Source organism: Halichoeres trimaculatus, unplaced genomic scaffold, assembly GCF_033239565.1.
Source record: "Halichoeres trimaculatus isolate MK-OKI-2021-1 unplaced genomic scaffold, fHalTri1.1 fHalTri1_scaffold_22, whole genome shotgun sequence".
NCBI classification, from domain to species: Eukaryota; Metazoa; Chordata; class Actinopteri; order Labriformes; family Labridae; genus Halichoeres; species Halichoeres trimaculatus.
Genome location: NW_027437200.1, coordinates 16862313 through 16975959, shown reverse-complemented (window position 1 = coordinate 16975959; position 113647 = coordinate 16862313). Strand labels below are relative to the sequence as shown.

Genomic DNA, 113647 nt, shown 5'->3' with positions numbered 1-113647 from the left:
ATATACAACATCTTGCTATGTCAGGGGTAATGCATAGTGAGCAGGTGGTTATGCAAATTAGAATCCAGACAAGGGGAGATCTAAGATTTTGTGTTCTCCAAATAAACTGTGAGTAATATGAATAATATCTTGCATGGTGTTTACTGATGCTACTGAAAACTAATGTTTTTGAAACATGATCTTGTCCTTGAAATCACTGTTGCTGCTCAGAATCACTAAAAATAAGTAATCCAATTTTATTTTTTTTTTATTGTTATTAGCACACTGAAAAAGATAAGTCAAGATCTCAGGAGAAAAACTGGGCAATTATGGAGTCATCAGGGCATCTGTGGAAAAAAAAAACATTTTCCAGTCTTAGTAAAAATCCAGGCTTTAAGATTGTGAATAGTGAAATTCACTTTCCCCACTCAACATGAGTCAACCTGTATTTGTAATACAACAACTTACAACTGCTCCAATTGAATGTCCATTATGCAAAGTAAGACTAGATATCTAATTTATGAGTTAAATCTGAATTGTTACAAGACTGTTAATGGACCATACAAAATTATTTTATAAATCCTGTTGTCATCGCTTTAAGTACAATGATATACACATTGACCTCTGACCCTGGTTTTTAGGCCTCACATAATTAGTTTTATAAAAATACAAAAAAGCTTAGAGAAGAAAAAAGTTTAAAATGTTTACTATGTTAGTCTATTGCTAGTTTTAATCTACAGATGTTTTCAGATGTTTTCATTATGAGAAGTTTGGATTTGTGAATTTATATTTTTTGCCAGTAGGGGGCAGTAAAGACAAACAAATGCATTTGTTTAATTAAAGGGACAGTGAGCTTACTGTGAGGACTGTTTGAATTGATTCGTAGCGTCACCTTTGGCCCAAAGTCACAGGCATACTTTTGTAAAGATGTGGCATTTAAAAAGGTGTGGTTGTTTTGAGACATGAATAGAAATTAAATCTTCCTTTTCACACTGCGTTTCTTTGTTTCAGGACAACTTTTTACAAGATACAACTTGACAAGGTTGTTTGAAACGTGACAACAAGCAAACCTTGTCAATTAGTACAGAACATTAGCACAGACAACTTAACCCATGTTTGAGCCTTTAGCTCTTGTTTCAGCCTTTAGCTCATGTTCTATCATTCTTCCATTTATCTTTCTTATGCTTTTCTGTCCTTTTTCTGTCTGACAGTTAGGCTTCAGTGTCTTCTACAAAAATAATCACATCAATCATTTTCAGCAGATATATCACAGGTTAGATATATTTTGTCAGTTGGTGTGGTGTTGCCATAGAGACTTGTACATGCTGTAAATCAATCTAGTCCTGTCAGACCTGATCAGGAAGCTAAGAAATAGCATTTGGGAATAACCTATATTGGTGCTGATAATCTCATTTTAAATTGTGGATTACAATCAGGCATATATCTAGAATGGAGACTTTTTCAAGATCAATTAGAAACTTCTCACAGACCCTTTAAAGAGCCTAGTGGGTGTTAATGTCATTGTTATGTGAACTTTTTTTTATATATAGGGAAAAATTAATGTTGCAGAAGCCAATTAACTGCAAATATAGTGTTAAATATGAAAATATGTTTTTGCTAATAAGTTATTCAGCCAACAATGTTCCCTCATTTAGAGAAATTCTAAAATGAGACATCCATATTTGGTTTGACTGCTTGATAAGCCTCATGACAAGGTACAATAGACTTGTTTCAGTTTTGTCAGCTGGTTGTCTTAACTCATAGTCCTTTATGAACTTCAGGGTGGTATTGTTAAACAAAAGAATAAGGCCATCACAGGTTAGTATTTATGTGAAGTTATAATATCTGTGTCTTTAACCACAGCCCTCTGCACATAGGTCATAGGACTCCAGTTTCACTGCACTAAATTTAACCCAGCAGCTCTTACAACAGCCAAGTTCGACGAAACCATTTGCTGTGCACAGAAGCCATGGGTCTCTAGACAGAAAAAGGGGGGCTCTAATTAGAAGTGTAATTAAGAATAGCAGAGGGAATTCTTGTCATCAGAGGATGGCAGAACTGACACTGTCGATTAGTGACGTTTTTGAAGACGTAGAGTTGATCAGAAGAGAGAAATACACTGAGGCTGAGCATTTAACATGTTCTGGTAGTTTTAATGTCATTTCACAAACTCTGATTTATGCCAAATGTTCAGTAAACATTATTCAGATTATTTTTAACAGTAAGCAAGACTCAGTACGTGCAGCATGGACTCCAAGCGAAGTATAAAAAGACTTCAGGATAGCAGAGAGGTCCATGCTGCACTAGATTGAGGAGCTGCGCATGCACAGAATATGCCAAATTGCCCAGGCTTGTACCATTGGCAGTTGGATGAAAGTAGTGCCAAGCTACTTGACATAAGGAGAATGGTAAACCAGGAATGCTTTAACTTTAGCTTCAAAATAAAAGCGTGTTATAGTGTAAGGAAGCGACTCATTGCAGCAATTGAGTTGATGTAAATAGTGTTGTGCATAAGGGATAAGCTAAATAAACTAGAAAAATGACCATTGTCATGTCTCAAATTGGATACCTTCATTAGGTTATTTATACAACATACATTCGCTAGCACAGTGGGCACATTTTACAGGTTAGTGTCTTCTCAAATAGAACACTGCAGCTTTGTGCTTATCAGTAAAGACTTTAATATTTTAAACATGGCAACCACTAAAATATGGGTAGCAAGTGTCCAGTGTGTATCACACAACCTTTGACCTCAGAATTCAAAGTGCATTGTGTTTAACCATACTGTCAATCAGAATACAGTGTATTCATAACAATATGTAATAGATTCCCAACATAATTTAGCCACAGCTTGTTATTTGTAATCATTTTATGTCAATAAATAGTTTTCCACATTTTAAATTAAATGATTACTTTTACATTGTGAGGAGAATTTATCAACGAAAATGTAACTGACGTCACCTGACTATTACACAGAGTTTTGAAGCAAATTGTTGACTGGAGACATATTGGTAATGGGGTGGGAATTAAGTCTTTACAAATATAGGGTTCCTACCTATCAATCAGCTGAGCTGTGCCTTTGATTGGGTGAGCTCCAGTTCATAATATCTTCTAAACTGCCACATTAAAAAATAAACCACTCATGTACAGAGTGCGCCATTAAAAAGATTAGTTTTTAACAAGGATTTTTTTTGTACCAAGTATGTTTATTTCTGGAGTGGAAATGATTTTTCAGTGGTTGTCAGTAATACCCGAGCCAGCCTCAAGTGGGCACTCAACCAACTGCAGATTTTAGCAGTTGTGTTTATAGACCAGAGGTTGCATTGCTTGAATTTGACACTATTACCAAGAAAATGTGCTTGATGGGACGCTTTGCGTCTTTAATAATCCTGTACCAGTGTAATCATGAAGGATTTTATTTTGACAGTCCCAACCGGAAGTCAACTGTCATCTTCTCCTTATGCTCTGTCAGTGGTGAGAAGCTGGATGAGGGAGAGACAGGAGGTGGAGGCTACAGACAGTACTTACATAGCAGGTTTCTGGGTTCTGGTCCTTCTTGGCCCGGTAGCTGACATTACCGGTTGGGTGCCTCTGTAGGAGGTGAACTGCAATCTGGGAAAAGGGGAGAGGAGAGGCGAGGTTACATGAATGAGAGAGGAATAAAAAGATAGCTCAAGAAAAAAAGGAGCGACATCGTGAACGAGACACTGAGGAGGAGACAAGCCCGGGCCAGACGACCCTTTAGCACGGATACAGGGAGGCAAAGAGGAGGGGGAACTAACGGAACAGAGGCTGATAATTAACACTAAAGAGGAAAGCCATTATCAGTAGGGTAAGTTTCTCATCAGAACATCCAGAAGACGGGCGTGTTTGTGCCTGAGCAGAAAAGTTACCCCATGCACATGTCTGTCTTGAAGCCGTGTGATGATTAATTCCCTTTAAACGCCCCCCAAGAAGTCATTACGACAGTCCCTTGTAGAAAAGCACTCCTGGAATATCTCGCTAACTTATCATATCCTATTGGGAGCTTCATTTGACTTATTAGCTAAAGTGGAAAATACCCAATGACTCACTCTTTGTGTTTTCATTCTTTTAAGCCTGCCTTCTCTTATGGGTTGTATCAGCCAGACGCGATGAGTAACTTTTTTTTATGGATACACGATTTAACTGAGCATGATAAAAGCAGCTGTATCCTCCTGTACGCTGCATGCCGTAGCCATCACGAGTATTAGCTTAGTCATTACAGTACACAAGCGGGCCAAAAATCAACACATTTCACAGACTGTTGATATTCTGACCACAAGCGGGGAAATTAAACAATTTAGCGTCACTGAGAGTTATATCTACGTTAATTTTTAGACCAGCTCCAGTGTCGTGGAGCTTCTCATTTCGACCCGGGGCTGTCTGTATTACGAGAAGGGCCTCGGCCCGCGTGCAGTCACTGCGCGTGGATGCCGGGAAACCGACCGTTGGTGTACGTTACCGACGGCGGCGGGCCGTTTCACGTTCCGTACGCACTAGGCCGCAGTCCGCTTCTTCTCAACACTGCGGACCAAGTGTTCACCCCGCTGCCCTCCGGGTGGGACTAACCGCTACATGTTGGCCCCTTGTATGCACAGTTTACTACACAGAGGTTGTTTAATATCTCACGGTTTGATAAACCGCCTTAAAATCTGGTTAATGAGTCATTAGCGCGGATTAGCTGCACTGCTTAAAAAATAAAGCAATTCCTTTTTTAGTTAAGTAAACTAAAATCTTTAAATATTGCGAGGTTGCTGAACTTGTGATAGTCGTCTAACAGGTAGATAGTTATGTCAAGCAGGGCGAGGTAACATTTAAAAGTCCAGTACAGTTTACAACAAGCAGTCATGAAACGCCCTCAAACAAATATCTAACGTAATTACTCTCACATAACTTGTGTTTGTTTTAGTGCCACTTTTTACATTAGGACTGGCTAACAGGTGCCATGTTTCTGCTGCTTTATTTAGCCCTGTCTGGTCTGCTTCTTCCTAAGCACCCCCATGTTTTAATTGGTACCACCAACCAACTCTCACATTTCTACCTTGTTCTGCTTGCCCCACATTAGCTGGGCACAAGGGGGTGCTTTTTACTTACACCACTGCTTATAAAGTTTGAAAAAAAATATTTTCTACCTCTTCTCAAGAAATTATTGCGTCATTGTGACTGCTTCTTTACAGTTAAAGTTAATATCTTCTCAAAACTTTGTATCTTCCCATCATTCTTCGAATATCTTTCTTCCAAATATAACACAGTGTAAATTAAACTCCATTTAAGTATCAAAATTCACAACTATTTGAAATAATTTTCTAAAGAAAACAAATGTAGAAGAAGAATTGTGTATTCATGCGTGTTTTTGTCCTGTTTGTCGGGCTCCTCAGCAGGCATGGCAGATGCAGACCTGGACTTCCACACAGGTGATGCTGGGGCATCCTCCACCTACCCAATGCAGTGCTCTGCCCTGCGTAAAAATGGCTTTGTTGTCCTGAAACAGCGGCCCTGCAAGATCGTTGAGATGTCCACCTCCAAGACTGGCAAGCACGGCCACGCTAAGGTCAGAAAATCCTCAAGTAATGTCTGTCCTGGTTACCTGTGTGAGCAGTCCTGCCTCATTTAGTATTGACCTGTGAGGTCACCTCAATGCCTCTCTACAGCAAGCACATTTAATAATCTAAGTGTGTGACTGATGGGAGATAACATAGGGTGATACTTGTGTAAATAATATAAAAGTTAGGGAGCTTTTCATAATCTTGTTGCACCAGTGCTCCCTCCACCGGTTGTCCAGCTTGGAAAAGTTAAGGTGGGCTAATGGGTGGAGAGCTGTCAGATATTAAAGAGGGGGTATTGTGCTTGTTTTTAGATTTTATACTGTCCCCCTGGTGCCCTTGTAATATTTTTATTTGATCAACAGCCAAATTTTTTTTTTCTTTTTATAGAAAATGGTTACTTAAGTCTGTCTGAAATGCTTCTTTTCTTTCTCCACAAACCCTGTACTTCTGATTGGCCAGCCCTCTGAAGGCCTATTAGGAGCAGAGTTATTGGTAGACCCTGGTGTTTGAGGCCCATCCGTCTTACCTTTCATGAACCAGTTCAGAGATCCTTGTGTAATGACCTCACCATTGTCACAAGTCTAATGGAAACTCTGTTATTTTTAAAAAGAACTGTTTTGAGCAGTTTACTGACAGATTTGGGGATTTCTACATCTGAATGTGTCCTTTGGACTCTGGCAGGTCCACTTGGTTGGCATCGACATCTTTTCTGGAAAGAAATATGAAGATATCTGTCCCTCCACCCATAACATGGATGTCCCCAACATCAAGAGAATGGATTATCAGGTGAGTCCGCTGGATGGTGTGAAATGCTGTGAAAGAAGCTCAGTGTTTGTACATTTTTCAAACAAGAGTGTTTCCTACTCATTTGGCCAGATAGACTCCAGTAGCATGAGGCCAATAAGTGCCAAATCAAAACAAACATTGTCTCAAGACACTTTCAGAAACGTTAACCTGTTAACGAGTTGTTCTATGTGCTACTGTTGAGTTTATGTGTGAGTGTGTCTCCTGTGTGAGGGAGTAATTTCAAACTGATAAGTGAATTTTGGAACGGTCGTCCTTTGAGAACAGAGTTGAGCGAAGTAGTGCTGTGTCTTTCATCACAGTAATAATCAGAAAAATCTGCCTAGGTCTTTAATAAGCCCAGACTTTTCAGATGTATTCCTACGTGACTGCTGAGGGGGGAGAATTAGGAGTTGTATGATTATTAAAAAAAGCCCCATGATTACGAGTCAAGAACTTTATTGGCAGGAAAGGCTGTGCAGATGGAAATCAACAACATTTAGTGAACATTTTAGCCTCTAAATATCCAGTTCGTTAGAAGCATGAAATCAATCTGGTTCACTAAAAGCACATGAAGATCACGTGTGTGCTTTTTATCAGCCATGTCTCAACAACTGACTCCTTGAAGTTAATTACCCCTTCAGAAACTGATCTATAAGATTGTTTAGCATATAAGTAGAAAGCTTAAAGAAACTTGAAATATGCAACCAAAGCTGCTACAATTATTTTTTGTCAACACTGCGTCAAAAAAGAAATGTCAACAAAGACTAGAGTGGTCCTTAGAGGCTATCAAACGTATGTAGCTCCTTGTTTAGGCTCAGCTAGTTAAAGCCAATCAAGAACTTTTGTTTTGTTTTGGTTTCAGCGCCCCCTGTAGCCAAAGCTTTACTTTTATCTTTGGATCATTGGGGTCATAACCAAAAAAAACCTATTCTTCTTTAGAATTCCAACTCTTTTCCTCAGATCTCTGACTTTTATTCTGTCTCTGTCAAGTTAATTATCAGATTCAAGATTGTAAAAATTTCTTTTTTCTTTTTACGCCAAACTTTTCAGTTGTCCTTGTTGTATTCTGTAAGAATAATGTTCTCACTCATGGTCTTACTTGTTTCAGTCCGTCTCAGAGAGACAACTGTCATGATTTCAGTCTGATTCATCATGACTATGTAAAATCTCCTCACAGGAACCTTAAAGACAAATAATTAGCTAGGCTTACTCCCTCTTAGCATTTTAATTTTAGTTTTATAAAAACTTGAATTCAAAGAAATTAATACAGAAGAATGTCAGAAATTTTGGAAATGTCCATGTAGGCCTGCTTCGTCCTCTTCATTACACGCTATTTGTAGATACTGAAACTTGATATGCTCCTGAAGAGGAGCCAGAGCTACTGATCAAACCACTTGGATTAAAACAGGTCCTACACACACACACGCACACACACGCACACACACACACACACACACACACACACACACAAGCATACACTGTGTCAAACTGAAAAAAACAATAATGAAGGGTTAAACTAACCAGGCTTAAACAAAATACGTTTCTGTGTCTCCAAATATCACATCAGCTCACTCTTTTTCTGTTATCCTGTCAGCTGATTGGGATCCAAGATGGCTACCTGTCCCTGCTCCAGGACAGTGGTGAGGTGAGGGAGGACCTGAAGATCCCTGAGGGGGACCTGGGCAAAGAGATCGAGAGCAGGCATGATGCCGGAGAGGAGATCATGGTTAGTGTCCGTCTTACACTTCAAACCTGTTTTTTTTTTTTTAACCTTTAGGTTCTCATGTTGGATAATGTAGAAATGGCTAAAGTGAGAGTACCTGCCTCCTCTGTGCTCCTACAGATCACTGTTCTAAATGCAATGGAGGAAGAAGCGGCCATCGGCATCAAAGCGCTGGGGAAATAAGCCACCGCAGGTAAATACCGAGCTTCAGCTGAGTGTGGACATACAGACGCTTTACAGACCCGGCCACCGCCTGACCCAACCCAGCCTGCCTGAAGAGGAGTGTGTGTGTGTATGTGTGTGTGTGTCATAAGCCAACAGCATGTGCCATGGTAGAGTGAGTGTGTGTGATGTCATGTTGCTGTATGAAGGGCGGGCAACTCCAGTGGACTGTAGCTGTGGTTTTTTGGATTGTTAGCTTGATATAACAGGAAAAATTAGACGATGATGCATTTTTACACTGGAATCATTAATTTGTGTGACATGAGGGTAAAAATAAGAACTTTAACTTGTGTATATTTGTGTCCCATGAAGGTATGAGCTTGAATTTGGGGTTTTACAATCAGGGCCTGTATGCACGTTCAGTCATTAAACAAACAGGAGCATTAGTCCTAACGTTCTGTTATTGAATGGCCCGTTTGGCTGCACCGTTAGTCGCATGCATGACTGCAAATAATCGGCTAGTTGACTAAATATACCATGAAAGAGACGCAGTTGCAGATTACGTCATAATTAAGGGGAACGTCTTGGAGAACCCCATCAAGCAAATTCCAACTGTGCATGCCTAGTACTCATGACCAGTGATAAGCCTGGTGAGCGGTAACAGTGTGACAGAGAGAAGATCAAGAAAAACATTTTTTAGCCGGAGAAATGGAGATTATTTTTCAAGAATACACAAAAAGCTGTTATCCGTGAGTCAATCAGGTAAACAAAGAGAAAGAGAAAATTTGGTGATCTTGCACAGAGTAAATGTGCGTGGTGTTTCTGAGTGCACAGTAGAAAACCTTAATAATAAAATCAGTACAATAAAATCTGCTTTATGAAACGAGCGCCACAGCAATCCCCCAGTACCTCGATGAATAACTTTTAGAGGTCCCATATTCTGCTCCTTTTCTGCAGTTTAATATGGATCATTGATGTCTTCATGAAATGGTGGTAACATGTTTTGGTCCAAAAAGCCAATAAATCAAGCACAGCAGCATTGTTTCCAGGCTCTCATAGCCTCTCTGTTCAGAACACTCTGATTTAGTGGGCGTGACCTTCATATGTAAATGAGCCACCGCTGATACCGCCCCACTCTTCCACGTCACTGAGAGTGGCGCCAAAAGCTCCGAGTGCACAATGTTTAGAAAACAGCGAAGCTCGTTTACTGTAACATTACAGGCTAAAACAACAGGCTAACCGCAGCTACAGTTAGCATCCTGAAGCTAACACAGAGACAGGGGGGACACTGAGGAAAAGCTCTTACATCTGCTCCACAGCACACAGCATTTAAAATACTCACATTTCCAGGGTCCCAGGTTTGTTGGTGGATGGTTGGTAATGTGCCTGGATTCAGGACCAGTCTATTCGCTAGCCCCCTGTTGTACTGTCCAAAGTTGAAAAAGCAGTCGGCCGTGAAGTGATTAGCACACACATGCACAGTTTTACTGAGTGTAGCTGGAACATTTCCCTCATAAATGAACTCTAGCCTCTGGAGAGATTTCTCTGGGTGAGGGAGGGGGTATCTGCTCCGGTGGACCAATCAGGCCGGACTTGCTCCTGATTGGTCAAAAAAGGGAATCGCTGATGTCGGCAAATCCCCAAAATCCAAACAACTCATTTTAGATCAGGATTTTACATTCACAAGCACTACTAAGTACAGGATTTATCATTAAATATCACATTTTGTGGACTGGGAGGAAAGACAAAGACCCACAAATTTCACTAAAAGACTTAATAAAGAGATTTTTGCACAATATGGGACCTTTAAAGCAGTTTATGAACTCCAACATTTAACCACACACATCTTGAAGGACCCAGACATATATAAGCAAAAAGCTAATCAAACTTGTAAAACAAACACCCGCTAATGGCTTGTCGTGCATACGGGCCCAGAACTTTTGAAACAGATAGACGATGCCTCTCTGGATTTGCCTGCCCCCTTTTATGACTATTCCATGTTCCATGTTAACACTTAAATGCGCATGCGTGTCATTTGTAAGTTGCACTATCAAACAGAAATGAAAGCTTAAGGGTCATATTTGTTGTTACGTGATGTATTTTTTATTTTATTATATTGTTTCTGTGGTTTGCACTTCATTTTACAGCTTGTTGCTTCTGTATTTCCTGAAGCTTGTAGCTTTGTTTCAACGTTGGGTCAAACTGTTTGCACACTAAGATGTTTTAAAAAACAAAACAAAACAAAAAATTTGTTGCCTCTACAGTCTCATCTTTTTCTCAAGCTTCCTTCTTTTCTCACTTTTCTGTCTTCCTTTCTCTTCGTCTGTCTTTACAATCTGTTTCAGGGCAAACAAGACGCACTGGACCTGGGGGGGAAAGGAGGGGATATTGCCTCGTCAATGCTTCTCTCCCGCTTTCTTTCTTTTTCATACTCTCTTTCTCTCCCTCACTCTGTTTTCTGACTCTTCTTTGGTCTTATTCAAAAAAATCACTTTAATAAATAATTGGAATTGTGAAAAAAATAAACTATTCTCAACGCACACAGAATAAAAGCCACGAGTTGAATTCTCAGTAGCTTCCTCCCACCGGGGCAAAGAACGGTGGTGATAATGTCACATCTGTTTTATTTTTTATACATGTTCCCCTGTTTTATGAAGGGCTTCAACTCGACATCTGTGTTGTTCTGTTGAGGCTTGTTCAGTGCGTGTGCCATACATGATGTTTTCTGTGTGGCGCTTTTATTTTGGCGAGTCATCTGAACAAGCCCCTCCCTCTGCTGTCTATTTTATCACCCGAAACTTGTCTATTAAACAAACGGTTACAAACGAGGGACACTGGGTTTGTTTTGTTCTTGTCTCAGGGGGAGTGAAGGGTGTAAACAAAAAAATGTAATAAGCAGAGGCTGTTTGGTTTCCACGTGGAGCCGTAAAGAGGCATCACTGAGAAGAATTTCATTAAGTTTGAGCAACAATTCAGGACGAGCGTGCAGGATGTCTCCGAGCAAATAAAGACAACACAAACTGTTTGATTTTTGTTTATTTATCAACCTAAGAGCTTTAAACTGCAGAGACGTGGAACTGTTTTATAAGAGAAAACACCAAAATAAACAAGGAAATGCTCCAAAATGTGTAACTCCATTAAAAATGAGTCTTTTCTTCAGTTTCTGATACAGTGCTGTGATGCTGATTTAATCCATGTGCTCAGAAATTCAACTATTAATGCTGCAGCTTTACTAACAAACTCAGGTTTACGTAAAATAGCTCCAGCTCAAGCAGTCGCGCTTTATACATCATATTAACATTTTAGTGTACATCAGAATGGCTTTTACAGTGTCTGTAAAATGAGTATTTTACATTTGACCATCGTGTAAAGTTGGTAAAAAATTAAAAGCACAGAAAGACTGCAGATTAAAAATCGAAAAAGGACACTACACAAGGGGAAAAGAAACACAAATGACATGTTCTTATTTGAAAGAGTCCATCGAATCTCATCCAAAGCTTTCAAGATTCTTCAAAGAGGCTGTGACACCAGTGAGGCGGAGAAGACGGCGGTGGTCGTGGGTTACTTGTTGTGATGGTAGAACCTCTGCCCACTCTGGCTGTGAGGGAGGAAGCTGTGGCGAGGAGCACCCTGAGGAGAACTCTGAAACGGGGACTGGGGACAGAAACGAGAAAATGAATTAAAGGAAATCAAACACTGATAAACGTTAATGCTACACAAACAGAGCACTGACAGGATGTTTGTCTGGAGGAGTGTTCACTATCACTGTTTTCTCCACTTCACATGTCAAACTCGCTGACAGATCCCAACAGAAACGGTCTGAGAAACCCAGATCCTTGAGACTGTATGATTGAATTCTCAACAAGCAGACTGCAAAGGTAGAAATCGATGAGATGTTTCTATTCTACCTAAGTGACGCCACAGGGTGGTGCCAGAGGACAGGTTTTATTAAAGTTCTAACCAATAAACAAACACTGAATCAGCTGTGGGAATGAATGAGTGATTTACCTTCGCAGTGGGAATCTGGACCGCCATGGATGGTGTGGGCAGGAGACCAGGAGCAGATGGGTGCATGGTTGGTGGATGCATTGGCCTCAAAGCCCCCTGGGAGAACAACCATTATATTTAAGCTCAAACCCCGCCTCAGAGTAAAAACGCTTTGGCACACTTTATTTTAACAGGTCTTACTGCGTCAGTGAAGCCTGACTGTTGGTTGGCATGTTCCAGCTGCTTCTGCAGAGGGATTCCTGCTCCAGGAATATATCCTGTATGAAAAACATTGATTAAGATTTCATTACTAAAAATCTATTCAAATCAAATACATTATCTTTGAGTGTTTCATTGTTTTTAAGGCTGTAGATGATGCTTATTGGTAGCTGTTATCAAAGAGGAACAGACCAGGCTGGGAGGTGAAGTGACTGTGGACAGGGTATCCAGGCTGCTGGTGAGGAAGATATGGCATGGCCTGAAACGCAGATGCACCTGCTGAGAAATAGAAATGAGAGAGTTTACATTTTTGAAGGTGTACGTCACCGAGAGCATGTTTCTCCTTTAACACCAGCCACATGTCTCTACCTCTGATCTGAGAACTGCTGGCGAAGCTGGCAGGCACAGATGGTCCAGGAGCATAAGTTGAAGGATGCTGAGCCTGGGCCACCCCGTAAGGCTCATGGACCCCCTGGCCGCCGCTGAACTGTCCGTGCTCTGCTGAGCCTGAGCTGAACCCTGGTGTCTGGTAGTGACGAGCCTTAAAAACAAACACAGAGATGAAGATGAACCCTGTGGACTGAATAAACTGTCAGACTGAGAGAACGTGAAGTTCTTCACTCACTGGAATGACGGCGGCAGGAAAAAGCTGTTTGCTACGTTCTCCGAGAAGCGCACCAGGCCGACTGTGGCTGACTGGGCTGCCTGGGAGACAAACAGAGAGAGATCAGATGAGAAAGAGTTTCAAAAGCAGACTTTTCCAGATAAATTCATGAACACAAGCTTACCTTGGATGCTAAGAAGGTGCTGCCCTGCGTGCATGGGCAGGCTGGATTGATAACTAGCCGAGGTCAACGTCGTGATATCGCTGTGAAGAGAGAACAGGCTGAGACTGAACACCAAAATCTTTCGAAAAAAATGTGAAACACACTGAAGAGGAAACCAAAAGGAGGCGTGTTTTACTACCTCTGCTCCTTCCGGCGCCGTTTCTCCTCTTCATGAAGAACCTTCTTAAGCTGTAAAAACAGTTGGTGCTTCTCTTCTTGAAGCCCCTGAAGTTTTTCTTCCATCTTCATCACCTGAAGTTCAAAGAAAGGATTTAAATCATTGAACTTGATTAAGAAAGCATTTTTTTCTCAAGGGGAAGATGTGGGAACACAAATCACAAACCTGTTCTTTGGTTTCCTCCAGGGACATCCTTTCCTCTATTTCTTTCGTTCTTTTTCTCTCTTCTTCCTCTTTCATCTTTTGCTCCATCATTTTGTCCACCTCTTCCTCCTCTGAAAAATTATATTCATGTTCATTTGTGTAGTAAAAAAAAGTTGCCTGTTTTATTTTGTTGTAACATCTTTAAAGGGGACATATCATGCTTGTTTCTCCTTTTCACTATGCCAGACTAGGATGCCTGTAAAGCATTTCTGCCCTCAGTACAAGTCATTTAGTTCCTTCATTGCCCCACAATAGCGTTCTCAATATCCTCATTTTAGGCCATTCTGAAGATCACGTTGAAACGCTCCGTTTGGAGAACGACCTCCAGTAACCTCGCAACGTCACAGCCCTTTGTGCTCTGATTGGTCAGTTCTATCAGAGGGGCGGAGGGGGTAGAGCCAGGGGGCGGTTTTTGCAGCATGGCAGTATTTACAAAATCGCCATATTGAATGGAGCAGACTGAGCGAGTTTGCTGTTTGCCAAAACTTCACCGTAAGGCATTTATAGCACTAATGCAATGGCAGAGTGTAGGATAAGTCCTTTTTTATTGGACCCCGAGTCAGACCCGGACGGTTCTGCAGCTCAAGAGGAAGAAAATCCACCTCGACACAGATCATCTCAGGACGCTTCAGTGTGGTGAGTCAAACCAGTACTGTAACATGTATAGTTTATACGTGGAAATAAAGGCAGACTTCACCAATAAACTATTTCTATAACAGGGCTCCATCCTGCCCCTTCACTTTTCTCTGTCTGTTTTATCCATCATGCTGAAAGTGTAGTCTAAAGATCGCCTCTACCGTCAGTTCATCACTATGTTATTACCGCAGCATTATTGTGGTCCAGGTTCACAGTGCATGTCAGAACAAGCATGCAAAAATCACAGTCTCACAAGTATTACGACGTCTGCTAAAACTAGAGTGTTTTAACTGCTAATTCACCATGTAAAGCCGAGCTGCTCTGCAGAGCAGAGTCCCTGCATCCAGCACTCAGTCAGTCTGCTCTTGGTGGGTGTATCCCTCGGTGGCGGTTGTGTGACTAACTGACATCACAGAGGAGGAGCTGCTTTATCAGATTACTCCAATAAAAAGAAAGGTAACTTGTGTCGTCACGAAGGTCCAAATCTCGCGGCCAACAGGCAATGACCTATTTTCAGAGGCATCAAATCTCGTTCTAGGATATCAGAAAAAATACAATATCTCATTTTTCGATAATTCAGGGGGTGAAAGGTCTTGTTTTAAACTTTATTATTTTATTTGTAAGTATTAAATCAGGGATCAGCATGATATGTCCCCTTTAAGCTCATTATAAATCCTCAGAAACAGTGTTAGAAAGGCTTGAGAAGTGTTTTTGTAGAAGTATCCCGAGCCCTGAGTGCTCACCTTGTCTCTTGCGCTCTCTCTCCCTCATGATGTGTTTGTGGAGGGCTCTTGCCATCGCGTTGGACAGCTTGGGTCTCTCCAGAAGAGCGGGCATGGTGACAGGCAGTGGAGGGGCCAGCTGATCCGGAAACAAGTTTTGAATAAGTGAATAACATTTAAATGACCAAAACGTCCTTTGAAGCTTTAACAGCTCGTTTCATCTTGCTTTGTGTGTAACCTGAACAAACACCACGGATGCAGAAGTCACTGGCCCAGCTGCTGTTAGGCTAACAGTGAAATCTGAAGTGCTAGCTTTGGCTGCTGATGACTTTAATTTATCTTATCATTAAACCTCAACAGGTCAGTAACAGCTAAGGATAAAATATATGGAGCACATTAATGAACACTGTCTATAGTACGTTTCCTCTTACGCATGCCCGTAAGATAACAGTCACCAGCTAACTAGCTTGTTAGCTCATATAAACGTAACCAAATTTTACTTTTCTAGACGTTTCTTTGTGACTTCGAAGAAGCGAAAATCTTACTTTTGTTGTTTTACCGCCTCGCGGTTTTAAAATCGAGGCAACTTGGTCGAGAACTGCGCAGTTAAAGAGGTAAATCCTGATTTTCTGCACAAAATATAAACAGACGGAAGGGTTTTCGGCCCGGGTGAAAAGATGAGCTTCCGGTGCCAAGGGACGTACGTGTTTTCCTCGCGAAATGCATCTTGGGAAGTGTAGTTAATGTCATTTCTGGCGAATTTTCTCAGTTACAACCACAGAATTCTTCTTTTCTGGTTGTTTGTTTTACTTTATTTTCTTTAATATACATTTATGGGTCATTATACCAGAAAAAGAAATATCATACCACAGATTTTGTTTCATTTATTTAAAAAAACCCTGAATATTAGCACACATTAAGGAAATTTCAAACTAAAAAAAATTAACACTTACACTAACACTGACTGTTTTAAACGGATGCGACTGACAGGAAACTTTGTGAAAATTTTCAATTACTCATTATTCATAAAAATTATGTATTACTTTAAGTTTTAAGTCAACCTATGTGAAGAATATTTTTTTTTATATATATAAGTGAGGACTGTTCTCCCCACAAAAGTAAATTACATGAAAACACTGCACATTATGCAACCCTAGTTTTATGGGGGACAGGCCTATTTAACATATTTGTAGATTAAAATGAGTTTTAAACAAAGTAAGTATTTAAGAATCAAGAAACTGTTGTACTCTTTTACTTAACAAGGCACTGAAACAAGCCATCTAGTCAGCTGAAGACATTTTTGGATTGTTTAAGTTTCCCCAACTTAACGACTCCTGTACAGATAATGCAAGCTTTAAATGAATGTCCCTCTTCATGTGTTTTTTACACATCTATGGTGAGGCCATTCAGTTAACTTGAACAAAAAATCACTCTTCCTACGAATTTAGGTCGAAGAGGTTTGTCTTCAAAAGTAAACATGAGATATCCACGTCATCTTTACACAACTTTAAAATACATACATACTTGTGCAGACACAGTAGCGGATTTGATAAGACAATTGTGTGCAAAAACAGGAGCAAAGGCCATACTTTATCAGAAAAGTTTGGTGTTGTGTCGTATGTTGATATATTTAACGCTGTCAGAGACAAACATTTCTGTTCGGCGTTGTAAGAATGATACAGACTTAACACTGACTTTTACCTGTTTTTAATCCAAACCAAATATCCTCTGTACGTATTTATGAACCCTGTAATATTCACAATCATTGGTATTCAATAAAGACAAGACACATGAGTAGCTTTTTACCACATTTTTATCATGTACGGTCATGAGTGGAGAGAAAGAGCCAGTAATGCAGCTGTATATAGAGTTCAAATCTTATTTTTTTTTAAAAAACAGAAACAAACTTAAAAAAAAGAAAACTGCACTCAGCTTTACAATACCTTTAGAAATTAAGCCATCTAAAATTAACAATAATAACAACAATAATCATCGTAGCAGTCAACATAATAGTCTTACCACTGAAAGCAGGGGGTGATTGTTTAGTCTGAATTCTATTGAACTCCTCAGTGAAGTCTGACACTGGATACTACTCTAATTCTTGTTCACAGACTTCGGTATCTGGTGAATTTGAAAAATTACCAAGCAATATTTTTTTGCGCTGAAAAGATTACTCTTTACTCTGCCAGAAACAAACCAACCTGCCTTCAGATTTCCTCATAATCAAAACTCTCTCTGCTTCTCAGAGCCAACAGGAGCAGCCGAACAAAAACGATCTTCATTGTCCATAGGAGCTGATTTGAACTTACATACTTTACCTTTCTTCCCTTCACTACGAGCTAACTAAAATTACAGCTATTCTAATATTTTTTGTTATTTCTTAGAGTTTTTCGTTAAGCGTGATCAGTTATTACACTAGAAAAATAACTGGCCAGAGACCACTTTAACCTACAGAAAAAAAAGAAAAGCGGAGGTAAATACAATTCAGACTGCAGAATAAGAAAGACAGATGGATGAGAGAGGGAGGTGAAAGTGCGTTTGACATATTTACTCTGGGAACTCTAGGCTGCTGAGCTGGATTTAATATTTAAATGAATGAATGAATGGTGGAGGTCTCAGGGAGGTTGGTAGTGGTTGGAAGGGGAGGGGGATGGTAGCGGGATCAGATTTCCCTTTGGCTGCTCCCATACACGCTCTCATCACTGTAGGCAATGTAGAGGAAAAAGTCCTCTTCGTGATGCTCCTGGAAGAGGCAGAAAGTAAAAAAAATAAGATGTCAGAGGGGCATTAAAAATGCATGTGGGGGCTCACTTTAATATCAGCAGGCAGGAGGAGAACACACAAGTGTAGTCGGAGCACAGATCAGTGAGGTAGAAAATGAGTAAGGCTCTTGCCTGGTACAACTGTCCCATGGTAGCTGAGGTGGGTGGAATGACGTTGTTTACAAAGAAGAAGAGAGCGTCCTCAGCCCGCAAGTGGATTCTTTTCCGGATGAGGAAGTAAAACTGGCCCACTGACGAAGAAGACAGCAATATCTTAGTCATATATGTAACATACTATGATTACAGATTCCTCAATTGTCTGGTACTTTAAAAATTTCTTACCTGTCAGGTCAGAAGGGACAAGGTATTTCTTCTTGTCCAGGTCTCCTATTCTGGCTTTGGGGGCTTTCTCCACAATAACCTAAAAATATCAGAAAAAAACAGTCACATGACACGCCCTGGAACATATGGCTGGTGCTGCGCTCAAAGAGTTTCTATATCAAGTGATAAACTGGTAAGCAAAGTTTCACCTTTAAGAAAAAAGGAAGTAAGGAAATTGTTGAGGAAGCGAGAAGCTTTGCAAAGCAAACCCTTTTCTTCATTTTTATAGATTTTTACAGATAAACAAAAACACTGAAGTACTTAATTTTGAAAATAGTCCAGATTTGACATGCAATCACATCATATGAATGAAATGTAAAATTTCTGGGCATATCAAGCAACAATGAGTCTATTATTGGACTTCTTTCCTGTGAAAAGCAAAAGACAAACAAGCCGTGAAAAAAAAATAAAACGGCATAAATGCAATGCCAAAATAAAACAGTTAGGTCCGCTTAAGGCTTCCATACAATTCAAACAGAGCAAAGATTAAAGTATTTCTGACTGGGGACAAAAGAGAAATATATTAAAAAATTAAAAGAATTTAAAACCATCTAAAGACAATTCAAAAACAAAGTCACAGAGATAAATTTCCGGCATCTGTAAAAAATTATATCATAGTCACACAGGTCTGCTTCAGGCTTCCATACCATTCTAACCTGGCTAAAATGAAACAACTCCTGATGCAGTTTCTCAGGTCTAAAAATAGGACTAAAAAGAACTCTACCTGCCAACACACCAGTACAAAGAATGAAGCTGAATGCTCAGTCAGTTATTATAAAATATATTCAGTAAGAGTGGTTTAACTGTTTCTCAACATATGTGTTTAGAAGAATTTATAGGAACCAACCTTGAATTAGAAAAATATTTTCTAATTTCTTTTGTCTTCTGTCCAAACCACCGCTCAGGTACACATATCATTGATTCAGTTGAACCGTGTTTTTAAGAACACCTCATCAACCCCTTATTACGGTAATCTAAATCATTTAGAGGATGCTCAATGGTTGAACAGTATTGTTATGCTAGTAAAAATAAATTTGTTTCTTTAACGTTTTTTAAATAAGAGGTAATGAAACCAAATATATAAATTGATAGGAAAAAAATATCCAGAACCAGAGCCAGTCGGACGTAAACAAGTCTCCTGCTTGTTGACATACTATTTTAAGGTGCAGTGCTGTTAGTGTTACAACAGAGTCTGAAACAACACCCAGCTCCACGATCACACTCCAGACTGTATATCTCCCACTATTATTTCCACAACAAACGCGCTGCTATATTCGTGTCCTAGGAGGAATCTCTCTCCATGATGTGGCAATAATTTCTGAAGATGAATACACACCCGGAAGGATTACACGACGCTGTTAGTGGCTGGCCTTTATGGTGCGGCCGAAATCCTTCTCAGTTAACCTCTAGCTAGCTTTGTCAGCTAATCGTTGATGTTTATTAACGTGGCAGTTAGCTTTGGAGGAAAATATGAGGTTAAAATCTATAACGTCTACTACTAGGTTATATAAATACAAACGTAACATATGGTAAGTGAGTGTGGGTATTTAAAACACAATTTCACTACCCGTCTTATTGCTAACACCATGGATCGTGCTACCAAGCTACTTACAGGTACCCGATCCGGATACTTCTTCCTTATTTTCTCGCCTTCGGACCGTCTCTTCTCGAAAGGATGTTCTTCTTTGTAATGAAACTTCATTGTTAAGAGAGATGACAGACAACGCGTCGGTCACTCCTGGGTCGTATGATAGCGGTTTGCTTCAAGGAGCGACTCGGATCGCTGATACACACGACAAAAACAAACGATGCTAACTAGCTCTTAGCTCGACACAGCTGTTTTCCTAGTGCGACTGCGGCGGAGGGATACAATAACAATATGACGTAGCGGGGAGGCAGTCAAGGAGCTATCCAAGACAGCAGCCACTGTTGGCTTAAACTCCCCATTTGTGCTCAGTCAAATAAAAATAATGTTGTTTTGAAACATAATTAATTTTGGAAGTGGCTGATAGTATATGCTGCGTTTTGCAGTGGAACTATTTTATTTTGATCATCCGCCGCGCGTAACGACGTAGGGCAGGGCAGTGAAGAGGCAGCTGTCCTTGTCATATGACCGCGGCCCAGCAGTTAGCAGCCGAGGGGAGAAACGCAAAAACATGCGAGATTAGACTGATATTCACCTTTTAAAGGTCAATACTGCGTAAATACAGACCACAAAGCTATTCAGCTGGCCAAAGCCAAGTGGGGAAATTATAAATCACATTTATTGAGTCATAATCCGGGCAATTTGTCTAATATTGACTCAATTGGCTGGAAGTTTCACAATAGAAAATGAATGATAGCATTAGACCAGTGAAACAGATTAAGGGGGGAAATTTGAGCGGAAAAAGTACAGGTATTTTGTAATTATACTTCATGTAGCAAGTTTCAAATGCATATTTATTACTAAATGTCAGGTTAAACTATATTATCTAAACCATACCCTGCAATACAGGGCTGTGACAGAGCCTGGCAGCCAGCCCTGGATTTTATCCCTATTGATTTATGTATTTATTCAAATTTTAAAATAGTATTTTTCTATATTTTCCATATTTTGGTGTGATAGGGCCCAACATTTTAGCTTATCCATACAAAAACACTTGAAAACAGGTTTAAAATCACATATATCATACCTTGATCAGTCTCAGTTATATCCAACCAAATTTTTACACAAACATTAGAGGATTGATTCAGTCAACTAATGTGGAGGCTAACAACTTTAACTTGATTTGAATGAGGATTTTATTTTCCTCAGAATGATAAATTTCATCACAAAACCTCAGATCATGTAGCTCAAGTTAAGCTAGGGACAGAGTACCCATTGTACGGAGTACATCAATTTAAATATAGATGTTGAAATTGATGTACTCCTTTACCACCTAGTTAGCTTAAGACATTTTTGGATCATTTGATTTTTTCTCAATGTAACTCTTCAGGACAGATAATGAGCATTTCTGAAAGAATGTCCCCCCAGCTTCAGTAGTATTAGCCGTTCTCCTGAGGTTGCAATGTATTCATAGAAAATTCTTCTATTGTGATATGAAAAAATTAGATTAGTGTACATAGTTCAAATCAAGCTAGAGAGTCAGCATTTCATTCATGAGCACATTCACTGAAACACTCCTGGGAAAAATACCTAACCTGTCTATTGTGCAACTGACCCAGAGCGGAGTGACTCACTCTACTTACTGTGCTCATGTGATATCTGTGTCTGAATTCCCCTCTGAACTTCTTAGTGTTACTGTGGTCTGACTGTGAGTTTATATTTTGAGACACTACATTGAATATTTGTCAGATAGCTTGGCTTTCATGTTAGCTGCAGTTTTCAAACGTGAGAAACAAGCTCATCAGATCTTTTCTATGTCAGGTAGATAGACGGTAGATGCTATATAAAATGTGCTGAGTCACTGAATTGTTGTCCTGCTCTTTAGTCCCAGTTGTACAACTGAACGAGTCATATTGCTATTACTGGACTCAAATCCTCATTGTCATCATGGTTGGTTATTCAGAAATGGAGCCTGACATGTCAGCCTCAAACTACCTCTTTCACCGGGTAGATTTGAGAACCACAGCTCATTCCTGCATTATCACAGACTGGTCAGACTGGTCCTGGTTACACAAAGCAGTTTTTAGATGTTGCCAACCACATGTTTTGAACTTACTGTATTTCCCTGAAGGGGCAAAAAATATCAACGGGAGTGTCGAGCCATAAAAGAGGATGTGAAGTTTGAACGGTGACCACTGCGGATTGGAAAGGTCTAAGTCAGTGGTCTCCAAACTATGGCCCGGGGGCCGGATACGGCCTGCCTCCACATTTTGCCTGGCCCCCTGAAAAATACTAGGGGCGCATTATGATTTTTTTTTCAGTCTGGCCACGTGATCAAGACTTACACATGCATAGAACTTAACTTTCTATTCCACCCTTCTGCAGTTTGTGCCCTATATGAAATCCCTCCCTTAGAAAAATAAAAAAAAATCACAAAGTTTGGTTTCTTAGCCTGCTTGCTTTCTGGGTTTCACAGTGAAGTTAATGAGAGAGCTGCAAACAGTGGTATCTACAAGACAGTTAATATTCATGGCCTTTTTTTCTGTGAAAAACCTGAAAATGGTTATTTAGTTATTATGTATTTCATAAATAGTGTTATATATTTCATTAATAGCGTTATTATTCATTTTCAGATTTTTTTCCCTGTCAAGATCCCAGAAAGGGTTATTAATATTTGGTTATGTGTGGCTTTCTGGGAAACAATAAATATTAAGGTTTGGACACCTCTGCGATCATCACACTTTTTTTACAAACTGACCCTGGCCCCCCATCAGAGAAGGGAAAAGTTGTTTGGCCCTGACAGGAAAAAGTTTGGGGACCCCTGGTCTAAGTGCTCAAGAAAGAGAAAGCTTCAACAGGTGACAGAATGCACCTGAAGAGTTTAGGAATTTACCTGTGTGTTTTGTCTGAAAGGGCTGCCGATCACATTGTTAACAGTTAAAAAGATGCAAACCAAACAATAATAATAAATTTAAAACCAAACAGATGGAAAACTGTGCGGAAGAGGTAAAGATACACAGCTGCCCTTAAGTATCTCATCTACCTGGTATCTACTCTGTGTTACAAGGTTGATCAGGTGCATGTAGCAAACGTAAAACAGGTCAATGCAAAGGTCCTTTAAACAGGATCAGGTGCATTGATATAAAAATGTTCTTAAATAAATAAATAAATAAGTTAGCCTTAAATCATTTTCTGCTTCAAATCGACACCAAAAGTTGAGCAGCAACCAGAAACTACCATGACTGAAAATGACGACTGATAGGCTATCACATTTTCTGTTACACAGAAATAAATCGATCACTAGGCCTATGCTGATATGACATGTTAGCCTAGCTTAGCTAGCTTATTTTAGCTTTCTTTATCGATTGATGTTTCGCAGGTTTCAGCCGGAATCGAAGATTAAAACTTTCAAGATAAACCCCGTCTGAACCGACAAGTGCAACTTGTTAATTTATGATATTTGAAGCTGTGAGAAGATAAATGGCGGTTCTTAAGTTTCGAAAATGCTGTATTGTCTGTTATCTCAAAAATATAAACGAAAAGAGAATTAAATTTTATTGAAATCGTGCTAACAGGAATTTTTTTAATGGTTTTATATTTTTCTTTGTCACCCCCCAGCTATCAAAGATGACTAACCGTCGATAACGGCTGTGTCAGTGACGCAGATCAATTTAGGGAACGCTGCAATGTGTGTACATACATAAGCAGTTAAAACTCGATACCGTCAGCTAACTTTAGCATTTTAGTATTATTGATTTTTGTTCGTTTGTATGAAAGTTTCAACTGCTGAGTAGTTTGGGAACTCCTTAATATAGTACATAAAATATTTCTAAATCCTTTTGATGTTTGGGCCGTTTGGACGTAACAAAGAGGCCGTAAACCGATGATAGCACGACGTCTGCACTAGCTTAACATGAACTAGCTAATTCGGGAATCAGAATTTGTGACGTTTTGTCTTAATTAGTGTGATTAGTGTTCAAATGTTAATATCACTGGTGTAAATGATGAAATGCAGCATGTGAACAATCGCAAAATTTGTCCATTTCCTTTTTCTTAAAGACCACCCAAGAAAATTAATTCAGCCATGAAAACTCGTTGTTTTGAATTGAATAGTGTGTGTAAAGTCAAAGGCTGTGTACATCTTTTCAGTAATAATAGAAACTGAGTGGACTTCTGCAGTTCATGAACAAACCACAGGGTGGCAGCAGATTATCATAATAGAAGGAAAGTGTTCCTCCAAACCTGTAGTGCTACAAGCATTCAGAAACAAGCTAGTAACTGGTCGATACTGACAAGTGTTTTATTAGTAACACAGACCTGGAGACAGAGCCAATGAGAAGCCGCTGTGAGCCTTGATAAGACTGACATTGTTCAGAAGGCATTTAAAGACGGAGGGTCTAATAGATGAACCCTTACAGGAAGCAGAGTGGGTAAAAAACCAAAAGAGTGGGGGAGGAAAGGCTGCAAATTTGAATCAAATACAAAACAGACTGCAACAAAACAGAAGGGGGGGAAATTAAGTGCAATTCCTATTCGATGAAATCAGGATGGCATCAAATGGCGAAGGGGAGAAAGAGAGAGAGAGCGAAATGTTGTGGTATGTAGAGGTGGTACTATCATATATTAGAAGAGAGAAACAATCAGATATGGAGGCGGAACAGCAGTCCACGAGCTTTTTTTTCTCACTTTTCCGCCGTCTTTCACTTGGAGTCCCTTGAGGAGCTGTGGGGAAAGAGTGACTGAGAAGAAAACACATCAGGCTGTGCGGCTCCTTGTCCAGAAATTTGCCTGTGGATGGCATGTTGCAAGCAGTCCATCAATTATTGAGTTGATCCAGTCTTATTCAGGGGGAAAAAACGTACCTCAGGAATCAATGAATCACTGTCGAGCTGTGAGGATAATCTAAAAGGAGGGAGGGGGCGTTTTCTTTTCCTCGACTCTGACTCTCCGAGCGGTTAAGACAGGATATTGATGAGTTGTCTGCTGAAGTGCAAAGTCCGGTAATGAAGGAGAAGAAGAAATAATGTAATAATTGTCTTTGTTGCTTTGCTGATCCTCCTCGTGCCCTCCCTCCCAATTGTCAAAAAAGTTTAAAAAGGACTAACGAAGTCAGCAAGCACACTTCCAACTCACGTACACAAGCTCACCTTCATTCTCACACAGTCAGTATCAGGAGCGATAAGGCAGAAAGGCTCCTTTATGTTTTGGGAAAAAAATACAAATAAAGATTTAAGAAGAAAAAAAAACAAAAACAAAGCTGGCTCCCCTGCCCTCCTCAGTGGTTTATGGGGCTCTGGTGATCCCGTACTGTACTGTTCGTCCCGCGTTAGGCGGTCGCCCCAGCCCTCGTCTCCTCAGGGCGAGTCTGAGAGGCTAGCAGAGGGCTGGCGGGTCGTCTGTGTGGGGGATGGAGGGCAGGAAGGAGGCCAGCGGCGGAAAGGAAGGGGCTGGTCAACAAGCCCCACCCTCTCCAGATTCAGCCAATCACCAGAGCCGGTGCTGGTGGAGGTTTCGACTTAGGACGGAGCGGACGTCAGCGGTAAACCTGGGGGATGGAAAGTGAAAAAAGGGAGAAGAAACTATTTTTAATGTGTAATATTTTCACGTGTAGTCCTTTAAGCTAAAATCAGAAGTTAGACAAACTTAACTTTACAATTTTGAAGTATCCAAAATCTTTTGTCCCCCAAATTTAAATCCTTCATTTTAGCCTTAATTTATAAGCTGAGCTGGAAAAAGGTTGAGATGTCGTATTCCTGTGCATTTTGGGGAGGAAATATGGCTCCAGATACAGTCTGTAGACATCATCATCATCTTCATTAAACTTTTCACATGGTCTGGTGTAAAAAAAGCAAACTAGAAATTGCCATGACATTTCTGCATTTAGTCAAAATATGTGTCAAATTTTCATTTTGTAATTAGTTTTTTGTCCTTTAAAGCAATTTATTTATTATGTTTTTGGGAGAGTTTGTCTGTTTGTCTGTGAACAACATAACTCAAAAAATAACAAACAGATCTCAATTAAATTTTCAGGAAATGTTCGAAATGGGATAAGGAAGAAGTGACAACATTTTGGAGGTGATCTGGATCACTGTCTGGATCCAGGACTTTTTTAAATGTTTCTGTATCATTGTGAGATAGGGCCGTTTTCACTATAATTTCTGACTGATGTGAAAGTACGATCCAGATCCTGGCAATATTCTGGATACTAAGATCCGGATTATGAAATATGTACTGGGTCATCATCATTTTCAACACTGTCAGGAAACAAATCATGGTACAAACCTTCAACTAACACCAAATTGTAGCAGACAGTCTGCTAAAAGAGAGTATAACATTAAAGTAAGACTAAAGTGTTGGAGAAAATCACGAGATGCTTGGTGGAGGTCTGAGCTCTCTGAGTGCTTTTCTAGTTTCATTAGTCTGGGATATAAGTGTTGTGTTGATATAGCAAAAGTTTTACGTAAAAAACGACACAGCAGCATGTAACACTGTAAAGATATGCTCATGCAGACTTGGTATGCTAAGTCATAAAGGGTTTAAGTATATAACAGCCATCTGATAAGCCTTAATTAGTAAATAATATTAACTTATATGATGTACAATAAGCCTCTGTCTCTGAGATAACTCCAGCCTGTTTAAATACAGGTAGTGTACACAAGAGTGAAAGAGTTTGTGTTGTGTATTTACTCTCATGTCGTCTGTTCTACGCCTTTTACCTTAGTGCATCCAGCATAGGCAGCAAGTTAAGAAGTGCTGTGTCACTAGGGTCGCTGAACCAGGACTTGATGGGTATTGCATTGTCTGGAGGGCAGAAAAACAGGCAGTCAGAGGAGGCAGAGAAACAGACGTGCTTGTGACTTTACACTGCTGAGCTGAAGAGTCCAGTGAGTGTTGGAGGAGCTTCATGTTAATGTGCTGTTACCGGTTTACAATACCAGCTTTGTAAAGAGGGTCAGACGCTCATTACTGAGCCTCATCACAAGGTTTATGGTTTTCTGATGAGGCTGTGTTTGAATGTTTGTGAAGTTAGTATATGTTCATACTGTGACCCTTTACCTTTCACCCTCACAGTGTGGAAGTAAAAGTTATTAAATAAGTTCATAAAACCAAAGGTGTGGATGTTTAGCTGCAGTGTAATCATAAAGTATCTGTCAGTGCAGGTTGTCACGCGTCATTAATCTCAGGTAAATACAACCCTTGGCCTGAAATCACCTCGATATGTTCGCAAACACACACAGAAATCCTCGATGGCGAGTACTCTTGGAAAGTTTTGGGAACCCACCAGCTGTCATCTATTTCTTCTGGCAGGCAAGTCGGCTCAGTCAAGCTCAGCAGCCAGCAGACAGCGTTAAATGTGCTCAAAGCGACAGAAGCGGGGTACGTCTATGAAACAATCCGAGCGTGTCATTTAATATGACATCACCCGATATGATCAGGCAAAAATAGCGAGGAAGACGAGTTCAGCATCCAGAGATCTGTAGGTCTTTCTGACATCTCTTTAGAGTAACTGTCTCTGCTCTCTTCACCTCCTCTTATAGAGGAGTAAAGGAAAAGGTAAAAGTATAAGAAAAGCTAAAAATCTTTGTATTTAAGAAGCTGGAAAAAACATCAGAAGGATGAACAAAAATTAACTTCTCAAATAAATACTGAATTAGAGGAGCTTGGTTAATGCATTAACTACCACAGATAGAGTTAGCTGCTTTAATGTTTAAAGAGGGCTTTCTCTTTGAGCTTAAAATTGTCCCTCTGGTTCCCCTGTAGTAGCTTCACATGATTTGAAGATCAGAAAACTTTTTTTCCTTACACTGCTGTTTAGAAAACTCTCATATCAGCCTCTGTCTGAAAAACTTCAGTTTAGCTGCTGTCTCTTTAAGGCTCCCAGCTCCACAAACCCTCTTCCCTCTGATTTGCTAGTCCACAGTGTTTGAGGCCCCTTCCCTCCAACATAGTATTTCCTGTCACAAACCAATAAGGAGATGCTCATGTGATGACATCATCATTTCAACAAATCTCGTAAAGACCTCGTGCTCGTACCAAACACCCCCTCCCTGCTCCTCTGCTGGTTTCCTCTGCACTCAGACGGGGCCATTTTTTACTTGACCAAAATCACAAATAAACGGACTCCCACCGAAAAAATCTGATATCGGTCTGCATTCACGCTTTATTTAGAGAATTTTCAGCGCGTTACTTTCACACAAAAACACCGCTAATATAAAGCTCTAGTTCTCATGGTGTCTCTTTGTCCTGGCAGACTACCTGCGTTTGTTTATATCTGGCATGCCACGCGCGCGGACTGATACACTAAGCGGCAAGTGCCTCCTAGCCAGCTGTGGCTCTGCAGCGGAGGTAGCGCTGTTTTACGACACGATGAGAACTAGAGCCTTATTTAGCGGTATTTTTGTGTGAAAGTTACGCGCTGAAAATTCTCTAAATAAAGCGTGAATGCAGACCGATATCAGATTTTTTCGGTGGGAGTCCGTTTATTTGTGTTTTTGGTCAAGTAAAAAATGGCCCCGTCTGAGTGCAGAGGAAACCTGCAGAGGAGCAGGGAGGGGGTGTTTGGTGTGAGCGCTCTGGGCTTCTGCTGCACAAAAACACTGCTGTAGGGGTAATTTCTGCCCTAAACTTGTGATAGGACCCAACTTGTTCCATCCCGGAGTATCACTTTAATACCCCCTCTTTAACTATTCCCTTATCAATGCCATTATCCTACAGTCCTTACAACACAATGACTTTATGCATCCTGAGAAGACATCAGCACAGAGTCCAGGAAGGGAGCGCTCTAGTGTGGCTTAATCTGACGCAAAATGATGCTAACAGCACAATGTGCAGTGTGTGTGGTTGTGTGATTTCAAGCAAAGGGGGGAAATTCCAGCTACATGCAAAAAAATGTGTCAATCTGGCTCAACATCAAATATCAGCAAAGCTGTCATTTGATGCTCTACAGCGGTGTTCTGGTGTTAAGTGTGACCCTGTAAACTTCAGCCCAATGTGTCTCTTGCAAATGCTCTCAGTCTGGTTTCTTAACACCAAACCCAGGTGCATTTGGGGGAATTTTTTGTGTTTTAACAGCAGCTGTTCAACCACAAAAACCACTGAAAGTTGCCAGTTGATAAGGCCACTCTTTAGGCAGGAACACCGGTCTACAAGAGCTCTCCCCAAAAGATCAACAGTTGCATCCATCAATTTTGTTTTCTGACATTTCCTCCTTCTTGTTTTGAAAACATATCAAACCTTAGCCACAGAAGCTTTCCATGTTTTCATGAATCATTTATGTGCTGTTACACTTCTTAAAGAGCTCCATTTCACAGCATGTTCACAGATGATGAGTGCAGAGAGTGGAAAGATAAAACAGTCGTTAGGGCTCACCTGGATGGCTTCGATAAGCACCAGGCGAGTTGTCCAGGATGACGATACTGGACAGGTCATCATGTACTACAGACAAGTCTTTAATATAACTACCTAGATCCAATGTACAGTGCTGGGAAGAGAAACACAAACACTGAGGTCACTGACAGCGAGAGGAGGAGGCGCTTTCACACACGCTGTTTAAACAGGGTTTATGTGAGTACCTGTCTGTAGTATCTGCGTTTCAGGATGTTCCTGTTGTTGTCCAGCTTGTCTGCCACCGCGGAGCCGTAGATCTCCATACTGGCTGTAAAAACCACCAGCTCATACCACTGGCTTACCTGTGCACACAGAGAACAGGGCGTGAAATAGTGACAGCCGATCATTTTCTGAAACAAAAACGACTTTATGAGTCAGAAAAAAGCAGAGGTGGTTGGGTTTGAGAAAGACTCACCACTTCCAAAAAGAAGTCGACGTGTGGCCTTTTATGTACAAAGAATCTGACTGGATGTTTATCGATGACGACCTGCGGAGACAAAAGAAACACACCTTCACTCACAGACGCTGCTTCAAGCCTGTGTTCAAACATGTACATGTGTGTTAAAACATGTAAGCATGTGTGTGAGAGAGAGCTCGTACTTTGAGGATAAAGTCTGGCGGCGTGCCAGGTCTCACTGTGGGTCTGAGGACCCCATCATGGTGAGAGTGGATCAGCGTCTCGTCCAGGTCCAGAACCAGGATCTTCCTCTTCACTGCATCTGTGGCGATAATGATAAAAATATGTTTGTATGATTTTAATGCGGGTACATTCACACGTTTGATAAACCAGGCTGTGAGGAGAAATGAGGTTATACAGGAAGTTACTCAACGTTCACAGGCCCTATAGGAACACGTTACTGCGACAAGTCAGGGATCGCACTTCTCCCTCTGACCTCAACCTTATTTGCAAACCACACTTCACTGAAAATAAGAGCTGTGGCAGTAACAAACCTCTAACACAGTGATTAAGCAATAATTGCAATTCTTTAAGATAGGAAATAAATGGCAGGTCACTTCCAGTCCAGAGCAACTTTCAAAGCTTAAAGTGGGCCTGTAGACACCACATGAGGGAAATAAGTCGTATATCAAGTGAAGGATGAACCAATCCAGTCCTGAAATGGGTCCAATACAGACTCAAAATGTTAGATCAAATATTGATGAAAATTGATTAATTAATCAGAAAGAAAGAAAACATAAATTAAAATAAACTGTTTAATTCTCCGTGATTTTTTTTATTGTATTTTAACTACATTTTTTATTTTTAATTCCTTTGAATTTAGTTGTATAAGCATATTTTATATATTTTTTAACTCCTATGTTTATTTTTTTTGTTTTTGTTTTGAAAATTAAAACAATTTATTTATAAATCAGTTAATGAAATAATCTATATTAATGAAGTGTGACACACAAACCAATAAAGAAGAGTGCATATTAGTCTCACCCCAGTTATATGTTTTTCTACTGTTTCTCCTGAATCTAAGATTAAAACTGAGTTTGTTTTTCCACAACTAAATTGGCATCAACAAGTCACAGAGTAGCTGCTAATAGCTAGCACAAGTTTCATCTGAATGAATTCAAGTGGAATAGGGATAAATGTCTAGGGATGGGTACTGAATCGGAACTTTTATCGGTACCGACCAATTTACTTCTGTAGTACTGGGTACTGATTCAAGTAAAATCAAAAGGTACCATGTTTAGGTACCTAAATGCATCCTTGTGACTGTGAAGGGGTGGACGAGTAGGTGATTGTCCATGCTTGACATGAACACAGCATAGCAAGTTAATATATTGAAGAATAAATATGTTAAATTAGAAGATTTTGAGATTTTATTTTTTAACAAATCAATATTTATCAATACATAAACACACAAAAGTACATAAAATTGGTACGGCTGAGTACTTCAGACAGTCTGAAATGACCTGCACGTCACTTCTGGTCAGAAGAAGGATCAGTGCACATATGTGGTGTCCAGTATAAATGGGTTCATCAAAGAGCGACGCTGCTTTCTAGGAACGTCTGGGTTAAACATGTAAAAACAACCATGAAAATGATATAGGGAAACTCCAAGCTGTCGACCAAATGTACTGGAAAATGAGCAGAATCTTCTCTATTCCACTGTTGTTGTTATCTACGCTTGTTTTGAGCTTCTGGTGCCTCCAGATCCTCATAATCAGGTGCTCCTGTTTCTTCAGACAGCGATCACACTAATCCACCAAACTACACTAAATAAGAATTAATATGAGAAGAAGCTGTCTAGTAGCCAAAAAGCTGTGTTACAACAAAGAAATGATCCACCAAACACTACTTTTCTTACTTTTTATCTGTTTACAATACTTCATCCAACCTTCTAAAAGCCTTTCCCTCTGATCTCTTTCTGCAGGTTTAAGAGAAGCAGGTTCACAGACGTGTCTCTGTGTTCAGCACCAGCAGCATTAGCCGCCTTTGATGAGGAGCTGAATGGAGAGAAGTGGGTCCGTTCTTAAGACAAGACATCGCTCTCCAGCTGAGGTCAGTGCAGTGAGTGAGAGGCGTGAAAAGTGGAACTGAAACACAATCCTTCCTCTAGGTCGAGAGCGTTGCTTTTCAATGGGCTCTCTACGGACTGGAGGGAAGCTCATTCACAGCTCACACACACACTCACACACACCAGGCTGTGCTGGTGTGTGTGCTGCATGCAGCGCTTTGCGTTTCCTCTCCACTTCCACGCCACAAACGCGAGTCTTCACCGTCGAAGCAGGAAACTACAGTTTTCTGCTCGATTTGTCGAGCTGATTTTGACATTTGACATCCTCCTGCTGTAACTCACAGATTCACCAAGATGCTCTTCCTGGATACAGAGCTGTTTGTGTAGCTCGGTGGCTAAATCAAGCACGGTTTTAATTTTAGCATTCTGGTTACGTCTTGAGAAACACTGTGGTTTGAATGTCTGCTTTTTAGCTCTGCAGCTCTGTCCAAAGAATGAACATTTAACATTAAAGTGGACTTCTTCTTGTTCTTAGATAGATTTCTAATCTTTGTCACAACTTTCTCTGATGAAAACAGATCAACTCTGGGATTGATAACTGACTTTTTCAGGTTTTACACTGTTTTATTTTTGTTCTTAAAGGAAAGAGAATGGGAAAACTTCTGATAATGTTGGACAAAATTGCGTATGCAGTTGTGATGAAAAGCAATGCGAGGCTACAAACTTCATTATAAAAGAACAGAGATTGTTGAAAGCTGTGAAACATGTTTCCTTCCATTTGAATCACAATTGTTAAAACAGCAAAAGCTTCTTGTACTGTTGTGTTCAGTTTTAGATTCAAATGCAGTTTTTTTTTTTGGCTTGGTTGAGTTTTTTAAACGCTTTGTCAAAGTTGAGTTTTTCTTTAATCAAATACTATATTCCCTTTCAGCAGACTGTCTGCTACAATTTGGTGTTAGCTGCCGGTTTGTACGATAATTTGTTACCTGACAGTGTTGAAAATTATGATGACCCAGTACATATTTCATATTCTGGATCTTAGTATCCAGAATATTGCCAGGATCTGGATCCTACTTTTAAATCTGTCAGAAATTATGGTGACCTTGTCTCCTATTGTTTAGCAAAGCAATCCGACCATTTATGGTGGAGTTATATACACATATGGTGAAAACAGCCCTATCTCACAATGATAAAGAATCCTGGATCCAGACGGTGATCCATATCACCTCCAAAATTTAGTCACTTCTTCTTTCTCTCATTTTGAACATTTCCTGAAAATTTCATCAAGATCTGTTTGTTACTTTTGAGTCATGTTGTTCACAGACAAATAAATAGACAGAAAAAGTCTCACAAAAACATGACCTCCTTGGCAGAGGTAATAATCCTCAGGTGAACAAAAAAACTGTGCTGACAACTTACACGTTTCAGGAAACAGTCTTCTTATAAGTCCCCCACATAAAACAGGATATTTAAGGACAGGGGTCTAAGTTCTACTGGTATGAGGTCTAATAAAGTCAAACTGGCTGTAGATGTGGACCAAGAGCATTTTCATGATTTTCTACTTTTTGTTGTTTCATTAGTTTACTGTTACCGTCACAACCACGCTGCAGAGTTAACACACGATTCGATTAATCGCACAGTGCTACTGATGTTCGACCTTCTTCCAAGAACTTAGATACAGGATTAACCGGTGAGGAAAACTCCACAGCTTTATTAACTTTTACTAATATGAGGCTTTGAGTGTCTGCGTTACATAACCTGGTGAGAAAAGAATCAGACTGAAAGTGTCGTGAAATGTTGATAACGTTTCTTTTCTGCACCATCACTACTTCCTCGACAGACTGGTTTGTCTCCTGAAATTTCCACATTACAAAAATGTTGCTGTAGTGTCTCTTCTGCACTCAGCACACCCACCACATGTATGTAAAAGTATACGTTAAGGCAGAGGGGTGTTTGCGCTGCTTCCAACTGCATTTATCAGAAGTCTTACACAAGAGATCTGAGGATCAGCGTATCTGGAGAGTGATGGTGTACTCACTGAGTCTGTTTCTGGAGATAGGTGACAGGGGCAAAGTGTCGTATCGCACCGTCTGATACTGGATTATCTGCAGATAGAGAGAGAGGTGACAGTCAGAGAACACATCAGGACGCAACAAAAACAAAATATGAAACCGTCTGGTTCTTTAGTTCTTCTACTTTCATTACAGCTGAAACAGAGAGTGAGTTTTCCTTTATTCACAGGTTGTTGATGTCGTTTCCTCTGCTCTAAAAGCCTCAGAACACTATGTATGAAGCGTGTTAGTGTTAGCTAATCCTTCAGGGTCTGGAGAAAAGTGGCTTTATGTCAGTACACTGCCTGCGATCTGAATCTCATCTGAAAAGAAAGTCATGGTGGAAACATTTCTGTGCTCCGGTTGATTCTGATCAAAGTACAGCTCGTGTTGCCTCCACAGATCTGTAAACTTCTAGAGACATACTTAAACCTTTAGATGTTTTATTCTCCCCTGAGAGGACCGAGGAGGACGCCATGCTGAGAAAAAACTGAAACATACTCAGTTTCTTCCACCCCATGACGACTCCTCTCCAACTTCCTTGCTCTGCTCAGAGACAATCCTCTCCCGTGACGCTCCTGCCCGGGGGCTCTACACTTTTCTTCACAGCGCTATTTTTATCCCCCCCAGCTGTCAGTGGGTGTCAGCGGAGCATGGGGGACACACAGAAAGGGAGACTTGCAGGGTGACTTTGACTTGGCTGCTTGGGACGGGACGGGAGGGCATCTTTTCTGAGTCTCCTCCCATTCGCTGCCTGGCAGGGTGAGCTCGGGGGAAGCCTTAAGGTGCAGGCAGCCACAGGGGGAAGCCTCGGCCTACAGGCAGAACCCTGCAGCTCAAAGAGCATCTGTCTGGATCGGTTTCCTACAAGTCGGAGGGACTCCTCTGCCTCTGGTTGGAAGCTACAAGTGACATTTCCAACACCAGGCCAAAAACTGCACTGGGAATATAAGGGGGAATGCCCCTTTAAAGAGTCTCTATCATCAAACAAGTATTCAGTGGTGTCATAAGTGATATCACATGAACTATTCTTTTTTTTAATTAAACAAAAATACTCACAAGAACTTTTAGGTGTTTTTTTAAAACAATTATCTGTGATTCTTTATTAATAAATGATTGTCACATGAACTTTTTGATTTTTTCAACTGTTATTTACAATTATTCGAACATTTAAGATCTGTGATAGTCAAATTAGAGATACAGTTTCGCTTTATAAGATTTAAACAGAAAGTTTTGTGACAACATAACGCTGATAAATAATGAGGTCAGTCTGTGGCTGATGCAGACTGCTGATATCACGTTGCTGCTGCTGCTTCTGAGGTTTTAATGTTTGATAAAACTCAATAATAGATAGATGACACTAACATCCATTACTCCATGTTCATTCTAATCGATATGTGTTTATTTTAGCAAGGAACACATTTCAAGCCTTATATACAGGGTGTCCATAAAGTCTCTCTACGACTAAAAAAATATGTTGCAAATGCTATAAATGAGAGGTGCTTGATCACAATGTATTTGTGTTTTTCAGGTAACCTGTTCATAAAACAGGTGCAGTTAAAAACATGCCCTAAAATAATAGCTACTTTCGAGAAAAGGCAAAATGTGCGTCATGGGCTATTGAAACAAAAGTGGATACGCAGACTCAGCAAAACTAAAGTTGAAGATATGGTGTACCAAAGATTATTGATGCCACTACCACCATTGATGAGGCCATGCTACAGCCAACATGGCAAGAAATCGCTCCAGACAGCGCTGTGTGGCTGCACTGACCTCTGAACTGACGAAGACTTTGTTTACGATTGCTCCTCCGCGTATGCGCAATGCGGCTCATTATTTTAGGGGAAGATGGCAGGCTACATGACGAAGCGTGGAGGGGCAAACGTAAACAAAGTCTTCGTCAGTTCAGAGGTCAGTACAGCCACACAGCGCTGTCTGGAGTGACACAGACTGCAGCAGAGGATTAACCCGGAGTGGACCATGATGAAATATTGGTGAAAAACATGAGTTTTTGGACAATTAATGCAGATTTAGGAGCGCCGATGGATCCCATTATACGGACGTCCGCTGCACAATTTTGGATCTAAATATCTCCCGAAGCACTGCTTGGATCAGGAAAGCCTTCTGTGTGAGTATTTTGTTCTACTTCATTCTATAAACAATGTAAAAGCTGTATAAACTGAACTTATCCTTTAAATTAGTTAAAAAAAGACTTAAGTATCTACGTCTCACTTTGTAACAATTTACGCTAGGGCTGATTAATCGAATTGAAACCGACATTGTAATGTAGTCGAATGAAATTTTCAAATCCCAATTAAAATAAATAATTAAAAAGTTAAATTAAAAAAAGACCTGGAGAGGGTATGGTAACTTTTACTTGTTCTTTCTTAAAACCAGCAAAAGTCAATTTGCTGTTTTTTTCCGGCAAGAATGTTACATGTCAACAAGGCTTGAAGCAAAATCAGTCAATATCCTAATGTGGTTGGAATAGTTAATTAAAAATGTGTGATCAATTTATCTCATTTCCTCATAAGATGAAGAACCTGGCCTTGGATTATTTTCTGAAATTGTTCATCCCTAATTTCCACAAATCTGTCTGTTCATTGACTTTTGGAATAAATTCTTCAAATTGTGAAGAGACCTTATGGACACGCTGTAGATTATCATCTAAGGCAGCATTAAAATTGCGAAACAGCATAAAAAGGATTTGCCTGCTGTATAAGCAGACATTACTACTCATTTTATGTAGTCATCTTTGTGAGGGTTGAAAAACGCTGTTGATCACCTCGATTAATCTGGCGGTCTCTCTCTGCGACACTTTGGGGCGAGTGTATTCATTTTGAACTGCAAACTAGATTGTTTCAACTAAATTAATTGACAGGTGTGCAATTTCAGGAAATGTTGAATACACCACAAGCAATTAGAGTTTAATATTCCCCTGGACGATGGTTTATTGATGTATACATTTGATTTAAGCACCTCTTCCTGGTATTTCAGCCTTTTTTGAGAAGCTATCAATGAGGATCTGAAGTTTTCTCTATATGCTGATGACTTTCTGGTTAATGAGCCCAATTTGTTTAAAAACTGGCAGAATTTCATCACGGGGAAGCAGAAACTAGCCAGACAATTTGTCATTTCAACAACCAACCATCTCCTGCTCTATTGAATCAGTAGCTTGTTTTATGACCTGCTCCTCAAACAGAACTTTATTAGTTACTTCTTTTTATCAGGTCTCTCTGTGGAAACAGCTCCAGCCTCTTCTTCAGGAGGAAGAGTGATGTAAGAGGTCAGCATTGTAGTAACGAATCAGGAGTTAGGAGTGAAATTTTCTTCTAACTATCTGTTCTCATCTATAGAATGATGTGAAGTAAAACGCTCGCTCCAGATGACTGCTCTGCTCAAACAACACCAAACGACTCGTAAGAATGAGAGAAACAAGGCAGAGAGGGAGAACAGTGCTCTCTCTGTGCTGACCTAATCCTTCTCACTTCAGCCACAACATGGACTGGTCGACTCACTCTCAGGCCCGGCTAACAACCCTGCAAAGTGTTTTTGTTTCTGCTGCACAAAAGCTTCAAACAGTGAGTTGATTACAACACGCGCAAGGGCACTCCTCCAAGCTTTGTTGGCTTGATACGGGGCTGGAGCCAAAGTCCACTCATATTACAACACTTATGTATGTCTATTAATGTCACGGCAGCACCTGCGTGCGTGTATACATTACCAGCAGGTGGCTTCTGTTAAATGCTGCGTTTATTGTGGAGCGTTTGACTTGTGGGATGTGGGAGGTTTGGGATTCTTTTAAAACGAGTGGGCAAACGCAACCTGTAATAGTTCAATAAGTGATTGATTGATTTGATGAAATGCAAAACAGAAACGGGTTCAGTGTGGGTTTTCTATTTTGAATATTTCTAAGTATTTTGCAATGGATATCACCTTGGAGCATTCAGCCAGGAGGGATAACATCTAACAGTGCACCCTGAAAGACCTGCAGGGATACTTTATTAATGATTTATTATCTCACATTATACAGTGTGTTATCTGGTTAATCTGTTATGTGGTCATGAGCTCAGATTTTGCACTATAATGGATCCCACGTGGCACATTTGTTGATTTCATAATAATGATGCATGATTTTCATGCTACAAGCCATCTCTGTGCTGATTGGACTCGGACGTTGGGATTTTAATGAGAAGTTATGCAGCGATCATTCGTCAACATCATTTTTCTGGATGCTCTCTGGGAGCACAGGTGGGAAACACATGGTACCTAGGAGTCCCTGTGTGTAGATATAACCTGACAGAAACGTTGTGGTTGGTGTTAAGGCTTGTTCACAGTATTACAAACGTTCAAACCCTCCTTACCGTTCGTAGGTGCTTCCTGAGGATGTACATGATGAAGCCCCATAATCTCGACGTTACGCCGAGAAAAGTGCGGATGCCAAGTAAACACTGCCGGGTCTTCAGCATGTTGACGAGCCTGTGTGGACCCTACAGAGCCCAACTTCAGTTCTCAGGTGATAGCACGCCTCTGTGCGAAGTTCCTGGGCCGATTTCAGAGGGAACTTGATTGCTAGTGATAGTCAAAATCCGTTAGTAGCCACAGCCGCCAAACGAGCAATTCAAATGAACCCAGAGGCCAAGCAAACGTGTGAGTACCTTGCTCTGCACACTTGTGGCACACTCAGCATTAAATACAGTTCATTCGCATTGTAACTTTAAAAGAGAAACGTGGACGTGTTCAAAGGGAAAGCTGCTGTATGGACCTTAGCACGCAGCTCAGATGAGCTAGCGGTGTACCAACTAACGTTAGCTTTTAGCTACCAAGCTACCGCTAGCTCGACAGGGTGACCACCTTGAACCTTGGACAAAAATACTCCAAGAAAGCTGCGGGGCCGCCCGTAGACAAGCTCCGGTTCACTGCGACTTCACTCCGTGCAGCGTCCGAAGGGAGGCAGGTTCAAAAAAGTTCCCCAAAGTCTAACCGGTCCGGTCAAAATCAGTTTGTAGTCCAGTGGAAATCCGGAATGAAACTGCGAGCCGCCATCGCCGCCTTGCCGTCACTTCCGCGAGGAATCCTGGGGTCGCGCGCAGCACGTCCACGTGGATGGAAAATAAACAGACGTGGACGAGCAGGAGCCTGAAAAGTCTGTCAAAATGACCCTGTTTTACCCTCCTAACTTTATGTTTATAGAGATACTTTCTGGTTTGGATGATACATCTTATATGGTTGGTATGTTGAGTATTCTGCTTACTTCGACGGGGACTTTATTTGTGTTATTAAACCTAATAATACCACTATGAGTTTAAGTTGTGAAACATGTAAACGCTAAAAAATAACTTCTCTACCTCAATAAGTAAAACAAAATGGCATCACTAATAAAAAATATAATAATAATTTATATTTTTATTACCACAGTAACATAACTGTAGTTCTGAGCCTTTAAAGCAATGGTTTTAATGGATTGCTAATTGGACAACAGCCTTTACATGCTCTTATAGGATTCATATGACTGCTGGAGCACCAAGCTACAGTCCAGTCCAGTTTCTACTCAACTTGGTCCAGATTCTTCTTCCAAATTGCAGTTATGTACAGGAAAGTCAGTTTATCTTTATGAATAACCCCTGGCAGCACAGTTGTTTGGTGGGCAGAAATGTTGTCTTGCAATAAAAAGGCTAAAGGACCAAAATTTAAGGAACTATGTAAAACCTGGAGAGACACACACGTTTTTTAAAAAATCATATTATTTATTAACACCTTTAGGTATGTGGCTGATTTATAGGGTTTAAGTCATTTGGTGCACCCTAAGAAAAGAAGTAATAGGCCTTTTCCCGTCTGCACATTTACGCATTAGAAGACACAAATATGTCCTCATCCAAAAGTTCCAGACCTGTGTGATAAATCATAGTGCATGTAAAGATCTTCATATCATAAGAAAAAAGGGTGGTATGAACTCCAAGTGGATATCAACATACATTTATTCAATAAGATACAACAAAAAGAAAATAAAAAGATGATCAATAATTTGAGGAGACAAAATTCAGTGTTAAATAAACATAACACAGATTTTCAAACATCTTCCTGTAAAGTCTATGATGTTGGTTTCCTGAATAGGAAGAGTATAAAATCACATCTTTGGTGGGTTTTATACTCAAAGGCTACACATCAAGATCATCATCAGGGTCCTCCTGGTCGTAGTCGTCATTGGCATCTGGCTCATACAGGATCCGCCCTGAACCCGGGCCAGAGTGCAGCAGAGCACTTTTCCTGGGGGAAGTAAAGGTCACAACATTAAAAGGTTGAAGTGACAGCAGAATAATAACAGTAAAAAGTTCCTCACTTTTCTTTACTGAAGACAAAAGGAAGAGCAAGTTTCTCCTTGGCTTCACGCTCTGTGTCTGAAAGGCGAAGGTTAAAGGTCAGGTTGGCTGTTGGGTCCACCTGTGGAAACAAGACGGATACCTTCAGTGCTGCAATATCAGAGCATGATCTTAATTCTGCTGATCAGATTACGATGCCAGAATAATTAAGTTATACTGAACCTCCTGTTCTTCTGTGTCATTCTGTTTGAGCCCGGGTTGGCTGGGCTTGCTCTGTACTTTGACTGTAAGATCCTCATTGATGCTGAAAAGCTCTTCCTGCAGACAAAACACAAAGTTGTCAGCCTTTAAACAGCACAGAATACACATCTATACAGAAAAAAATCTGATTACCTCTTGTATAACTTTCCCTGATTTTGAGCGCCTTGTAATTTTAGCCAAAGCTTCATCTCCCTTTATCCCAGGTGCTACTTGAATAACTGAAGAAGCCAGGTGACAAACACTTCCAACAGTCCCCCTCTGATGCATGTCAGCATGCAGCAGACCAATAACAGCTCTCACAGCTCCCCCTAATGAAAACACAGAAAAGGGCTGTGAGAATGTAGGGATCACTGTGGAATTTTCTCATTATTGTACTTTATGTTAGATTAACAAAAATATTCAGCACTTGTCAAACCTTTTCTAAAATATTTTTGTTCTAGATAAATCTCCTTCTTAAACAAAGCTTATAAAAACTGTCAACACACAACTTTAAGAAGTTTATCTGTCACCTTTTCTGAGCTGATGAAGAGTCTTGCAGACTGCAGGCGGACTGAGGTGTCTCAAGACCCAAGAGAGAGAGTCGATGACCAATATAGTAGATTTGATGTTCCCTGTTTGCTTGAGTAAATGCGTAAGTTTCTCCAAACAGAACTGGTTAACTGTGCAAGCTGACTGATCAGTCCAACCGAGTGGGTCTGTGTACGCATTGTGAAAGTGGAGCCTGAAGGGCAGAAAAAAATAAGTAAACGGTCAGTTTGATTAATTTAATTGGATTGCATTTAATTTGAAAAGCAAAATAGATACCCTTAGTTACTTGCTTGAGAGATTTAACAGGGAGAAAACAACTAGCTACAAAGTAAAAGACAGGCACTTTTCACTTTATGATAAAACGAGAAAAACTTTTGCATCAGAATTTACCTTCCAGTGGCTGATCCGTTCAGTCCATCTCTCATTTCTTCCTCTCCAACATCATAGCCAAGAACATGGACAGCTTCCTCTCTACACCCATTTCATATGTAAATATGTTTTCTGATTATTAATGGACATAATCACACATACATGACTCATAACAACACATTTCTTTTGAATACCTGTTCAATGCAGCACTGATGAAACTCTTCAAGAGGTGTCTACCTGAACAACTGGCAGAATCTACAAATCCAAACATAGCTTGTATCATTGTAAGTTGAACTACTGTTTGGTTTCGTGTTTAACACAGTTATCGTATGGAAAAAATACAGAATTTATGTCAGTTTTAAATCATTTACCTTGAATAATAAGAAAACCTCCAGAGTCAACACCCTGTAATAATTCAGTCAACATCGTACAACTAAATAAGTGAGTTGGAGTACGTCTACACAGTTCTAGCTAGTTAGCAAAGCTAGCATCTGATTCGCAGTCTGTTAAAACGACAAAACAACGAGAATGGGAATTTAACATCACAAAATACATATAAAAAAAACTCTTACAGTATTAACAAAAAAGCAAACTGACTCCACTGAATGTAAACTTTAAAGATCATTCAGCTCCATCGGCTTATCCTGTGCAGCATGTCTCGATAGTTGGCATGTTTGGGGTTTAGCTATAACAACTACATTTCCCATAGGCACAGCTAGCTACGTATGTCTGACCGGGATTGTAGTTTAGCGAAATCTACGAACGTCTGAGCGAAAGGGAATGTCTACACAATGAACTACGTTACCCAGAGTACCTCGCGTGGAATACTGCGCTGGCAGCCTCAAGAGGTTTCTGCCGCGCACCGAGACGACCGTGCGGAATAAAGTCAAAACTCCCGTCGTTTTGGAGGCATTCAGCGAAGAAACGAAGTAAAACTTAACTGGAGAAGTTCCCTGAATGGATTTACGTGAGCAGTACTGTTCGTTTAGTTAAGTCGTTACCGAACTTTTTGCAATGTTTATGTGACGGTTATATAAATGTAGAGACGAGGAATAGGGGGGCTTTAAGCAACAGAGGAATTAGTATTTTGTCGGGTTAATAACGTTGGTGTGGCGACTGTTCAGGCGGTTTGTACCCAGGAGGTGGACGGTACCCTAACAGCAAAGGAATATTCCAACTAAGACTCACAAGTGGAGAGGATAGGGGGTCTTTTGGATCTTACGCGCCCTTCGGTTGCCGCTGCGAAAGTTGCCCGGCGGTAAGGTGAAGCCACGCCGGGGAAAGGCACAGCGCGACGGCCGCGGCTCTCCGGCTAGGTCGCTTGCTGCTCCTGTTTCCAGGATCGAGGCCTTGTCGGTGAGGCGACAATGCTTGACATAATGGCTGAGCATCAAGGTATGTTTGACTAATGCTACCTCCAATGTGTTTTACACGAAATACTTCTTCTATCTTATTCAGTTATTCTCTGTTCTTATTAAAAAGCAACAAGGACAGCTAACGCTTAGCTATGGTCAACGTTGGTGGTGCGACTGGTTGCGTATGCCATATTAATAACACGACTTTTCTTCGACAAACTTCTGTTTTGCCGTCAAAACGTTAAGTAAAAGTTATCTTAAAGTTTTTATTTGAACGTATATGTGTAAATCTGTAAGTGTAATGTTAAAATACTAAGTTCACAGTTAAATTAGCTTACTATTTGGTAAACGCGCCGATCCAGCTTAGCTAATAGCTAACGTGGGTCTACCACCTCACTTAAAATACACTTAAAGGTGCCAGCCCCATTTTAAAATTCAATTAAAGGCTTTAAAGCGCGAGATCAAAACTAAATGATGACATCTTGATTGTTTTCTCTATAAAAGCAATGTAAACTGATAGCTAATTTTGCTAATCAGCCTCCCACTCCCATTTCAAATAGCGTACAGCTAGCGCGATTAGCTATCTGTGAACGGCTAAAGTTGACTTTCTGCAAGAATCATGGCTAGTCATCGTCTGTTCACGATATTACAGCACACATTCTTACAACAGAAACTGGGAAACTCACTTTGTTTGACTGATTTATCATAATCATATCTCGGTGTGCCATGTTCTGTTAGCATCTCCTCTAAATGTCAGCTAACGTTAGCAGGTAGCATTTAAACAATACAAAACGACGAGCTTAGAGTCTATCAATCGACAACCTCGGCTCCTTTAAATGTTTTTACTGAAATCAACATTGTCATTAACGTCAATGTCAAAATCCAAACATCCTTAGGAGACTGCAGCCTGAAGGTCCAGACTTGCTTTGAGTTCCGATAGTGACAAAGTGACACCGATTGGTCATAGACGCATTCATATCCGATTACAAATGATCTTTTTCAATTTCAACGGTCAGCACTGAATAATATGAAGAGGTACATCCTAAAGTAATCTAAATCAGTATTACCGTGTTTCTCTCTTACAACTCAGATTAAGCCGTTGAGCAATGCTAGCAAGCTAACGCTAGGTGTAGTCCACATGTTTGAATCCTATGCAACAATATGCTGTATATTTGTGTTAATGTCTCTGTAAAAAGAGAAGAATAAGTGCTTGAATTCTTAATTAAACAGTATTCATTTTTCTTTACCTACAGATTCGCTGTTGACATGCAAAACTGAACCTTTGGTAAGCACTACAATTGCTATTTTTGTGACAATTGTGTTGATCATTGCTTTCTGTTTAAATTAGCATTGGTAACTCAAACAATGTCTTTGTGATTTTTTTTTAGCCCCCAGAGAGGAAAAAGAGGACTGTTGAGGACTTCAACAAGTTCTGCAGTTTTGTTCTGGCATACGCTGGTTACATCCCAAGCCCCAAAGAGGTAAGCTGCTGTGGTGGCTTTTAAACATCAGGGGCTGTCCTCAGAAACTAGTGACCTTTGAGCTACTCTGTGCATTCAACAGCAGGATCCAGGGTCTATATTTAGCTCTAAATTTGTGCTTTCACACTGCAAGAAGATAAATCTCTTGTAGTTAAATGAGGAAACGATTTTTGTGTTGGTGTTGAAGGCATAAAAAAAAGAACACTGCAGGTGCTCCACCAACAGTCAGAAACAAGCTCACAAGCGCTGGCCTCCAAAGTTCCTGGACCATTGGAGTGTACCACCCCCGGAGCAAGGGCTTTTCAGGGGGTAATCATCCACCTAGGAACTAAATGATGTGCCGGGTTCCTGCTTTGTAAACTCACAGAAGGCCTTCGCACCAGTTTTGGTTCCTGTGCCTAATTTTGGACTGCATGATTACACTGAAATGTGTTCAGAACCAATTGGTTTCATTCCACTTAAACTGGTATGAACATGGGCTAGAAAGCACAGAGGTTCTGAGAATCCAGAACAGAACCAGTTCCTGAAATATGGTGGTATGAAAGCCCTCACAAAGTTCCTCCTAAGGTCCCTAGTCCCTGAGGAAAGTTCCTGCAATTGAAAAGCACCTTTTGAATATGTTTTGGATGTTATTTTTCATCTCCATCACTTTGTTTCCGAATTGTCTGCCACACCTTAACCCATACAAGAGGTTTAACCTCGCTCATGCTTGCAAGCTATACCCAGAATGACTTTGAGAACTGTATTGTATTGTGATGCAAACAGGAGCGAAAAAGGAGGTTGAAAGGAGACCATTACACATTAAGAAGTTGTATGAGTAACGCTGCAATAGCCTCCTGTGTGTCATCTAGCCTAGTTAGCCCTAAACATTACAGGTTAAAGCTCATCAGTATAACACTCATATATAACAGTATCTGAAACATTAGCACCATGGAGATTATTTGGGACAGATTGCCGTGCAGCAAAACTGTTACTGCCTGTTAATCTGAAAAAATATTTAAATGTTTTGTTTTTAATGTCTTACAGGAAAGTTCGTGGTCCCCAACATCATCCAGCTCTGCACACAGTTCAGGGTTGTCTGCAGATGGGGGCGGTGGAGGCAGCAGCTCCACAGGAAACACTTGGGCAGATGGAAACTCAGACATCCACACCATCCACACTTTCGTCCGTAAAGCTCGAGCAAACAAGGGCAAAAACATCCGCCGCATGCACTCTGATAGCACTCTACTGGACAAGATGCGCCTGAAAGACTCGCTCTTTGAGAGCCAGGCCAGCTCGAAGGCAGAGCGCAAGAAGGACAAAAAATTGAAAAAGCTGTCACTGGGCTCCGCCATGGCAGCAGCGGATAGCGGCAGCAGTGAAGGCGAGAAAAGGGCGCGCATTAAACGCAGCAAAAACTCAAAACAGCCCAAACCCAAGAAGCTTAAAAGCTCGACTGCGCAAAGCGAGACAGACTCTGAAGCGCGGCACACGCACGCAGATGTACGGCCTGTCAGGGATGAGCTGACGGGGCACAGGGGCTCCAACCCAAGTATGCAGGGGCTGGGAAAGATGCAGGCAGACGAGTCAATGAGGGACGCAGAGATGAGCTCCAGCGAGGGTGAGACGTGGATTGCGGATGAAGACATCATGGTGGAGTCAGGTACGACTGCACGCTTACATTTTTTAAGAGTCCAGGTGGTTGATTATGGAGGTTCTTGTGCACCTGTAATGACTTTTTATGTAACAGTCTATTTGTTTTCTTCTTTAAAACAGGGGATGACTCATGGGACTTAATCACCTGCTACTGTGGGAAGCCATTCGCAGGACGGCCTATGATCGAGTGCAACCAGTGCGGCATATGGGTGCACCTATCATGTGCGAAGATCAAGAAATCCAACGTCCCCGACATCTTTTACTGCCACAAGTGCAGGGACGTGCGGCGATCGGGACACAAAAAAGACCCCTAGACAAGGAAGAGGACAGGAGGGACATTTACGCACTCCCCGTTTATCGCTGTCCTCTTGACACTCGTTTTCATCGATGCCTACAGCCTGAACAGCCTAAAACATCACATGGATGGCGACTGTATTCTCACTTTTTGGGATTTCTTTTTGACAATCACAACCATTCTTATTTATCCCTCACTCTAGTTTTCTTTGGCTACTGTGAAGAACTGGACAGACGGTGGCAGCGCAGTGGAGAATCTTTTTTTTTTACTTCTTAATTCCGACATTAATTGGCTTTATTGTTGTAAACTGCTGGTGATAAGGTGCATTTGGACTCTTATTTCTTAAGGGCAAATCAGAGCGAGTTTCTTTTTAGCGTCTCATGGAGTATTATTCTCAGTTTGACTTTAAATTAATGCAAGTGTCAGAGAGGGAAAATGTCACTCCTGTTATTTGTCATGATGTGAGGTGGGCAGCTCAGTATATTTCAGTCCTATTTTTACCGTTTATTTCTGAGTTTGCATCTTTGTTTTGGTCATCAGTGATGATCACTGAACTGTAGAACGTTGAGGTACCCACTACTCTAGATTAAGTAATCTTTAAAGTCATAAATTTTAAACATTAATTGTCCATCATCTGCAATTACATATAAAATGCTCGTTTTCAAATTGCACACAGACAATTATTGGGGTCGTGCACTTTCTAAAACCTCCATTCCCACTGTGTATCGGGATGGTATTAGTGATAAAAGGAGCTACCGCTAATCAAACCTGTACTTGGTTAGCATGTAGCTCTCATAAGTTAGCGCTTAATGTTTCTCCCTGTCTGGCTTCTTTAACCAATCACTGATAGCCATTTTAATTAACATGAACAACATTTACATTTAAAGCTGTTTATTTCTGTTTCACATGTTGTTTTTTCGTGTTCAACCTAAAGGAGGGGCTGACGTCGCCGTACGACAATAAGTATAGCAGTGCTTTACAATATCAGAGTGGCTCATTTATGAATGGTTGTAAAAAAAAAATCAGTTTTTCTGTTTCATGTAAACATTTATTTCTTAGCTTTCTGAGAGGCGGGGTTAGAGATGCGCCCGCGTCAGAGAATGGACGTAAGATTGTCTCACATGGAGAACAAAGTTTGTAGTGTACAGAAAATAAGTTGACGCCGCGTAGGTCTGTGGCATTTGTTTATGTTGTTTGGTTTTACCATGTGCTTTTTTTTTTTTCTTTTTGTTTCTTTTTGTCGGTGGGAGTGTTGGTAAGTCTCCAGTAGCAGTTGCACTCTCTCTATGACTTTGTTCAGTGTACATATCCTTTTCTTTGACAACTGTACATATGTGAAAGTGAAGAGAGAAAATACCCGAGCAAAATCTATATTTTCTGCAGTCTGATATTGTTTTCTTTAACTGTAGCTTGAAAAATAAAAGTCTTTGGGAACATAAAAGTGGATTTTGGTGGTTTTATTTAGAAAAACACCCAGAACAAAGTTGAATTCTGTTGCAGTTTTATTTATTTATTAGATGTCAGCACACAGCAGTGTTTGTCATGTTACAGTCTCCCACCACTAGAGGGAGTCAGTCAACAGGCATCTCACTTGTTAGTACAGCAGTGAGTTAAATAGGGGTTAATGAATAAATACTCATGTTAAATTAAAAAAACAATGACATGTGAAGTAGTGCAGAGAAAATATGAAGAGCTCATTTGTTGGATTATGACCTAAACCATGAATTCCTCCCTTTCGTCAGGTTCATCCTATAAAACACAAACAACAAAAAAGACCCTGCTCAGTTTCATTTGGGTACTACTTCCACTAAATTTCAAAACCAAAGTTTGTTTTTACACTTCTCAGATGCTGAGACTCACCTTTCGGTTTCTGGAGTTTGACATTTTAAAGCTGCCGATTGAGTCCAGAGGAGCGACTTTCCTCCTGCAGACAAAAAAAAACAAACACATTAGACAAACAGCGATTTAAAATACACAAGTTTCTTACATTAGAGCAGGGGTGGCCAACCTGCGGCTCGTGAGCCACATGCGGCTCTATGCCTTTCGGTGTGCGGCTCTTCGATCCATTCAGTATTGTTATGAGTAGTGATGTACCAATCAATCTTAATTGATGTTGTGATCAGTATTTATCAATACTTGGGTGATACTTTAGTTTCAGTTTCTTTTCTCTACATTGTGCATGTGCTCATAGCTATCTACATGGATAGATGGATGAAACTTTGTCTTTTCTGCAGTAAAAACAAAAATTTGTCTTTGACACGGCTCTCGGTAGGAATCGAAACACGTTTATAAACGTATGTGTGAGAGGAAGTGGGTTTTTGATGTGGCTCTTTGTAGTACCACGATAATTTTTGTGGCTCTTGGTCTGTGACTGGTTGGCCACCTCTGCATTAGAGGTATCAGTCATTCTTAGTTATTTAACACGTTAAATATATACATGTGATGTTAAAAATACAAAAAATATGTTAAAAGTTGTTAAAATGTCACAGTTCTATTAAACATCAACTCCTGTAGCTGTGAGTTATTTGTTTTTCCATTTTGTTACACACAAAAATTCAATTTTCAAAGTTTCTATTTTCAATCTATGTGCCTAAGAATCCCCCCCACAAAAGGTTCCCCCCATTTGGTTCCCACCTCTTCTCATTGGTCTTGCGGTTGTACTGGTACTGATGGTTCTGGCGCTGCAGCAAAAGGTTCTCGGTTGGAGCAAAAACACTCTCCGAGTGAGACCTGTGGCTGTCCGAATCCCTGACCATCTCCCCGGCATCGCCCACAGAGAGGTCTCCATCGTCTGAGCGGTCAGGCAGGCGGGGGAACAGATCTTGATCCAGCAAGTTAATATCCTAAGGGGAAAAAAAGCATATTTCAGAAAAAAAGCTCATAGCTGCTTCTGATTTGTCTTCTTCAAGGCTTCAAACATTTAAAGAAACCCTACCCTTTTGTTTCTGCTCGGCAGCACAGCAGCAGAAATCTCCTCCAGGAAAAAGTAGAGAGTCAGGAACGGTAGCGCACACCTGGAGCAAAGCATCTGTGAAGGAGGAGAGAGTCAGAGGAGGTAGCTCAGAGTGCAGAGAAAGGCAAGGTTGTGAAGTGAAGCTTACCTTCAGTGGTCTGTTTTCTCTGTGGATTCCTGTTCTTAAGGCGGCTTCTCCTCTTCTGGTCCGTCCACCACTCTGCTGGGTATTTGTAGCCATGCATGTAGGGTGGGTTTATATTATGTCCTGGCATCAGAGGCTGTTTAGGCTAACCCAACCTGAGCGTGTGTGTGTGTGTGTGTGTGTGTGTGTGTGTGTGTGTAACTTCAGACATGCTCATTAGATCTGCCGCCTTGTCTCCCGGCATTTTCATCGCTGGTTGACTCTTTATGTACTTACACAAAGCCCTGATACATACATACACACACGAACACACAGACTGTCCCGCCCTTATGTCCTCTTACATTTTCCTTACAGTGAGCGTGAGCTGATGAGAATGAGATAAGGTCATTGTTGCTTTAGCTGCTGTATACATGCTATAAGTTGTGTGAAATACATGCCTCAAAAGCCAACCAAAATAGTGAAGAGATTTTTTTCACTCAAACCTAGCACGAACGTATTAATACATTATTATTGTATTTTATCTTATTTTTCTTAATTTTATTTTTTATTTGATTTGATTTTATGATTAAATAAAAACTGGAATGTTTGAAAATGTGTTTAAAATGTGCAGAATTATAAATCTGTTTATTCCCATTGAAGTCAAATCTTCCTCTTTTTAGAGCTTATATCTACTTTTTTTTCTTGTGAACCATTAATAGTAGAAACAGCAAAGTATAGCATTTTATGATAAGATGTTGGGTTTTTATTACATTTTAATTGTCACTTAAGGTTACAACTCGTAACGCACACTTTGAAACATGCAAGGCTTTCCACAAATAGTGCAATGATAATAAACAATTAATGTATTAAACTAAAATATCTTAAGAAAGTTACAGCTCCTTCCCCTATTTTTTCTTCGCTTTATGCTTCTGATATTTTTTTTTTCGAAACTACTAAACAATCAAATTCAATTATCAATTTAAGCTTTAATTGATAAAAAATTAAATTTAATTAGACATATGAACTTAAAGTGTTTCAAAAGAACAACTTGTTTTTCAACAGTAAATTGGTTGATTGGGATATTTTCTCCCAATTTTATCCCAAAAATATAATCTTTATCAAAACAAATTTTACAAAACAAAACAAAAAACTTGAAATACTCAATTGTTTGGATTTTATTCATTTTTTTCAGCCTCTCACTCCTTAGCATAAAAAATCTTAAAAAGAATAAGGAGAGTATGATTAATCTTTACAATATTTGAATTAAAATCCTTTTTTGTGATTTGAATAATGATGCCATTAAAGACGGTTAAAAGATGAACGAGTTGAAGTCAATGTTGAAAAATTCTGGTTTTAGTTTCTTTTCTAACTTTTCTGTGTTTTGGTTTGATGGATGGGGGCAGAAGTAGAGAGACAGACACATTCTCGATAACATCAGTGCCCGTGTGTGTGTGTAGTTATCTGGAAAACTTGATCACGCCGCTTCGCCCGACTTCACCAACAGATTACCACCCAACACAGACCACACACATCTCCCCTCCGCCCGCCAAACCAAACAGGCAGGAGACAGAGCCACAGCGACGGATGGAGAGATTGTCTGAGGATGGGGTGGGTAAGGGGTCTGCATGGAGAGTATGCACATTCAGACACGTTTTCACTTTTCCTCCTTTCCCGCCCTGTCCTAATTATTTCTATTCTGGGAACCCCGAGGCCCACCAAACATAGAGCTGCTGCTGATAGATCAGCCATGTATAAATAAACCAAGGCATGGCTGGCTTTATGTGAGCAGGGGCAGAGGCCAGATAGGCTGCGCTGATTAGCTTCGTTATCAGAGACAGGCCTCATTAGGAGCCTCGGCTGGGTGTGTGACCGTGGGTGTGTGTGACTGTGTGTGTGTGTGTGTGTTCTTTTATTGTTATACAGGACCAAACGTCCTCCAAATCATGTGATCTTCTGGCAAATACATCAAAATGATCGCATGTTTGTGAAGCCATATAATGTATCGTTTTATTTGCCTCATCATTTTGTTCTGTATCAGTTGTATTGTACTGTAAACTGTCTTATTTAAAGCCTTATCCTCTTACCTTATCTTACATCATTTTGTGTTGAAGTAAATAGTGCCACATACTATCTTATTGTGCTGCAATTCAATGTTTCAGATGGTCAGGATCTTAGGTTTAGATTTAGGTAAAGATCAGAGTTACACAAGCAAGGAATCCCAAACAACTATCTGTCATAATCTTACATTGTATCATATAGAGTATTGTAGCTGTAATATCCATTTGTTAGAAAAAAAAAATTCAGTTTATTAATTCACATAATGTCATATCATATTACATAAAATCTTATTGTATTTTAAAGTAATCTACGAATCGTCATCCATCAGTACCGTATCGGAATCACATAGTAAATCAAAGTAAAATTAAAGGCTTTGTACAATTGTATGATACAATACGATAAGATGCAGTACTATACAATACGATATATGGCAAGTTACGACCATAGACTGTAAAAAAAATGGGCGTCCTCTTGCTCGGCTCCAAGTGAGGTCGCCACAAAAACTGCTCCCCCTGGTGGCTGGCTGCAGTATAGGTCAAAAAATCTGACTCCCCAGTCATTCCAGATGGGCTGTGGTCAAACTTTAAAAGATTAATACTCCTCGTAGAAATGTTTCTCCCGTCCGATTGCTGTGGTGATTTGAAGATATCATTTGGCTGTCTCGTATTTAAGTCCTCTTTTTTTCTGAAGAGTTTCATTTTCAGTAATTATAAGAGGTTAAAAACAAGGTTTTACATAACGTTTAACGATGATCGACAGCTTCTGTTCATGTGTATTTTTTTCTGGGGTTGTAAAATATGTCGGGAGGTAGAGTCAAGAAGTGATTAGACTCTCAAAATTAAAAAAAGAGATTATTATTTTTGGAATTTGGCTTCAAAACCGTACAATGATAACGTTGTCCACTCTATCTACAGTCTATGGTTACGACATCAAAAGTTAAGATATTATACAATATGACACAATATAAAATGATATGACACAACACAATACAATACAATATGATACACTAGGATACGATACAAGAAATACAATACAATTCTGTTCTGTCTTGTTTCATTTCTTTTCGTACTAAATTGTTCCTTCCATTTTTTTACTGTTTTGACTTACATAGTGGAATTTCAGGCTTTAAGATCCAAATTTTGGGGTCAAGTAAAGCTGATGATTGCATTATTTACACATTTTATACAGCATATCAAACTATCACATAGCATGTTTTAACATATTGTATTGTTTAGTATTGTATCCAATCTTATTAGATAATATCATACTGAAGTTCAAAGTTTAGGCAGTATAGCAAAGATAATAGTTATATAGTTATATAGTTGAATATTTTACCATACCATAGAGTAGTGTAATAAACTGTATCATATGGTATGGTGGCATTGTTTCACAGTTCAGGTTTAGAGTTCCATAGAAGGAACTTGATTGGGATTTATGGGCTTAAGTAGATGAAAGGTCTCCTCTCGAAAACTATAACTGATAAAATATGGTCAAGGACATCATGTCCTGTGTTTATTGTATCCTCTTTTCTCATAACATTTCTTATAAGTCACTTCATGTCAACATTCAGCATTGTGAGAACCCAGCCGCAGTCTTTCCTTTTAAAAGAGATTAAAATTGACTAAAGATTTTACATCTGTATTTGCCAAATAAATTTAGAAAGCTTTTCTAAATACTTTAGCCAGAAATTAACTTCACCCTGTCACAAGGTTTAACATTTCTTCTGTCCCTTAGTCCTCTTCTTTGGTGTGTGTGTCCCTGCATGTCTGAGTGTGTTCCTAAATGACTTCGCTCACACTCCGCCCTGGTTCAGTGCCCTATAAGTAACAGACATTGCAGCGGGCGCCAAATATAGACCCGACAGAGGCTGTTGCCTCTACAACGTGAGCAACACTGGAGAGGATTTCAGGATTAGACCGCAGTAACCAGTGAAATGATAGATAAACAGCTGAATCATTTTAATCTAAAATGTCATGCCAATTCAGGAATTGTGTCATGTTTTTCAGAGACACACTCGCAGACAAATTAGATCAACAAAATTAAGATCACATGAGGCTGTTGTCAGTGGGCACCTCAAGAAAAGATACTATGCATTAGCTCACTGCTTATTATTCACCAGGTATTTGAATAATTCCTCGCCTCACAGACTTCAGGAAGGAGAAACAGTTCATGACTGTTCAAAGCTGAAGATGACCTAGTTGGATTTGATATTTGATATGTGTATGAATATGAGCTTCATTTTATTCTTGTGTTCTGAATCTCACAGTGCCGAACCTGTTTTACTGGTGCTGTTGTGTTGTGGTTTTGTTATGCAGCAATTTCATAACGATAGTCGTATATTATTTGATGGCAAAAAGTGACAGTTGTACTGCATTACAAGAAAGAGTTACACTTTTGACACATTTTAGAGATGAGGCTATAGTTACATGTACTATTACACTTTTTTTTTTTTTTTTTAGAAAATTAAAAGATTATTAGAATATATACAAAATTCAGGACTCAACTCTAAAAATAAAGAAAGTTATTAAAAATTATGGCCATGGAGACCAGTTAAAAATATCTCAATACTAACAAATGATCCTAACGTATTAAAAAAATATTTCACACTTTCTTTTAATAACTTGGTTAAATTTAAAGTGTATTTGATTTCTTCCAGCAGGGGGCAGCACACCTAATACTAAACCATGTAGACTGAATACAGTAATAAATGCATCATCTTTCATTAAACTAACTGCTAACTGTTAGCAGCCATAGCCATCTGTCTTCAGACGTTATTAGCCGTTGGACTACCTCAGGTCGGTGCAACGTTAATTTTATTGCTTATTGTGATTTATCAAATGAATTTCTTACACATTTTATCGTTCAGTTATTGTTTTCTTACATTTTTAGTCTTTATTTCACAGTGGGAGTGTAACATACGATCATTAGCATTTTTTGTTTAGCTAAATTTAGTCATATTAACTTATACCAGTTGATTTTTTTACTTGTTGGTTCCTCTTCCTCTTCTTTTTTTGGAGGTTTGAATTAATTTGAAGTATTTATTCTTGTTGAAATACAATGGCTTTGTTATTGGAAAGTTGAACTAGGTTAATATTAGTTATTGGTTTACCTTTGTATGAGTGAATTAGTGTTTCATTACTGCTTGCTACGATTCAAAAATGTCTTACTTACAGTTTTGTATTTTATAAGCCCAATTCAAAATAAAGCCAACTTTTACCGCTATAGTCTTACCGTAACTGCTGATTAGCAACGACTTCAAAATATAGTCACAATATTATTATATTAAACAAATACAAATCACCTCAATGAGGTACTCTTTTGTACAACGTGTAAGTTTCGTCGGCCTGTTTTGACTGGTTTTACTGGTTTATTTAAGAGTTATTAACAGTGCAACTTAAAAATATATCAATGGTTGTATTTTTAATTTGTATTTTAATGCAGTTTTTGGTAGACTGCGTTGCTGTAACATTGTTGAGAAAGGTTTTTGCGCCCTCTGGCGGTTGCTGCAAGGACCCCAGCCCCTCCCTCTTCCCCTGTTTCTGTTACACACTGATAATAACATGTCCGTTTTAGATAACGCGGTCCTAATTTGTTTTATTAATTAATAACTTGAAGCTACATCAAGTAGAAGAGAAAAACCTCCGAAGAAATATATAAGAAACAGTTTACCCGCCAAATGACGGCGTCCATTGCGTCTGAACGTGTTTACGTGTGTACTTTATGTCGCAGCATTTAGAAAGGTCATACTTGAGGGGAAGGGGAGGAGAAAGTAGTGATGGGAAGGAGGAGTGACAGAGACAGTGCAGCAAAGAGGAACAGGTTTGGGAGACCTTAGAAAGCGTCTTTTTGGGACCAAAGACCGTGATTTTCTTCCTGGTTACGCATCATTCATTTTCAATGAACTGTATTTAGACGAAAGTGAGAAACAAGAGGTGAGTTAAACTGTCACTTGTTATCTTTTTCTTTTTACACCGACAAGGATTTAGCCAGTTCTGTGTTCATCTTGCGTTTCCAGATATAAATAGGCAGGGTTAAGCTTAAAACCAAAGGTGGGCTTGTTATGAAACCTTCAATGATTGTATCAAGACACGATAACCTAGTGTTTTCCAGTCATTTACCCACGCCCACTTCATACGTCGATGCATGTCAGCACCCAAACATACAGCATCAAGATAAGCTGCACTAGGGACTCATCTGATTCCCCTGATTTGTTTACATAAGCACAATAGTTTTTTATTGTGGCTGCTGAAAACAAAACAAACTTTTATGCGATCATGAGAAAATCTAAGCAACATGTTGCTGCTGTTAAACACTTTTTTGTGTGTGTGTGTGTGTGTGTGTGTGTGTGCAACCCTCCACCCCTCTGCTCTGGTTTTCATCACACCCCTCCCAACTTCTCCTTTCCTCCTCCCCTCCCATTCCTCCAGTTTCCCATAGAAACCTGTGGAGTAGACAAAGAAGAGAGGCCCTGGTTAAATCCAGAAAAGCATCAAGAAAAGCTTCAGCTGTCTTCTAGAGATGTCTCATCCCGGTAAGTTGCAAAACTGAGTAACTAGGGTGAAGAAATGCAACTTGATACATGCTGGATTTCTAATGCTTTCTCTGAGCATTGTTTTGAAGCAATTCACTCATCAGGAATCTTATCCTCCTATGAGAAGGAGTTGCTCAAATTCCTGCATGAAATCTGATTTCCCTTGTTAACCCGATGCATGACTCCTCCTTCAGGATGGAAAAAGAGCAGCTAGTGGAGGTGAAAGGTGTCGTTGTTTTGGCACAGCTGCTTGTGAGCATGAGGGGAGGGGAGCTTTCCAGCAAACATGCGGGATCAAATTTTGTGTTTCGTTTCCTGCAAAAGGAAAAGGAATGTGGAAAGAGGAGGGGCAAAAAAATTACCCACGTCCTGCCTTGACATCTGACTCTCGTTGAGAAGGAAGAAGGGGCGGAATTTTAATGTGGAGAAAGTCCTCTAAAGTGACCCTTTTACACCAGTTATTTATAGATCTAGCTGGACTGGCGTGGCATGCAAACCAGTTTGGTCAGTCATGACACAAACGTGACGCCAGTTAGATCACACAGGTCCCAATGACATCAGCACTGCGTTTACTGCCCCTGCTACCATATAAAAAAGGTTCAGTATGTAATCTGTTCTGATGATTTAAAGTGAATTCAATGGGGAAAATTTCCAACAACAAAAGATCAAATAGAAAACAAACCTGCTCCTACTTTGTTGACTACAGCCAGACCCATGATGAGAAATGTATTCACTAACTGAATGCCCAACCCCAAACAAAGATTAGTTTTCAGGTGGAGACTGTTGTCGCTACAGAATAGGTAAGTACGGTGGCCCTGTAGGGCAATGGGAATAAACGTTTCAAAAGTGCAAAATTAATTTCAAAAGCACTAATACATTTCACGGATCACAAATTAAAGTAACTAATCACAAAATAAATTTTAGGATCATAGGATACATTTCAACCATCCTAAAATAAATTTCACTGATCACAAAATAAATTTTACCAATCACAAAATAAATTTTACAAATCACAAAATAAATGTTGTTGCTATAGAAGATGATAGGGGCCACTGAATTTCAGATTTTTGAGGATAAGACATTTTTTAAAAAAGACAAATCTAAAATTCTGACTTAACGTCTAAATTTTGAGATCAGCAGGAATATCAGAAAAAGTACAAACTCTGAGAAACAGGTCAAAAACCTTAAAGTCAGAATTCTGACTTTTTACTCAGAAATCCGGCTGCATTCTCCAATATTTTTTTTCTCAGTTTACTATACTAACGCAAATTCTGACTTTTTTTCTTTTCCCTCAGTGAGACTTTTGTCAAACGTCCAAAAGTTCCAACTTAAATATACATGAAATAACATGAAATAGAGCTTTGCAACATTCTGATAGCTGTGGCATAAAAAAATTCCTTAAAAAATTCTTAGTCCTGCTCAACATTGTCTTCAAAAAGTTCCCCAAAAACCTCCATTGAAATGTTGAGTCCTTTAAAAACTAGACAAATGTCATTGAACTGAAAAAAAAAATAAGCGATTAGATATTCTCAAAGATTTTTTTTAATTAAAACACCCTAATTTTTGGTATAAAGAATATGTGAAAAAAAGAAAACAATGACTTCATGAAAATTCAAATTAAAGAAAATTGGAAAAACAGAAATGTTGCTGAATTTTGTCCTGAATTTTAAAAAAAAACAGTTTTCTTTATTAAATTTTGTACACATATATTAGTAGATCTACAGTGCGTATAAATGATAGAAAACATCATGAAATTTTTGGAACAAAAACAATGTTTAGATGATTAAAAAACAAAACAAAAAATTCAATAAACTTCTAAAAAATGCATAAAAAATTATTCAATTATAATATTAAAAACATTAATAGAAAAAGCTTAAATAATTAAAGAATTAAACATAAATAAAGTATTTCCTATTCTATTTAGTTTAAGTTTTAGAAAAGATTCAATAAACTTCAACAAATTCCAGGCAATTTAGAAAAATCAAACCAATATTACAACTTTTTGTCTCAGTATTTTGACACTAAACTTGAAAATCTTGAATCAACAGAACATCATTAAAGAAGCATGCATTTCTTATATTTGGAAAATCTAATGTTCGCCTTGTGTCGAGTATGACAGTAGGTGTGACTGATCAGTGGGGGGGCGTTAAGGATCATCAGTTATGACATTTGTTTGTACTTCTCTTTTTCTTCATTCTGAACATAGAATAATCTGTTTTTACTGCTTTTTAACCTTCCTGCCTTTAAGTCCAAACAATGACGCAACCTAGAAACCAAACCCCTGTCATTGTCAATCCTTTTCCTAGATAGTAATGGATTGTTGTGCCTGTTTGAGTTGGGTGGTGTCTCATGACAGATGCTGCTGACATGTCTTTCTCATGAAAAGGGAGAAAAGAATTGTGTGAGTTGTTGAAATGTTTCTGAGAAACAACACAGAAAGTCAGTTAACTAGTGTTCCCTTATTGGATTAGACTCTATTAAACCAGATATACAGCTCTCTGTCAGCTCAATAAGAACATGATGAAAGCACGCTGACAATCCAAAACCTTTGGTTATCATTGGGAAAGTGATGGAAATTAGTCTGATATCAGATGTAACAACCAAACAACTTAAGATAAGAAAACAACAAAATCTAATTAAAGGTCTTGGCTGTGAAAAACAGACTCAGTCTGTATGAAGAGAGTGTCCCATAAAGCCTAGCAACAAACAGTCATAAACTAAAGTCCACCGCGGCTCCTCGTGTCCGCCCCTCTGAAAGCTCTCGGGCTGTGGCTTGGTTAGTAAGGAGCTTATTGGCTGTGCTGACCCCACATGGGAAAGCAGGTTGATCTACAGCAAACACACACACTTATAAGCACTGCCTTCAGCTTTACACACACGACGACTCACTGGGTTTAGGTTACATCAGAGGAGCAGTGATCACACATCGCTCTGCGCTGTCACTGCTGACACTGTTGAAAGGAGTTACTTGGAATTTGGTATTTTACGGACACACTTTAGCACTTTGTGAATGTTTCCTTGCTTTTTAATGTGTTTAATGGTTGAAAGATGCAGAGTTTTGTTTTGTCTTCATGTTGGAGTATGAGTATTTCTAAAGGAGCAAATTTTTTAAAGACAATTTTGACTAAATTTTTCCACCAGGTTACCACAACCAGCCGCCCTACCCCATGACAGAGCCAGGTGGACACTCCGTAGCCCCTTATCCTCCTGCTTCAGCATATGGTGACCCTAATCAGGCCCCTCCACCGGGCTTCAACATGGCCTACAACCAGGGATACAATCAGGGCCCACCTCCAGTGACATATCAGCCTGGTCAGGTGGGACCTGGACCGGTTCCAGGTCAATACGGTGCACCTCCAGGAGGGATAACCCCGGCACCCCTCAGTGCTCCAGCAGTTCCTGTAGGTGTCCCGCCTGGGTTGGAGTACCTCTTACAGGTAGGACTCAGAGATACAAAACAACAGATGACTTATTGTGTCTTGCAGCTGAAGTTTAAACCTTAACAGGTCAGGTAACTGCATATTTGTGGTTTCTTTATATTGACTCATAAAAGATTGTTCATTCACCACTATCTGAGTGCAGTTAAAATGTCAAGATACAAAACTTCATCTTGATAAACAGCAAACTGTTTCACACCTATCAAGTGTGAATCTCTTTTTCACACTTTGAGTTCCTCGGGTTCAGTTCCAGCCTCATAGGGTGCGTGACCCACTTGCCAGATAGCAGTGCCCTGGTACCTCACGCTTTTATGGCATTCAAAGAGGATTATAAAGCTACTTCTGTCGTGTATGGCTTTATGGAAATGCATGGAGTGAGTTGTTTTGCATTGCAAACACTAGAAATGTCCCATCATGTTTGCATTTTTTCATGTTTATGAAACAAGACATCATGTTTATACTCTAGTACAGTGGAAATTTTTTTTTTTTTTTTTTTGAGAAAGGTTAAAATTTTTCTTCCGTGTAAGTAAAAGTTAACAGCAGTTGTAGATTTTGGGGGAGGGGGAATTTTTCCTTTTTTCTTTGGTATGTCACTTTGTAGACGGTCCCTCTGCAATTACATTTCATTCTGATGATTACCAGCTATGTTGAAAGATATTTTCTCAAAGAAGTGTCAGCCTGTAAACTCATTAACCTTGAAAAGCAGAATTTATGATCACATTTCAAACTTTGTTGAAACCTTTTTATCATAAACTCTCTCCTGGTTTCAGGTCGACCAGATCCTCATTCACCAAAAAGTGGAACTCCTTGAAGGTAAGTTGTGACACGCTGTCAGTTTCCACCGTATCCTTGAACTTTCCAGCCTCTCAACATAAATCAGATGATAAAATGACATTCAACCTTGAGATTTCCTTCTTATCCACATGTTGTATTTCACCTTTCCACCCTTTTTCCTTCTCTCTCCCCCATCTCCTGACCACACCCAGCATTCATTGGATTCGAGACCAACAACCAGTATGAGATAAAAAACTCCTTGGGTCAAAAGATCTACAAAGCTAAGGAGAAGAACGACTGCTGCACCAGGAACTGCTGCGGCTCTCTGCGCAGCTTCGACATGAAAATAAAAGACAACAACGACAGGGAGGTGATCCGTCTCATCCGGCCTTTTCGCTGCGTCTCCTGCTGGTGTCCCTGCTGCCTGCAAGAGGTTTGTATGTGTGGATTTAAAGAGTCAGGAACTATTAAAAGCACTCCTTCACACCTCTTATCATTCTAACTACTACAACAAGACAAATATTAAACAAATTCAGTCTTTCATTGGTCACTGATTGTCTCTATATCTCACAGCAGTTGGAATTAAACTGTGATATCTGGGTCACAATGTTGGCCTGTAGTGCGCAAAGATAACACCTACCATTGTTAATATTGAATATTGTACGTTAACATTTAACTACACTCACTGTCTGGAGTACTTTTAAAGCAGAGGAAAAAACTGATTTCGTCTGTTTGTATCCCAGTTTTCTGGTGAAGAAATAAAAATAATGATTATTACCATGGATTATAGTCAATAAAAACAGTTGTGAAGGGTTACAGGTTTAAACATGAAATAAATATACTCGATTTATAGCCTGGCCAGTACCATAATCTTGCCAAATCTTGAAGATTTTGAATATTCCCTTCACAATTCCGATAAAACTTGCAAATCCTTTTAAAAAAAAAACAAGAAAATTTTACTTGAAGGTGTCTGATAGTTATTAAAATTAAAATCTGGATTTTTTTCAAGATAAATCCTTATTGATGTGCAACAAACATTCTCTTAAGATTTTAAAAATTTCCTAAAAACACACCAAAGAAACGTCATTGATAATTTAAAAACAAGCAAACAAAACAAAATCCCTCAAGAACTACTCAAAATGTCTGATGGTTCCTGGTAATTTACAGAAACTTCAAGAACATTCCATTTGAATGTTGTTTTACCCTAAAAAATGTTAATGCAACATCCTGATTTTTTTCCTTTTTTTTTCTTTTTTATTTAATCAGTTTTAAGAAAAATTCTTGCAAGTCTTGTAATTTTTTTTCCAAAATTTTCTCTAAAGTTTTAACACTTTCAGAAAAACTCAAAAAACAATTTTATTTTTCTGTAAAAACTTTTTTTTGAACAATGTTTTTATTAGTTTTCAACAAACAATAATAATAATACACTAGAAAAAGAACAAACATTTTATTGTAAACAACATGAACATACAAAAACGAAAGAAAAAAAACAATAATATAGAGTAATACATGAATATAAATAGCAAAAAGTATCCAACGGAAATATTGAGTTCAAAATAATAACAGTAATAGTATACATATTTAAAAATAAATGAGTAAAGAAATGGATCAATAGAAAATAAGTAAAATACATAAATAAATAAAAGTGGCTGTCACACTCCACAGTTCATTGTCATTATTGTTGTTCAAGAAAGCTCATCATGGGTGTCCATACCTCTTTAAATTCTTGTGCTCTACCTCTCATAACATAAGTTAGTTTTTCCATCGTAACAGAAAGTGTCATTTCCCTTATCCAGGACTGTAGAGAAGAAACTTCAGTCTCTTTCCAAGATAAAGCGATCATCCTTCTGGCCTGCAGGAGACCCAAGTTGATCAGTGTCTTATTTTTACAGCTAGCCACAAAGTCAGCTGGAATTAGACCCAGGATGCAAAGTTTTGCTAGATAAGGTACTTGGGTACCAGTGATTATGTTAAGTGTACGAAGAACCATTTTCTAGAAGGTCACCGGTTTGGGACATTCCCATACACAATGAATATTTTTATTGAAAACATTCTTGCAATTTCTGTTTTTAAATATTGTTGAACATTTCTGTTGAAAAATGTTGGAAATCCCTGGATGTCCTTTAATGAAAACAGTCCTCAGAACTGCAACATTAACACTGGTTTTGACCATTTAGAAACACAAAAACTACTGTCTTTTATTATTTTTTAAACAGGTTGTTAAACAGCTTTCTCTGACATTCTTGCAGCCCACTCATTAAAGATTGAAATTTGAAGCATTCAGAAACAGTTTCTGAGTTGCTGAAAATAACTGGATTGTTTACTGAGAGAGGACACTTTGGGGGGAATGACACTGTATGAACTGGTCTAACTGGTCATGGTTGTTTTTTCATCCACAGACATGTTGTCTCAAATGATAAGAGTGTCTTGATACCAGTGTTTGCAGCTGAATTCCCTGATTAAAATTGTCGTACTGAGACTAAAAACTGAACCTGTTGACATAAAAATCTGCAGCCTTCGTTTTCTCAGACTCCTGAGTCTTCCTCTCTCTGTGATGTGTCGGTGTTGAGTTGCTGAGAGCAGCCTCAGTCTTCCAAAGACCATGAATGGCTCTTTGTTGTCCAATCTGTCTCTTAGACTTTCTTGATCGTTTATCTGTCTACCTCTGAGTTCCCTCTTTGTCTTTTTAACCTCTTTGTCTGCAGTCTGGCTACAGTTTTTTTACTTTTGGCCTGAACAGAAAAAGGCTGCATTCGTACAATCTGCACTTCTGTTTGCTTGTCAGACAGGATCCATGTGAGACACATTACCTTTGTCATGTGGAGCCACAATGAACCAGTCAAACACTCCCTCATAACTCCAGCCATTACATGCCACCCCCATTACGTGTTTATTTATAGCGTGCGGTGTTACTTTCTAATTAGGTGAACTATGTTAATTTGATTTCATTTGTGATCAACAGATGGAGGTCCAGGCACCACCGGGCACCACTGTAGGCTATATCAAACAGGACTGGCACCCTTTCAAGCCCAAGTTTTCCATCCAGGGACCCAACAAGGAGACGGTGATGAAATTAACGGGGCCTTGCTTCGCCTGCAACTGTTGTGGGGACGTCAACTTTGAGGTGAGGTTAAAAGAGGTCGAATCTCAACAAGCACTTGGAACTTAACCAAGAGTTTCAGATCCCAGAGGATCTGTTTAATTTGCTACCAACATTCATAGAAGATCAATACCATTTATGGATACCTGGTCTGTTATAAACTGCAGAAAGCAGCTGAGCATATCCAAACACTTAACACATCATACCTGATTTGTTTGTCTTCACGCCCAACTCTGTGTGACAAAGTAAACCACACTTCTTTGTTCCTCTCTCTGAACATTAACATCATGTCTTCTTCTTTCTCTGCAGTTGACGGGTAAAGATGATGAAACACCAGTGGGTCGCATCAGTAAGCAGTGGAGCGGCCTGTTAAAGGAAGTCTTCACAGACACCGACAACTTTGGCATCCAGTTCCCGTTGGACATGGACGTGAAGATGAAAGCTGTGCTCATGGGAGCCTGTTTCCTCATTGTGAGTCCAGATTCATTCTCTATTTTCTTCATATTTTCCTGCTTTGATTAGATTTTTGGTCGACTTTAATGTTTTTATTTAAACTTGCAGGATTTCATGTTCTTCGAGAAAGTAGGGGAGGCCAACCAGCGCAGCACTGTGTTTTCATAACAGAAGAATACATTGGAGGAAAAACCACAGCTTGGGCTTTAAAGTTATGCTCTCTCCATTGATGCTTTTTTTTCAAAGGGTTTTCTCAGTTTTCTGCCTCAGGCATCACTGTGGCACTTTTTTCTACACACAGACCAATCCAAACTAACACACTCCTGAATTTCTGTGATTGCCAAGGACTGATTTTTAATCTGTGGCTGATTTTGGCCGTCACAGTGTGCATTTTTCTAGTACTACCTAATTTTTATGGACTTTTGTTCTTTTTTACTCAGCTGATGTACCTCCATCTGTGATTTTATCCCTACCAAAGAAAGTCAACCTCATCCTCTTTGTTTCACATTTGAAGTAAAACTCCATGTGTGTATTTGCTTAATGCTACACTTGCATTAATATTTCATGTTCATATGTAACGGCTGTTGATTGTTATGTCGCTGTTATTCGTGTTCAACGTGGAAATTGGAATATACCTTGTGTGAATGAGCTACTGCTGAGGATATAGTGACTCTGTTGGTCTGTACTGTATTTGGTAGAAAGTGTTTTAAAAACAAATTAGCATGAGTAATTGGGACATCCATGGTGCCTTCAAGGTGAAACTTACCAGCGCTCATCACCTTTTAAGATTTTAATCAAATGCTATTTTAAGGACAAAAATCTAACTTGTCATATTCCTATAAAACCAGGTTTTCACTTGCTAACCTCGGCTGTAGCTCTTTTCGCTACTAGCAAATATTAGCTTACAGTGAAGTATAGTTAGTTGATAAAATTGGTCCACTTTATACCTGCTCTGGCGTGCTAGCTTAATATTTTTAGCATGTTAGGAAGCTAGTTATTGTTATAACATGTTAGCATGAGATGGTAGCAGGTAAAAGCAGGTAGTCATGCTTGCTTTTTTTTATTAGTGAGTTCAAAGCTAGCTTTCACTGTGAGTCAGCATTTTATTGTTTTTGCATGCAAGCAGCTAATGCTGATTAGCAAATTTTAGCATGCAACAGCCAAACCAAGTTAGTGGAATTGACATCATGCCTTCTGTGGTGTCATATGTATGAGCAGATGTAAGTAAGTAAATCTGGGTATGTTAGCATTGTAGCCTTTAGCTCCAGTTTTTGTCGTGCCTTAGCGCAGGGAAGCAGAAACGTTGTAAACAAACCTGACCACAAACTCAAGTAAACAGGCTAACTTACTTTAGCTTCTCCTTTAGGAAAGTGGAAGTTGTGTCAGTGAAGGAAGTAGGTGGATGTTTAATGTCTTTTAGATAAGGTTGTGAATAGTTGACACATGTTGACAGTGTTTACCAAAGTGCTCTGTTGTTGCCTCAGCTGAGCTTCTCTCCCCATAAACGCTCTGTGTCTTTGAGTAAATCATCTAACATAGCTGCAGCACAGACCAAGACTAACTGCTCTCATATTCCCTTTGTGGTTTTGTGGTTTCCATGGGGATTTAAGTCACAGCAAAACTCCACCCTCTATGCATTTCTCCAGATGCCACTGTCTGCTTTCAGCATGTGCCAGTGTGATAGTAAAGATGACTTAGAATGTGGCTTAAATAGGAAGAAAGAGATGTGGGTGGAAGAAGTAAAAGCAAAAGCTGAGGACAGGAAACGTTGCTATGACCTCACCTCAGAAGAGACTATTTTGTGATTATTTTTTCTTTCACTGAAAGATACCTGAATGTGAATGTTTCTCATTTGAGTGCTTAGCTTTGAAGCTGAAACACAAAAAGCTGGTCAGTGTTTGCAAACGTTGCCTCTTGCTGTTGAATGCAAATCTGTTCTGTATTGAAAAATCGTCCTTGTGTGACCGGTTGGGTGTGCCTCCCCCGTGGCTCTGTTGCCATGAGTGCTCTCCAATCTAAAATGCAGCTCTCTATTATACTGTTTGTAACCGAATGTGTCTTATTGTTTATGCATAGATATACATACATATCCTGCAATGACTTCTAACCTCTGAAGATTTAACCAAAGGATTTACAGAGTTAATTATTTTGTTTTGACATTAACTAGCAGCACTTACTTTTTTGAACTAGTAAAAACTGCAGCTTGCAGAACTATTTGCTTCAGTTTCCTGCACTGGAATCAAAACCATTTTGTATAATTTTTATAACTTTTTGTGTTTGTGTATCAAACAAGTTCAGGAATAAAACAGATGTTAAATGTTGCAGTTTTGTTTTGTTCTCTGTCTGAGCGACCCAAGGAGTTGTTTTTTTAAGGGAGGGACTTTCAATCTAAAGCCTGAAAGTGGAACATCTGGTTCAGCCTGGAAAGTTTGATCCTTGCTCCAGAGGGAAATCTAGTCTTAATCTGGACCATCAAAGTCCTCTCCAACTCTTATGCTGCTTAGTTATTGTATAACTTGAGCACAACATGTGCTTTAATCGTGTCAATGTCAGCTTCTTTGATCTATAAAGATAATGTCCGTGTCCTTGTTACGTGCTGATATGAAGAGGCAAAAATCCCTCTTGATTAATGTCAGAAGATGATACCACTCCACCTGCTGGTACCAATAAGGAAATACAAACATATTTACAAAGGCATGTCTACACAAGTCCATCCACTGGCACAAATTATAATTTACTCCCATTGTTTTTACTTTACAGGAGACAACAAGTCAGAGGTACAGCTACAGGTGCATCTCAAAAGCTGTACAAAAAAGATAAACACTGGCAGGATGAGGCACATAGTGTTAGTTCTCATTGTATCACAAATTACTGAGGAGAATACAGCAGACGACCAACAGAAACTTGTGTCCAAACACAAACAGACCACTGTAATTATATGAGTGGTTGCCTCAGTAGCACAAGAGTCCATGACCTTTCTATTTAAAAATAAATTGAATTTTGGGCCTCTAAACCTTTCATTAGCCTTTCAGGGCTTGATAATTAAATAAAGTGACCAAGTCTTACAAAATAACATGAATACACAAACAAACTCTTTTAATCTTTACTGGATCATATGTTCATACTGTATTTCCTGTCATATTTAAGTTATCACAATTAATATTTTAAATTATAACCAGTGTTGGACATGGATATAACATATTTCTATCTATCTATCTATCTATCTATCTATCTATCTATCTATCTATCTATCTATCTATCTATCTATCTATCTATCTAGTTAGCTTTTTAGCTAGCTCACGTTACTTTGTTGGCGATGCTAGCCAATATATTCTTTAGCGTGTTACACCTTTGTCGATAATTTTCGAAACAAAATAGACTAAAAACACTTAATCCCATAAATTGTCTTCACGAGGTTCCTACATTACCCACAATGCCTCTTTACTTACAACAGCTCAGTTCGTTTTGGTTGTTAGAAGCTAATAACGGCTACTAACGTAGCCTCAGGCTGTTAGCTTCGGTTACAGAGCAGCAGGCCTCAAACCGTTGGTTGTTGATAAAGAACACACACTGCATCCATTTTAATTTAACGAATAGTATTAAAAACTGGTCACAAGATTGAAGAATGAACTTGTTACTTACACTTTATGTTTACAAGTGACTAAACATTTCTACAAGTTTTTACATACTTTAAATCTGGAGAAAACCCAGTGGAGAGGAAAAACATCAACAGAAACCAATGTAAACGATTATTAAACTAAAAGTAATGGTAGTCCACTTTGTATAAAATGCTCATATTATCAGAAAACAGTTCGCTATTAACATCTGATCATTATATTTATTTAATAAAACAATTTTAAACTTAGTATTTACAAATTACATACAAATAAAATGTACCGGATAGTGTACCATGAAAGCATTAAAAAAGTGTCATTGTCTCCTAACAAAACATGTTAAAAATATTGTTCTTCTTGCATCCAACATCTTCTGTGTTGGTTATTTTGTGGTCAGTGACAGTGGGTCTATTCAGGGTCAGACTATCATGAAGATGCTGATAAAGTCAGTTCTCTTATTTCTGCAAAAGTTAAGTCTGAAAGATCAACTCAGACTCGTCTTTCATTGCTGATTTGGGGTCGCTCCCTGTCTGGGCCTTGTCTGTCCTCCCGTGACCACCGTAGCAGGTAGCGGCTGGCTAGCTGGAGGTTCCACTGGTACCTGTGGAGGATCCTCAGACAGTCCTCTTTGGAGCAGAGGCTCAGTGAGTACAGCTGCTCTAACTGTTGACAAAAAGAAAGGTTGGGGGTCAGTGAAAAACAGAAGTTCTAAGCACCTACAGCTAACATTTAAACAAGAGTAGGCATAAAGTTTGTCTTGCTACACTCTCTGGTACTGCTTTAACTTCATTCACATGAAGACGTATGGAAAGCACAACCAGATTTACCTGTTAGTTCACCTCAGGATACAAATGTGCTCCAGGGCCTTACTATCACACCCACTCCTCCACATAGCCTCCATCCACAGCCCCTGAGTACAATGCATGAGCCAGTCTACAACATCTGTGACACCACATGTAAACTCTTACCTTGCGGCTATTGACAAAACACAACCTTTCTAAAAATATCAATCATATAAGCCCTGTGAAAAACAATCCACAATATGATAGATAGGCTAATGACGACATTTTACTTGAAGTGAACTCACTTAAAAACTTTTGCGCTCCAACAAATAACCGACAGATCAAATCGGAGGTAGATAAGGTGTCTGTTTTTACCTTGAGTTGTTGTTCAGCTCTGATGGGGTTCCAGTCATTTCGTTGGAGAGCAACAAGAACCTCCTCAGTGGTTGCTCCGTGGACAGCCTCCATAACCTTAGAAGAGCAAACCAGTGAATCTTTGGACCCATTAAAATCCAAGAAAACACAGAGAGAAAGAAGGTGGAATGTGTTTCTTACCTGTGCAATGAGACTGTCTCTGGTGTTGCGCACTTGGGGTGACTTGTCTCGCTCTCTCCCCCGTTCCCTCTCCCTGCTGTCAGTGTCATCCAGCTGAGGCGTTGAGCGTGCCATGTTGCTCATTTTAGCCAGGTTTGACCCCGCCATGACCAGCTGAGGCGGGTGTTGAGGCGGGTACTGTGGCGGGTGCTGAGGTGGGTGCTGAGGCGGGTGCTGAGGTGGAGGTAGAGGCTGTGTTTGTGCTGGAGGGAGGATGATCATCTGGGGGGGCCATGTGGTACCAGGGACCGGGTGAACGGAGGGTCTCCTCTGTGCTTTCATGTTTGGCCGTTTGAAATTAGGAGGTGGCGGTCTGGGAGGCGGGATGATGCTGGCCTCGCTGAAGCGACGGAAGTCCTGCTGGATGACACTGTGAGCTGCCATGACTGGAGGTAACAGTCGACCCTGTTGATCCACTCTGACTTCGCTGACTGTGTGAGCCCGAGGACGGTGTTCCCCCAAGACAGACTCTAGGCTTCGAGACATTCCTACAAGATCAAGAAGACATCTTTTTCTTTCTTATCTGTCTTTTTTTAAATCACTGATTAAATCATTAATTTACATAACTTGTTGGACAGAGTGGCTCTGGCTTAGGTTGAATGTAGATAACGAATAAAACCACTAGAGGGCAGGCTGGTCAAATATGAGCACACAAGCAGATTGAAGAAAGAAAAATGAAATAACGGATGCATGATCTGTTTGGTATCATCTGAAAGCATAACAAAAATCATAAGTTCAGACATTTAGCAAAATAATGAAAAGCTGGGTTAGCTTACTATGCTACTTGTGCAACTTGCAAAAGAAACTGTACCCACTTCTAAAAAGCATTCTCAAGTTATTTTATTATTAACATAATCATAAAGCAAGTAAAAATGTGTTTAAAGTCACTTTACTTCTTTAACTTAAAGATTTACTCTCAGCTGTTGGTTTTATTTGCTGTTCCTACCTGACATTTTCTGCAGATTGCCTCCCTCCTTCTCCCTGGCAGGGCTCGGCCTCCAGCTGCCACTGCTGCACAGGTCAGAAGAGTAAACACATTAGTGTGACAGCCCCAGCTCACAAACATCGCACTGACTGACAGCTGGTGAAAGTTCAGCACTGCACTGCAAAAACACTCAGCAATAAAGCTCCAGAGCCTGAGTGGAGGTTTTTATGGTTTAGTAGAGGTTATGAGCAGAAATTTACAGGCACAAGAGATGAACTTTGGTCTTGGGATGCTTATGTTGGTGTATTTATAGCAGCAGGTTGTTTGTGTCAAGTTCTCTTTACAAATAAAAGCAAATTAGAGAGGTAAACAACAGTTTCCCAACAGACTATCCTACTCCAAACAGTGAAACCAAAATGAAAACAAAGCTGCTTGTACTGACTCGTCCAGGCTTTCAGGTGTTCCCCAGGATCGCTCAGGTTTGATGTCCCCATGTGCGGTGTGCTGCAGGCTGCCCTTCAGCGGGGTTGAGATGTGCGGGGTGTTAGATGGTGGATTAGGTGCAGGGTTCCCGGCGGGCACAACGGCTGCAGGTGGAGGTAGAACCGGTGCAGAAAGTGTGGCGGGGAACCAGCCGACTGCCAGCGTCCGGTGGTTCTGACCTCTCCACTCACACAGCTCCAAACTGCACAGGGACGGATACACAGATCAGTCAATTAACAAACGACAACTCGAATAATGTCAAATCAGAATACCTGTGTTTGAGCTGGCATAACATGGTATGGAGAAAGCACATAAAGGAACTTTTAAGAGGGGGAATTATGCTTTCCTTCATATGACACACAGACATGAAGAAACAATGCTGGATATCTTTACTAAATGCATGCACACATTTCAAACCACTACGTATTTAATTCATGTAGGAATCCATGTAGCTAACTGTAAACTGCACCAAATGGTTGATCTAAAAAAGTGTAAGATCTTGATGGCACTTGCTAAAATGATGAAGTCATGACACAGGATATCCTAACTGGTTCATGACACTAATTATTACCTCCACCAAAGAGGTTAAGTTTTTGGGAGAGTTTGTATGTCTGTGAACATCATAATTCAAAAAGTAACTAATGGATCTTCATGAAATTTTCAGGAACTGTTCAAAATGGGATAAAGAAGAGGTGATCAAATTTTGGAGGTGATCTGGATCACCATCTGGACCCAGGACTTTTTTAAAGGATCCTCTATCATTGTGAGATAGGGCTGTTTTCACTATATGTGTATATAACGCCACCATAAATGGTCGGATTGCTTTGCAAAACAATACAAGACAAGGTCACCATAATTTCTGACAGATGTAAAAGTATGATCCAGATCCTGGCAATATTCTAGATACTAAGATCTGGAATATGAAATATGTACTGGGTCATCATAATTTTCAACACTGTCAGGAAACAAATTATCGTACAAACCTGCAACTAACACCAAATTGTAGCAGACAGTCTGCTGAAAGGGAGTATAACATTAAAGTAGGACTAAAGTGTTGATGACAATCACGATATGCTTGGCGGAGGTCTTCGCTCTCTGTTTTTTTGGTTCTTACTAATGTAAAAAGAAACGGGCCTCAAACACCAAGGTCTGCCAATCAGAGGGAAGGGGGTCACGGAGCAGAGAGCCTTAAAGAGACGGCAGCTCAAATGAAGGGGGTTTATTACAGAGGCTGAAATAAATGTTTTCTATAACACCAGCGTAAGAACGAGTATTTTTGAGGTGTAAATCATGTACCATGAGGGAAAGCATACCCCTCTTTAAGTTTAGATTACTTAAAAAAAATTGATCTTTGACTCTGGATTAACTCCATAATAAAATAAGCTCTGTTTCATTTTAAGAAAGCATTTTCTGTTGGTCCCTTTCCCTTCACTCTCTTTTCTCTCACCCACCCATGATCTACGACGGTGACCAGGTCGTTGGCCATAAGTGCAAGTTTCCTGGGTTCAGCAAAGTCTCTGGTTGCTTGTACCTCCATTGGTTTAGCCTAAAAAGACACATAAATGTATGAGTCCTCAAATGAACACGTATCTCTGCTGTGTTGAGTAAATACAGAGGTTATTCAGTTGTACAGCACACCTCTGCCACCATCGTGATGAGCTGAGCGAAGCTGGGTCTGTCGTGTGGGTTGCAGGCCCAGCACTTCCTCATCACAGCGTACAGCTCCTGGGGGCAATCTGGCGGCTTCTCCAGGCGCTCGCCCTCCCGCTCCACACGCCACAAAATCTGCACGTAGGAGAAAGTATGTTGGTCATTACATAACTGTGAGTCACAGAGCGTATTACAAAAGCATCAGGGCGCGGTCACACATTCCAAACTGAAGCCAAATACGCATTAAGGTCAACTGTAGTTGACGAGTGCGTACCTGTCTGCCTGACAAACCGAACCACGGCTCCTCGCAGTAGGTGAACATCTCCCACATGGTGACACCAAACATCCACACATCTGAGGCGTGGGAGAAGGAGCCCACACGGAGACTCTCTGGAGCACACCTGGAGGATGAGCAGCAGCATTACGAGACAATTTCCAACCATCTGTCTCAGTAAATTTCCAAAGTCCCTTATTCCCCTCACCATGCAAACGGGATCCTCCTGTGTGCAGACATGACGTAGTGATCTGCCTCTTGGCTCAACCCTCTCATCAAGCCAAAGTCACCGATCTTCACCATCTCCCTGGACGCCAGCAGCACGTTCCTCGCTGCCAGGTCCCTGTGGATGTACCTCCTGGTCTCCAGGTAATCCATCCCCGCCACGATCTGAGTCGCAAAGAGCCAGAGGCGGACCAGAGGGTACTCGTACTGACGAGAGCGTAGCATGTCGTAGAGTGAGCCTAAGGGGGCCAACTCTGTCACCTGGAGGAAGGAGGATTGTAGACTGAGTCCTACACACAAAACAAACCCTTTAACTATCACTGAGTCTCACTGTGTTCTCACCATCTTCAGAGGCTGTGTGAGCACCACACCGTAGAGCCGGATGATGTTGGGGTGGTCCAAAGACTGCATGGTGGTCACCTCTTGGAGGAAGTCTGTCAGAGTGTCTGTCTGCCTGGACATGCTGCTTCTTAGAGACTTCACTGCTACAGGCAGCTGAAAGGAGCAAGACAGGAAATTAAAGCCAGAGCAATACTTTTACCTGAAAACAGACATTTCCAGAGAGAACTAGAATACCACATAGATTTATATGTACAGAGACCTGCAATTCCAGTTTTTGGTCACTTGGTGGCAGCAGAAACACCAAACTGACATTTTGTCATCACAAAAAGTTTAATATGGTGAAGTTTGTGGAAGGAATCATCCAACAGAAACAGAGAAAAAAACAACATTCTTAAAGAGAAATATGACTTTGTTTTCCAATATTCTGCCAATTTTAGCTCTGTTTTGGTCCCCACCAGCACTACCCCACCAGTGTTAAAAAAGAGGGTTTGATACAAAAATGAACCAAAATGTTTGAGATGCCCACTTTAAAATCAAAACAAATGGCTAAAAAATGGCTAACAATAACATGGCTTGATGTTCATGTAAAAAGTGCCCAGAATTTTAAATTAATGTGTATTGATAATTTGTTGAATTTCCTGAATCTGATTGTAAACTGCTCCAGATAGTTGTTAAAAACATAGCTTGACAAAATCTTCACGACATCATTCCGATGATATCAAGACTTGTTAAAGTGATAAAGTTATCTCATAAGGATGTATGTCCTAACTGGTCCTTGGTATGTTAGGCCTCTAACACCAAGGTCTGCCCATAGCTCTGACCCTGATAGGCCTCCAGAGGCTGGCAAATCAGAGGGAAGGGGGTTTGATGCGCATGGAGCCATGGGAGATCATGTAAATGAACTACAGGGGTACAAAAGAGACAATATAAAGCACAATACCCCTTCTTCAAGTTATCATTATATTGTGATCTTGTTAGACTTCTAAATCCTTGAACTACATCTCAATATAAGTCATGCATTAAGTCTGGGGTGATATGCTATTCTAACGTGTCGATTCTGTTACTTTTTTTGGGGTGCAGATTCAATTTGATTGTGATTCTTCAATATTGCAATTTTAAGGTTTTTTTTTTTTTTTTTTTTTTTTTTTTAACACCAGACCATGTGAAAAAGTTAATGATGATAATAAAGTCTACAGACCATATCAGGAGCCACATTTTCCATAAAATGCACATTACGTAAGTCAGAGAGAAACATTTCACCCTCTGCTGGAGAAAAGTGGGAACTTTTTTTCCAATCAGTTTATAAACAAAGACTGAAATGAAGAGTTAAAATTCAAAAAATAAAGTTTTTTTTGACAAAGAATCACTATTTTGATACTCTCAAACAAAAAAAATCCTGATTTATTAATTTTTGATTTTTTCTCCCACCCCATCATGCATAGTTTGTATATCATGTGCCGGCAGAGTACAGCTTTAAACTGTGTCTTACCACTCTCCCAGTGGGCGTGTGCCACTCTCCCTTCTTCACCACCCCAAACGATCCCGAACCGAGCTTCTCTCCCAGAACCAGCTCGCTGTCCTGGATCAGACATGGTAGAGCCCGGTTTCCTCCCTCCTGACTCTGAGCAGGGCCGCTCCACTGCTCCGGCCCATCCTGGCCTCGACCAACCTGGGAGCATCAAGATTTGAATCAATATTCTATCATCTATTACATACAAGTTCCAGAAAATACAAAATCAACTCAAAGCTGATGTGACTTTGTGTTTCAGACCTTGGGTGCACGCGAGCGTGAGCTTATCTTGAAGCGTTTCAGAGCCTCCCATAGTCTTCTTTGAGCTGGAAGAAAGAAAAGACAGACATCAAACCAAAGTGACAAATATGTGAATTGTTACTCAGTCAACTTCCTTTTAGAGTTAAAAGCACGAAGGACAATGACTGCACTCTATAGTCTAAACCCTGCAGTTGAGGATCACATCCCCTCTCTTGTTACTGTCCCTTTTGTTCCAGTTAGATGCAGATGAGCCTGGGAAGTCCCTGTTTAATCCCTTTAATGACATCTCAGTAAAGGTTCGCAGTAGCCACCAGTGATTTCTCAAAGCGACACCATCATAATCATGGCAAAAATTTGCTGGAAGGCAAACTTTTTACATGCTAGTGCCAGCTTGCTACATAAGATGTGATCATATTCCAGAGGATAAAAGTTTTCACACACACCCACAAGTGTTTAGTGAGATGAGCAAACAATAGCTCAGTGCTCTGAGGGAAAAGGGTGGGATTGATAAATAAAGGCGGACAAAAGATTCACTGAACACATTTTGGACTCATAACATGTCTGACTACCTGGGTTATGAGTGTGCAAAGCAGACATAAAGAAAATGCTTTGATATTTTCAAGAAAAGGATTAAGAAACCAGATTAACTGCAGCAGGAACAAGCTGGAAAATGTTCATTTATTTACTCAATCATTTAAAACCTTATGGTTATGAATCACTATAACATTTCAGACAATTCTTCATTCTTTATTCAGATAGGACCTTTCTGAACGAGGGTACATAGAGCTAGACAAAACAATGCAGAAATTCTGATACATATAAGTTTAACTGCTGGTGTGAACGATGTATTTTTTGGACATTAAATGATTTTTGTTTGTTTACAGCTTTTGTCATAAAAAACTATTCCAATTGTAACTTTGTATCCTTTGCTTCCAATACAGAACTATCCGCATGGTGTGTTTATATTATTAAACCGATTAGGATTGATTGAATAGGACCAGAGAATAAGAATAAAATAAACTATCTGGTGAGAAAGGCTGTAAAACAGGTCTGAAAGCTTTGGTACAGATAACTAAGATAAGATTGTTTTTAATCAACAGCTAGTAGTAAAACCAAAAGTTGATTACACATTAAAAAAACAATCCTCTAGTACCAGAGGTATTCATATCTGTTTTTATTACTGTGACAAATTAAAGGTTATAAGATGATCAAAGGGAACGACATGCTCACCAGGTTTGCTGATTCCGATCTGCTCCAGATCACTCTCCTTAACGTACGCGAAGTGATCAACACGTGTGATGTTGAGTCCATCTCTGACGCGCAGGTAGAACTTCTCCAGCTGGACTTCAGCCAGGAGTGTGTACAACCACTGAGTGTCCTGGTCCATCAGCATGACCCGGCCGACCTGCCTGGAGAGCCAAAGGTTAAAGGTCAAAAGACGATGATTGGACATTAATTTGCCCTTCACTCTTAGACACTTAAATCAAATTATCATATTCAAACAGACACCACAGCTCAGGTTAGGAAGCTAAAATGCTAAGTCCTGTATTGCTGCATTTCAGGTTCTTTAGCTAGCAGATTAATTATTATTATTTCCGACTACTGCAATTGCATTTTTGCAAATACACTTTAAAATCCTCCACCTCACATACAAAGCCCTCCATAACCAAGCCCCTTCTTACCTCTTCAGCCTGCTCCACCACTACACCCCCTCCCGTAACCTTCAATTATCTGAAGCCCACCTCCTCTCCCTCCCACCTGACACCAAGCACCAAACCTGGGGGACAGAGCTTCATCTGACGCTGCCCCCACTCTCTGGAAGGCTTTACCACTAAACCTCCGTACCAGTCCCAACCTCTCTACTTTCAAAAAACCCGGCAAAACCCACTTTTTAAAAATGTTTTTAATGTTTGACTGCCTCTGAATGAACTTTGTTTTTTTTCTTGTTTTGCTTCTTTTAAATTCCTGTTTTGTTACTCTGTTGTTTTTTATAAAAGACGTTATTAACCTGTGTAAAGTGTCTCTGAGTATTTAGAAAAGCGCTCTATTATCATTATTTTTTTACCCTTACCCTTATTATTTTACCCACTTTAAACACAACTGTTATGTTTCAAGAATATTAAGTTTTAACTAAACATGGTTAGCCAAAAAAACTAGCATACAACCTTGTCCTAGCTACGCTATATTAGTTAATTTAACCAACATGGCTGTTTGCTGGGTATTTCACATATGCCTGTGGACACTCAAGCCAGTCCTTGCTAGCATTACTTTGGTAGCTATCATTGTGTTAGCTAAAAATTTGAACATTTATGATACTGTACACCTATTTTAAAGTAATGCTAGCAGTTTTGCTAAGATTAAACTTATGTTAATATTAGATCTTACTACATCACTGGTGTTAATTGTTAAGTTACATTAGCCAGTAAGTACTCAAGCTAATTATTTGTTCTTTGCTAGCATCATGTTCAAAGCTATCATTTAATTAGCTGAAAGTTTAGCAATTTTATAATAAACTGTAACACAATCTCACAGTACTCTCACAGTAGCATTTCTCGCTAAGACTCAAGTATTGATAGGTTTAAGTTAAATTAGCCAGTGAATGCTTAAGCTAGTTATTTTGTCTTTGCTCGGAATATTTATAGCTATCACTGTGTTTGCAGGAAATGTTACTCGTCTCACAATTAACTGCAACACTATTCCCTGGTGTTAGCATTTCTTGCTTTAAGTAGTGTACAGTAAGTGGATAGATGCTAACTACAGCTAAATAAAAAAAAGCTAAAGAAGCTAAAAAGGGTTATTCTGGAAGCAGTTAATTTGTGATTATTCTGAGAATCTAAATCTGCGCAAAACAGCAGTATATTAATTCAACAGCTGTTTTAATCCCTTTCTCAAACATGACATCAGAGAGAAACAGCTGCTTTAGGATAATGTTTCGCCAACAGTTCCGGTTCCAACCTATGCTTCAGTGGTTACCTGGGGATTTTACAAAAGGCTCTTTATGTTAGAAGCCAGAGCTGTGTTAACAGTTTTTATCTGCTGTGTTTTGCAAAGAAACTCAATTTTAAACCTGATTTACTTTCTCTTGATTAAGTTTACAACATGGAAATTTCATAGTGTTAAATTCCACTTCCAAAAAATGTTGTCATTTGCTCATGCTAACACACCTACACAGCTGTTAGCTTAACAATAAGGCTAAACCCAGATGATTGGGTCATTAAAGAGCATTACAGACAAACAAAAAAGAGCAGGTGATTAAAAGGAAAGGAAATAAAACAAATGAGCCTTTCTTTTTTTCTTGGATTACAAAACTAGTCACTGTATCACTGCAGCTCTCTGAGCTGTGACTCATTTGAACCTTTGAGGCGACAATCCCACAGAGAGTCCTGAAACAATGTGAAAAAACTGAGCGGAGGAAACATTATCTCGTCTGTCAGTTTAGGGGCACCAGTCAGACAGGATCCTGTTCGCACAGTATTTATATTACCACTGATGCATGTTGACAAATGAATGACTTAGAATCAGCTTTATCAGGGTATTTGAAGCATCATCTTCACTCTCTTTAAAACATCTCTTTTTAATGCCCTGAATGATAGCAGTAAAGTTGTTAGATGGTTCGAAATTAGTGCAATAAAATGCAAAAAACTTAAAACACAACAAATTCTTCTTTTGTGTGACATGATCTCTGCTTTCTGCTTTTACTGTTCCTGGAGGGTTGTTCAGCCATAAATCAGCTGCTTATCAGCTCACCAAACCCAGCAGGTATGAGTCAGAAAAGGCCTTCAACATTCCCCCCTGTCAGCCACCCTGGGAAAAAATTAACATCGTCAACAAACAGCCAGAAGAGCCACTTCGTCCTCAGCATTCAACCTGTCAGTCTCTCTAACTGCCGACTGATGCTGCAAAAACAGACAAGTGCATGAGGGTACTAGCCTGGGCTTGCATATATTTCCAGAGACTACTCCCAATTAATTTGTTCCCAACTTGAGTGAGCATGAGGTGAAGTCTCTGCCAGTTACATTCCTATTCAAAAGACAACCCTCAAACTGATGCACGCTGGGAAACAAAACCAACTGTGATCAACCTCTCTATGTACACAAGGTTGAATCTTTAACCTGCTCAGCTCCTGTAAAATGCTCTCAGCATGGTGGCATGCATTACAACTACTTTTAAAGTGTTAGTTATTAAGCTTAACAGGGCTAAAGAGGCAGCAGTTAGGCATTATCTGTAACTTCAAATGACCACCACTGCTGTTTATCCAGCACTTAAGTCCGAGAGTATTGTTTACACTGGTGATGTCGTCTTCTGGCTGAGAAGGAGAACAAATCAAGATCAAGGCCCTGCAGTCACTCTGACACCATCAGTCAACAGCAGCTCTGAGGAGGCTCCATTCACAAAGACAAGGCACCAAACTAATATTTCTAATTGTTATTTAATACATAATAGGTGCGCCTCTTACGAAATTAAAAGAGATGTTTGACATTCTTTTAAATGTAGGAGTAAAGCAAATGTGAGTGGAAGTAATGCATCATTTACTAGCAGGAGAAAAATTATGAAATACTTTCTGAAACCCTTTTATTGAGGGGAATGAGCAATTTTTGAAACATACATATAATCTTTGATTCATTTATTGCAAGGCAGCTATAAGTGCACATCCTGTTTTCAGATCTAAGTGACTGTGAAAGTATTATTTTATCATGTTGCCTGACAGGTACAGCTACCACTCACCGTAAACCACAGTAAGACAGATCTCCGGTCCTTGACAGCTTTGTTTCAACCACACAAACACCGACTCAGGTGATCCATGTTGGCTGAATCCTCCAGCGACGTCGATCGAGGACTCTCCTAGAAATCACAACTCCTGTTTTGAATCCTCAAACTTCCCCTGAATCGTTCACAACCTTAAAGATCCAGGCAATTTCCCCCAAAAAATAAGTGGTCAAACAGTCAAAGCTCTGTTGTGGTAATCCTCTGCTAGCTTACTTGTGATCTACCTGTGTGTGTTTTCAGCTCCTTTCTCCGCCTCTCTCTGGTTACTCTGCTGACCACACCTCTTCCTGATTTCTCACCTTAGGAACAAACTGACAAAACCTGAACATTGTATTTTCTTTACGATGTCATTAATCCAAGGTACTAATTACTAATATAGGTCACCACGTATTAACGGTGCGGGTATGTAGGTTAAGTGGAGGGAAACGCCCCCGCTGGATTTTATTAAAGTATTAATTAATTTAAACAAACATATATAAATACACAACTACATGAATGGATAAGTCAATAGTTAAATTAAAATTTAAATATATAAATTATAAATTATTTTAAATTCTAATCCAACTTGTCAGCCAGACTGTACCAGAGCAATTTAAGCTAACTACAAATACACCTGCTGGAAGGCTAACTAGCTAAAATTGGTTAAAATGCAGAGAGAATTGTTGAACTTAGCTGAAACTATTTTAACTGACTTAGTTAAATAAAAAATTAAGATGAGTTCCCAAACTAAAACCAGACTTGAAGTCATAGCTTTAACAGTTAAAACTCTTTTTTTATAGTCTATGTTTAAACCCCACTGTTAAGCTAAAACGAAAAGCTAGTTTGTCAGAAACCCCTAAGCTAGTTATCAAGCCAAAAACAGTATTTGTAAACAGAGTTTTAGCTGCATATATACTTATTCATATAACTAAAGCTATTACATAATAACATTTCTGTGTAACTTTCTAAAACTGAATGCTAGTTTAATGTGAGCATCCTGCTAAGCTAGCTGCTTGTTTTCCAGGTGCTAGCTTGCATTAGGATGTTAAAATAGTGTTTACAGGTCACAGATTTTACCTTTGTTAAACTAATTGTTTTTTTTTTCACAATAATGTACAAGGATAAAGTAATCTGATTGGGTTATGCTATCCTAAGAAATTAAAATTTGATTAAAAAATGAATCCTGCTTTCCTGAGGTCACTTTATTCAGACTGTTTTTGAAACTGTTCAGAATTCATTCAATGTCTTGTACAATGAAAAACTGCTCTACTACCAGAAAATATCAAACTACATGTACTTCAAAATTAACTGAGGCCCCTTTGATGTGAAACACAATGGAATAATTAAAGAAATCTTAAAATATGACACACAGCTTTACTTTGTTTTCTGCTTTATTAATCAGATAGTTTTCATTATGCTGGCATGACTAACACCATAATTTATCCATGTTTTCTCTAAGTCATGTCTTAAGTCAGAATAATTACTATAAACGTCACATTTAATAATGCCATTGACCACATTTGTTTTTATATTTGGACTCAAGCGAAACTTGCCAGAGCTGTGAGTCAAAGGAGACTCAGAGTTTTTTTTGTTCCAGTCTTTCACTCCTCCATTCCTCCTGTGGCCAAACAAGTTTGACTGGATTTTTTTTTAAATCTTCCCATGTGACTGTTTATTTGAATGCAAACCAGGGTGCACAGTAGACCTGCCTGCACTTTGCACTTCCTGGTACTGTATCTCCTTCACTCTCTCCTCCCTCCCTGAATTACTCAAGACTCACAATAGATTTATGTGAAGCAACCATTCAGAGGATTCTGAATTTTTAATCAGCCGCTCTGAACTTTAAGCCAATGGTGAAGTACAGCTCATTGTCTTTGTCACAGTTTGATAGAGATATCTTTAAGTCATTTCCAGGACTTGATGAGTAGTAAAGCCAGCAGGGTCAATAAGGAGTGTGTAAGAGAGGATGTTTACACCCCTGCAGTCTTAAATCTCAAAGGCTGAAGTTCGTTAGTGTTGTTTTACACTGTGGGAAGCTCTCGCCGCCTTGTTTCAGGAGATTGAATAACAGTTGAAGTGGGAGTGAAGAAACTCAGCTCATGAATCACAGCTGAAAAAATGCAAAAAAGTTGCATTTGTGCACAGTAGACAAACATGTTGACTATAATTGTCAAAGGAGATGATTGTGGTTTTCTTGATACCCACAAAGCTGGTCAAACACTGGACACTGAAATGAAAGGAGAAGAAGTTAGATGTGACGCATGGCAGTGGAACAAAAGGTGAACAATTGATGCACATGTTTTTGATTTGTCAAATAGGTGAGACTTGGTTATTAGAGAAATATAAATGAGAGACCCAGGGTGTTAATACTAACTCCTGCTTCTTCATCTTCTTTCACTTAGTTGTCTTCATCTGTGTTCTCCTTCTTCCTCTTCCTTTGCATTTCTCTGTCCATTTTCTCAAGTCCATCCATTCTCATCTTCATGCCGCTCATCTTGGTCAGCTCTTTGCACTTCTCCTCCTGTCCAGCCAATTTCTCCTGAGTGAGAGAACTCACTTTGATTTCCATTTCTGATTTGAATTTGAGGAGTTTCTTGCTCCCTTCGATCAGCTTCTCTGTGACCTCTGTGACCTTTCCTTGCTCAGCTTTGAACATCTCACTTAATTCTTCACCTCTTTGCTCCTCCTGCCTCAGCCTCTCCGCCATGTTCTTTCCCTCATCGACAAGAATCACCGTGAAGGACTTCAGCTTCATGATATCGTCTTTGAAAACCATCTCTGACTTCTCAAACTTTGACCCAGCTTCTGGGTGAGATCCTGGACCTTCTGGGTCTGCTGGTCAATCTGCTCGATGTGCAGCTGCCACTCATCTTCCAACATCATTGCAAAAGACTTCAGCTTCACCAACTCGGCTCTGACCTTCTCCAGCCTCCTGTTATGGTCCTTGTCTTTACAATCCTGGAAAGCCTTCTCCTGTTCCAGCAGCCTTTTGAGTCTGAGAAACAGAAACAGAGGAAATATGAGGGGATGAGTTTGAATATCAAACATACTTTCACTTTCTCTCCATTCCTCCAGAGCAGATCTGGATGAATTTCACATCTGAGTTTGGTTTCGTAAAATTGAAGAGTTGGGTCAAGCTGTGCCAGCATAAAAATGTTTCTTGTAACTAACCGTAAATATTGTCACAGAGTAGTTTCATTAGAAAACGCAGCTGGGGAGGATCAGGAAATATAGAATGGGGGGTGCTGTACATTTCTGCTACTTCTTTTTTTTTTCTTCTTTTTTTTCCCCCTTTTTCATTCTTCAGCTTCAGCATTTCAACAAATTTGCTGCAAGAAAAATGCATCTTTTCTTGCTTTTATTGTATTCTATTCCATTTTATTTATTTTTTTTGTATATATATATATTGTATATTTGTGTATTTTATATCTAAACTTATTTTTTACATTCTATCTGCATTTTCATTATTTTCTTGTTAATTGTCAGCACCAACACACCAAGACAAACTCCTGGAGGGTCTCTGAGCACTGAAAGACCGCCAAACAGCGCCCTCTAACGACAAACTCATGTGTCGTTCTGATGACGTCATCATAAAGCGACGGCACTTTCCCACTTTTTCAAAAGGATATTTCTGACACACAGTTAAAAATTTATTTTCGATGCTTGACATTAATTCTGTGAATTTCGTGAAATTATTCTGCAAGTATTTTTTAAAATCTAGAATAAGACCTAAATTGACCGGAAGTCCACTTCCTCCGTTTGTAAACACATGGCTCGTGCTCCTCTCTGACAGTCGCCATGCCTAAACTCTTGGATATAAAGTTCCCTGGAGAATGTAAGACTCTTCCTGAGGGTTTCTGGTCCGCAGTGGACGTGTGGGTAAAGAAACCCCACGTTGTGAACAAGCGTCTGTGTGGAGTGAAGGAGACAGAGGATGAAGAAGTGAACAGAGATGATCTGCGTTTCCTTCTGGGTGATGCTGAAACCTCTCAGGATGTGTTTTCCTTCCTGACCTGTGATGACACACCTGGACAGACTCACGACCAGGACAAACCCTGGACTTGTTCTGTGAGGACGTTTGTCCCCAAAGTGAACTGCTGTGGGAATGACGTTCATAAAGAAGTTATACTTAAAGGTAGGAGCTGACTTAAATGGAGGTGTCCCTTTCTGTTTTCTGTTTCTAAACTTCTGTTTCTATGTCAGACTTTGTCAGACAGCAGGTGACGTTTCTTCCATATGAAGAGAAGTCAGGAGGACAGGTGTCTCTAAAGAGGGGGAACATTTATCAGATCCGGCTCCTTCATCAGGACTGTGAGGAATGGTGAGTGAAAGCAACTTTTTTTTTATCCTGAGCATATTTATCATGGATCTTTTTGGTCTAGTTTGTTGACAGCATTGAAGAATACTTTATGACACATTTTCAGTTTTATAAAAAATAATCTGGCTTTTTTGCATCATATTTGTCCACCAACAACAAACAATCTGGGGAAATAAGTTTTGATACCAAAGCAGCCTTGTAAACTTTAACACGATGCCCAAAATGAGAAACTAAAATGTTTTAAGGTCTTACATGTGTTTGTATCCTGTGCTTATATCTGGATTGGCAAAACCTTTTTTTTCCTCACCATCTGATATTAAATCAGATTAAACTTTCCTGGTTTTGGTCATTTAGAATTGCCAAAATTATTTCTATTTGCTAAATGCCAGAAAAATGGGAGAAATAATTTTTCAGACAATTTTTTTATTACTTTCTTGAGAGTCGGAAGTTATAAATTTGGTAATCCTAATTGACCAAAAACAGGAGTTTAATCTCATTTAATGTTAGATGGTGAGAAAAAAAGGTAATGTGCCTTTTTATATTGTGTATGTAAACTTCTGCTTTCAACTGTATATGAATGAGAGGATAAAAAAATCAGAGAATAACATTTAATATGACTGTCATAGGAGAGAAGCTACTTACTACCAGATACTTAAAAGCCTTATGAGGGACAAACAGTTTGTTTGTGTAGGAAAATATGGGACACGTTACTGCAATATTGCAGCATAGTCTAATTAAAAAAAATGTCTTTCTAACTTTAAAACATTAACATTTCTTTTGATACCAAGCTTATAAATATGAATTACAAAAATCTGATTTTGTTGCACACAGTAAGGACATTTTTGCATTTATTTCTATCTATAGCTGTGTGCAATAAAACAAACAAGTCCCAACTGACAACATTTAAACTCTCTGTGAGAGCAAAATTCTGAATTCTGATCCTGAAGATTTTGTTTTATGCAGACTATCAGACAGTTTTTTGCAGTTTTATGTCAGATTCATGGATCACTACAAAAATGAATGAATACGTAAATTGTGAGAAACTGATATAGATATTTCCGGGCCCATACCAATACTGATTATTAGTTGGCAAGAAAGTTGATAACCGATATTTGAAGCCGATAGTCATTTGCCGTCAAAATGAAAATACTGGCGTAAAAGTTTTGAACAATACAAACTCCAACACGTAACTACATTCAAATGCCTTCAAGCATATGTTTATTAAATAGCTCACAGGCTCAGCATCATGCTTTATCAAGTTAAATGAAAACTTAAAAAAATAAGTAGCTTACGTTTTCTACAGTAAATAAAGTTTTCCAACATTTCTATGTAACTGGAATAAAACTGGACAAAATTGAGTTTGTGCTGCCTTTTACAGGCATGTAATGCAGTTGAATTGATTTTCTGTTTGGTTTCATATGAGATCGACCCCGATAATTGGCCCGGCTGATAATCGGTCTATCCCTATTCGTAACAGATTGAAAATCTGCACTCTTTGATTATGAACATCCAGAATTGTTACTTTAAGACTGTTTTTAGAATAAAGGAAACCATCATACCCCCTCTTTAAAGTGCACATGTGTTAGAAATACTCTGAAAAATCAACATTTTTAGAGGAGACTTTGAAGTCTGTTCAGCTGTAAACTCCAATATAATTTCTTTCCTTTTCATGCAGTTGTTTGAAATTCAATAGGCAAGATGTGTTTGTGATGTTACTTCTGTGTTTTAAAACGTCACATCTGATTTCTTTTGACATTCAGCTGTTCTTATCTGCAGGTCCCTGGAGCTGCATGTCCTGACCCCAGATGCCTGGTTCTCTGACGGTGTCGTGTACCCAAAGCTGCCCTGGCTGTCCTCTGATCTGCTGCCTAAACTGGTCCGCTGGGCCTCAGAGTGCAGGAGCAGCGAGTTCAGGAGCACGCTGTCTCTGCTGCCCGTGGAGAAGTACAGCATCATGTACCAGCGGCTGAAGGAGAAGTACAAAGCCATGGTCAAGGTGGAGTTTCCCCTGAAGGCTTCTGTTTGATATTTTGGGTGTTTTGTTCTCATATTTGCTGGTGTCTGGTTTATTGTTCTGCAGGTTTGGCCTGAAGTCACAGATCCTGAAAAGTTTGTCTACGAGGATGTCGCCATCGCTTCGTACCTCCTTGTGAGTCCCGTTGATCATTAAACTTGAATCAGTCTCACTTTATATTTCTGCTCTGACTTTAACATCTGCACAGCCACTGTCGGGCAGACAAACATGTCGCCTCATGTAGGTGAAACAGATTTTTACCCACCGCGTTGTCAGGTCATTCAATCTCAAACTGGGTCAATCAATGTTGAGTGTGAGGAATAGCTTTGACCTGGTAAATCAATTCAAAGCAGAGACAGGTGAAGGGGCGTCGGTGGCGGCAGGTGTCACCCTGCACATGCAGATTGGCCTTTGGGAACATGATTGAAAGCTTTCATGCTCCAGTGTTTGTCATTGAACTGCAGGTGCTGTGGGCCGAGGAGCGGGCGGACAAAGGTCTCTCTGACCCACAATCCTTTGTGGACCTGGGGTGTGGAAACGGACTCCTGGTTCACATACTTACCAATGAAGGGGTGAGTTGGTGAAACTAGAGCCTGGTTTATGTGATTAAAACAGTTGTGGATACACTATTGTTTGTAATGTTTGCGGCTTCATGGCGCTCTTAAAAGAATCGTTCAACAGAAAGGATCATTTTGTCACTCAGCTGAACTGTAAGACAAATCTTTAAATCAATGCCACAGCAGCTCCAGGGAGGCCAGGTGAGGGGAATCATGTCTGTGAATATATTTAATCCACAGTCTCCATGTCGTGTTATTAACCAATCACAAAGTGGGTCAGCTCTAATTGAAATTACACACAGTGTTTGGTCCTCAGAGTGTGAACAAGCAGCTGACCGTCACACTGTCTTGTGTTGCAGCATCCTGGAAAGGGCATCGATGTTCGCAGGAGGAAGATCTGGGACATGTTTGGTCCTCAGACTCTGTTAGAGGTGAGTGTGGAGAGGGGAGAGTCACTGAACTACACACTCCGCAGCAAAAAGACAGATGCTTGAGATCATTTTTAATAAAACGTAGCAAGAGAAAAAAGGAGGTTATTTTTTGTTTTAACAATGCTTCTTGGGAATAAATTATGCTTTGTAAAGCTTGTGTATTTCACTTTAAATGGGCCACATTTCAAAGGAACATGCATTAGTGAGATGAGCAGCAGAGCCAAGTATTAGGGCTGAGCTGAGGGTAGCAAAACTTCAGGAATTTTCAAGGTTGGAAACTTTCCATGGAAATTTACAGGAATAAAAAAAAATCAGGGAGCCTTCAGAAATTTATACTAACTGAATTTACCTGATGAAACGAAAAATCCTGATACTTTGATACATTATTTTTTTCTCCCACCCACAGTCCATAAAAAGTCCCATTAAAAATGTCAAAATATTTAGTTTAGCTTCTCTTCAGGCTGTGCTTTCTACTCAGCAGCTGTCTTGTATGACTGTATGTCATCTTCAATGTTACTACACGGTTTCTTCCATAGAGCAACACAGTAACTTTAATTGGTAAAAAAATAAAATATTTTTTTAAACAATTTATTTATTTCGTTTTAGAAAATTTCCTTAAGGTTGAGGGTTACAAACCCTAAAAATGTCCAATATTCTCATGGAAATTTTCTGAAAACTTTCCTGAGGCAGAGCAGAGTTTGTGGGTTGTGCTGATGAAAAACTTGCCGACTCCTCTCTGCCGATGCCAAACAACACCAGAACTGCCCTGGATCCTCATTTACAGCTGCTCCCTTAAAACCAGCTTTCCTCCTCTCTCTGGCTCTCTCTCTGTATCTGTTTGGACTCTTGTGAGCAGTTTATGTAAGGTTTGATTGCCGCGTCATGTCACAGCTGACAGGTGTTCTCATAAATGAAAAGTTCTGCCAGGTTAAAAAGTTTCACTTTCCCGACTCTTTCTATTAAAGCTTTTCAGAATCAAATCACACCGCCATGCGTCCTTTCTCCTCTAAGAAGCTCTTGTGCTTTCTGGATCTCTGCTATTTCAGGAAAAAGCAATTACTCCCAGCGAGAGCTTCTTATTCCCCAGTACGGACTGGCTGATTGGGAACCACTCAGACGAGCTCACGCCATGGATCCCCGTCATGGCAGCCAGGCGAGTCTTCATCAGCCGACACAATCTCACTCAGGGGCTCAAGTGCCAGCTGATCTCTCCAATTTGGAATCACATTATGTGCACAGGGAGGATGTGTGGATTTATGTTTGTGTGTTTGTGTTCTCAATCGGCCACCTGATGGCGATGTTGAGCCTCAGAGTGAAACTTTCCTCAGATGGTAATCTCTGGATGGATTCATGCTGCTTGACTCTGTTTCATAATCTCACTCTCAGGAACACAAACAGCACATAATCTGATCACCCCTGCAGATTAATTTACAGCAGAAGTTTATCCTTCCACAGGTCATCGTACTCCTGCCGCTTCTTCGTCCTGCCGTGCTGCTTCTTTGACTTCTACAGGAAGTACCAGAGGCGCCAGTGTAAAAAGTCACAGTATAAAGAATACATCGACTTCATCACAGAGGTCAGCCGGGTCAGCGGTTTCAACACTGAGGAAGACTGCCTGAGAATACCCTCCACCAAACGGGTGAGTTCATACCAGGATTCAACATTTTGTCCTCTTTTTGATTTGTACCCTCTAAAAAATTTAAGTAGAGTGGACTCTCTTCTTTCATGCTACTACCAGACACATCCTTAGTTTGAACTGTCTGAACTTTTCTGACTCACAGCGTCTCTCTGTGCCGCTGTCATCTCACATCCTCTCCTCATATCCATGCTGATCTCTCATCCAAAGAGCGCACTGCTCTCACCCACAGTAGTTTACGAACATGATTTTGATTGACAAGCTCCGCCAGACCCCGCCTCCCCTCGCTGAAAAACATAATGTACTACTATAGACACAGGAAACGGTTGCAACACGGACATTTTTATTGTCCAGTTGAAAAAAAATGTGGATTTATACATTTTCTCTTCTTCGTGCATTCATTTGATTATTCATGGCACTATAATTTTATAATGTCCCAGAATTCAGATTTTTTATTTGGGGACCTTAAGCAGATATAAGATTAAAATGCAATTAATTTGATTAATTAATTAAAATCCTGTAATTAATCAGATTAATTTTTTTAATTGCCTGATAGCACTAGTTTACATTTTTCTTACATGCTGACAAATCAAAACACTAGACATTAAAATTCGGACATAAGACGCTAAAATGAAAACTGAAATAAATTTTTTCACACAAGAGAAAAATTAAATGTTTGAAAGTTGAAGCCGCAGAGTCGAAGTTAATACCCTGAACCTATCAGTCGTGGCACAAAACACACTTCTAAAAAACTGAAATCAAAGCGAGTGTTTGTTTCTGAAGGCCTTTGCACACTGTGTCAATCATGTTATGTCATTCATGTTGACACTTACAAAACTTTTGTCCGTCATTATTGTATTTAGAACGGATTCGAGTTTCTTTTTTCTTTTTTTTTTTTGCATCCAACCAGCTTGTTTCAAGGGTTGTTTGACCATCCAGAGACAGTTTTCTTTGTCTTTTCACAAGTAGTGAAGGAACCACAAAATCACTGCTTGATTATTCCTGTCCATTTTTTCTTGTGCTGCGATTTTTCGCAATAATAGAAAATAAACATAGAGGATTCAGTGTGCAAAGTGTCTTTGTGTGATTTTTTCTTTGTTTTTGTTGGGATGTTCGATACCACTTTTTTTCAGCCTGATACCAGTACGAGTACTCCCTCTTGAGTACTCATACCGAGCACTGATACTACTAAAGTTTTTGATTCAGAAAATTTAAATTCACAGTGACAGATCATTTTGATTAAAGACAGCACAGTCACTCTGACATTAAGTCCAAAATAAAACACATAAAACTCTCTCTGAGTTTACATTTTTTTAAAAAATAAATAGAAAAAAATATATATTAAAAGTGCCAAATAAAACTCACAACTGTCAGATTTTATTTTTTTTTAAATAAAATGAAGTGCAAAAAAATATAGACATTTATAAAAATATTTGCCCTGAGTGTCGGCTGCTAGTATTGGCAGCCTTCACGAGTACCAGTACCTTGAAAAAAGGCTGTTATCGGCCTGATACTGATACCTGGTATTGATACTGGCCCATTCCTAGTATTTTTGTCTTTGTGTTTTGGGGTTACAGATCCAAAGAAATGCATTTGTAAATCACAGACTGGGTGTGCAAAGCTCTTTAGACTTTGGGTTGCAAAGAGGTGAAACAATTTCAATAAATTTAAGGAAATTGTGCCCTAAAATTTTCATGGGAGTTTTAGCTCAAGACTACTGGAAATTTTCAGAGCTTTTTTCTACAAATTCTCTGGAAATTTTGGCGATTTTAAGTTTTTTTCTTGTTATCAAGTTGAATGGGTTCTTCAAAAGCGATCTTGGTTAAAACAACATGATTGACTTCAAGTTCAACTGTGAACCAGAATCATACGAGCAAAAAACTCCAAGCACATTTAATCATCATCAGTCACTACATATAACATTTCTATTGAGAACAGGTAAATGCAGCTAAATGCAGCTAAATTATTTAATAATATTAATATTAATTCCCTAAAAATTCCTGTTACCAAAATTTGCAATATAAATTTCAAACTTTGAAAATTCCCAGAATTTGCAATCCTACTTGGACTTAATATGAAACGTCTGGAAAAAGAGTTTTTGGGGTTTTAAAGACTTTTTTTTTTTTTTTTACAAACAATAAGACATAAACACTTTGTTTCGATTTCATATTTTGCAGTGTAGACAACAGGTTTCCTTTGCAGCATCATCAAAAACTCAACCCCTGTTCTTCAAACACTCGGAGCTGAAGATTCCCCCTTTCCCACCTGAGCCCTGTTTGGAACAGGCGCTCGGAAATAAATCAAGTGTTTATCGGCCCCAAAGGGACGTTACTCTCACAGCTGGTACCGTTAACAGCTTTGATACAGATGGGCAAATAAAAAGAGCGAGCAAACATTTACTGGGCGCTTAATGGAGGAGATGTGTCATAATCAGCCTGTTTGCAAAGCAGGTGTTCCTCCAGAAGTTGTTGTTTTTGTCCACGGTAACACATCAAAGATATTATTTCTACTTCTCAGATGATGGTTTTACAGTTTTTATCTCATGAATCCTGACCCTGTCCTCGTCTGTCCGCAGGTGTGCCTGGTGGGAAAGTCAAGAAATTACGAGCAGCCCGATGAAGACGAGGTAGAACAGCGAAGAGCCCGTTACGTTCAAAGCCGCCAGGCCACACCAGGGGTCACATTTCAAGTGTCACACACTCAAAGTGACGGGGACTGTTGCCTAGGAAATGGGGAAAATGGCAGGACCCCCGAGAGCAGCTGGGGAGCCGGGTTCCAGCCCAGAGACAGAGTGGAGGCGGTGCGAAACTGCGCTGCCCTCCCGAGGGATTTTGTCGACAGTGTTGTCCTGCAGGTTGCTAATGTGCTGCTGGGAATGACCGAGGAAGACGACGGCAGGGAGTGTGACTGGAATCGAGGAGGTAAACCACGACAGACACAAAATACTACAGATAAAACATGAAATGAGACAAGATGCTCAAAACATGCCACTGTAGGGTTGAACTTATTACTGTGAAATTCACAAAAAAAACCACAACTGCCAAGCCACAGGTGCTAGCAACTACTTGTTAGCATCTGAAAACTAAATAAAGTTAAGTAAAAATACCCTTAAAAACTGTTTTCAAACCAAAATGATATAAAAAATACTTTGCTTTAAAAAAGCTCATTTCCAACCTAAACACATGATTCATTAGCTTAAGCAGAAATTTGTCTGTGCTTTCTATAAACATGACTTCAATTAGCTGCTTCTACCAAATTGACAAAACTTTTAATGGAAGAATTTTAAGGAACCAGCACCATAGGCAGATCCAACAAGCTAGATTAGCTTTTTAGCTTTTTTGCTAAGGCGAGCCAGCTAGCTTTAGCAGTCACTGTGCAGCACAGAGTCACCGTTCAGAGATACTACACTTTTAAATAGATGTCTGATTTGTGTAGTTTGAGCTAGGCTAATAGCCTCTAGCTACTAGCTATTACCTTTGCTTCTGATAATAGTGTCCTGAAAATTTGTGACTAGCCCTGTTAGGCATTTTGAGATTCCTTTTAATCTTTCTTTCAATGCTAACAAAAATTTGATATGGCTTGTTGGCCAGTACGCTAACATGTTTTGCTGGAAACGTTATGTTTTTTCTGATATTAGCCTGTGCTAATTTTTTTTTAAGTTACTTTTTTGGGCTTTTATGCCTTTAAATAGGTAAAGGAAGACAGTGGATAGAGCTGAAACAGGGTGAGAATGGGGAGTGGGAATTGACATATAGGAAATAGAGTTGTCCCAGTCTGATATTGATATCGGATATCGGTCCGATATCAGCAAAAAAACAAATATCGGTATCGTATCGGAACGCATCTAAAATCTCCGATATAAGCACTCCGATATAAATAGTCCATTCCAGACTCCGCTCCTGCTGTTTTTTAAATTTATTTAGGTTATTTTCTGGGTCTTCTAATTTATTCTTTATTTTATTCAGTTACTAGTAAATTCTTGCGTTTAATGTTAAAATTTCTGTTACCCATTGGTTAATAATAAATACTGTTCTTTGTTTGAATAATATCACTTAATCAAGCCTTTCTAACATGACAGACATACTACAAAATAAGTAATAAAAGTATGCATGTTTAATGCTGATATCGTATCGGATTAATATCGGTATCGGCCAATACTCAATGCTGCAGTATCTGTATCGTATCGGAAGTGAAAATGTGATATCGGGACATCCCTAATAGGAAAGAGTCCACACGCTGGGGACAAATCCTGTGGAGCGCAACCTAGACCACGAAACCATCTGCGCTTCAAAGCCACGTTTCCACCGAGCAGACCGGTTCAGTTCGTCTCAGTACAATGCCCATTTTGTGGCGTTTCCACTGACTTATCCTAGGACAGATCCCCAAATAACCGAGACGGGCCGTCCCACTTTTTGGGACCCTTTCGTATGGGTGCCAGACTGAACCGATCTGCTCTCTGAAGGTGGAGCTACAACACTGCAGACCGTTGATTGGTCAAAAGAATCGTCACTTACCCTGACAGCGGCTGCATTTTTCCTGGTGGCTCACAGACTTCTCTGAAACAAAGCTGGATTTCACTTTGTATCATAGAGCTACATGCCAATCACAGAGAGGACGAAATGCTGCATGACTTCCATCTATGCTCTTTGTTTACTGTGTTGCGTTTTTCTTCTTCAGTGGATTTATTAGCAGGGCAAACCGTGTCACGCTGCTACGACGTCACACTGTTGTTTAACAGCTGCAGGTTTCTGCATCTGGCTTACACGCCACCTACCACGAGAGGGCACAGTTTGCTGTGGAGACGCCAACGGGATTAGACTTAACTGTAACAAACCGTGGTAAACCGTACTGAACCGAACTAGACTTCTCGGTGGAAACCGTTCATGTGCCAGAAGAAGCTTTCCGCTAATGCTAACTAGCCACTTGCCAGCTGTAGCCCTGTTAAATGGAGGGACCAATAGAGTGGACCAGGAAGTACTCTCTTTTTTCAGTTTAACGTTTCATTTATTATTTCTGACACTGTAATTTGAGTTAAATTTAAATCTTATAATTTCTAACAATAGAGATAAATATTTAAAGAATATGAATCAGATGTCTGTTCTTCTCCCAAGAGCTGCTTTACACACTCAATCTTTTATTACAGTGAATTAAAAAAAAATTATCACAGTGACCAGAAATTTTAACCTACCAGGGGTCTTATTTTCCCAGCTGGTAGCTACAGGTGTATCCTGAAAACCTAACCCCCCCGTCTCTATCCTCTCTGGTCACCTGTCAGCAAAACCTTTGTGACAAAGAGACGCCACTTTGAACTCTGCGTCCCTCCTTTTTCCAGCCACTTCCTGCCCTGCACTGTACAGACACACACACCACCCACAGACACATCATCATCATCATCATCATCATCACCACCCCTCCTGTCGACACACAGAAACTCACAGTTTGATGTTTAAAACAGAGGGATGAGTAATTTAAACAGCTCTAACTGAAGATTCTGCCTGATGTGGGTAGAAAATGTGAGAGAGGGAATAATGCAGTCTGCTGCTCTGTATGGAGATGACTGGATGAATTATGCACCAGCATGTATGATTTATGCATGAGAATGCATTTGTACTGAGGTTTCCCTACCAGTTATCTGCTGTGTAGGAACAAAGAGTCAGGGTGAGTCAGCCGTGACTGGAGGGGACGTTTGGTTGGTTTGGTTTCTTCTTCAAATATAAGATAATTCACGTTTTAAGGAGCAGTTTTTGACATTCAGAGTAAAAGAAATGAGTGAGATGAGACTACATTTCAATATATGTATCTTTTAAATGTCTGTCATACTTCTCACCTACACAGCTTCGTATTCATGTCCAGAGATAAAAATGCATCTCTATAGTTTAGCATGTAAAGTCTGCCACAGTAGCTTCAGGGAGTTATTCATGCACGCTGCACCGCTGACTTGGCTTCCTCCATTATGTAACAGTGCTGAAAGTCAGTGAGCAGCTGTACATCCAACATGCATTACCATCCACAAGACTAAAATCTCCACTCCGCCTTCCTGGACGTTTTATTTAAAGGTACAACAAGTCAAAAGACATCACATGCTTTGGCATGTGGATGTGAAGCCGGTGTGTTCATATTGTCTGAGTGTAAAAGCTGGCTCGCACAGAGAGGGAGTGGGTGGGTTTATTTATAACAGGTAGGAGCCCCTCAATGTATTTTTCCCAATTTGAGCCAACAATCCTCCAGAACAGCAAGCTCTACACTGAGCTTCCCAGAATCCTCTTCTTTCACACCTGCAGTCCTCATTTACTTGTGCTGGATTTCTGACCACAACTTTCTCTTCTCATTAGAGGAGCAATGTTAAGCCAACAAAAATGTTTCCCACAGTTACAGTTTATAAGTGTCAAAAATTGTGAAACATTCACTTTTTCACATTGTTTGTCTTTAAATATGGACGACACGCCTTCAGCTCAACATTGAAGCCAAGATATGCTGTGATTGACACTGGCATGATGAGCTTGTGATTTATTTCCTAAAACATTGACGTGACAAAACCAAAGGGTTAATTAAGCATTGTTTATGAAAAGGCTAGCAGTAGCTGGCTGTTGTTTTATGTAGATGTTTTTGCTGATGGTTTAATGTAGCTCCCCTCAACTGCCTTTTTAATGTTTTTTTTACTTCCCTGTTTATATTTAGCAGCCTTTTTGTATCTCGTAATGCATCTTTTTGAAGACTTCTTATTATACTGCACTCTTTTTAAATCTGTTTGTAACTTGTAGGTTTTTTATCTTTTTATGTCCCTATCTTTTACTACCTTTTCTAGGTGATCTTTTTATGTTGTTGTTTTTTGGTTGTCTTTTTCTGTAGCTTAATGGCTGTCTTTCTCAGTTTTAATGTCACTATTACTAAGTACATATCATGTAACTTTTATGCCACTTTCTTAAAATGTAGCTTTTTTTATAAGCACTCGTTTCAAAGCAGTTCTTTTATCGAGCAACATTTAGCCATCCTTTTATAAAGCTTTTAAGTAGATAGCTTTAAAGCAGCTAGCTTTTATAGCTTTTAAGTTTTATAGCTTGATTTTGTAGCTTTTAATCTGCTAGCTTTCACGTAGCTTTTAGTTGCTGACTTTATGTAATGTGTAAGTAGCTGGCCTTTAAAGCTTTTAAAAATATAACTTTTTAAAAAGCTTTTAAGTAGCTAGCTTTTACAAATTTTAAGTAGCTAACTTTATAAAAACTTTTGAATAGCTAGCTTTTGTTGCTTTTAAGTAGCTAGCTTGTATGTAGCTTTAAGAAGTTAACTTTATAAAGCTTTTAAGTAGCTAGCTTTTTGGAGCTTTAAGTTGCTAGCTTTTGGAGCTTTTAAGAAGCTAGCTTGTATGTTGCTTTTAAGTATCTAACTTGATGTTGTTTTAAGTTGCTAACTTTTGTAGCTTTTAAGTAACTAGCTTGTATGTAGCTTTAGAGTATCTAACTTTATGTTGTTTTTAGTTGCTAGCGTGTATATAGCTTTTAAGTAGCTAACTTAATGTTGTTTTTAGTTGCTAGTATGTTTGTAGCTTTTAAGTAACTAACTTAATGTGGTTTTAAATTGCTAGCTTTAATGTAGCTTTTAAGTAACTAGCTTGTGTGTAGCTTTTAAGTATCTAACTTAATGCTGTTTAAAGTTGCTAGCTTGTATGTAACTTTTAATTTGCTAATGTTATGGGTTTTTTTTTAAGTTGCTAACTTTTATGCATTCTTTGCCAACTTTTAACTAGATTTTTTTTAGCCCTTTTTGTCTTTATTTTATGCATCAGCACTGAGCTATGATTAAATGGAAGCTCTTTATGTAGTTTGCTTAATTCTATGCTAGCTTTTTGTCTTTGCAATGGTTTCTGGATGCTATGTACAGTTTTTGTTAGTTTGGGTCTACTAAATTAAAAATATTTAATTTCTTTGCATGGTGTATTTTTGCTGCTGTTTAAAGCCTTTAACGGTGTTAAACTGATTAATAAGTGGTAAAGGTTGATGATGCAGTCATGGGTTTGGGACATAAGCATTTTTTATTATCACAGACATTACCTGACTCTATTGAAGACTCGATCCATCGACTGTCCTATTCTCCCTGAAAAGTGGAATCAAATCCAAATTTTAAAACTTAAATATTTTGTCTCTTTTCTTTCTGGACTTTTTTTTTCAGAGCTACAATAAGTCTCACAAAAAGATTTAAAGTACTGAACAATTTGTGCTCATTAGTATTTCCTGTTATAAATACGATTTTACAAAGTTATTGAAGAAAATGTGGCAGACGGATCATTTTTCCTCCCTTTGCTCCGCTCCTTCATCGATCATACTCCGACTCCTAGGGATAGCTTTAATTGAAGGTTAGGTAAGGAGCTTTTGATTGACAGTCAGATAAAAACAAGAGCCTTTCAAATGTTTTATTGACCACTCAGCAATTTTCAAGCTCATTTTCCCCACTCAGCCTGATCCTCAATTGGCCAAAGCAGCAAAACAATCAACCACAACAGGCAATCAATAGGTGGACATCTTAGTGTTCTGCACAGGGGACGCTCAACCTTAAAAAAGTCAAACAGTTCGCAGAGCTGAGCCATTAATAGTCGCCTCTGTTGGTCTCAGCCCAAGCAGAGTCCACTCTGTCCATACTACCTCTCCTCCATTAATCTCCATTAACATTGTAGGCAGTAAAGGGCAGCTCTAAACGCTGTATTGATATTGTATTAAGGCCTGGAGCTCCCTGGCGTCGGAGCTGTGGGACGGCAGACTGCCTGGTTTCACACTCAGTGTTTGGCTGTTTGAGTGTGTGTGAATGTGGGAGTGTGTCGCATATTTTAGGGATTAACCGGACCGGCTAAGTTTGGGAGTGAATGGGCGGACAATATGTTTTTTTCTTCCCTTTTTAGTGCCAAAGAGATAAGTTTTATAGACATGAAGCAGCCACTAGTTACTGTAAAGTTCTGTTGAACTTCTGAAGGAGTTGACTCTTTTTTCCTTGACCGACAAAGACGAACTGTTTTGCAATGCACTCTCTCAAATTCCATCACATCTGAGCAGACAGGGATTTCCTGGAGTGTCACGAGAGATTAAAGTCAAATATTGTTATGAAACGCCACAAAGGAGCATCAGAATTCCTGTGGTGTGTCCGTCTCTGATATGAGGCGGAGGATTGTGATTCGAACGAAACAAAGGTCAGCTCTGATTGAATTCTCTTCCAGGGAGAAAAGGGCAGAGCCAGAAATACTGACAGTCGCCAGAAATGGAGCTCAAAGGCGAGATGTCATCAACACAAAAACGCGCGCCGTTTATCTGCGTACGACTCCGAGCGTATGACCCTGTGTTTTACAGTCCCCACCCTCTTTTTTCCTCTTTTCTTGCGCTCTTTGGTGGCTAAATTTACTGTCCCGGTGGGGGAGTGACGACTATGACTCACGCTCTCGAGCGAACCGATGGGAGATGCAGCGGTGAAATACACGCTGGTTGCTCTGACAGCTTGTTGGAGCGGCTTTAATTGACTGCCCTGGCTAACGCTGAAAGACAGAAATGTTTTTCCTCCTTCCTTCTCGCTGTAAATCATTCTGTATGTAGCGTTTTCAGCCTCTCAGAGTCTTTCAAGGCTTCCAACCAGCGTCGCCGACTCGAGCCAATCAGCTACATCAGATGCACTTTTTTTTTCCCGTAGCCCCTTGTGATTGTTTCACAGCACGCCTGGAGCTGCTCGTTCATATATTGATGAATGTTACATTGACGGACCTCCTCCTGCTCCTTCATCACTCTGCTCTTCCTCTCTCCTCTTTTATCCTCCTCCTCCCCTCCCAGGAAGCCTCGCTGTGAGCGAGGTTGCTGGCCTGTTGGAGCAGGAGACCCTGCAGCTTTTAAAGAAGGAGTGCGGAGGCCTTCAGACGCTGCTCAAGAACAACCACCAAGTCTTCAGAGGTAGCTGGACTACACACTTCATCATCAAATCATTTTCTCACACAAAATAATCTTCTTCAACTTACGAAGAGCCCCTAAACGCAGTTTTCTGGAAAATTTAACACAAATATAGCTTTTTGCAAAGGCAGTCAATATGTGTTATTTCAACTTCAAGGCACAATTTTCAGTCGGTTTGGTCCAAAAAATGGTCGAGGAGCCTCGGCTGTTGTTGCCATGGAGAAGAAACAGAACAAATCAGAGCTGAAGCACATCTAAAATGCTTCATTGATTAAACTTGGAACAAAACACAGAGTCCTGTTTTGTGAATTCATCCAGTGTTAGACAAGGGAAGATAAAATGTGCTGCTTTGAAGCTGCAATGCTTTGTCCGCTTTGAATATGAAAAGTCAAGCAGTGTCCCCCCAAGAATTAACTCACTTAACTGCTTAATGCAGCTTGGGGGGCGGTGGGGTCAGATAAACATGGAGGCCAACTTATGTCACTTTTTCCTTTTTGTGAAGACTGAGCATAAAGAATTGAACTGAATGTGGTAAATAAATATGGAATATGGAATAATGTGGTCCTGTTGCAAAGTAAGGCTAGTACCAACAAAAGTTTGGTGGCCCACTTGGATTACCTTCACGGCCCGCAGGTTGGGAACCACTGTTGTATTGCAAGGGTCTTCAACCTGTGGCTCTGTAGCCCCATGCGGCTCTATGACTCCTCTGCAGTGGCTCTTTGAGCTTTTAAAAAAATATTTTTGCAATAAAGAATTTTCTTTTTTCTTACAGAGGGAATTGATGATAGAAGACATTGACACCAAATAAAAACAAGCATGAACACTTTGTAGAATTAAATATGCATCACCTCTTACAATAAAGCTCTCAAATTTTGAGACTTTTGCATTTTTTTTTAACATTTAGAAACAGATCACAATTTTTAAAGATTTTGCAGATAATTTAAAATCAATTTTTTGATTTTTTTTTTTCCACAATTTTTACATTTTTAAAGAAATTAAGCCAATTTTTGAAATTACTTTTTTCATAAATAAATGAAACTTTGGTGTCTATTTTTAATTAAAATTTGGGGATTTTTTGTGCAAATTTTGCACATTTCCTAAAATTTCATTATTTGAAAAAATTTGCAAATTTTGAAATTTCAAAAAAAATTAAAAAATTAAAAACTTATAAAAAAAATCTTTCTTTTTTTTCAAATTTATGAAATATATGACATATTTTTTTATATGTTTGCAGATTTCCAAAAAATTAAAAACTAAGACATTTCATGTACAATTTTAATAACACAAAAACCTATAATTTGGATAACTATTCACTACATTTTTACTTGGTTTTAAAGAGTCTATAATCACAACAAAGCTGTTTCTTGTGTCAATTTAAAGCAAACACTCAGGGCTACAGAAACTTAAGTGACTTCTGATTTAGTGTTTGCTACAGTCCAGGGCCAGTTAGGAGCCAAATGTATCAAAAGAGCTGTCACTCATGGTTTTATCTTACAGTTTGAAAATCAAATAACTAATCGTAAGAAAAATAATAATAAAAAAATGTGAACCATGGACATAACTCAGCAGATCAACAGAAAAACGTCATTAAAAAAAATTATTGTGTATTAAAAGTTTGAACCATGATCAGTCTACTAACATGGAGAAAATGGGCTTTATGGACCCTGTTGTGTGACTAGACCAATTTGCGAGGTGAGATTCCCCCTGATCGCAGCCGGTCAGTAAGGAGAGCTTTACATATTTTCGTTTCACTTGATCATCACTGCCATGTTGCATATTTTTACTGCCTTACAGCCCCGGGCTGACTATAATTCTCAGACTCTTTGCACTGATTTCATTCACCTAAGATTAAACAATTCATTAACATTTGCTGATATGCAGATGACACACTGTTGTATGCGTTTGTGGCCTCCTGTAGTTTTATTTTGCGACGTAACTTTTTGCTGTGATTTGGTATAACTGAAAAGTAAGTTATGATTGGTTGGCTTTATTTTTTTTTACATGTTGTGCCTTTAGTTTTTTCCTCCAAGCCCAACCTTTAACTTATTCTCTTCTTTCTTATTGAAGTGGCCTGTTATCGTCCTGATCTTGTTCTTCTTTCAGTTGAAGGTGGGAGGGTGCACATCCGAGACTGGCGGGAGAAGAGGACGCCCAAGTCGGATCTGAAGCGGAAGAAAAAACCCGTGGCCCCTGGTGCGCTGAAAACTCGCCTCTGCTGGTTTTTCAACCATCATCCACAGCGCTGCCCCCTGCTGGCAGAACAGTGCCACTTCGCTCATGGACCAGATGACCTCCGACCCTCCACGAGACCTTTAAAGAAAATAAAACACGATGCCTCCTGACTGGTGTAGCCTGTACCTTTGTTTTACCCAGCGTCCTCTCTGTCCATCAGTAGTTAAATCCTGCTGTGGTGAAACACTGCAGCCAAGAGGAAAGAGTTCAGCTCCAAACCATGTGAGTTTAATTGATGCAGCATTACATCATTTCTGGGAATTGAGGGCTTCAAATGTTAACAGTTTCCTTTTTATTCCTTCACTCTTGGAGCATGCTGACACCTCGGGGTCACGTTGTCAAATGGAGTTTAAATTCTAAGGATATTTTGTCTGTTTTTATTTAATATGTAAAATTTTTGTACAGCACAAAGAAGTCTTCACTCACTGTACAGTAAAAATTTACTTCAGGATGCACTCGAGTGTGTTCTTGACTTCCTAAGCCTCTGTACACTATAACGTATAACTCAGAGGGACATGGAGGTTCACAGGCAGGGTGAAGGATAAAGAGCAGGCAGCCTTTCCACAAAGTAAATGTTAGCACCATGAATTATTTGTTGGCAGGAGTCGAGGGGTGAACCGTGTGTCGTCCCCTCTGGATAGACGCTCACTGCTGTGTCTCTTTAGCTCAGCGTGCCTTCACACTGTGGCTCAAATGTCAGAGCCAGCCAGGCCCACCCACCTGTGGACGGCTGCGGGGGTTTGTTTTTGTTCCTATGGGCGACAACAGGCAGACCATTGATGCAATAAAGGACACGCTATTGAAATGTGATAAAGTCTGCAATCATACAGAGGAAAGGCAAAAGAAAACTTGTTGTATCATTGTTACCGACGGTTGCATCACGTTTACTCGACTTACTCTGTGCTGAGCAGTTTTCCAACATTAGTCATTTCCTCTAACAGAATAATATAACTATCAGCGCTGTAAGAGAGGAGCCTACGGTGGCCCTGAGGGTCAATGCGAAAAAACATTTCAAAATACACAAAAACATTTATGAATGCGCAAAAACATTTCAAAATCTGAAAAAGCATTTCACAATCTGAAAAAACATTTATGAATTTGCAAAAACATTTCAAAATCTAACAAAAAACATTTCACAATCTGAAAAAACATTTATGAATGCACAAAAACATTTTAAAATCTGAAAAAACATTTATGAATGCACAAAAACATTTCACGATCTGAAAAACAATTTCACAATCTGAAAAAACGTGTTTTGTTTCTTCAGATCGTGAAATGTTTTTGCGTATACATAAATGTTTTTGTGTATTTTGAAATGTTTTTTCTCATTGACCTTCAGGGCCACCGTAGGAGCCTTTAAGAATGCACATGCATCATACTTTTTAAAAAACTTCAACCTTATATGACTTTTCTGGGAAGGAAAAAAAAAGTTTCATAGAACTGTGAAAAACTTGGTGGTTAGCTTGGACATATCAAGACCAACAAAAAATACAACTGTAGCCAAAACAAGAAACTAATGCCAACTCAGCTATTTTGATTTGAGGTAAAAAATAAGGGTTAAAATCGGAATTTTACTGGGAGTATATTTGGAGCAACTCCTAAGTTTTTCATCCAATCATCTTCAAATTTAAACAGCACATTAAAAACACCCTAAATATAAAAAGGTATGAAAAGATTGAGTGTACATTAAAACCTGCTTCAGTAGTTGAGTGTCAAAGTTTGATGTTTTTAGCATTTCGCCAAAAAACAAACCCATGAGAAAACACCTGTTTTTTTTCTTTGCAGTGTTCTTCTTCTTCAATTTTACATGTATGCTGACTTCTCAGCTTTAAGTATATTTTACTTTCTATCACCATCAACATTTTGGCATCTCATGTTATCAACTTCTATCATCTCCTGACAAATACGTTTAAGTTTTTGTAGTTATAATATTTTGACTGGAAAAACCATGTTGACTTAATAGTTGAAAGCTTTAATCTAAGTGTTGTATTATGTACAAATCAAAATTTGATTATTTCAGCTCAACTGTAATTTGCTACTTTATAAATTCAGGGATGCCACAGTTTGGTACTTTTTTAACTTTACACATTGTCTATAGAATAATTTATTATTAGTTATTTAAACCAACTCTTCCTTTCTAGCCCATCTTAACATATTTACTAATAACTCGCTGATCTGGTTAGCTCACAGCTTGGAACAGATATTATAAAAAGCGACCAAATCAATTTTTTCAAACAAACAAACAAATAAACAGAACAGATCCATTAAACTAACACTAGTTTCTGTCACGTTATTGAACGTTTTCCTTCATTTTTTTCTCCTCACAGGATAAAATCCATAACGCAGTTAAAGGGGCATCCTGGGGTTAGTTATACATTGGCAGACAGGAAGCTCTGTTATTCCCTGGAGCTTCACGGCTGAATAGTAATGAAGACAGATATGTATTTATTTAGGTTGAACATGGGAAGAAAAAACCCAAATCTTAAAAATTTCAAGCTAATCTCAGGCTTTTTTTGGTTTGTTAATTTTGAGTAATTTGCTAATGTTTTTTCTGTCCTTTTGTCACCAAAACCATAATCAACAGTTGAACAAGTTCTCATTTCTTTGGCTCAAAATATTACGCTGACATTTTTCGTTACTTCCATCATAAAGCCTCTGTTTGGATGTGACGTTTCTTGGCCACCAAGTGGTAATATGATAAAGTAAGGTAATGTTTTAAGTTTATGTTTATATTTTTCAGGAAGATTTTCAGATTCATTTTGAGGATAGTACAGTGATGTATAATAATTATTAATATTTTTAAAATTTTTATTTAATTTTTAGTTTTCTTCTTTTTCTTTTTTTTGACTTTTCCTTTTTCCTTTTTTTTAAGTTTTCCTTTTTCTTTCTTGTACTTCCTTTTATTTCCTTTTCGTTCCTCTTCCTTTTTTATTTTTAATTCCTTGCACTTTTTTTCTTTTTTGCACTTTTTTTATCTTTCAAATTTTGTGTCATTTTATTCATTTTTCTATTTCTTTTGTTTGTGTATTTTTTTTTCGTTTTGATTTCTTCATTTCTCTATCTTACTTTATTGATGTTTTCATTGTTGAGTTTCATGTATCTTTACATCCTTAATACAGAGTATCTCTGGATTATGACTAAAAGACAAAAATGTTATCTTTTTTATGGCTTTTTGAGTCTACTTGAGAAATGTATAAAAAATGGTAATGTTTTGACAAATTAAATCCTGAAAAGTCATAGTTTATGTTTTCTATGATTACAGACATCTTCCACAGCTGATCATTTTCATCCCTTTGTTTGAAAATCCTTTATTTCTTCATTTTTTACAATACTGGGGAAAAGACCTATGTTTCTATATCATGTTTATAAATTTAATGAGGAAAGCCATAAATCAGTTGCAGTGTCTGAATGATTTGCAGGATAATTGATTTGGCTGGAGGATAATCTGCCGTCTCTGAAAGCACATGAATGATTCATTCACAGGCGTGATGGACATAAACTACAGCGTTGTGTCAGTGGGTGTGGTTGTTTTGACAGGCAGTGTTCAGTCATGATATGCAGCGTTAAGTGTGGGTGTTAATGACCCGTGCAGATCACTCTTCCAGCTCTCCTCCCTCCCTCCCCCGCTCATTCATTATTACTCTTCCAGGAAGAAATCAATTTAAGAAAACACTCTGCTGCTGCTGCAGGTCTGCAAGGATCATCCCGTCTGATCGACCTGCTGCCCTACATTCAACGGCCAAGGAGGGGGACCAAGGTGCGTACAAATGCCTCAATCCACATCTCCACACACACGCTCTGACCCTTTGACCTAAGCCCTCTTTGAGTGTTGCCCAATCAGGCGTCATTATGACTCTGTGTATGTCCGCCTCGTTACGCTGCTCTGGAGACCAGAGGAGGAGAGTCTCACAAACACAAGAAAAAAACTCAACAACCTCCCCCTCCATCAGTCCTCACCCGCCCATGACATAAACACACAAGAGGGTGTTTTTCCTCACACATTTAAAGAATTCATCCAGAGTAAAGAAAAAAGACATGAGGTGGTGTTGTAGCTTAAGAGATGCAGTTCACTCAGTACCTGATAATGTCCCACCTTAAATATCTGGAATACTCCTTTAATTTAAGATAAAAGTGCTCTTATTAAAATGAAAAAATTGTGTGGAGTGATGAGTTTAAAATATTTATTTAAAGAAAATTTCATTTTTTGTTTTTGTTTACCATAAATACTTCTTAAAGGAGCAGCGACCCATGGCTCAGACCTCTGCATGGTTTGTGCTCTATTGGTGGAGTCAAAGGTCAAATTCCAGTTTGTTTGAGTAAATAAAGTCCAATAACAAAGGAAACTGCTACAATACACGTAACCAATTCCTCTTTGTCAACTTTAATACATTTCCAGAAATCAGGGTCATGTCTCTGATCCAGTGGAAAACTATGTGAGCTATGCAAACAAACTGTCTCCTTTAAGAGTGTGTTTGTCTTTACAAGACATCTGATACTCAACAGCAGCTCATACTTGCACTGACTTTAAGGAGAAAACATTTCCCTTTCTAGGTTTCTGGAGGTTTTCCAGGTCTCAATCCAAAAGGAGGCATTAGATATTCTGAAAGCAGAGGAGAGGGCAAGAGGTAACACATTAGCACACAGACAAAATATCCCCCCATGTTTCAAATCTAGGTCAGGAAGAAGTGGCTGCGTCTGTTTTTCCAGCCATAACTTTCCCCCTCATCTTTAATTCATCGTGACACCACAGGGGGTGCAATGTAATGTAACGTCTCCAAGACACTATTTTGAATGTACAGATGTCATCTCTCAGTACAGCGAGCCATATAGGGCTGCTGACACCTGTCAGTGTGCAATGAAATCCCTTGTTTGACTGTAGCTGCCCCAGAAAATCTTCTTTTTGCCAATATGTAAATCTGCCCAGAGTTTACAGAGCTATAAAAAAATGTATTCGTCTGACAACTGATGGCTCACTAACCTGGGTGCTATGTGAGTAAAAGCAGTCCCATCTTTAATTGCTTACTAGCATATCAAGCTAACATTAACTGCATTCATTTCCTCAAAACTTGACCTCTCATAGCTTTAACATGCTAACTACTTTATAAAAACAAATTTAACTGGAAACTATTTAACTTTTTGCTATGTGTATAAGAAGACTTGTTTGTAGCTTTTAAGTAGCTAACTTAATTTTGTTTTAAGTAGCTAACTTTATTTAGTTTTAAGTAGCTAACTTTTGTTGCTGTCAAGTAACTAGCTTGTATGAAGCTTTTAAGTATCTAACTTTATGTTGTTTTAAGTTCCCATCTTTAATTGCTTATAAGCATATCAAGCTAACATTAACCACATTAATTTCCTCAAAACTTGTCCTCTCATACCTTTATCATGCTAACTACTTTATAAAAACAAACTTAACTGGAAACTATTAAACTTTTTACTATGTGTATACGCAACTAATCTTGTGTAGCCGTCAAATTTTGCATGTTTTTACTGATGTAGCTAGCAAATCAAGCTATTAGCTGTATGGATTTCCTGAAAACCTTAACTCCTATTTTTTTTTTTTTTTTCAAATAAAAACAGACTTTTCTGAGAACTGATAAACTTGGTACAATGAAACAAAACAAAACAAACAAACAAAAAAACCCTCAAACCATTAGCTGCTGCCCAGCTCAATTTAATATTTAAGTTGTTTTAGCTAGCAAACAAGCTAACATAGCTGCATACATTTCATTTTTAAAACAACATTTTCCATGTACTGTAAATTTTGGTATGATGGAGAAACGAAAAGAAAAAAACAGACAAACCATTCCTTGCTCTCTAGTTGAATGTTTAAGTTGTTATAGCTAGCAAATCAAGCTAACATGGGCTCCAGACATTTCCCAAAAACCTTAACTCCTGTGTATCTATAAAAAAAAACTTTCTGAAGCCTTTTCAGTTTTTTTTGTAGCTGTCTAAGATGGTATATTTTAGTCCATGAGATGAGCAAAAGAAGCTAACATTAGCTGAATAAAGAGGCTTATAACCTTCCTTGTCTCTCTGGCAGGGCTAGCCCTTTAAAACTCTGACTTCCTACACTTCCTTAGTGAAGCTAATCAGAGCCAGTGTGATAAAGGAGTTCAGAATGTTAAGAACTGAGTCTTTCTTATGACCCTTATTAGCCTGGGGCAAGAAAAAAGTTAATCGATTGTTTTGGTAACTTGTAGAATATTTCAGTAGCTGTAGCTAGCGTTTTGTGCTAACCTTACCTTCATAAAGAAGTTTTACACACTGATTTTAAAGAAAAACACAAATCTTTCTGAACACTGTCAAACCTGGTGTCATATAAGTGAAACCAGACTTGTCTTTTGTTGCTAGCTCATGGAATATTTCAGTGGCTGGAACTTGCTAATTATGTTAGCATTAGCGTCATGAAAGAAAACGTTTCCCCCTGTTGCCTCATTAGCATTTCTGTTATAATACCTTTTCTAAAGGCTGATGAAGCAGTAAGAATAAAACCTTTTGTGGCTTTTTTTTTTAGTACATTTTACCTTTTTTTTTTTTTTTTTTTTTTTTTTTATTAAGCAAAGTGTTTTTTATTCACAACTGACAAGTCAATCTTCTAATACCAGAGATTGGATGATGTAAAAACCACATCTAAGAAGTCTTGTATGAACTTTTTTAAACTCTGCTCTTGAACTTCCTTTAGAAAAAAAACATTTAAAGGCTTAAAAAAAAAAATCAGGAAAGCCCAAAACACTCCTTAAACCTTCTCACCCTTTTGGTTTGATAAGTCGAGGGTGAAATTCTCATCCGGGCTCCTGATCGATATCTGAAAGCTGACAAGTGGATTGTCAGAGCAGATAACACTCTTTGTGTGCTTAGCGTGTCGTTCTTACTGTACCTGCAGGAAACCCCTCTGCACCTCCTCCTCCACCTCCTCAGACCTGGGTGACTCTCAGAGATAAGGGGGTTATCTGGGGTCTCTCTCTAGCTGTCGTACCTGGTGTTCCCTCAGTGTGACAGTTCATGAGCCAAACCCCACAGAGAGAGAAGGGAGGTTGGGGAGGGGGTGTTTGTGTGTATTTCCGTTTGACATTTTACTTCAAATTCAGAAAAGTTTGGCGTCGTACACCCCCAGTGGAGAGCTGCCAACAGTGGATCACACCTCTTGCTGCTGGAACTTGACAATACACTCACGCCAGTATCGACCAAACCTTCTCACATTAATGCTGAGTTAAAATTAGAGCTTAATTAATGAGTTCCTGCAAATGTAAAGCTGGAGAAATCTTCCAACTGAACCCTGATTAACTTTAAACCATAATAGTTCCTTTTATCAACTGATCCACAGAATCAAAATATCGCCTTGGTGCCACTTAAAGCCAACAAACAGGATGAATATTGGATGAGGTTTAATCCAACACCATGTTCTGTGCTAAATTGAACGCCTCACACAGTGTAAACTCCCACTCTTCTTGTACTTTCCTTTCCCACACTAATCCAATCAGAGTATAGATTTAGCCTACTTGTTAATGCCCTTGTATATTACCGCCTGTTTGATACTTTATTTGTCTGAAAACAAGGAGAGATGAGGACAATTTTTTATAGGCTTCCACAACCCGAGTGAACTCTGTTCTTAGTGCTTTAACAAGTTACTGGGTTTGGATTTTTTGTTTTGTTTTATCTTTTTTTTGTTAATATTGGCATTTACACGAAGTGTTTACTTTACTAGTCCAGAAAATAGCCTAAACTGTAATTTCTGTTGGGTTCCTCTTCCTCAGGGTTGAACTGAGTGTTGGTGTCTGCAGTGAAATTTGAAAGGTTCATGTCAACAACTTTACCATGCAAACTTTACTTATGAAGCACTTTTAAAAACAACCACAGCGGTAAACAAAGTGCTGTACAGGTAGATGAAAAAAAAAACAAAAAACAAAAAAAAACAGACACTTAAAAAACAATAGCTAAAAATAAATAAAAAAAATGAATAAATAAATAAATAATAACAATAATGATAAAAATTAAAGTAAAAAAATTAATTAATTAATAATAATAATAATAATAATAATAATAATAATAATAATAATAATAATAATAATAATAATAATATAAAATAAAAGCAAAAAAATAAAAATAAAAAAATAAAACAATTTTAAGCAAATAAAAGAAAATAAAGCAGAATAAGATCAGGAAAAGAAAACTTAGTCTTACCAAGGCTAAAAGCCAAAGAATAAAAGTGGTTTTAAGACGCTTTTTAAAGTGGACAGTAAAGGGGCCTCTCAAATGTGCGCCATCATACAAAAACATAACTCTTAGACATCACTCACGCCACAGAACCTCCATCTTCCACCGCCATGCTTCATCCATAGCACAAATCGTACAAACTACTAACACTAGTAACTTTGTATTCAACGAGCGACTGCACCAACTGGATAAAAAAGAAGAGTGTGGTGCAAAATAATTTCCACCAACAGATTTATGATGGTTAAAAACTTCCCAATCATACAATGAATCACTGTGCCTCTGACTGCTGATTATTGATAATATTTCATATTTCTAGTCATGGTACCTCAAAAATCATACCCATCCACATTAAACGCTTGAATCTGACTGGTTGGAAAACCGAGTGATGGTCATTAAATCTCACAAGCAAAAGTGATGGTAGTAACATCCTACTCTCACATGTCATTTTAAATATATCAGAAAAAAAAGAATTGCGCATTTTACCTCAGCATGTTGACTCTGTGGCACAGAAAAATTGTGTTACCATTAGAACCTGGAAATAAGACCCTGCTTCACATCAGGGTTGTGCTCACTCTGTCAGGATCCTATTTGTCATCTTTTCACTTCAAGCTGTGTACTTTCAAATATGTCAAACCCCATGATTTTTATTTATTTATTTATTCATTTATTTATTTATTTGTGCTTAATCTGGCAATGCTTGTAAACTGATTACCTAAAAAACCTAAGTAATGAAATAAGTTAATTTAACTCAACAGTAGTTGTGATTATTATGGAAAATCATTCTAATAAATGTCTTTAATAAAATAAACCTGATGCTTTTTTGTTACAAATTCAAATAATAAGTAATGTCAAAAAATGTTGCATATCACTGTAAAACATAATAAGTTGACTGTACTCAAAACTGGAAGAGATAATAATATCAATAAATTTACATTATGAATTAAGTAAATGTTATAATAAAGAATTGAAGCAGATCGGAACAACTAAATTAAATAACATTTTAAAGAACAGCTGAGTCTCATATCCACAGCGTTTCCTCCTCACTCATGGTTACAAACACTTCACAACAAAAATCAGCTCTAATTTCATAACTTCAGTAACCGTGAGTGAGGAGGGAATTGAACTTACTGACAAATTTTAAGTTTTCATAGCTTAATCCAGTTGAGTAATTTGAACTTTGGGATTTACAGAGTTGTAACGTTTTTGGTTATCATGATTGGAAACTTTTTAAAATTGGCACTAATTAAAGGACAGGTTAATGCTACTAAGATAAACTGCCTGTAAGATCAGTCACCTTAATTTAACTTTTTGAAAAGTTGTGTGAATTCTGTTTAAAGGGTGATTACTGTGTGTTGTCTTGTTGTGCAGTCACCCTCTCCAATTAATTTACTTCCTGTAAGTCAAGGTTCAAGCTGTTGATCACGGCTGTTAGTGGCTTAGAATCAACTGTGAAGTTCCTCTTGTTTCTGTCTCAACCAAGCTTGGCACAAAAAAAAAAAAAAAATCACCTGGTGTTTGGTTTGATTTTTAAACAGCAGTTCATTATAACAGTCTGAGGTGCTGGGATTGTCTCACACAGTAACGTTGACACATCTGTCAACAGACTTATCAAAGTAGGAAAAAAAGCATCTGTCCACCGTCAGAGCGATGTGACTGGATAGGAAGTGAAAATAGGGGTTATCGCAGAGGCAGACCTGAGGGTGTCGTTACCATAGGCGACAGGCCGAGGTGACCCAGATGCTGCAAAATCAGCTGAGACTACTGGACCACCGCGCTGTGACAACATCAGGCAGTCTGTCACTGTATCATCCAGAGGTTTGCTGTCAAATCATTGAGACGTCTCAGATTGAACACAGACTATACTGCTGCATGATGGATGGCCCATCCTGCATTTAGACTCATGTTTAACACTTGAAAAAGTACACGTAGCTGATTTATTACCTTGACAGGATTGGCTGAACATGATGCAGGAGCCAAATTTATTTCCAGAGCTGTCAATTTTGATGTGACCCTCAATTTATTATTGCTCCAAATAACTCATTAAGACCAAACTTCTTTGAAAAATTCACATTGAAAAATAAATTGACATGATTAGGAATAGTTACAATGATAGAAACCATATTTGAAAAAAAAAAAACACATTTGATGTGTATTTTGAATTTTAAGCTTGAACCATGTCCCATCTGTTTGTATGGAGGAAGTGGAGTTCATGACCAGCAGCAGCAGGTCAGTAAAAGGGGCTCAACATGTTTTGGTGTCTTCTGTCATTGTCTTCTATTTTACTGTGTGAGCCAGTAGCATTTTTTTGTTAGCAGTAGCTAGCTAACTGAGCTAATATTAGCATGACAAAATCCTTAAAACATAGTCTTCTGCCACTTTGTTGGCACCAGAATATCAAACTGAGAACCTTTTGAAAGTCTATTAAAAACTCTTGGGATAAAAAGTTGAAGCTATGGGTTGTGAAACCAAAACATTTAGCTAAAAGATGCTAAAATGTTCCAAGAGCTGTTGAAAGTAAAATACTTAGCTTAGCTTAGCATGACGACTGTAAGTGGGAGAAACCTAGCTAGACTCCTTTTAAAGACTCACTATTCTTACAATCTATAACAGCCACTGCTAAACTTGCATGGCTAGCTCACTTTAAGCTAATGTTATGGCTGTTTTCCAAACCACCTACTACACTAGCAGTACCGACTATTTAGACCAAAATTCAGTATGTAGTTGGTCGTATGTTGGTCGTATTTTCTTCAGTCCAGATCCAGATCCAGGAAAATTTCTCAGACTAGTCTACCTGGCACACCGTTTCCCACAATGCATGGCGCTAACACTGTTTGTCCATGCGGATGGCAGGTTTCGGTGAATTACCGCCCTCTACTGGAAGTAGTCAGCATTACAACTACAATACAACAACACTAACGTTAGACGGTCCACGAGATAGAAGTGAAATGATGCGAAGAAACACTGCAAACCTTGTCACTTCCAACCGTAAAAGAGGTGTTTAATTCTATAAATTTATTAAAATCCATATAAAAGACTAATTCACTTTTTAACCATACATGGATTATATAAAAGTGTTTTTTTTCATCAGCTGTAAAAATAAAAATCCCTTACAGATTTATTCTCAGTAAAAATATAACTTTTGATGTAAGATCAGAAATCAAGAATGATGATTCTGCTTTGATATGATTAACAAAATAACTAAAATGCTGAGATCTGCTCATAGATTGTTTTGTAAATGTATAATAAAGGCAAAAAAAAACAACTATCATCTGTAGCTCCACTTCTGAAACTGGAAACCAGAGTAGTATACTACAAAACAGACCCAACAGAACAGTCATACTATATACTACATGCAAGAGCAGTGTCAAAACAGTTATTAGAAAGAGAGAAGAGTTTCCTGTCAGTCTTTAGAAAACTCAGACTTTCTTTGATCTGTCTTCTCTTTGCTGTACAGGTTTATCTGGACTCGGACTTGAAACCAGGACAATCCAGAAAGATCCAAGTCATCGCCCCCCTCTTCTTAGCTCTCTGTGGACTAACTGGACTGGCCCAGGCAAGTAAGTGTTACCTGCATGTCTAAATTAATAGAGCATGTTGCTTCATAATTAGCTGTTTCAAGCTGTGTTAGCCTTTTGCTAATCTAACTTTCCTAGCTGTAGTGTGAGATTCACTCATTTTAGCTTTGTCAAGAAAGTAAAACCAAATATCTCTCAAAATGTGAGCAGATGCCATCTTCATCTGCATAACTAGGTCAAATTCCTCCACTTCATCAGAATAAAAAAGCAACATAAAGAGTTTGACTTCCAGATCCAACAGGTGGCACAAATATTTCTCTTTTCTTTGTTTTCTTTTCTGATTGTTTGTGTTGCTGCATTAGCTTGAATATAAATCTTTGGTTAATCTTGTTCATATTACTGAACACCAAAGTCACATGTAGTGAGAGACTTTTTAATCGTGCCCTGACAGAAATGTTTGGTAGCCTCTTTGCTTTTAAAGACTCGCTCCTCCTCCCCAGAGAGGCTGAGAGTGGGCGACGGCGGCTGAAAATAGAACCCGTCGAGAAGAGCAGAATCCACGCTGCACCGTATGGTTAATTAAAGATTAACAAGAAATTGCTCGCTGGCGTGGAGGTTTCTCAAAGCCTCACTTTACTTCCCTGATTAGGGTTACGTAACACTTGTTAATACTGCATAGACCGGGCTGAAAAAGTAATGATATCTTGCAGCGCGGCCGAATCAATCCCAGGAACATTCTACGCTGACTTGACTCCAAGTCATCGATTAATTGGCTGCTCACAGCTGCTAAATCCCTGAAATCCAACTGATTTCTACAAATTGACTCTGAATTAATGGTTAACTCCACATGGAGAGGTTTGTGCACTTCTCTTTTTTTGTGTGGTTGTCACAGAGGAGAATTTGTGCAGTGTCTAACGACCCAAGCAGAATACGAGTTTGCCTGTTTTAATAAACTGAAAGTCTCGTTGTTTTTGCCTTTCACCCTGTTTTCATGAGGCACAGGCCACTCCTCATGTTTTTCTTTGTGGTCAGCCTCAGGCAGTTTATCTTTGTGGTCAAACTTGTGCAATGAAATGAAACAAAAGACGCCGACCTTTTGTCCTGACCAAGCAGAGAAGAACTGTGTCCTCACCTCACAGTAATCTGCTCGTGAAAAACTATTGTTACAAAAATATTAAGGGACTGGAAACAGAAAACTCTGAACATCACAATGAAAAATAAATGACCCCCCCAAAAAATAAATAAATAAATAAATAAAATAAAATATAAATAAATAAATAAATAAAACATAGAGGAAAAAAGTGTGGGACTAAATCAGAAAGTTCTAAAAAAAAATGATGAAAGGAAAATAAAGCAAGAAAACAGAAATAAAAAACAAAGAATACAAGAGAAAACAAAACTATCAAAACTATTCAGTCACCTTCTATAACAAAAAAAATAAAAAAATAAAAAATAAAAATAAAAATCCAGAAGCTGTTCATCACAATCAAACCACTAATACAAAAACTCTGAAACAAATGAAAACAAACAAACAAAAAATCCACATACAAATAGTGTCCCTGGCCTGTGTCCTCAGCTCAGGCCTCAGACCCTAATAAATAAACAGCAACCAGAATAAGTCAAAAACAAGCCCAGAGAAGAAAACTACAACAAAGGAATCAAGACATTAACCAAAAAAAAAAAAAAACCAAATCTAAGGGTAACAACAACAAAAGAAAAAACTGACTAAAACTGGCTTTCAACAAAAACAAAGAGCTGAGCAACCATACCACAAAGTGATGGACAAAAAAGTGTCAAAACAAAAACAGAACTCAAATTAAAAAAACAAAAAACAAAAAACAAAAAACATTTACAGTTCAAAAACAACCACAAAACAAAACCATCAATAAAAACATAATCAAAAAAGCAGCAATACGAAAACAACTACATTCAAGAACAGTAGTAAAAACCAAGGCAAAAGAAAAACAAACACTTTAAAAAGAGGAGAAGCTCCATAAATAAATAAATAAATAAATAAAAATTAGAGAACAAAAAATTTTACGAAGCAAATAAACAAGATTTTATTCAGGAATTTAAAGTTTTCCTCCTTGATGTCATTGACTGTATATAGAG

At 39.1% G+C, this 113647-nt stretch overlaps 10 protein-coding genes across 18 annotated transcripts; 4 read left to right on the top strand and 6 right to left on the bottom strand.

Moving 5' to 3' along the window:
- Positions 1-3438: 3438 nt before the first annotated feature.
- On the top strand, positions 3439-11045 carry LOC141784215 (eukaryotic translation initiation factor 5A-1). Of its 2 annotated transcripts, none has more exons than XM_074661969.1 (6): positions 3439-3811; positions 5382-5551; positions 6228-6332; positions 7927-8058; positions 8176-8248; positions 10563-11045. In XM_074661969.1, exons 2-5 carry the CDS (start codon positions 5384-5386, stop codon positions 8236-8238), a joined length of 468 nt encoding a protein of 155 aa, XP_074518070.1. In that variant the 5' UTR covers positions 3439-3811; positions 5382-5383; the 3' UTR covers positions 8239-8248; positions 10563-11045. The 2 variants fall into 2 exon arrangements, with proteins under 2 accessions (XP_074518070.1, XP_074518068.1); XM_074661967.1 differs by having other exon boundaries at positions 5379-5551.
- Positions 11046-11270: 225 nt separating this feature from the next.
- On the bottom strand, positions 11271-15670 carry gps2 (G protein pathway suppressor 2). Of its 2 annotated transcripts, none has more exons than XM_074661965.1 (11): positions 15536-15670; positions 15012-15129; positions 13594-13703; positions 13390-13502; positions 13212-13315; positions 13049-13128; positions 12793-12964; positions 12616-12702; positions 12406-12482; positions 12226-12321; positions 11271-11871 (listed from the first exon to the last, which is right to left on the bottom strand). In XM_074661965.1, exons 2-11 carry the CDS (start codon positions 15103-15105, stop codon positions 11779-11781), a joined length of 1026 nt encoding a protein of 341 aa, XP_074518066.1. In that variant the 5' UTR covers positions 15106-15129; positions 15536-15670; the 3' UTR covers positions 11271-11778. The 2 variants fall into 2 exon arrangements, with proteins under 2 accessions (XP_074518066.1, XP_074518067.1); XM_074661966.1 differs by having other exon boundaries at positions 11272-11871; positions 13212-13291.
- A 1115-nt stretch (positions 15671-16785) lies between these two features.
- LOC141784381 (gamma-aminobutyric acid receptor-associated protein) lies at positions 16786-20000 on the bottom strand. The gene is made up of 4 exons (XM_074662208.1): positions 19746-20000; positions 18095-18173; positions 17885-18003; positions 16786-17733 (listed from the first exon to the last, which is right to left on the bottom strand). The coding sequence occupies exons 1-4, from the start codon at positions 19833-19835 to the stop codon at positions 17653-17655; spliced, it is 369 nt and encodes a 122-aa protein (XP_074518309.1). The 5' UTR covers positions 19836-20000; the 3' UTR covers positions 16786-17652.
- A 4006-nt stretch (positions 20001-24006) lies between these two features.
- On the bottom strand, positions 24007-38707 carry LOC141784574 (CTD nuclear envelope phosphatase 1A). Of its 2 annotated transcripts, XM_074662426.1 has the most exons (9): positions 38280-38707; positions 37986-38193; positions 33609-33675; positions 29706-29824; positions 29521-29592; positions 29291-29407; positions 29088-29199; positions 26435-26519; positions 24007-25263 (listed from the first exon to the last, which is right to left on the bottom strand). In XM_074662426.1, exons 2-9 carry the CDS (start codon positions 38088-38090, stop codon positions 25203-25205), a joined length of 738 nt encoding a protein of 245 aa, XP_074518527.1. In that variant the 5' UTR covers positions 38091-38193; positions 38280-38707; the 3' UTR covers positions 24007-25202. The 2 variants fall into 2 exon arrangements, with proteins under 2 accessions (XP_074518527.1, XP_074518526.1); XM_074662425.1 differs by having other exon boundaries at positions 37986-38707.
- Positions 38708-39557: 850 nt separating this feature from the next.
- On the bottom strand, positions 39558-43373 carry elp5 (elongator acetyltransferase complex subunit 5). Of its 3 annotated transcripts, none has more exons than XM_074662033.1 (8): positions 43141-43373; positions 41294-41354; positions 41121-41201; positions 40712-40923; positions 40335-40510; positions 40164-40259; positions 39962-40062; positions 39558-39888 (listed from the first exon to the last, which is right to left on the bottom strand). In XM_074662033.1, the coding sequence occupies exons 1-8, from the start codon at positions 43193-43195 to the stop codon at positions 39780-39782; spliced, it is 891 nt and encodes a 296-aa protein (XP_074518134.1). In that variant the 5' UTR covers positions 43196-43373; the 3' UTR covers positions 39558-39779. The 3 variants fall into 3 exon arrangements, with proteins under 3 accessions (XP_074518134.1, XP_074518133.1, XP_074518135.1); XM_074662032.1 differs by lacking the exon at positions 43141-43373 and adding an exon at positions 41471-41920 and having other exon boundaries at positions 39565-39888; XM_074662034.1 differs by lacking the exon at positions 43141-43373 and adding an exon at positions 41672-41920 and having other exon boundaries at positions 39567-39888.
- On the top strand, positions 41950-47294 carry phf23b (PHD finger protein 23b). Its single transcript, XM_074662031.1, has 5 exons — positions 41950-42494; positions 43708-43739; positions 43843-43935; positions 44962-45577; positions 45691-47294. Exons 1-5 carry the CDS (start codon positions 42467-42469, stop codon positions 45882-45884), a joined length of 963 nt encoding a protein of 320 aa, XP_074518132.1. The 5' UTR covers positions 41950-42466; the 3' UTR covers positions 45885-47294.
- Positions 47295-47478: 184 nt separating this feature from the next.
- On the bottom strand, positions 47479-49117 carry LOC141811034 (uncharacterized). Its single transcript, XM_074698881.1, has 5 exons — positions 48967-49117; positions 48801-48893; positions 48500-48708; positions 47726-47789; positions 47479-47614 (listed from the first exon to the last, which is right to left on the bottom strand). Exons 1-5 carry the CDS (start codon positions 49057-49059, stop codon positions 47579-47581), a joined length of 495 nt encoding a protein of 164 aa, XP_074554982.1. The 5' UTR covers positions 49060-49117; the 3' UTR covers positions 47479-47578.
- A 4573-nt stretch (positions 49118-53690) lies between these two features.
- LOC141784402 (phospholipid scramblase 2-like) lies at positions 53691-65585 on the top strand. Of its 2 annotated transcripts, none has more exons than XM_074662233.1 (8): positions 53691-53795; positions 55428-55531; positions 58673-58968; positions 59739-59781; positions 59955-60175; positions 62705-62866; positions 63152-63313; positions 63404-65585. In XM_074662233.1, the coding sequence occupies exons 2-8, from the start codon at positions 55519-55521 to the stop codon at positions 63461-63463; spliced, it is 957 nt and encodes a 318-aa protein (XP_074518334.1). In that variant the 5' UTR covers positions 53691-53795; positions 55428-55518; the 3' UTR covers positions 63464-65585. The 2 variants fall into 2 exon arrangements, with proteins under 2 accessions (XP_074518334.1, XP_074518333.1); XM_074662232.1 differs by lacking the exon at positions 53691-53795 and adding an exon at positions 54129-54932 and having other exon boundaries at positions 63404-65584.
- A 1416-nt stretch (positions 65586-67001) lies between these two features.
- tnk1 (tyrosine kinase, non-receptor, 1) lies at positions 67002-79017 on the bottom strand. 3 transcript variants are annotated; one of them, XM_074661796.1, is made up of 15 exons: positions 78947-79017; positions 78681-78797; positions 75186-75364; positions 73956-74020; positions 73674-73853; positions 72185-72337; positions 71826-72103; positions 71618-71744; positions 71332-71478; positions 71145-71239; positions 69653-69895; positions 69232-69296; positions 68247-68773; positions 68067-68162; positions 67002-67572 (listed from the first exon to the last, which is right to left on the bottom strand). In XM_074661796.1, the coding sequence occupies exons 3-15, from the start codon at positions 75346-75348 to the stop codon at positions 67399-67401; spliced, it is 2313 nt and encodes a 770-aa protein (XP_074517897.1). In that variant the 5' UTR covers positions 75349-75364; positions 78681-78797; positions 78947-79017; the 3' UTR covers positions 67002-67398. The 3 variants fall into 3 exon arrangements, with proteins under 3 accessions (XP_074517897.1, XP_074517896.1, XP_074517895.1); XM_074661795.1 differs by having other exon boundaries at positions 78936-79009; XM_074661794.1 differs by having other exon boundaries at positions 78681-79006.
- Positions 79018-82256: 3239 nt separating this feature from the next.
- trmt44 (tRNA methyltransferase 44 homolog) lies at positions 82257-100719 on the top strand. The gene is made up of 11 exons (XM_074661821.1): positions 82257-82836; positions 82905-83022; positions 84796-85015; positions 85100-85168; positions 85498-85605; positions 85950-86021; positions 87068-87174; positions 87477-87660; positions 90233-90578; positions 97461-97577; positions 99678-100719. Exons 1-11 carry the CDS (start codon positions 82500-82502, stop codon positions 99914-99916), a joined length of 1917 nt encoding a protein of 638 aa, XP_074517922.1. The 5' UTR covers positions 82257-82499; the 3' UTR covers positions 99917-100719.
- Positions 100720-113647: the final 12928 nt, after the last annotated feature.

Coding starts and splice junctions, on each gene's coding strand:
- tnk1 (XM_074661796.1), bottom strand. CDS start 75,348: ATGCTGATGGACCAGGACACTCAGTGGTTGTACACACTCCTGGCTGAA. Junction 74,021..75,185: donor GATCGGAATCAGCAAACCTG/GTGAGCATGTCG, acceptor TCTTTCTTCCAG/CTCAAAGAAGACTATGGGAG. Junction 72,104..72,184: donor TCACACAGCCTCTGAAGATG/GTGAGAACACAG, acceptor TCCTTCCTCCAG/GTGACAGAGTTGGCCCCCTT.
- LOC141784381 (XM_074662208.1), bottom strand. CDS start 19,835: ATGAAGTTTCATTACAAAGAAGAACATCCTTTCGAGAAGAGACGGTCC. Junction 18,174..19,745: donor AGTATCCGGATCGGGTACCT/GTAAGTAGCTTG, acceptor TGATATTTTTAG/GTTATTGTGGAGAAAGCCCC. Junction 18,004..18,094: donor TGTCCCTTCTGACCTGACAG/GTAAGAAATTTT, acceptor CTTCTTCGTCAG/TGGGCCAGTTTTACTTCCTC.
- trmt44 (XM_074661821.1), top strand. CDS start 82,500: ATGCCTAAACTCTTGGATATAAAGTTCCCTGGAGAATGTAAGACTCTT. Junction 87,661..90,232: donor GAATACCCTCCACCAAACGG/GTGAGTTCATAC, acceptor GTCTGTCCGCAG/GTGTGCCTGGTGGGAAAGTC. Junction 97,578..99,677: donor CAACCACCAAGTCTTCAGAG/GTAGCTGGACTA, acceptor TTCTTCTTTCAG/TTGAAGGTGGGAGGGTGCAC.
- phf23b (XM_074662031.1), top strand. CDS start 42,467: ATGCTTGACATAATGGCTGAGCATCAAG. Junction 43,936..44,961: donor ACATCCCAAGCCCCAAAGAG/GTAAGCTGCTGT, acceptor AATGTCTTACAG/GAAAGTTCGTGGTCCCCAAC. Junction 45,578..45,690: donor AGACATCATGGTGGAGTCAG/GTACGACTGCAC, acceptor TCTTTAAAACAG/GGGATGACTCATGGGACTTA.
- LOC141784402 (XM_074662233.1), top strand. Junction 60,176..62,704: donor GTCCCTGCTGCCTGCAAGAG/GTTTGTATGTGT, acceptor TGTGATCAACAG/ATGGAGGTCCAGGCACCACC. Junction 63,314..63,403: donor TGGGAGCCTGTTTCCTCATT/GTGAGTCCAGAT, acceptor TTAAACTTGCAG/GATTTCATGTTCTTCGAGAA.
- LOC141784574 (XM_074662425.1), bottom strand. CDS start 38,090: ATGCTGAAGACCCGGCAGTGTTTACTTGGCATCCGCACTTTTCTCGGC. Junction 29,825..33,608: donor TATCTCCAGAAACAGACTCA/GTGAGTACACCA, acceptor TTATCGCCACAG/ATGCAGTGAAGAGGAAGATC. Junction 29,593..29,705: donor CGCCAGACTTTATCCTCAAA/GTACGAGCTCTC, acceptor TTGTCTCCGCAG/GTCGTCATCGATAAACATCC.
- elp5 (XM_074662033.1), bottom strand. CDS start 43,195: ATGCTAACAGAACATGGCACACCGAGATATGATTATGATAAATCAGTC. Junction 41,355..43,140: donor TGATAAATCAGTCAAACAAA/GTGAGTTTCCCA, acceptor TTGGATTTGTAG/ATTCTGCCAGTTGTTCAGGT. Junction 39,889..39,961: donor TTTGTCTTCAGTAAAGAAAA/GTGAGGAACTTT, acceptor TACTTCCCCCAG/GAAAAGTGCTCTGCTGCACT.
- gps2 (XM_074661965.1), bottom strand. CDS start 15,105: ATGCCCGCTCTTCTGGAGAGACCCAAGCTGTCCAACGCGATGGCAAGA. Junction 13,503..13,593: donor TGGAGGAAACCAAAGAACAG/GTTTGTGATTTG, acceptor TTTGAACTTCAG/GTGATGAAGATGGAAGAAAA. Junction 13,316..13,389: donor CGGCGCCGGAAGGAGCAGAG/GTAGTAAAACAC, acceptor TTTGGTGTTCAG/TCTCAGCCTGTTCTCTCTTC.
- LOC141811034 (XM_074698881.1), bottom strand. CDS start 49,059: ATGGCTACAAATACCCAGCAGAGTGGTGGACGGACCAGAAGAGGAGAA. Junction 48,709..48,800: donor TGCCGAGCAGAAACAAAAGG/GTAGGGTTTCTT, acceptor TTTTCCCCTTAG/GATATTAACTTGCTGGATCA. Junction 47,790..48,499: donor CGCAAGACCAATGAGAAGAG/GTGGGAACCAAA, acceptor TTTTGTCTGCAG/GAGGAAAGTCGCTCCTCTGG.
- LOC141784215 (XM_074661969.1), top strand. CDS start 5,384: ATGGCAGATGCAGACCTGGACTTCCACACAGGTGATGCTGGGGCATCC. Junction 6,333..7,926: donor TCAAGAGAATGGATTATCAG/GTGAGTCCGCTG, acceptor TTATCCTGTCAG/CTGATTGGGATCCAAGATGG. Junction 8,059..8,175: donor ATGCCGGAGAGGAGATCATG/GTTAGTGTCCGT, acceptor GTGCTCCTACAG/ATCACTGTTCTAAATGCAAT.